We start from the raw sequence: 144,179 nt of genomic DNA on the forward strand, positions 1-144,179 counted from the left end.
CTGAGGATAAAAGTAGCAGCAGCAGCAGTAGTAGTACTAGTAGTACTGTATATTTATAGTAGTAGTAGTAGTAATAATAATAACAATAATAATTTTAATAATAATAATAATAATAATAATAATAATCGTAGTAATAGTAGTAGTAGTAGTAATAATAATAATAATAATAATAATGATCGTAGTAGCAGCAGTAGTAGTAGTAGTAGTAGTAGTAGTAGCAGTGATGATGATGATGATAATAATAATAATAATAATAATAATAATAATAATAATAATAACAGTAGTAGCAGTAGTAGTAGTAGTGGTAGCAACAGCAGTAAATAATAATAATAATAATAATAATAATAATAATAATAATAATAATAATAATAATAACAAAGACACTGGATTCTACGGGTTACATGTCAGTTTTTTGCCTTAACCTAGTTCCAGTGATTTTCAGCGCGATGCCATCCCTACATCTTCATATATTTCATAAAACATATTTTTATACTTGCTTCACTGATTTTATAAAAGTTCTCTGTATATATATATATATATATATATATATATATATATATATATATATATATATATATATATATATTTATATATCGGCGTAGAGTGCATAAATAACATACTGAAAAACATTAATGTAAGAAACACAGAAAAATAGTGATTATCTTAATTGGCAAGAAAAAGACCCAGTTCACATTGTGGAGTAAATACGCTCGGCATCTTCAGCTGCCATTTCCGACGCTTTCCGCTTTCTGTATACCTCCACCACCTCCCTCAGTTCCCGATGAACGAAGAAGAGGAGAAAATCACTCAAATCGAAAATGTCGGTGTAGCTCTTGGTCATCTTCCTAGACTCTGCGAACTCGGTCAAAAGTGCGTGAAGAGGTTGCGTGTACTCCTCCATGTATTCTATCTCATTCAGCATCGCCGTCATTTCCTGCAGCCTGTATTGCCGAAAAATGTAGTACAAATTTAGCAAAGTTAAACATTTGATCAGCAGTATGAGTACAATCCACTTCCATGGCATATTTTTGACACTAACTCGTGACGCCTTCTTTCCTTCAGCCATTGAGTTTCCGGACACTGAACTGATGAGAGAATTGGTCAAGAAATCAACGGCACCAGCTGCAGTACCGATGGGAAAGGAAAGAACTGAGGTGACGTACGAACTGACTGAGTTTAAGTCTTCCATTAGACCAGGGGTGACGATGCCTTTCTTCCTCATCTCGGAGACCCAAGCCTTTTCTCTCTTCTCATCCTCCTTCTTTTGTTCATCCACTACTACTCTTGTGTCGATCTTGTCCTAGTCGTCCTCTGACTCATCTTCACTACCGTTAACCATTTTCGCTAACCTATCTATCGCATCTTCAAATTCGTGATCCAGCATTTCGGAGCTCTTTTCATCTAGGTTGGGATCATCGCTATAATAGTTCAGCATCTTCATCAAGGAGGGCTGCGTCAGAGAAAGCTCCATAGAGAAATTATGCTGTAAACCCTACGTCTTACCGTCCATGGCCGACACTACATTATCGTCCTAGAAAAAGTCGTCATTCAACCTTATATTTTCAGGTCGTATTTTCTCAGGTTGTCGTTGTAGCTGTCCCTGCCTGGTGCCTCTAGCCTTCTCAAGCAGGGCGTCCAGGTTGGCTTGCTCTAGGCTCTCCATCTGAAGATTACTCAAGTCGAGAAGGTCAAGAACGTCTTCGTCGACCCAAAATTCTTCCAGGTGATCGCCCTGCCTGGAAAGCCGGTAATCGGTTGAACCCTCACCCGCCACCCACAACAAAAACATTACATAAGTCAGCATGGTCACTTGTTTGGCTATTTTACTGTATACGAATAAAGCTCTCAGGCTCCTATACTCACCTCCAGATGAATAAAACCGTCTGGCGCTAGTGAGAATGAAAATAACTGAGGAGACGCGACAGTGTGGGGGTGTAAAACGGTGCCAGCATTAACACTCCTAGGTTTGAAATTTGATTGGTGTCGGAGATCATCTCGGAGGCTGAATATCTATTAGAATTCCAGGTTCACTCCAGAATTCGGGTTGCGGTGATTCAGTTGTAAGCACAATTGGCCCTCAACCAACAGATTCTGACTATACTCAGTTTTTTTTTTTTTTTTTTTTTTTAATCGAGGCAAAGATGCACTTGACAGATTGGTGATTATTGGCTGAATGCAACATTACTTCTTAATCTAGCATTATTAACTGACAACAAATATCTGAGGGGGAAATTTGGGTTAGTAAATATTTTTTGGACATGTTGCATTCAGCCAGTCTTCATCAACCCGTCCAGTGCATCTTCGCCTCAATTTAAAAAAAATGGAGTATAGGGTTTCTCATCTGAAGTTCGTTCACCGTAACTTATGGCGTCTGTTTCACGTACAGTGGAGTTTGTTAATTTTCCTACTTTTGAAACCTATTTGACGTTGCTCAGTGCCAGAACAAAACAATACGAAGGCCCTGCGTCCTTCCAAAGCACTCGTGACTAGCTCTGCATCCTAGCACAGTATTAATCTCTTGGTCTAGTCCAGCAATGAATACGAATTTATTGGAATTTTACGCCTAGTTAAAATGAACAAAATAGCATATAACTAAAACAATACTACGGCTCTATATCCTTTCTATAATACTTTTTCGTGACTAGCATCAGATTCTATAGATCTTATAACTCAACTTGGCCCAGATTTTCGTCCTATTGTGGTTTAACGTGCCTCAGAGGCAGAAGAAGACAATGCTACACCTCTACATTCTCCCTATAGTTCTCTGTGACGAGAATCTTATTTTGGTGTTAATTAATTGTTATAGCTCAGCATTCAGAATGGAGAGATGGTAATTTTAGGCCATGTTAGAGTGAAATGAGTACTGTATAGTGTCAGTCTCTGTCTTACATCTCAGTATTCAAGGTATAGAATTGGTAATTTTAGCTCAAGTCAAAGTGAATAAAGTATAAATGAAGTAGGGATCTTGATTTATAACTTGACGATTGTGCATTGTTGTCGGTGGGAATGACTGTTAGGTGCTATCCTTGTCATTTACGTATCACAAACTTCAAGTATCCGGAATTTAACCCATAGATGACAAGACGCCACTCCGAAGTTGAACTAAATCGCGTGGAGATCGCAAAAATACAGGGTGGTCCATATATAACGCTACTTTTTTTTCAGGTTCGTTTCTTGTGTGTTGTGGGAACTGCTCAGTCAGCTTTTTCAATGTCCGTCAATCATCGTTCATTCACTTCGTGCTTCCACTGCCACACCCGTGCTCTCACCACCATATTAAGCCTTTCCCACGACACACGATACCCCAAGGTGAGTTACTAGTGGAGCGTTATTTATGGACCACCCTGAGCATAAAATAGTTAAGATTTATTTCGCCGTCAGAGGTATAGTAGAGGTAGTGTTGCAACTTCAGTGGACTGCAGGCTGAAGTTCTCCCTCTCCTGCAGCCCACCACCCTACTGTACTTTCGGGGGGATAGGGAAGAAGTTAGGGAACGTTTTCATAGCCAGACAGCTCCATCACCCAGTTACATCAGTGCTATGAGTGTCACCACATGAAGGCGTCCCTCACCAGCAACCGTTTGGGGATAGCGAGCATAATCGTCTGGACTTGGGGTAGAAAGAATGTAGTAATTAAGGTGTGGGTGTTATTTTTGCTGCTACTGAACGATTTTACTCAGTTTGATAGGAAATCGTCTTGCAGTAGTTGTATTTGCAGTAGTAGCAGTAGTAGTGGTGGTGGTGGTGGTGGTGGTGGTAGTGGTAACATCTCTAGGCTCATTTGAATGCAAACCCCGTGGACTACAGCCTGAAGTTGTCCTTCTGCGGTCCACCATCCTCTTTCGGGGGGATAGGGAGGAAACTGAGAGATGTTTGTACGATCAGGCAGCGGAGCCACTCAGTCATATCTGTGCCACCACGAGAAGGCGTCCCTCTCCTGCACCCTTCTTGCAGCGAAAGAGTTAATGAAGGCTATACGTAACCCCTTTAGTTCGAAAAGTCCTTCATGGAAATCAAACAAATTAGAAGTAGGTTAAGACTCGTATTCTGGGCTTCGTAGCACCTCTTCATTAGCAATTTATTATACTCTAACATTCTCTTGTGTGTTGCGTGTAGTTTTAATATCGACTTTGTTTGCTTTCATAACATACGAAATAACACTGAAATGTAATGTACAGAATAAATAACTGGGGGAGAGGTGTTACGAAATCTTCAGGGTCACTCAGGAATGCGACCCATAGTACAGGGTGAGTCAAAAGTCTGGAAACAAAGAAGGGCGCCGATTAAATAAAATTTTTCAATGTTATGTCCCCTCCCTCCCCCCCTCTCTCTCTCTCTCCCCAAGAAGAACAAAATCGCCCGTAAAAAGAATAAAAATCAAGATCCATATACCGTCGTCATAGCATTATAATTCTTTCGCACGAACCTAGCCTAGATTTTCGTCCATTTGAGGCCTGTTTCTCCTAGTTGAGTGGCAGGACTATGATTACGACTTTACTCTTTTTCCATAGAACTTCTTCCTGACTAGCACCACACTGTACAGTAGTGTTAATCGCTTACTATATAGATCAGCATTCAATATGGAGAGATAGAAATTTTAGGTCATGTTAAGGTAAAAAGAGTACAGTGGAGATAGCGAAGACTGTGTGTGTGTGTGTGTGTGTGTGTGTGTGTTTCTATATACAGTAGCTCGTAAATAATTCAGAAAAACCAATGCCGCAACCCATCATCCTCCATTTGGGAGGTATGGTGGAGTTGAAGGATGCTTGTATATCAGGGCAGGTCCAGCAGGTCCTTCGTCCGGATTCATCGGCGCCACCGCGGGAAGGTGTTCCTCTCCAGCACCACGTTCTCTGTCTGAACTGGTTAATTGGGTCTACATGTCATGATCTTTTGGTTCTAGTCTTGACTATCTGTCAGACCTTACTGAATATCTTTTGGCTCTAACTCTAGTCGTTGGACTCTTTCAAATTTTTTGATATCTCTTGATTGTAGCTTTGGCATCCTTCAGACCGTCCTGCGCATTCTTCATCATACAACTTTTGACATTTTGAAATGACCTACTGGGCATACTTTGATCTGGCTAACATCATTTGATTTTAACCCAGGGCTGACAAAAGATTTCCATTTAAAAAGTTTATATTTCTTGTGGACTCAGATCGTCCTGAATGACCCTGAACTGGTCTGACAGGCTGAATGCAGGCACGGATTTAGTGTGTGGTGGGGCGTGTGCGGTGGCGTGGTGAGGAACGCCCCCCTATTTTCGGCAAGCCAACTATTAATATTAAGAGAACATTTACCATAATATCTGCAATAATAACCGTGTTGCAGTTATAATGGCTATAATATTATGTAAGTAACACAGTTAAAATAAAAGTTAATTTCGATCGGTCAAGTGCATTAAGTGGTGTTTCCGCTATGAAACACGGCCTTCTTTTTCTAGTGTGCTGGACTTGGCCCTGTGAATGGATGTGGAGGACCATGACCTGAATAAGTTCATGTTGGACTTGAAAGGATCTAATTGGACCCGAATTAGCCTGAATTATTCTTAACTGTGCTGAAGAACTGACAGCCGAAGTGGATTTGGTGGGCTTCATTGAAGTAGCTTTGAGAAACTCAGTGTAGAGACCCAACAGTCTACACTGTAGATAAGCTCAATGAGATAAACCCAAGTAGACTTAACTTCTGGTAGGCTGCCATGGATGGACTCAATTGAACCTAATTGGTACTGAATATGGACCTAAAGCCCCCCATACACGCACAGTTTTAACTGACAGGCCGACTGACGAAACCAGATTGAACCGGTTTCTTCAGGCCAGTTTGAGGGTGTATGGGGGTATTTTGAACTGAAGGGAGGCCGGAAAGGCGATCGGATGAACTGAAGCGCATGTCGAAAAACTGGCCGTCAGTTTTCGCGAACTGAAGGCCAGTTTGCGCGTGTATAGGGCGGCTGCAGTCCGGGCGTCAGTTCCACACCAACCACGACCTCCCAGTTGCAAGGTATAGCAGTGTAACTGTTAACCTCTCATGTGCAGATACCGACTTCCTCATGCAGGTATCTTGTTTAGTGATGAAAGGCTCAACGACAGACAGCAACTTGTAGTAGGTTTCCTGGTCCATCCGCAGGTAATTAAACCAGTCACCACTCTCAAAACGTAGTTCTGATAACAGTTTTGTGTGGGAAAAATTTCCCCTACGTAGCAGCCATTGTTTACACCATTTGCTTCGGCGCTTTTTTTTTCATGCATGTCAGCACCCCAGCTAGGCTGAGAAGCACGGTCTCCAGATATTGGGGAGGAAGAGATGTTGCCATGGTGCTGGCCGGGTGTCAACTGAGATTAGACGGAAGGCAGAACTGAATAGTGTGTGGGCACACGCGGCGGCCTGCAGGCCTATCAGTTTAGTCGGCCTGTCAGTTAAAACTGTGCGTGTATGGGGGGCTTAGCTGGTATTGGATAACCCTGACTTGTGCAGTTAGTGTCAGCAAAATCCCCCTCCCTCCTTAAAAAAAAAAAAAAAATGTTTTGAGGCCTATACAAATTTACTAAAATAGCGTCTCCGGTACAGAACGATTATTATTCCTTTTTATTTCATGCTACTCAGGTGGGGGTTGGGACAGATGTTGGGTGTGGGACTTTGGGGGGTTGGTTGGGGGGAGGGGAGGCCTCTCGGAGGCCCCGAAGACGATCGCTTTTGCTCTTGTACAGTACAATAAGCGACGTCAACAATAGTCGCACCGTCTCTTGGGTACTTGTGTACCGGGAGTAGTTTTAGAAGTTATGATCTTTGACTTATTCATAGTACATTGGCACAATTTTGTAAAATACAGGATTGTGAAACTCGTTGCATGCCTGCAAAGTAACTTAGAGGACATCAAAGTTCACCTAGAAGACTAGAAGATAACGTATGTGTATTGTATATTAGCTCACACGAAAGAAGTGAAGGCGTAAAATTTAAAAAATGTCCCGCTTAACCAGATTCATAGGCGTTTTGAAGAGAAATCCCAAGAAATCTATATTTTTCACTGCAGTTTTAGCATATGGATCCAATTTCATCAAACAAAAATATGAGTATGTACCCAACGGTAATGTTAGCATGAGTTATATTACTTATTACTTTTTCCTTCCTGTTTATAAGTGTGTACCCAATGGTAACATTAGCATAAGAGTTGATTATTACATTACTCACTACCTTCTCCTTCCAGTTTATTTTGGGTGCATAAGAGATGTAGTGGTATCAGAGGTAGACTGCGAGATAATGCTGATTTTATGTGTACAGTGTGCCGGGGTGAGCAGGTGGAGATTGTCAGACATGAAAGGATTGAACTTGCTGTGATTCTCTTGAGTGTGTGGAAGAGTTTTGTTATTTGGGAGACATGTTGTGTGCTGGAGGTGGGGCTGGAGCTAGCTCTGTGGCTAGGGTGAGAAGTGGTTGGAAGAAGTTCAGGGAGCTCTTGCCTCTCCTGACATTGAGAAGGCTCTCCCTACGTGCTAAGGGGTCTTTCTATGCAGCATGTGTTAGGAGTGTAATGCTGTATGGCAGTGAGACCTGGGCAGTGAAGGAGGTAGACATTCGCCGGCTCAGACATACAGAAATGACAATGATTAGGTGGATGTGCAGTGCGTCCCTGCGTCCAAGGCCTGGAGGGGCTGGGTTTACAATGGAAGAGTTGAGAGGTATGATGGGACTGGAGTGTATTGGTGTTGTGATGAGGAGAGGTAGATTGAGGTGGTTTGGACATGTGGAGAGGATGGGGGATGATAATTGGGTGAGGAAGGTGAGAAGTGTTAATATTGGGGGTGGGGTTATGAGGGGTAGACCGAGAAAGACATGGGACGAGGTCATTAAGTGTGACCTTAGGGTTAAGGGACTGAACAGGGAGGCTGCAATGGATCGTGCAGCGTGGAGAGCCGCCATTAGGTGACCAAGGCCGACACATGCAAGCATGTTGGAGCCTTTAAAAACGAAAATGAAAACGATACCCTTTTGATAGTGTAGTTGTGATTTGATATGGGAAGGAGATCTATCTATCTGTCTATCTATTGCCAGACGCCTTAATCCTGCAGGAGATGGCCACGAACAAATCGCCTCCATATCGCCCTGTCCCCTGCCATTTCACTGCCCTGCTCCCAACTCACACACCCCTCTCCCATATACCTCTCCACTTCACCCCTCCATCTCATCCTCAGCCTCCCCCTCCTTCTCGCCCCTTCCACCTCACTCACATACACTCTCCTTATCAGTCTCTCACCCTCCATCCTCTCCACATGGCCAAACCACCTCAGTGTGTTCCTCCTAACGCTTCCTATCACATCCACATCCACACCACAACGCTCTTTTATATCCTCATGTGTCAGCCTGTCTCTCCATGTGACTCCACAGGCTGCTCTTAAATAATTCATTTCCACTCCTCTCACTCTTGACTGGTGTCCTTCCAACAACATCCAAGCTTCACTTCCATACGTCAGAGTTGGTATCACAATGCTGTCATGCAGTAACTTTTTCATTTCCATGCTTCCTTCCCTGTTTCTTATCACTGCCTTCAAGGAACCAGCAACCTTTCTTCCTTGGTGTACCCTTTCAAGCACTTCACCCTCCAAACTTCCATCCTTACTCATCACACTACCCAAGTACTTAAACATACTCACATTTTCCATCTCCTCACCATCTAACCTCACTGTACATTCACTGGCTTCACCTCTCTCAAAGACCATCACTTTACTCTTCCCTACATTCACCTTTAGATTCCGTTTCTTACACAGTCTCCCAAACTCATCCACCAAGCCTTGCAGCTCCCCTTCATCTTCACTTAACAACACAGTATCATCTGCAAACAACAGTACAGGGAGTTTCCAAATACTGCCCTCTCTCACTAGGGCCACTCCAGCATCCACTGCCCTACCTTGTATCTCTTTTATTACCCCATCTATGTACAGATTGTATAGCCATGGAAACATGACACATCACTGTTTCAACCCAACCTTCAAAGAGAAAAATTCACTCAGTTCACCATCCACATGCACTGCAGCCTTAGCACCATCATACATTCCTTTCACAGCGTTCAACAACTTCCCATCTACTCCATATATTCTTAATACTTTCCACAATCCTTGTCTATCCACCCTGTCATATGCTTTCTCCAAATTCATGAAGGCCGCATACAACTTCTTTCCCTTCTCTAGAAACTTTTCCACTAAAGATCTAAGAATGAATATCTGATCTACACAACCTCTTTCCTTCCTAAAGCCTCCCTGTTCTTCTCCAACTAATTCCTCTGTTATTTCCCGAACTCTGTCAGTAAGTATCCTACCTTACACTTTTCCTATTACACTAAGAAGACAAATGCCCTTGTGATTACCACACACTTCTTTTTCCCTTTTTCCCTTGTACAAGGGAATAATTATACCTGACTTCCAATCCTCTGGAACTCTACCTTCCTCCCAGGCCAATCTGCACATTTTCCACATCCATTCTAGTACTATCTCTCCCCCATGCTTCAGCATTTCACCACACACTCCATCAATTCCTGGGGCTTTCCCCGATTTGACTTTCTTCATTGCATCCACAACTTCTCTCCTACTGATTTCTTCCTGTCTTCTCACCTCCCTCCTTCTCCCAGCCATTCCCCAACCACTTATACTCGCATTACTTCCATCCTCTATGTTCAACAATTCCTTAAAGTGTTCTCTCCATTTGCTCTCTTTTTCTCCCTTCTCCACTAGTAATCTACCATTTTTATCTTTCACTCCCCTGCTAACTTCACTGCCACCCTGTCTTACTCTCTTCACCTCTTTCCAGAACATTTTCTTACAGTCCCTCCACTTTACACTCAAATTCCTTCCAAATTCCTCATCTACTCTCTTCTTACTCTCTCTTACTAATCTTTTCACCTCTCTCTCCCTCTCTGCTTATAACTCTCTTTTTCGCCTCTCAACTTCTTCCACGCCCCTATTTCTCATCCATTCATTGTATGCTTTCTTCTTTTGTGCCACAGCCTGTCTCACCTCTTCATTCCACCATGTTGTTCCTTGCACTCCGTTCCGTCTTCTCTCTACCCCACCACACACCACATCACATGCTGCACATATTTCTTCTGTGAATATCTTGCACACACCTTCCACGTCCCCCATCTGCTCCAATTCATATTTACCCAGTCGTTCCTCCAGTTCTCTTATATTCTGCCTTTTTCTCTGTTTGACCCATAAATTTTTATACCGGGTATTTATTTATTTTTTAAAATGTATATACTAGTGGGTATTAGCAGTTCATAATAGCACAGAATCTGACACTGACATGAAAAAACTTTTTGGGTCATTTGAGACACTTTCATTTTCAAAAACAGAAATTTGTGTATAGAGAAGTTATACAGCACAAATCCCTCATCCACTATACAGAGAATGTGTGATCTAGAGCCAGACTCACTAGCCTCTTCCAGAAGTCATCTGTGAGTTTCTGTGAATGGCATGTAGCTCCATCACCACTATTATGCTGCAAGTATGAAGGCTTTGGAAGAGTGATAATTTTCAAGATGAAAGTTTAAAAATGTGCTTGTATATTTGTGTGTGTGTGTGTGTGTCTGTGTATTTTAAAGGAATGTCACTGATATAGCCAGACAGCTGAGTCACCCAGTTATATCTATGCCACTGTCTTCAAGTGCCTGCTTTAACACTACTACTGTATCTGCCTTACTGTAGGTATGTGGTTCACATGTCTTTTACAATTTTAGGTATGATTTTACCACATATGCGCAGTGATTCCAACTGTCTTTTTACAATCTCATGGTCTTCAGAAAACTAATTTTAGTACAGTGTACATCACAGATAGTTATATTTTCACATTAGACTGCAAAAGGTGTATAAGAAATGCAAAATATAACTATTTTTCAGAGCCATGCTTAAGGAAGCCACCAGTTTGCCTGCAGCAGTATGTTTACCTACTGGACGGTGTGTCGATTACTGACGGTCTTGCTGATGAAGCATGCTAGTGCATCAAACACCAAAGCTATAGGAAACCTAACGATCCAGCCTAACCTAACCAGTCCTAACCCAGGTTGTCCAAACTGGACAGTCTGTCTCCCGACCCCCCATGATTTTACCCACCTAGGATTGCCACTCCCCTTTGGGGCTAAGATGTGAATGAATGTGTTTGAATGGATGAGTAAATGGAAAGTGTGTCGTCCTGTCTCGGCTACCTCCCTTTCCTTGGGGGAAGCAGCCTAGGTATATAGATAGATAGATAGATAGGATTGCCATTAGCCTAAACTAGGAAACCCCCTAATACCTATCAGGACAAACACAGTGCAGCCTCGTTATATGATAAATCACTACAACAACAGTTAAAAGTTAAAGTATACCCTGTCTTGGTGCAATGTTATAAAAATTGCAATTTTGCTACAATGATATATTGAATAGCCGCCTCTGAGAATCTCATGCGGACACGGCAACACACACAGGCCAAAATGGCTGCCCAGTGTTTACCATGGCCGTGATCATTGCCTTTCATTCTATTTTGTGCATGAAAGGCCACTGAAACACCATTGTTATCGCCAAATAACAGTGCAAGTACATAACAAATAGTGCAGTGTGTGTGATAGTAAGTGAAGCGTTACCGTATCTTTTTGTGTGGAGTGGGTGTCCAGGCCTTTCAATTGTCCCCCATCCTGGGGGGGGGGGGACCCTTGGTGACAACCCATACTGGCATATGACAAACTTCAGGTGGGTGGCAGAGGTTTTTTAGGGCATTTTAATCTTTGCAGTTGAGGTTGCCCTCCCTAACCCCATTGAACCCATGTTAAATTAACCTTGTTATGTGATAATTCGTTATGCAATAGGTCTTCACTTGATGCAGCCCTGTTGCTAAACAAGGATGCACTGTATTTGGAAGACCTACATCTGTGTGGTGAAGTATTAATCGTATCAGTAACTCAATAGATATGATATTTACTGTACCTTCTCTTTCATTATTAGCACATCTAATACTGTAGGTCCTGTCACAGTACAGTACCAGTGTGTGTGTGTGTGTGTGTGTGTGTGTGTGCAAATTATCTTATAATAATGTAGTTACAGTACTGTATAGAACCTTTTAATATATACGATATTAAACTTTTAAGAATTTTCTTTCATTGAAGATAATATAAAAAGGGTATACTGAGTAACTGGTTTTTGTCCAGAGAGAAGTAGATGATGCATTTACTGTACTATGTGAGGAAGCCATTGCCTGTGGTAATGAACTGTGCAATGGATTTTTTTTCCAGAGAGAAACAAATGATGCGTTCACTGTGTGAGGAAGCCATGGCCTACGGTGAGGAACCAAAACACTTAGGTGAAGCCGACAGACATATCACAGTGCTCCTTAACCCAGCTGCTAAAGGAGGGTCAGTTATGTGGTACATTTTGGAAGGTTGGTTTGAAACAGGGATGTGTCATGTCTCCATGGTTGTTCAATCTGTATGTGGATGGAGTTATAAAAGTGATACAAGATAGGGCAGTGGATGTTGGAGTGGCCCTAATGAGAGAGAGCAGTGTTTGGAAACTCCCTGTACTGTTGTTTGCAGATGATACTGTGTTGTTAAGTGAAAATGAAGGAGAGCTGCAAGGCTTGGTGGATGAGTTTGGGAGACTGTGTAAGAAACGGGATCTTAAGGTGACTGTAGGGAAGAGTAAAGTGATGGTCTTTGAGAGAGGTGAAGTCAGTGAATGTACAGTGAGTTTGGATGATGAGGAGATGGAAAATGTGAGTATGTTTAAGTACTTGGGTAGTGTGATGAGTAAGGATGGAAGTTTGGAGGGTGAAGTGCTTGAAAGAGTACACCAAGGAAGAAAAGTCGCTGGTTCCTTGAAGGCAGTGATAAGAAACAGGGAAGTGAGCATGGAAGTGAAATAGTTATTACATGACAGTATTGTGATACCAACTCTGACGTATGGAGGTGAAGCCTGGACGTTGTTGGAGGGACACAAGTCAAGAGTGAGAGCAGTGGAAATGAGTTATTTGAGAGGAGCCTGTGGAGTCACATGGAGAGACAGACTGACAAATGAGGATGTGAAGGAGCATTGTGGTGTGGATGTGGATGTGATAGGAAGCATTAGGAGGAACACACTGAGGTGGTTTGGCCATGTGGAGTGGATGGAGGGTGAGAGACTGATGTGGAGAGTGTATGTGAGTGAGATGGAGGGATAGAGAGGGAGGGGAAGGCCAAGGATTTTTTTTTTTTTTTTTTTTTTTTTTTTTATGTATCCGACTCTGGACATAGGCTTCAGGGCCTATATCTCGGGGGCAGTAGCCTATCCCAAGGCCCAGTAGTCCTCCTACACCTCCGCATGTCACCACTTCGGCGCTAACACCCACCGTCCATACTGAATACCTGTACATGCTAGGGCTGTCTCATACAGGACTGGTGTATTGGTATTAGCGGGGGTATTTTTACGACATGTCGGCGGGTCATCTGGTAGATCAGGAAAGTCTGCTTTTTATGAAATTCAAATCCTTAAATTGTCCCCTGCCCCAGCCAGGATTCGAACCTGGGTCCATCAGGACTGCAAGTCACCTCTCTGCCAATTCAGCCACTGCTGAAGAGGTACCAGTATATGAGGGAAGGGTGTGTGAATTGGGAGCAGGGTAGTGAAATGGTGGGGGGCAGGGTGACATGGAGGCGATTTGTTTGTGGCCACCCTGTATAAGGGATTAAGGCGCCTGGCAATAGATAGATAGATAGACACGTTTATATACCTGTATGTACAAATCTGTGATATATTTATAGTAGCTATATCTGTCTTTCTATCTCTGCATATCTACAGTATATACAGTACTTTACCATCATCATCACAGTCATCCCTAATGCCTTGCTTCCTCCTTGGAACCCCCAGACAGGGGATGGTTTTGACAGAAGCACCTTGAGGTTACCTTATCCTTGCCCAGGTTTCAAACTGTCTCAAACACTCCCCTTCCTCTTCCTTCTCTTTCATCAGTATGTTGTTGCACTCTGTTCTTTCATACCACATAATTTCTGCCTCTACTAATATTGCCTTCAATCTCACTTTCACAATGAAACTTTGGCACAATATCAGTGTGCATTTTTTTATCATGTTCATACCATCTTATTGTTCAGTATTCCTCTGTATCCACTTGGCTCCTCCACCTCTCACTTCAGCATCTTTTTCATCCATTCCATAATGCCCATAAATTTCACTGTTACATACACTTTCATCCTACTCCTGCCTGCAGCTGCAATAAGAAAGGTAATTTCTACAGCTTGCAACTTAGACAACTTTCTGTCACTCATTTCCTACATTTGATTCCAATACTGTATGCTAACTCTCCTACCCTTCAAAATACAGATGAGCTTTCCAGTTTCTCTTCTCCCTTGAAGTGATCTCTCCTTAACTTTACCCTTCATTTTACCATACCTGTATCATACAGAATGCTTCCAGATCCTGAAGACTGTCAACCTCCCAGTATTTTACCTCCCATCTGGACCCTGCCATTCATTAGTTGCTTCTCTTAACTTTCTGCTGTTTGCTAGAATCTGTTGTCACACTCTTTCCTTTCACATACCATTATCTTCATATTCAATTTTTATACTTCTTATGCAGACTCTGTAAAGCTCTTTCACTATGATTTTCAAGTCACTCTCACTTTCTGCTATCAAAACATCAGCAGCATGCAACCTGGTTACCAGACTCCATTAATTGCCATTTAGCTTCAGTTTTGCTCCCTTATCTGATTTTCTTACTTTCATCTTTTTGACTACTTCATCCATAAATACCAGTACATAGGACAACTGAGATGACAGAAAACGTACCAGTTTTCCACCTATGTTAATGTTAGAAGGATCGCTGAGCTTCTTTCCCACACTGATGCATGCAGTAATACCATAAAAGGATTTTATTGCCTTCAGCAAACTCCCTTCTACACCATGTATGCTTGACATACTCCATAATCCTTCCCAGTCCAACCTATCATAAGCTTTCTCAAAGCCCATAAATCCAACATACAGCTAATTTTTTGCAGTGCACTTCTCCATTATAGATCTCATTATAAACATCTGGTCTGTGCACTATACATCCCCTACCCATTTAAGCCTGTTTCTCACATGTGTTATCATCTGTTATGTTACACTTCTGTAAAAGCACCCTATCTTATACCTTTTCTTGTTTACTCGATAAACAAATCCCCCTGTTATTCTTACGCTTTTCCTTACTTCCTTTTCCTTTATACAGTGAAACTATTATTGCCTTCCTCCAGTCTTCTGGTATACAGTACTGTCTGTTTATCTATCTATTTATGGCTATAAAAAGTACAGAAAATATGTAGTACAGTATAAGTGTGCAGCTGGTTTTTAGCCTGAATGGCAGGGCCAAAATGTTGAAAGCTTGAATGATGAGAGAATGCTTGCCTAGCCAATTTCACAGATTGCTCTGTTGATAAATCTACTTTTTGTGCTTTGTTTTTGTTTTGAGAATCCTACTCATCCCAGTCATTCACAGATAAATGGAGTATGTGGAATCCACAGTGATAATGAGGTGAAAGAACAAATTGGGGAGGTACAGTATATTAATGAAGGTATTGTGAGTTGGAGAGAGGGCATCCTGATGGCAGAGGGCAGAGCAGCATGGAGGTGAATTGGTTAGCTACCCCCTCTGGAATTAAGGCATCTGGCTACAGATTGATAGATAGGATTTACAGTGGGAAGAGATACCTGCAAGTACAAGAATTTAAAGAAAGGATGAAGTGCCTGAAAGGGTGCAGCAGGGTAGGAAATTTGCTGGTTCATTGAAAGCAGTGATAAGGAAAAAGGAAGTGTGCATGGAAGTAAAAATGTCAATACCTGACAGTATTTTGATCACCCTACTCTAACAGATAGAAATGAAGCATGGTCCTTGTTGGAAGGACACAAGTCAAGAGTGTGAGCACTGGAAATGAGTTATTTGAGGGAGCATGTGGAGTTGCATGGAGAGACAGACAGACAAATTAGGAAGTAAAGGAGAATGGTGTTGTTGATGTGGATGTGATCGAGTTAGAAGGATAACTGTGAGATAGTTTGGCTGTGTAGAGAGGATGCAGAATGAGAGACTGACTAGAAGAGTGTATGTGAGTGTAATGGAAAGGGAGAGAAGGGGGAGACTGGATGAGTTGGAGGAATGAGATGGAGAGATATATGAGAGAGGGAGGTATGAGTTGAAGGGAACGCAGCTAAATGGCAGAGGAGAGGGCAGCTTGGAGTTGATATGTTTGTGCCCACTCCTTTTGAGATTAAAGTATGTGGCAGACGATAGGTTAAAGATATAGATTTCCAAGTGATATGAGTCACACATTTTTACAATAATCCCTTGATTATCCGACATAATTGAGCCAACAGCATGTCCGAATACAGGGGAAATCCAGATACGGAGTAATATCCTCAACTGTACCAATACCGTACCTATACCCAACCCACTACCAATACCCAGCCTACCTGTATATGTACAGTACCTCTCATAATTTTGGCAGTGTTCTCAGGTATTTCAGTTGTATTTAGACATCAGAACACATAAGGGAATATCCAGTGTAATGCTGGACACTAAGAAAATGCATAAACAATAAAAATCCACAAATACGTCACCTACATGTAGCTACAGTGCCCTTCCTAATTGTGGCAGTCTTCTTTGGTCTTTCTACTATGTAGATATCAAAACACACATGGCAATATCCAGTATAATGTTAGACATTAAGAAAACAAAGCATAAACAACAAAAATCCACAAAAAAAAGAAAAAAAGTGAAGACGACGATTGCAAAAAGAACTTTAACCCCATCGGGAACTGTAAGTTTTCATGAAGTCTCTGGGATATCAAGAGAGTGGAGAACCCAGTTGTAGCTGCTTCCTCAGCACAAAGAAAAACATTTCCATGGCCAAATTTGCCCCCAGAAATTGATTACATTGTAATAAATTGTGTACTGTCATCTTTGCTGGTGTTTATACTATATGCTAATAAAAACACAAAAAGTACAGAAATGCAGTGAGAATAAACTTGTTCAAGAGTAAAAATTGCATGAAATAATTTCCCAACATCCTAGTGCAAAATTTTGCCTGCACCTTGTAAGAGCTAAGCATATGTCTAGATGCAGAATTACATGAGCTTTCTCGTGGTTTTTTCGGAATTTTGATACGACCAATAGTTTTCAATTAAATTGCCAGACACTAAAACACTCACTGGTGGCAATCCAGGGATGGTGGGAGAGGCAGTGTGCTAAACAGGGGTAGGGGAGGGCGGGAGGATGGGGAGGGAGACACACCTGGCATCTCTGAACATGGAGGGAGATGGAGGAGGGACAGGGAGGTGAGAAGCGAGGGCAGCTGGGGGACTTTGACTGTTCAGTAAGGAGCCGGGCAGCCTTTTTGCTTATCTCGTGGGTTATGGGCCTGTATTACTAGAGCCCTGGCGGAACTTTCCGAGCAATCTGGGCAGCCATGGGACTTTGACCATTCAGTAGGGAGCCGGACAGGCATTTTGCTCAGCTTGTGGGTTCGGTCTGTTACCCGCGCGTGGGCGGAGAAACTGGTCGGCCACCCAACCAATTTTTTTAATTTGTAGGCCACCCAGCTGCTGATGTAGGAACTTTTATGTTCAGATACAGACAAAGAAATCAAGATGTGGGAATAATAGAGCCATGGCCTAATGTCTGGATACGGAATGTCTGGATAATCAAGGGATTACTGTACACTCATTATCCAAGGATTTAGAACTTTGGGTTCATCTCACCAGTTCTGTTCATTCATAGATTATTTTATCTTGTCATTTTACAGTTGCTCCGTTATTGTAACCATATACATACTGCACTGTTCAGTAAGACTTTTCTTAAACATTGCCTTTTGTATGCATGGAGCCTTATTTGCACTGACTTCACAGTAAATTACAAAAAGACTTCATGCTATAGTTCCATTGCTACCTATAAAGTTCATTGATTACTTTCTCCCAGTTTACAGTTGCAGCTGTATGAAATAAGTTGTGATACTGTATTTTGTTACACATTGCTGACATGTGGCAAGGACTTACTGAACTGTTTTTGTGTAGTTACCTTATGAACTAAGTATGGTAACTCGGCACACATACTTTGACCTGACAAAGATCCCAGACCCCTTTCAGCTCAGTTGATGGCCAAGTGAAGTCACACTGGAGATTCTTAACTAATGCCCATCAAAATTCATGCAACCCTGACTTAGTATTCAAGTAGTGGGTGTGTCCCAGTTCAGTCAGATGAGAACAAATCAACAAACACAGGCCAGCTATAATCAGTCTTAATTCCTCAGAAAGGGGAAAGCAGAGTTTGATCACTACTGCGCACCTCTGCTACATCTGGCTGGGATGAAAGTAGCCATTGTACGAACAGAACATGAGGGCCAGGCACGAGACCTAATGGAAATCATGGACAACACGACTGCTGTTGTTGTGGCTGGTGGTGATGGCACACTGGCAGAGGTGAGCCTGACATGAGATTATTTTTGCCATTGTTATAGCTCTTAGGTATGGAAAGAAACATAAGCATGCTAGGCAAAGTTTATTATACATGTAATGTATTTGAGTTCTGCAGTGTTTTTACAGCCATGAGAAAGAAACACTTTCATCTTGTTAGGCAAAGTTAGTATATTTGAATTTACAGTGTTTTTATAGCCATAAGATATTGAGAGAAAAAATCGTAGAATGTTATGCATAGTGCCGTCAGTAGTTCTTGAATTTATTATGTTTTTTTCTGCCTTTAAAAGGTGAAAGCCTAATTTTGCATTTCATTTATATTGTCATTTATTGGCAACTTTGTTTTATCTCTCTCTCTTTTGTACATACAATGCTATAAATAATTGACTGTAGTACAGTATCTTAATTCTTTGTTTGAAATTGGGGACCTAATATTTCATTCTGACTAGTGGTGAACAGTATACCACTTTTAAGTCAAGAAGGTTGTGCCTAAAGTCCAGTGCATTTTTGCTACTTTATTCTTGACTAGAAGATTACAGATGTACCCTGCGTGAGGCCTGCTATGGGACTGCCTGGCTTACTGGTGGACTTGCCTACCTTCCAGCTTCTTAGACCTTACTCAGAAATCTCCAGGATGGCGCCGCTGACAACATAGATTTGGTCACGTACACCATCAGTGATTGTACCTACACACAGGGCTGCATTTATAGACTATTATATATATATATATATATATATATATATATATATATATATATATATATAAAATGCTTAATTTGGTAGAGGGGTATGTGAACACAGGGATCTACAAACTGGCTGAGAGCTACCACTAAAGGGAACAAAGGGCTCAGTAGGTAGTTCAATGAAGGCATCTTAAGCCTATATTGTGTATGAAAAGAAATATCCTTTCCACAGTCAGGAACGTTGTTTACTTATGGTAACCCCCTCACTCTGGATATTTTTTATTTTTATTTTTAGAGTGTGTGGTGTGGTGCGGTGAGGATCTGTCCCTTCTCCCCTTTGGGGCTAAGATGCGAATGACTGTGTTTGAATGGATAAGTAAATGGGGAGTGTGTCGTCCTGTCTCTGCTACCTCCCTTTCCATGGGGGAAGCAGCCTAGGTATATAGATAGAGATAGATAGAGTATGTCATTAGATTGAAGGACTCAGGCAGTTTTCTGCAAGTGAGGTAGAATTGTAGGGACGCCCATTATCCATTCACTCGATGGGTGCTGCTCTTGGGTGCCTGCCGTTTCTTTTCTTCCGTCCTTCTTTCCTTCCTTCCTCTTCAGTCTTTCTTTCCTTCATTCTTTTCTCTTCCTTCTTTCTACGGGTGACTGTACACTGAGTGACAAACCAAACTTTTCCTGCACACCAGGAAACCTTTGACTACGATGGGTGGTAACTGTATAGCCAAATTATGACACCTGGTGGTTTAGTGGGTAATTAGGGCATTCTAATCAGATTGAGCTGGTGCAGGTTTATATCCAAGGGTTGGTTAGGGTTTCTAGCTCACATAATGCCACTCAGGGATGAGTGAGGCTGGGCACTGTCATCTTAAATGTGAGGACCAACTTGCCTAGCCCTGGGCGTCAATGCTTCTCATGGGACAGTACTGGCTTAGATGATTAATGAATAAAAAAAGCTTGAATGAATAGCAAATGAATTGCAGTCCAGTTCTCGGGGCACTGTCGTGGTAGTTCTCCGTGTTATCCTTTCTCTTATATATTTCTAGTTCATATCCACTTTTCTTTTGGGGGGGAGCGAGGGGAATAGGGTCAAGATGACAATAACCATTTGCTTCAAGTAATGTAGTGTTTTTTTTTTTTTTTTTTTTTTTTTTTTTTAATATTAGTTGTCTTGGGTACTTACTTTAGCATGTAGGTCATAGAAATGTCAGCTGCAGCATGGCCAACCTCAACATTATTATGCCATAAGAGGAAATATGGTGTTATTTGATTGTGTTTGACTGTATTTGTATCTTTTTTGCTTCCAGGTCCTAACGGGTTTACTCCGGCGCAGTGACAGTGCAGAAGCATCCAGACGGTTCCCGTTAGGTGTTCTTCCTCTTGGCCACACCAACACAGCTGCTTCTGCTGTATGGGGTTTTAGAAATCATCCTAAGCCACTTCATCTTGCTGAGGCTACCATGGCCATTGTTCGCAACATAAGGCGACCCTTGGATGTAATGGAAGTAACTCCTCTCCCGGTATGAGTTTTTACTTATTTATTTATTTATGTTCCAGGGGCTTGAACGGTGAGTGAATAAGTGGCTCATTTTCTCGGGCATTCAGTTGATTAGTACTGTACTCCTTGTGTCCTATTCTTCTCTTTCAATTTTTTTTTTATTTTTTTTTTTTTTTTTTTTTTTTTTTTTTTAGCCCTACTTCATCCCTTCCTTTGTGGGGAAAAAAGGGGTCTGTATGAAGATGATGTTTATGATGGTGATTGTTTTTCTCTGGTACATCCAACTACACCCTTGTAAAGCTAACCTTGGGCATGTAAGTCAGAGGGTTGTTTTTGAGGTTATATGTTAAGAGATAAGGAGACGTAACGAATTGAAAAATACTTCCTTGTAGTGTACAGTATTTCATCTTATTTGTGTAAAATTTACTGGAGACAAACTGACTTTCCTTTCCATTCTTTTATTGATTGCTCTTTTGCTCTTACCTTTTCTGTCTTTCGTGCACAGTTGACTTATTATTGAGAATATCATTCTTAGGTGGGTGCCTGATGTCAGTTCGTAATTGTTATATAATTCCATTTAGTGAAATACAACACATAGCTTTACGTGGCTAAAGGTGTACAGTAATGGTCAGGGGAAGACAAGGCCCTTGCAACAGTTGTCTTGTTTAACAGTTATCAGTCAACTCCATATGAGTTAGAATGAATAATTAATAATTTCCCCTGATGTTTCTCAGTTTTTACACATTGCCCAATCCTGTGTCATAGGAATTTGAGGTGCAGTAATGATGATAATTATGGATTCCATTAAAATCCAAGGTGCTAGAGAGGGATGCCTTCATGTGGTGGCACAAAAATAATCAGTTAGATCTACAGCATGGTTATACAAACATCCCTCAACTCCATCTACCTTTACTCTTATCTGTCTATTGCTTAGATATGAGAACATCAGTGGAATAAAAGATTATAGGCCATAGCATGGGAATTTGCATAACAGGGAATGGTGCCATACTCTGTTGAAAGCTTTTGAAATATCAGGGGCCACTGCAAAGGTTTCTCCCTGTTGGTCAGTCGACTGATGGATTTTGTGAGTAACAAGATTGAGCTTGCCAACAGTAGATATTTCATGGCAAAAACTGTTGTTTGTCACTGATTATGTTACTGGATTCATTAAGTTTAACAGTGTGCTTATTATATGTTACTTTTCGTCTCATTAACTATCCTCCTCTTACTGGCTCCCTTCAACCTCTGTCTCTTCGTTGCACTGATGCATCTTTATCTCTTTTCTATTGCAGCTTCAGTGGTCACTAACTGTCTGCTTGCATTCCTCCACCTCTACGATGGGCGCATAGCACCCATCTAGCAGCAAACTCTCATCCTTTTCTGTCCAACTCTCTAATGCAAGAGTTAACAATTACTCCCAGTCCTTCATTTATGCAACAGGTCAACTCTGGAACACTCTCCCTCTGTCTGTATTTCCTGCTTCCTAAGATCTCCAGTCTTTCAAACGCAGTGTGTCCAGGCATCTCGAAATGATCGGATCTTGAATTTGGCTCTCTCTTGTATTTAGTTTTTCTCTTGGAAAGAACAGTTATTGTGGGACCATGGCCTTTGGTTTCTTCTTCCTAGCATTAAAAAAAAAAAAAAAAAAAATTATGTTACTGGACTCATTATGTTTAGCAGTGTGCTTATTAATGACAATCTTGATTACTAAGGGAAGATGTGATTGTTATGGATCTGAAATAAGAGAGATCAGAGGAACTTCCTTTATTTGGAATTAGGTGGATATTAGCTTTTCCAAGCATTTGGGAATGAAAATGTCTATATGTTTAGTCTGAATAATTTAGCCAGACCAGGAACAAGCTCAGGGGAATAGCTTTTCAAAACTATGGAAGGAATTCCATCTGGACCTGACTGAAGTTGTTGAGCTAAGGAGAAAGGCAGCTTCAGCCAGCAGTCCACCAGATTCACATCCAGATCAACCTGGGGCTACAACAGCAGCAGGAGCAGCAACAAAAACAACACTAATCTAAATTATTTTTCAACAGGAATCCACACAAGAGGTTGCCCCCAAACCAGTGTATGCAGCATCAGTGATTGAATGGAGTGCTTACAGAGATGCTGCTGAAAGAAAGGATATATACTGGTATTGGGCTTTTTTAAAAAAGTACATGACTTACGTCTTTTCCATTTATAAGGGTAAGTATACACTGTAGTTTTTTGGCCCATAATGCAATATAGCTTTGAATGACAGCAATGTAACACCTTTTTGTGTTGTTTGTATTTGTCCAGACTGGTATTCACATATTGTTACAGCCCTGTTTCACATATCAGAATTCTTTTCTCCATACTGTTTCCGGCATTTTGTTGAAAGCAGTCAACAGACTTTTGGCACCTGGTTTAGTTCATAATCCATAAAAAACATTAACTGTATCATGCTTAATCCTATTATGGGTATTCCTTAAGAGGAAGCATGAAATCATTTGATTTAATCAATTTGGTGCTGTATACTGTATCTTGTACACCCAGCAAACACCATTGAGTGTTGACCATGGTAGTGTACAAAGACAAGTCTGTCTCATCCATTAATATTACCCCCTTTAGGGCATACAAGTCCAAGGCTAGGCAATCTTAGTCCAGAATGTATAAGAATAGCAGACCAATCTGTGCCCCTGTCATCATTGTCTCAGCTTCTTTTTCCCACCTAAGGGTGGGGTGAGGCAGAGTCCAGTAAACAAAGAAAGAAAATGCATGCCCATTGAAACCCTTAGAATCCTGACTCCATCCCACAGGCATGACCATCTGGACATACTGTTTTTTTGGTATATGGATTTGAGCAATATAGAAACGAAGCAGAGATATGTCATGTCATCATGATTGTTTAGCACTTTCTAAGACACCAGACACATAAGAATGCTGTTAACGAAATAATTTATACACTTATTATTTTACACAAATTCTTTTGTGCTGGCTTTCTGTTTATATATATATATATATATATATATATATATATACAGTATATATATACTGTATATATACAGTCAAGTCGCCTATGGCACATGCTTATATGGCACGGCAAGGTGCCAGACCCCCCAAAACGAACCACGCGCATAAACTATACCTATGGCGTGGGTGCGGGAAGGTTTGAAACGCACCTCTTGCCTTGGAACCCCTAACTCTACCCCTTCCACTTAAGCACTATCATCGTCGGAGTCAGGTGTGTACAGTACAGTCACTACAGTATACACTTGCTGACAGTATGCCAATACAATGCAGAACTACAGTTACTTAACCACATTTATAGTTCATAAAATTTACAGGGGGTGTGGGCAAAAAATCATGATTTTAGGTAGTTAGGTTTGGAGGCCCCGGACCCAAACTAATTTTTCCCATAAGAAGTTCAGTTTAAATTTCGATGTTTTGAATTTAGATGCTGTTTTTGGGTACATATGTCCATTGAAATTTAAGACTTTCCTGTATATATATATATATATATATTTTCTCACTCATTTTAAATGTCAGGACCAACTTGCCTAGCCCTGGGCTCCTATGCTTCTCATGGGGCAATGTAGGATTGGATGATGGATATATATATATATATATATATATATATATATATATATATGCACACACACAGTATTTCAGCTTGTTTAATTTATTATCTTTGTTATTCTTGGTACTGTGTATAAAATTTCATTTTTCCTAGCAGCTGCCAGCAACTCCTGGGAAGTAACTAGCTGGTTTGGCACTTGGTTTAGCTTCCAGTCCATAGAAAACCAGTGTTACAATGGCCAGCCGTAATATGGAAATTCCCTAAGGCAAAGCATAACATTTGTGCATGTATGTATATGCTGTATTAATCAGAAGCAGTGGGCACAGTCATACATTAATTTCCTTTACAGACATATCATGGGACTGCTCAGCAGAGATAGAGTACAGTGACCCATGTTCAGGGTGCTCCCGGTGCCGGTCACAGGACATCACTGCACAGTCTAAGAGTCCTGAGAAACCTCAACGATGGTGGATGGCCTATCTCCCCAAGGCAAAACCAGTACACCAGAAGACAGAAGGTAAGGTAATCACTATATGTGATGCCTGGTGGCGTGGATGAGAGCTGCAATGGTACCCCTGTAGAAAAGTCAAGATTAATCCATCCGTCTATCAATCAGTCCATCATCCAGTCCAGTATTGCCCCACCAGGAGTGTTATGGCCTGAGTCACAGGTACTTAATCCAGACATGTGAGGTAAGAGTGACCAGTTGCTTTGCTTCTTAGTGGCAGTAATGTTAGCAATAAACCCCAACTATCCCCTGGAAGTAAACCCTTGTGGGCCACATCCAGCTGAAGCACTTTAACTTACTAGACCACCTGGCATCCAAAAGGTAATGTAGTTGATGTATCTGTTGCCATTTGGATTGGGAAAAGGAAAGGTGAATCAAAGCAATTTAAAAAGTTACGGAACAAGCTTGTTGAGTGTTGTAGGTTAGGTGTATGGAAAGATTTATTGAGTAGTTAGGAATGTGTGAATCAGATTTTTGTAGAAAAGCAAATCCTAGTGCCACTTCCTTAACTTACACTGCCATCACATTATTTGTCAGAGTTGGGCATCCATTCAGAATCAGTCAGTCCCATGCAAAATGCAGGTTCTTTAATATTTTTCTATAATAGTATTTTAATGATTTATATGTGAGTTTATTTGTCTGTATCTGACAAAGCCTAGAGTATTCAGTTCATTCCGTAAGGATTGTCAGTCCAAACAGAATGAATAAATAGTGCCATATACCTCTACAGTATATGCCACCTCTTGGACACTGGCACTGAACTTTTTGTGTCAAGATATTTCAGGACTGATGATACTTGCTGAGTAATTTTTGTATTTTGTAATAATGAAGTGAAAGTGGTGGATGTACTTGGTTGTAGTGCAGTTAAAATCCATTCCTTATGGACTTTTCCGTACAGTCCTTTGCTGTCTGATTTTGAAATGTATCATTTACCTTCACCATTTTGCACGTTACTGGAGAGGGAAGCCTTCTCATTGTGGTATCTGTATAACTGGGAAGCAGAGCCAGTTATACAAATGTCCTTCATCTCCCATCCTGTCCCCTGAATGGATGGTGATGAGCAGCAGAAGGACAAATGAGCCTGCAGTCCATTGGATTCATTTCCAGATGAGCCTAGGGCCACAACAAAAACCATAAAAACAGTCATTTTGGAATTAAGATTAAAATAGGTCATATAAATAGTTATGATTGGTCATCCCAGTAGCTTAACATCACTGTCATATACTGTATATATTTGATATTACGAAGCAAACTTTGTCACGTATAATAACATCCTCATCCTCATCATCATCATCCAGACCTCTTTTTCCACCCTAGGGCAGGGTGAGGAGTAGCAACGTCCAGACAGCCCAAATTTGCCCAGTCCAATGGGCCACACTTCCGTTCACTCACCATTCAAGCTTCCGGAATCCTGGCTCTATCTGATACACCAAAAACATTCACCACATTCTGTAGCTTCAAATAAATGTATCTGATAGAGTCAATCCAGATGCTGTCATGTTAAAAGGGGTGTCAAATCCCTGATCATGCACTTCTCACAACATTCATCCAGCCGGCTCGATCACTTATCAGTCCCCTAGCTTCACGGACATCCATACCTCTCTTCCTCGCGCACTAATCCACCATATCCATTGCAGCAAGAGAGATGAAGCCCAAGGAGTGCCTCAATCTCACCAGCATTATACTGTACACTCATCAGCTGGAGCAACCCTGTTGACATACAAACTGAAAACAAATCTGAGTATTACATAATTTAACAAATAATCATCCAAATAAAGCATTGTAGAGAGAAAAAGAATAAAAAAATTAATGTTTTTTTTACAGAATACCTCTGCTTACAACAGCATGCTGTCTGGCAACTCTGACTAGTACAGTAACTGAAAATACACGAACTATTGGGAATTTTCCAATACCACCTAATTAACACCTGCTTCTCAACAATATCGAGAATTAAGAAAAAACTGCAGTGACATTGATTTAACGTTTCATTCTTTCTTTTTAAAGTCTTTGTACTATCAGCAATTACATGGTAATAATACACGTATTTTATAATTAATAATTTAATTAAAAAAAAAAAAAAACTGGGATAAGGTCATAGTGCATGATCTGAGGGATAAGGGACTAAATAGGGTGGATACCAGAGATCCAGCAGTGTGGAGAGCCACCAGTAGCTGATCAAGGTTGATGCATGCAAACATGTTGGAGCCATTATAAGTGATACAAAGTGATACAGTACAACATTATACTAAATAAAGATTTATTAGGCTGTACTGTGTATTAATTTATTTGAATATTATCCATGAAACCAAGAAATATTATTTCATTTCATCTTTGCAGCAGTAGTCTTCAGAATGTAGTAATTATTTATTTTGTCCTGTCAGATTGCAGTGAATGACCTTATTTTCTGATCAAAGGAAACAATACATCATCATCATCATCATCATCATTATCCAGACCTCCTTTCCCACCATAGAACAGGGTTAGGAGTAGCAATGTCCAGACAAAACCTTTTATTTTTATTTGTTCACATCTGATATTTATACTGTACAGTTTTGTGTTGTAGGACATAACATGAAGCAGAACTTCATGAACTGGTATATTTTCATGGTGTTTCAAGTGTACAGGGTTGTATTTGCTTTATGGTTTGGACATGTGACTTTACAGATTTATAGCATTAATGACATGATTTCAGTGACTGTCTTCTCGTAAATAATTTGTCATGCCTTTTGCCAACCCTCCCATTTATGCTTTAGGTGTTGATACTGTTTCACTTGCTTTGCAGAAGAGAAGATTGATTACAGTGTCATCGTAAATGAAGAATGTGGAAAAACACATACTGCATCAGTCAAGAATACAAGTGATCTTTCCATTCAGACAAGAAATACCCTTCATTCCTTAGAAGTTCCTAGTTATGCTTTGTCTCTAAAAACAGGTATTGTGTTATTCTGGTGTTGTTAATACTTGGTAAAGGCTATATGGAAACACAGACACTCATGCCATGCCAGAGTCTCACTTCCAGATGTAGGTGATAGAGAAGGATGCCTTCATATGGTGGCACTGATATAACTGAACAGCTCCACTGCTTGCCTGGTTATACAAACATCCATCAACTCCCTTCCTGTCCCTTAAGAGGAGGTTGGTACTCTGCAGTAGAAAGAGATGTTTTGCCTTCAGTCCACTGGGCTCTTGTCTAGAAGAAACTGGGGCCACAGCAACAACACCCATAAATTAAAGTGGACAATGACACACCTTCATACTGTCCTCATTCGGTCTCCACACTGAGACTTCTGTTTTGTAACAAGGTCGTCATTTCACATTAGGTCATACTTAATATTTCATTGTGGCTAACACATGGAAATTTTGACCTCTGAGAATGAAAGGGATAAATCAGCATGTAATTTATGTAGGTTCAAGAGTTGTATTATAAGTGACTTTCAAGATTTCGTAACAGCTCTTTCTTACCTTTATATTCTTCTCATTTCACTTGACTCTCCCACTGTGTGTGATTGTTGCAATAACATAAATAATAAAATGACAAAATTCAGGTACAAGTGAATGTTATAGTGTAATATGCAAATAAACTGCTAAAGAAAATGTACTGCAAAGCCTCTAGTGCCACCTTGAATACAGCCCCAAGTACTGTCACTATATAATTGTAATTATGATTGGTAAATAACATCAGTCTCATGTTTATAAACTTCTGCCAACCAAACCAGGAATCAAGCTTGTTTAAATCTACTGTTTCATATTCTGTCTGATAGAAGATTAAGAATTCTGCATACACATTTCTCTAATGTAACCTGAAAATGACTTTCATAGAATCCCCATATTGAGGTTGACCAGGTTCCCCTGGCATTTTCTATGGACTGGAAGCTAAATCAAAAGCTGAAACCAGCTAATTACTTCCCAACAGTTGCTGTGAGCTGTTGGGAAAAATTAATTTTGAGATGTGTAGTAAGATTTGTAACAATGTGAAAGTCTCAGCATGGACTTTGACTTTATGTACAGTTGTTCAGAAGAGAGATCACTGAGTGACTTTACTTGTGGCTAAATGTTTCATGCCTGTGAGTGATGCTTATTTGATCAAATACCAAGCATATAGCCACAGTTCACTGTCATGGTAGTACCTCCCAGGGTCGACAATAGCCACCCACGTATTACTTTTGCGGTATGTATTTCTTACATGTCATAAAAAGGAACTAGGAGGGTGGAAATGGGGAGCTTGAGTCCCTTTCTACTTATGTTTCATTCAGACTTATGTGTATCTTATTACATTTTGAGCATGGCTAGCTGATTTATTCAGGTTCTATATATGAAAGTTCATGGGTCTGTGTTTAATATTACTGTAGGGATATGTCAACCCCCTTCACCCAGGAGTTGTGTTGCAAGGAACCCCATACTCATACCCCCTAAGGCTGAGATTTTTTTTTTTTTTTTTTTTTTTTTAATGTGAAGAAGAAGGAACCAAAGGCCATGAGCCCACAAAACTGTTCCTTCCAAGAGAAAAACAAATTACAAGAGAGAGCCAAATTCAAGTTCCATTCATTTTGAGATGTCTGGACACACTGTGGTTGAAAGACTGGAGATCATAGGAAGCAGGAAATACAGACCGAGGGAGACAGTTCCAGAGTTGACCTGTTGCATAAATGAAGGACTGGGAGTAACGGTTAACTCTTGCATTAGAGAGTTGGACAGAAAAGGGGTGAGAGTTTGCTGCTAGACAGGTGCCACGCGCCTGTCGTAGGAGTGGAGGAATGCATGCAGACAGTTCAGAGGAACAGTGACCATTGAAGTAGCGATAGAAAAGAGATAAAGATGCAACACTGGGGCGAAGAGACAGAGGTTGAAGGGAGTCAGTAAGAGGGGGATAGTTAATGAGACGAAAAGCCTTTGACTCCACCCTATTGAGAAGAGCTGTATGTGGGGAACCTCCCCACACATGAGAGTTGTACTCCAAACAGGGGCAGATACAACCTCTGTATAGAGTCAACAATTGTGCAGGGGCAAAGAAGGAACGGAGTCGGCTTAGCACACCCAATTGCTTGGAAGCAGATTTTACAAGAGATGTAATATGATCTTTCCAAGACAAGTCCCGAGCAAATGAAACCCCAAGCATGTTCAAGGATGATGCAGGATTAAGTTGAGTATTATTAAACATAAGTGGGTATACCTGTGGAAGATTTTGTCGGGTTGATAGGTGCAAAAACTGAGTCTTTGATGCATTAAAAACAACCAGATTATTTTTACCCCAGTCAGAGATACGAGCCAAGTCAGACATTAGGTGTGCCATAGCCTCATCCCTTGCCTGTTGAAGTAACTGCTGAGATGGACGTTGTGGGAATCGAATGGAAAGGTGAAGGGTGAAGTCATCAGCGTATGAGTGGATAGGGTTAGATGTACAGCTTAGAAGGTCATTGATGAATAAAAGGAAGAGAGTTGGTGATAGGACAGAGCCCTGAGGAACACCACTGTTAATAGATCTAGGAGAAGAACGATAGCCGTCTACAACAGCGGCTATAGAACGACCAGAAAGGAAGCTAGAGATGAAGGCAAAGAAAGAAGGATAGAAACCGTAAGAGGGCAGTTTGGAAATTAAAGATTTATGCCAGACTCGAACGAAAGCCTTTGAGATGTCAAGTGCAATGGCAAAGCTTTCGCCAAAGTCCCGAAAGGAGGATGACCAGGAGTCTGAAAGGTAGGTGAGAAGGTCGCCTGTGGAGCGTCCCTGACGGAACCCATACTGACGATCAGAAAGAAGGTTGTGATAGGAAAGATGCTTTAATATTTTTCTATTAAGAATAGACTCAAAAACTTTTGAGATACAGGATGTTAAAGCAATTGGGCGATAGTTAGAGGGTTGGGAATGGTCACCCTTCTTTGGGACTGGCTGAATGAGAGCAAACTTCCAGCAAGAAGGAAAGGTACAAGTTGACACACAAAGGCGAAAGAGTTTGCCTAGGCAGGATGTAAGCACAGTTCTTGAGGACAACAGGAGGGACTCCATCAGGCCCATATGCCTTATTAGTACTAAGGCCAGCAATGGCAGAAAATACATCAGCTGAAGAAATTTTAATGTTAGCCTTGAGGAAGTCTGAGGGGGGAAGTGATGGAGGAACAGCACCGGAATCGTCTAAGGTGGAATTGGAGGAGAAAGTCTGAGCGAAGAGATCTGCTTTATCAGTAGAAGAAATAGCTACAGAGCCATCAGAGTAGAAAAGAGGAGGGAAGGATGATGAGGTAAAGTTGTTAGAAAGGTTTTTGGCAAGGTGCCAGAAGGAGCGGGAAGAGTTCGAGTTGGAGAGTTGAGAGCGTTTTGTACGGATGAAATTATTTTTAGCAGAGCGAAGAACAGACTTAGCACGATTCTGGGCAGAAATGTATAAAAGATGTGATTCAGGGGTGGGTTGGCTCCGGTACCTTTTATAGACCCTCTCCTTGTTGTGGACAGCATTAGAACAAGCGTGATTAAACCAAGGCTTTCTTGCGTTAGTCAAAGGATATGAGAAAGGAGCGTATGCTTCCGTGCCCGAGAGAATAACCTCCGTAATGCGCAAGGCACACCCAGATGACTCCCGGCCATGAAAGCGATAATCATTCCAGGGAAAATCAAAGAAGCACTGCCTGAGGGCCTCCCAATCCGCAGCTCCAGAGTGCCAGAGATGATGTTTTTTTGGAGGGTCCGCAGGCCGTACCGGAGCAGTGGGACAGGTTAAGGTGATAAGGTTATGATCGGAGGAGCCCAACGGAGAGAAAAGATTAACAGTGTAAGCAGAAGGATTAGTTGTAAGGAAGAGATCAAGTATGTTGGAGCTCTCCCCAAGGCGGTCAGGGATACAGGTAGGGTGCTGTACAAGCTGCTCTAGGTCATTAAGGATAGAAAAGGTGTAGGCTTGTTCACCAGGTGGATCAGTGACAGGAGAGGAGAGCCAAAGGTGGTGGTGAACATTGAAATCTCCAAGAATGGAGATTTCAGAGAAAGGAGAGATGGATAGAATGTGTTCCATCGTAGAAGTAAGATAGTCAAAGAATTTTTGATAGTCAGTAGAATTAGGAGATAAGTAAACAGCACAGATATACAGTATGTAGTTAGAGAATGACAGGAAAGCTGAAGCCAGAGTGTAGAGAATTCAGAAGAATCGAGTTCAGGAACACGAGAGCAAGATAAGTTGTTGCGTATATATACACAACAGCCACCTTTGGCTTTGAAATGAGTATAGAGAAAGTAGGAGGATACAGAAAAGGGTTTGCTGTCTGCCTCAGACAACTGAGTCTCAGTTAGGAAAAGAAGGTGAGGTTTAGAGAAGGAGAGGTGGTGCTCAACATAGCGAAAGTTAGAGGAAAGACCACGAATGTTGCAGAAATGAAGAAGAAGAGAGTCAGACAGTGGTTCCAGGCACCTTGAGTCGTCACTGGGAGATTAGAGTTCTAATGTTGCAGTGGTGTTGTCAGCTTATTTGGGGGGGGGAAAAAAATGCATAAATGATAGAGAAGGTACATAGAATTTTCACAAAGATGATCCTTAGCTTGAGAGATTTGTCCTGAGTGGAGTGACTAGAAATATTAAAGTAACCATCATTATGAGAAAAAAGGGAGACAGAGCTGATTATGATGTAAAAAGTGTAAGAATAATGGTAGAAACAGACAAAGAGGACCCTTTTTTGAAGGGTGACGGAAAGACAAGATGGCAGGAGTATAAATTGAAGATGGGTAGATGTCTTAATGAGGTGGAAAAATTTACCTTCCTATATATGAGTATAGATAACGGCTTGGAGGAGGTGGTGGTACAAGCAAAGGAGAGTCATGTGTTTAAAAGTAACTTGGATGAAAGTAGATAAGTAGACAGGACAACATGAGCTTAGCTCAAAGCCTGGAGGAAGAGATATTTTTCCTAGGTATTCTTTTTCCTCTGATTCTTCTCCTTAACCCGCCCCATCCCGATGTTTTCTGGGCTGTGGTACGCCCCAGTCCCGACATTTTTGGATCTTTTTTTTTTTTTGGCTCAAACATCCGCTTTTCTTGAGAAACATCGAAAATTCATAGAGAAATCGCTCACCTGAGGTTTAAAATACTCAATCTAGGTACGAGTACCTCCTTACCTGACTGGGTTTTCTAACAGGCTGGCACCAAAGAAAACGAGTTCTATGGGAGGGTAACTATTTTATCCACTCATAAACAGTATTTATTTATTTACTTGGTACGAATTTATATGTAGTACAATAGTATATTGGTTTTTAAACAGTAATATAGGCATTATAAGCATTGTTTCACTCACTAACTCATCACCATTCATAACCTTTTTTTTTTCCCACATTACCTGATCATCATTTCTGACTGTTTCTTCCTCTAATGCTATGTAAACTTTGTCCTCCACATTGTCATTGATTGGGGAATCACTCTGGCCCTGAATGTCTTTATTGGCCAGGTCACTGGTAACAGATGAATTACCGAGACAATGGCGTGCAGGGGTGGGGGGGAGAGGTTATGCGGTGTAAGGCATTGTCCCTGCTTGGCATCTTGTAGAGGAATAGAGGAAGGTGTCCTGTGTATACGTGCCAAAAATCACTCGCGAAAATTGAAAATTGTGCAAATTAGGGACCTTGCAATATTGCCGCGTTAATTCACGTCTCTAGGATATGAGTGCACATCATGTGAGGACGTGAATTCACGTCTCCGGGATGCAGCGGGTTAATGTGATGAGAGAGCTGCACTTTGGATCTCCTAATCCCATGAAAATGTAGGAAGTTCGGTTAACCCCTTCAATCCAGCAGCATTTTCATATTTTGTTCTTCCTATCACTAGATGCTTTTAATTGACTTAAGATGAGGGAAAAACTAGCCCCTTCAGTTCAAAAAATGTATCATTAGGTGAATAACATAATCTCAAAAGGTTGCTAAAGTCATCTGAAAATAGCAAGAATAGAATAGGAAATTTGTCATTCCATTAAGTTATTACGACAATGATAACATTTTTGTATACCGTACAAAAGATTACATATTCACTTATTTCAGGTCCAGTTGACATCAGTGCATTTCACTTCATAAAGGAAGGTTGGAGCAGAGAATGGAGCCATGTCATTACCACATCAGAGGAAAAAATTGTTGGAGAACTTACCCTTAAGCCAACTGGAAGCTTGAAGACAAAGGAGGTACAGTCAAGATATTTTTTTTATCTTTCAGTTGGGGTTAGAGAGAGATGCCTTACATGGTAGCACCATTATAGCTAGGCATCTCCACTGACAATTGATACAGGGATCCCTAATCTCCCTCCTTGTCCCCCAAAAAGAGGATAGTGGAGTGTATGAGAAGGGAGGCTTCAGTCAGCAGTCCACTGGGTTCATGTTCAGGTGAGCCTTTGACCACAGTAACAACAGCAGTAAGAATTCTTTTATTCCAGTGACATATTTTTCATTTCATTTGTGCTGTTTCTGGACAAATTTACTCACATTTGGAGAAACTTTTTAATCTGGAGAGGTTAGGTACTGTATAGTCTTCATTTATCCACTCACTGCAGGAGTCTACCCAAAGTTAAAAATAAAATTATCTAGAGGTGGCAGGCATCTGTTAGTAAAGCACATTACCAGACTGAAGAGGGTAAGAGCTGGAAAACTCACCCAGTGGTTAAGTTAGTACTGTATAGGTGTGTGTGAATGAGTGAATGCATGTGTGGTCCATTTCACCAGTATGTTAATACCAGTAATTAGTTATCCTTTTGTATTTTCTCTTTTTTCACTTTCTGGACCCTGCCTCATTCCTTCCTAAGGTGGGAAAGAGATCAAGATGATGATAAATGTCAAATATTGTATATCAGGTAGAAGGTGATTGGCCACAGGGAATGGAAACTCTTCAGTCAGAGTATGTTATTTACATTTTAGTATGATTGTTTGTGGTAGGTGGGGGCGCTCACCATCCACTCACTCGATGTAGTGCTGCTCTTGGGTGTCTGCCCTTTCCTCTCCATCCTTCTTTCCTTCCATTCTCTTCTGTCTTTCTTTCCTTCATTCTTTCCTTGTCCTTCTGCCTACGGGTGACTTTACACTCCCTCTTCTGTCTTTCGTTCCTTCATTCTTTCCAGTTCCTTCAGCCTGTGGGTGACTCTACACTGAGTGACAAGCCAAATGGTTTCCTGTGCACCAGGAAACCATTTACTACACTTAGTGGTAACCATATGACCAAATTTTGGCGCCTGGTGGTTTAGTGGGTAATTATTGCGCTCCAATCGGATTGAGCCAGTGAAGGTTTATATCCAAGGGATGGTTGGGGTTGATTGCTCATGTAATGCCACTCAGGGATGAGTAAGGTTGGTCACTCTCATCTTAAATGTCGGGACCAACTGCCTAGCCCCGGGCTCCTACGCTCCTCTTGGGGCAATGTAGGATTGGATGATGGATGGATGGATGGATGATTGTTACATGGTGATGTTGTTCTTAGTCTTCCCTTTCCTCATATATTTTCTCTAGTATTCTTAGTGGTAGGTGGGGGTGCGCACCATCTACTCACTCAATGTAGTGCTGCTTGGGGTGTCTGCCCTTTCCTCTCTTCCTTCCTCTTTTGTCTTTCTTTCCTTCATTCTTTCCTCTTCCATCTGCCTATGAGTGACTTTACATTCCTTCTTCTGTTTTTCTTTCCTTCATTCTTTCCTCTTCCTTCTGCCTATGCATGACCTTACACTAGGTGACAAGCCAAATGGTGTTCTTTACACCAGGAAACCATTTACTAAGGTGGGTGGTAACCAGATAACCAAATTATGACACCAGGTGGTTTAGTGGATAAATAAGGCACTCCAATCAGATTGAGCCTTTGTAGGTTTATATCCAGGGGGTGGTTGGGGTTAGTTGTTCATGTAGTGCCACTCAGGGGTGAATGAGGCTTGTCACTCTCATCTTAAATGTCAGGACCAATTTGCCCAGCCCCAGGCTCCTATGCTCCTCATGGGATGACATAGGATTGGATGATGGATGGATGGATTTCTTTTTTCTCGGCTTCTTTGAAGGATGGAAGTTGATAGATGAAGTATGTATGTAGGTCAAAAAAGTATCACAGAGGAAGGATCTGATGATATCTGAAATGATCACCATAGTTAGGGATGTCTAGGGATATTAATTTATTTTCATGACAGTGTGTATATAATAACAGTACGTACATTGGATAGGATAGGAAACGTCACTTGCAAGCAATATATTGCATCTTCATGAAAGCAGGGCTACTAATATAGGCTACAGTATGAGTTATAAGCATTTTGTGGTACCCGTTGTCTCTTGTGTCTTGTATATAACTTGCATGTTACTGTGTTTGTGTACACCTTGCGTAATTGAATGACAAGGTTTTCACCCACTGTTGAACTTGGCTGTTGACAGTTGCTTCATCAAATGAAGTAGTGTCGATGGTATTTGTCTGTGGGATGGAGTCAAGAATGTGGAGGCATAAATTATATGTAAATGGGTAAATGACAGTTTCTCTGGGCATGATGATGCTAGTTCTCTCACTGTTGCATTTTTCACATTGTTTTGTTTTGCATTTTATTTTTGTAATGGGTTGTGGGCCCTACCCACCCTATTTACTGTAGGGTAGTCAATTTGTTTTCATCTCATGGTATTTGGCTTCTCGCAAAACATGAGTACAGTACTTAGTTGTGGTTGTTTGAAATTTTATCAGTCTTATAATGTAGGAATGGGTCTCCTTAGTTACTAGTCAAATATACCTATTAGTCTAACTACACATGCCTATCTTATAAGCTGAAAAGGGGGTATGGATTTTTGTAAGGCTAAAACCAAAAAATGTTGTAGTGGACAACTGAAGTAAGAAATTGGGATAATGATGACAGTGATACACTTCCTCTCTTTCCATTATTTTGAATTTTTTGCCTGTCTTTTTCTACTACATATACTGGTATATGGGATGGAGGCTGGGTATGATGAGTGGCAAATAAAGAACTTAGGATAATAATGATGATGAAAATGTTGCAACGTTGGGTCTGGTTAGTACTTGGATGGGTGACCGCCTGGGAACACCAGATGCTGTTGGCATCCCTACGTGTCAAGTGGGGTTGGTGGAGGATTAGTGCCCCTCCCTGTAAAACAATTAACTCTAAGCCGTTGGCCACCCCGTTTGGGATACATGGCGTCTGGCAATGAATGAATGAATGAAAAATGTTGCACTTCTTTCCTTTTCTTTTTCAGTCTAAAGGTTGTCTTCTAAGTGACTTAAGAGATTCTGTAGCATCTCTTCCCAAGTTATACCTTAGTTCCTCTTGGATGCTGTTGATGGAAACTGTGTTGGCACATACAAAAGAGTAAAAATAAATTGATAAGGAAGAGGTGCAGTGAATATCCTTTGCTACTTAGAAAACATCTCTTATTTCACTGGGATACTTCTGAGTATAATGATATTGTATGGCATATCCTGTAAGGTAAAACTGAGAAGATTATATGCTTGGGTGACTGAATATGTGTCTTCAGGCAATGATCGCTGTTTGTATATTCCATCACTTACCTGTTTTGTGTTATTTGATTTTTCCTGTCAAGCATGTCAGGGGTAGCAAGACTAGGGTGATGATGAAGATTAAGGACCTTTTTGTGATTTCTCCAAACACTATAAATCAGCAACATAGACAGTTTTGGCAAATACTGTATCATATGTATTTGATCCTGATTGTTTTAATATTAGATGTATGTAATCTATAGTGTTTTTATTTTATATGAAGAGTAGTGAGTGATATATCAAAGTGTTGTTAATAAATCACTGTTTTCAGGGCAAGGAGAGAGAACTGAACATTGACAGTGAAGCGTTTGAGGTGCGACCTATGAGCATCAAAGTCAAACCAAGCGCTGTCATGATATTTGCCCCTCGTACACCCCCATTTGCTGCAGGATAGGAAGCAAGTAGAATGCTGGATAGAGGACTGGAAAAGAGCTAAATTACAGTGTACAGCACATTATTTCTTGCCAGTCACTGACATACATCAATTAAAGTTACATTTATTTAACAGGGATTTTCTGCTTTTCATAAGAACATGCATTATTTCAAATTATGTATTAACTACTGATCTAATATAAGGAGAGAGAGAGAGAGAAAGAGACTGAGAGAGAGATTGTATGCATAGTGTGTGTGTGTGTGTGTGTGTGTGTGTGTGTGTGTGTGTGTGTGTGTGTGTGTGTGTGTGCACACCCATGCACTCACACATGTGGGCATACGTATATGCACATATATGTGAGTTTAAAAGAGTCTGTACATTTTTTCATGGTTATAATATTTTAATGAGAAATCTTGGTATTCAGTAACAAAATGTTTATATGATTTTGTGTGATTATGAACATCCATGCGTAGGGGGTTTATTGTGTTTAATTCCTAAGCTGACTGCACTTGTATGGCAGTAGGCAGGAGTTAAGAAAAAAAAAAAAAAAAAAAAAAAAAAAAACGGAATCTCATAAATTGCGGCTTTGTGAGACTGAGCACGCACCACAATTTGAGAAATCCACGAGGTAGAAATAACTAATCTTATAGAGAAGATTACTTATGGGTCAGTCATCGCGGAAAAGTTGTCCCCCTCACCCCTAACCCTACATCAAACTGATCGCCAGTGAACACAAACAGCCTGGAAAAGAGATTAGTAAGGCATATTGAATGGGAATGAACAATATTGTAAGATTCTTACCTGGCTGTGACTGATGACATTGCTTGACTAGATGGGGGAGGGGAGAGCGGTTCCAAGGTTTGAGGCAGACTACAGCCTCTCGACACAAGGGAAGTGTGTTGCTGCCTGTGTGCCGTTTCCTCCTTATCAACTTCCCCCTGGAACCCCTCAAAGTCTAGCTTGGAGACAATAGAAGCAGTGTTGTTGTCACCCTTAGCTGCCTCCATGTCATCATAGAGTTGTCGATTTGTTGTTTAGATGAACTTTTTACCAAACAGGCATAGCCTTTCCATACTTTCTATTGAAATTAGTCTTTCACAGGTTACTTGTTATTATTCCTGGATTACCATAGCTTCTGGGCATTTTTATAAACTTACTTGTGATTGATGTAATGGGCAATACTGGAGTACCAGGAGAGAATGATAATGGGAATTGGCTGAAGGACATGTGTCAGGGAGGAGGTTGTGCATTTGTAATTCTTATTTCATATAAAGATGTACATAAATAGACGAGTACATGGTATAGAGGGAACGGAGATTGTGTTGAAAGGAGCCTGACTGATTATGTGACCATAGAGAGGGAGGGTGTGCTTTTGTAATGCTTATTTCAAACAAAGATGCACATAAATATACAAGTACATGGTGTAGAGGGAATGGAGATTGTGTTGAAAAGAGCCTGACTGATTATGTGCCCCTAGAGAAATCAATGCTGGGAAGTGTTGCTGATATGAGGGCAGTGAGAGGACGATGTGGAGGTTTGTCAGATCATTTGATTATGCTACGTAAGATCAAGCTGAGAGGAGTAAAGTGAACCAAGAGAGAGAAGGAGCAGTCAGGGAGAGAGACTGAAAGTTGAGAAGCTGAGGATCAAGGAAATGGGAATACAGGGACAAAGTAGGGGGGAGATAGAATCAGTGAATTGGAATGAAATGGATCTGGACAGCTTGTGGAATGCATATAGGGATTGCTTAGTTAGGAATGCTAAAGCAGTGTGTGGTGTGGCAAGAGTAGCAACAAAGAAGAAAGGTACAGCATGGTGGGATGAAGAGGTTAAGAAAGCAGTGGAGGAAAAGAGGTACAAGTGATTAGAGTGGATACAGGACAGGGGTTCAGTTGAAATAGGAGCTGAATCAATGAGAGCATTAAGCACATAAAGAGACTAGTGAAGAGGAAAAAGAAGGAGATAAATGATGATCTAGGAAGACAAATGAATGCAGATTACTCTGAAAATAGGAAGTTATTCTAGAACAAGATGTGGAAGTGTAGAAGTGACAGTGGAAAGAAATGTGAAAGTGTGAAGGATGTAAGTGGCAGATTGTTAACCGATGGGGATGAAGTAAGGGCCAGATTGAAAGAATATTTTGAAAGTAATGAATGGGAATAATTGGTTTTTGGGGTGTACAGAGGAGGAATGCAGTGCCAGGAAAAGTGACACTCGCAGAGGAGAAGAATGCTGTGAAGTGGCTGAAGAATGGGAAAGCAGCTGGGGTTGATGAGATTATGCAGAGATGATTAATGGCGAGAGCAGAATGAAATGCTTGTTGGAGATATGTAACAAGGCATGGATGAGTGAAACTATGCCAGTAGAGTGAAAAAAGGCAATGATTGTATTCCTGTACAAAAACAAAGGTGAGTGAAGTGAGTACAAGAATTATAGTGGCATAAGTCTACTGAGTATTATAGGGAAGGTATATGGAAGAATTATTATAGAGAAAGTAAGAGATATATCAGAAGTCTTAGTGAATGATGAATAGGGTGGCTTTAGGAGTGGCAGAGGATGTGTGGATCAAATATTTGCAGTGCAACATAGTGGAGAGGGCTTGTGAGAAGGACTATAAGGTGTTTATGGCATTTATGGATCAGGAAAAAGCATATGACAAAGTAGACAGGGAAGGATTGTGGAAGGTTTTGCACATGTATGGTGTAGATGGTAAGCTCATAGGTGCTGTCAAAAGAGTTTTTATTGATGGCAGTGAGGCATGCATAAGGGTAAATGGGCATCTAAGTGAATGGTTCATGATCAGTGTGGGCATGCAACAAAGTTGTGTGATGTCCCCACAGGTGTTCAGTGCATATGTTTAGATGGGGTGATGAGAGAAGTAAAAACACGAGTAATGGAGAGAGGAATGGCATTGGTAATGAATGGTGATGGATGGAATATCTCAAATTTGTTGTATGCTGTTGATGCAGTACTACTTACAAATACCAGCCAAGACCTTGGTAGACTAGTGCAGAGTTTTGTACATGCCTGTGAGCATCGTGCCTTGAGAGTAAATGTAGAAAAGAGTAAAGTGTTGGTTATTGAGAGAGAGGGTGACTCCAAGTGTGATGTTACAGTGAATGGAGAGAAACTGGAATTGGTGAGAGAGTTCAAATACCTAGGTACAGTGATAGAAAAGGTTCAAAGGTACAAAGGAAACCAAACAGCAACAGACCTTATGGTCCTTTCGAGGCTGTTTGTTAGAGAGTAGACTATGACTAAGAGATCTAACTCTACATCCTGAAGGATAAGGATAGTAAAGCAAGAAGGCTCCGCCCACCTCCAAACCCTCCAGTTAAAACTGGAAAGAAAAAGTGAGAAAAACCACCATGCAGCATGGAAAAATGACATGGAAATTTCATAGGAAAGACTGAAAAGGAAAAGCTACACTCTATAATACATTATCTATAAGCTGCCAGTATGAATAACCTGAAAGAGAAAGTAGTAAAGTAATATGAATAATCAGATAAATTAATAACTAATGCATGTCCCTATGTACGGGTACGTTGAGTTGTTGGGGCGTCTGCGGACACAGCATGGAAATTGCACAGTTCACAGAGTGGATATTCAGGGGTGGTGCGGCAGCTTGCCTGGCACTATTAAGGTAGGCAGCAGTCAATCAGGCCCCAGCTCCATTCATTCCACTGAAACTAGGAACTTTCCCATGCAGGACAAGCACACAAGTCACCTCCTAAAGCACTGCCCCTGGTACATTAGAAAAATCCTGATGGTGGCCACATAACTAAAGGCCCGTCCAGACGATCGAGCAATGCCCGCGGGCACAAGCGAGCAGTTTGCCTGTTGACGGGCTCACCGCTTGTGCCCGCGGGCACAAGCGGTGAGCCCGTCAACAGGCAAACTGCTCGCTTGTGCCCGCGGGCATTGCTCGATCGTCTGGACGGGACTTAACAGGGACCCTCAGAAATCCACAGCCCATCACAGGTTGAAAGTATGAGTAGTGACTGTTAACTCATGGCTATCTGTGCATATCCTAGTCTGTGCATATACTATATTTGCATTTAATAAATTGATCCAGGGTCTAAAAGAAATAAAATAAAAATTATACATACACAAGTGTTTTATTCAGGATTAAACATATTAAGCTGGATGACAAATACTTATCTAGGCAACCTTTAAAGGTTTGTACTGTATTACAATTTACTACATTGGAGGGCAATTTATTCCATATATTTACAACTCTATTGAAGAAGAAATGCTTAGCTTCATGCGACTGGAATCATTTACCAATTATTTTATGCCCATTGCCTCTAGTCTAATTCGAGTGATCAACTGTGAAGTATTTATCGACAGTCGTGTCATCATGTCCTTTGAATATCTTGAAATACTTGAATTAAATTTTCTCGTATCCTCCGTTTTGTTAGGGTAAAGAGATTCAGGGCTTCTAAACATTCCTCGTACGGTTTATTTCTCAATCTAGGTATCATTTTTATCATTCTTCGCTGCACTCTTTCAAGCTTTTCCATATCCTTTTTATAATACAGTGACCAAAACTGAACGCAATATTCCAAGTGTGAGCGTACTAAGGAATTATACAAAGTGAGGACGATATTATCGGATGTATATTCAAATGCTCTGCCTATGAATCTAATCAATTTATTGGCTTTTTTCACAGCTTCTGTACATTGTTTGCTTGGTTTTAAATCGTTTGTTATTATAACTTTTCATGGTTAACCCTATCAACTTGGACATTGTTCATGCTATAACTTGGTCTTACATTTTTACTGCCAATGCTTAGCACTTTGCATTTATTAATATTGAAATCCATTTGCCAGACGTGGGTCCAGTTAAACAGTTGATCAAGATCTCTCTGAATTGCCTGCCTTTGCAGTGCTGTATTTGTTCTGTTACCCAATTTAGTATCATCAGCAAATTTTGAAATCTTACAACACAATACTTCGTCAATATCATTTACAGTACATATATTAAGAAAAGAATAGGACCTAACACTGAACCCTGGGGCACTCCACTTGTAACTTTTATCCAGTCTGACTCTTTTCCATTTATTACAACTCTTTGCTTTCATCGGGTGAGCCAATCTTCTACCCACCTGAGAACACTGCCACTGAAACCATGTGCCTTTAGCTTCTGAAGGAGTCTTTTGTGTGGAACTTTGTTAAGAGCCTTTTGAAAATCGAGGTAGACCACATCATCAGATTTAGTCTCATCGTACATGTTCAGTATATCATTGAAAAAGTCCAGCAGATTCGTGAGGCAAGAGCGATTATTGAGAAAACCATGTTGCGAATCATTTATGAGATTGTTTGTTTCTAAGTGTTTCACAAACTTGTCTCTGATAATAGTTCAAGCAATTTGCAAACCACTGATGTTAAACTAATTGGGAGGTGGTTTTCTAGTTGGGCCCTGTTGCCCTTTCTGAATATTGGGGTTACGTTAGCAAGCTTCCATTCGTGTGGCACCTGACTGCTCTTAAGTGATAAGTAAAAAAGTTCACATGAAGGCTTTGATATTTCATTTGGTAGTTCCTTCAATACACGTGGCATTATTTTGTCTGGTCCTGGTGCTTTATTCTCTTTTAATTTGTTTATTGCAAGCAGTACGTCTTGACCGCTAACTGTAATGTCAGTGATTATGTTGCCTTCTTCTATAGGAATCGAGGAAACAGTAGGAACTGTATGTATATTTTCTGTTGTAAATACTGATGCGAAGAAAGCATTAAGAATTTTCGCCATCATAGTTTCATCATCAGTGTGCTCTCCGTTATCTGTGATTAAGGGACCAATTGATAGCTTCTTATGTAACTGAAAAATTCTTTGGGATTTGATTTACTGATACTTGCAATATGTGTCTCAAGGTTTTTCTTACTGCATTTAATTAATTTTTTGGCATTTCATCAAAGGGCATCATATTCATTTTTATCACTTTGGCTGTTTGTGGTATTATAATTCTAATATGCATGATTTTTTGCTTCTAGACGGTGTTTAATATCAGAGTTTCACCATTTGGGTTTAGAAAGAGAGGAAAATGTGCAAAAGAAATGGGAAGTAGAGTGACACATGGAAGGAAAATAGCTGGTGCTATGAATGCCTTGATAAGAAACAGAGGCTTGAGTGTTGCAGCTGCGTGAGGCTTACGTGAAGGAGTGTTAGTGCCATCTTTAACATAGGGATGTGAGACTATATGGTGTGGCATGAAACTGAAAAGTCAAGAATAAGAACAATGGAGATGGGACTGCTGAGAAATGTATGTGGACTGCAGAGAGTGAATAGGATACTGAATAATGTGATTCATGAAAGACACGGAGTGAGAAAGTCTGTGGACACCAAAATCGAAGAGAGTGTACTGAGATGGTATGGTCATGTGGAGAGAATGGATGACATTAGAGTGGTGAAAAAGTTATATCTGAGCAAATTTGAAGGAGGGAAGAGGCGAGGTAGGCCAAGAAGAAGGTGGAAGGATATGGTGAATGAGAGGTATGAAAGTTGGTGAGGCTAAGGGACTGACAAGAGATTGAGCTGGCTGGGTTAATTTTGTGTAGAGAACTGCATGACCAGGGATTTGATACCCCTTGTTAACGTGACAGCATTTAGATTGGCTCTATCAGTTAGACATATGTGAAGCTATAGAACATGGTGAAATTTTTTTTTGGCCTATCTGATAAAGCCAAGATTTCGAGGGACTGAATGATGAGTGAATGGAATCTTGGCCCCTTGAACTGGGCAAACTTGGGCTATCTGGATGTTGCTACTTCTCACCCTGCCTTAGGGTTGGAAAGGAGGTCCAGGTGATGATGAGGATGACACAATGCGTGATACGCTGACGTGCCCAGTCAGAGTGGTGGTTGGTAAACAACGCGGTCAGTTGGAAAGATTGTTGGTAAACATTGCCACGGGCAATCTGCCTGTGTCCTTAAATACCCCATAATAGGTATATTTCATTTTTTCCCACTCATTTTTTGCCAGACAGACCTAAGAAATATAACCAACTGGTAATTGACTGCAAGTATGGCCAACATATGTCTCTGTCATGCTGAGCTATTTGTGCACGGTGTTTGAAGTAAACATTTTTAAAAATCATGTGGTACATCTGTCCCATCTTGTCTTTTACTGGTAGGTGGTGGCGACCATCATGCACTCACTTATAGTGCTGCCTACTTCTTCCTTAGCCTTTATCATTCTTTTTCTGTGCCTGCCCTCCTCTCTGTCTATTTCTCCCATCTTTCCTGTCACTTCGTATTGCTTTTCTTTCCTTTACAGGTGGCTTTACATTAAATGACAAGCCAAATGGTTTCCTGTAAGCCAAGAAACCATTTACAATGCTGGGTGGTAACCATGTAACCAAACCATACATGCTCCCTACGTGTCAGCAAGTGGGTTGGTGGAGGGTTAGTGTCCCTCCCCATAAAACCAATAACTCAAAGTCAAATGGCCGCCCCTTACAGGATTATGGCATCTGGCAATAGATAGATAGATATAGATAGTACATAGTCTTTTGTAATATTGCAAGTACAATATTGTTTGTACATTTTTATATGTTGTTGCCAAATTTTAATCTTTATCTCTTGGTCATTGTGGTAGGTGAGGGCACTCACCATCCACTCATTCGATGTAGTGCTGCTCTTGGGTGTCTGCCCTTTCCTCTCCTCTCTCCATTCCTTCCTTCCTCTTCTGTCTTTCTTTACTTCATTCTTTCCTCGTCCTTCTGCCTACGGGTGACCTTACACTCCCTCTTTTGTCTTTCTTTCTTTCATTCTTTCTTCTTCCTGCTACCTATGGGTGACTCTACACTGAGTGACAAGCCTAATGGTTTTCTGTGCACCAGGAAACCATTTACTATGCTGGGTGGTAACCATATAACCAAATTATGGCACCTGGTGGGTTAGTGGGTAATTACAGCACTCCAATCGGATTGAGTCGGTGAAGGTTTATATCCAAGGGATGGTTGGGGTTATTGCTCATGTAATGCCACTCAGGGATGAGTGAGGCTGGTCACTCTCATCTTAAATGTCAGGACCAAATTGCCTAACCCCGGGCTTCTACGCTTCCCATGGGGCAGCATAGAATTGGATGATGGATGGATGAATCTCTTGGTCATTTGGAACTTCTCTCAAAATCTTCATCCTATTAGTTTTTGTAATGCAATGGAAGTATAAACACCGAGATAAAAATATAACTTGTTCCATCAGCTTAAAAGTTTTCTCCCTGAGATTTGTTTGTGGCCATCCCTTGTGGGTTTAATGTGTTTCGCTATAAATAGTGAAGGAGCATTGTGGTGTGGATGTGGATGTGATAGAAAGCATTAGAAGAAATACATTTAGGTGGTTTGGCCATGTGGAGAGGATGGAGAGAGAGAGAGAGAGAGACTAATGTGAAGAGTGTATGTGAATGAGGTGGAGGGAGGGGGAGACCGAGGATGAGATGGAGGGATGGAGTGGAAAGGTATATGAGAGGGGATTGTGAGCTGGGGGGGAGGACAATGAAATGGCAGGGGACAGCACAACTTGGAGGTGATTTGTTTGTGGCCCTCCCTTATGGGATTAAGGCATCTGGCTATAGATAGAATTTTTCTTTTAATTTAATTTTGTTACATCTGATACCCTTGTATTTCACACCACATTACACCACTGATGTGCTGCCATTAGATCTCCGTCTATCTCTTTTCTATTAATTCTTGTATTACTTTTGCATACCTGTCTGTTGTGGAGTACTGGGTATTTATAATATTGTACAATATTGAGTTTTTGATAGTTAGTTATTGATGTCTTGTTATTCTTTCCATTACTCAGCAGGGAAACAGGACTAGTTAATTTGGTTGAATAAGAGGAATAAATACTGGTGTGAAAGGGATTGATACAGACTACAATGTAAGATGTCTGGTTTTATATTGTGAACACTGATGATCTCAGTGAAATGAAGGTGAGTGGAATGTGTAGGGAGATAAAAATTTGAAGAAACAAGAGTTGCCACTACTCTTTGGTGGTGACGCAATATGGCTTGAGGATAAGAAGAAAGACATTTGTATCTGTCAATTTATATCAGTGCCATGTACAATTGTATAGTTGTTGATCAACCCCAGTCTGTCTGGCAGAGCAGACCCATCAACTGCAGGAAAGCAACTGTCCTGGCAGGGCTGTCCTGTACAGTGAACTGATGTCCTTTTGCAGTTGACAGTACCTCATTATAATGAGGTGCAGGAAGAGTGTTGAGGTTTGGTTCCCAGATAGATGCTGCATCTCTCCACCTAGTGAACAGGGACACCATAGCAGGCTCCACATCGCCCCAGTATCTGATTATACGGTTACCACCTGGTGTTGTAGATGGTTTCCTTGGTTACAGGAACCATCAGGTTTGTCTCTCAGAGCACAGCCACTTAAAGTGGAAAGAGGAGTAGAAGAAATAACATGTAGGATGGGAGAAGCAAAATGCCAAGTGAGAGAATGATAGTTGCCACCACCTACCACTGCTATGTACAGGGTGTAAGGTATATTATGACATGCACAATTATCTTGATGAACTGCAGTTAAGTACAATATGTTGGTAGCATACTAAGGAAGGATAATGGGATGGATGATGTGAATGATAATGAAGGACTTATCACTAGTGAAGGTATGAGAACTGGTGAAAATGAAGACAATATTATGTGATTAATCATTAATGTCTAGTTACCAACACTGGCTTGTGCAGTAGAGTTTAAGCAGTTTTAGAACAACTGAATATATCATTGTCTTAAAACATATAACAGGACCTATTAACACAGTCACTGATTTGCTATGGGTGAAGCCTGGACTTTACTGGAAAGACACAAGGCAAGAGGGAGAGGAGTGGAAATGAGTTATCTGAGAGGAGTGTGTGGAGTGTGGAGTTATGAGGCACCTACACATGGTGTCTGTACACCCTGGCTGGAGCAGCTGTGGTGTCCAACCAGGAGCCAAACCTCTTCATATTTCCTTGCACCTGACCATGGCAAGGATCCAGGTCCAACCCATGTGATGCGTTGTATACCACATGGGGACCCTGGTTCCCTACACGGTGTAGGTACCTAAAGAATAACCCCACAGAAGCAGTTGCTTACCTGTGGATGATACATGCTTGGTCAGACAAACTACAGTCAAACAACAAAACACAGACAAATGAGGAAGTTTGAAAGAGTTATGGTGTTGATGTGGATGACCTTGAAAGCATTGGAAGTACTCGAAGATGGTTTGGCCATGTGGAGAGAATTATTTAAAAAACTGACTAGGAGAGTGTATGTGAAGGGGAGGGAAAGAGGGGAGTCAAAGGAGGAATGGGGTGGATAAGTACATGATTGAGGGTCTTGTGTGGTATGTGGGGGCACTCGCCATCCACTCACTCGATGTAGTGCTACTCTCGGGTGTCTGCCCTTTCCTCTCCTCCATCCATCTTTCCTTCCATCCTCTTCTGTCTTTGTTTCCTTCATTTTTTCCTCGTCCTTCAGCCTACGGGTGACTTTACACTCCCTCTTTTGTCTTTCCTTCCTTCATTCTTTCCTCTTCCTTCTGCCTGTGGGCGACACTGCACTGAGTGACAAGCCAAATGGTTTCCTGTACACCAGGAAACCATATACTATGCTGGGTGGTAACCATGTAACCAAATTTTGGCACCTGGTGGTTTAGTGGGAAATTACAACACTCCAATCAGATTGAGCCAGTAAAGGTATGTATCCAAGGGGGCATTGGGGTTGATTGCTCATGTAATGCCACTCAGGGATGAGTGAGGCTGGTCACTCTCATCGTAAATATCAGGACCAACTTGCCTAGCCCTGGGCTTCAACGCTCCTCATGGGGCAACGTAGGATTGGATGATGAATGAATGAATGAATGAGGGTCTTGCGAGTTGGAGGAAGGGCAACCTGATGTTAGAGAGGACAGACTGACATGGCGGTATGATGTTTCTGGACACATCCTTCAGGAAGGTATCTGGCTGTAGACAGACAGAAAGGAACAAAGGCATCCTGTGAGGTGGAGCCAAGTTTCTGGGGGTTTGAACGATATATATATATTTTTTTATGCAACGAAGGAGGAACCAAATGCCAGAAGCCTGCAAACTGTTCCAAGGGAAAAAAAAAAAAAAAAAAAAAATCAAGATCCATTCATTTTGAGACCTGCTGTTGATAGTACACCTACTTTCATACATTCCTTGTTTCCTGAATCCTACCTCACCCCATCCTTAGGTGGGGAAAAAAGTTCATGATGATGAAACAAAGAAGGGAAAGTAGATTATGCATAATGTGGAGGGACAGGGTTGACTATATTTACAAACGAGGTGCTTGGCATAATTGTACTGTATTTACAAAAGAGGTGCTTGGCATGACTGTATTGTATTTATAAACAAGGTGCTTGGCATGGAATGAAAGATTATAGCTGAATCTTTAGTTTCATGGAAACTATCTGAAAATTAAAAAATCACAGATGAAGATCATTAATCTGTGTTACCTTCCATCGGCCATATTACGATCTAAATTTGTCCTTTTCTTTTTTTTTTTTTTTTAGTACAATACATCTGTTATTACTGTTGTAATTTAACTTAGTTGTGAGGTGAGTGAGTTCACCTCACAAAATGCTGTTTGACATGGTGTATCCACTTATTTTCATTTATATATCTCTGATGATGACTGTGCTAAACCACTTTCAGATAATTATGTTATGTAAAATTAGTATGGGAACTGGGAAAAGTCAAGATCTCAATTTCAAGTGGTGATAGTTCGAGATAAAGGTATAGGGATGGCAATTTTTGCGTAATACTGTAATCCTAGTCTATATATCATCCATACTGTGTACGCTGGTGATGCTAAGAGTACGGAATACTGCTGTGAGTTATGTAACTTGTGTCTGAGATACGTAAACATTTTGCTTCAGACATGGTCGGGATGCAGACAACAAGGGAAAGAAAGCAACACTCGGACATAAAAGAGCCTAGCAGCCAACGAAGCTGACAGTCAATAAAAATCAATACTTTTACTTTTAATCAGGCAATCAGGCACAACAGCTTAATTCAGCCGTCCATACAATGTTGAATCCATCTGTTATGTGCAATATCATCCATGAAACAGAAATTTTACTCTGCTTCTGCTGATCATATAATCTGCACGATAAAAGGTTACTACTTATCAGCTTGGAAGTTATTCTACGCAAGCGTTTCCCTCCCATTTCTATCTGCGGGGCTCCCCCAACCCCCTTCCTCCCCCCCACCAACCCAACGCGTGCGTATGTGCGTGAGTGGGACCCGTATTCCCGTCAGCTTGAGAGTTTGTTAGCACCTCTTTCTTTGTCATTTTAGTTGAATGTTACATCTCAGCATTCCCCTTGATGTTTCTTATATCTTTTTAATACCGACATAGGTTGCATAAAAAACAGAATAATGTTAACGTGTCACAATCAGAAAGTTGTAAGGAGGAAGTGCTATAAATCCCTCTTAGCCGACGAGAATACGAGCCTGGGTGCGTGTATCTGTCTGAATCTTTGTTCTGAGGAGTGTACAGGAAAACTCTTACAACATGGTTGTTATATAAATGTAATTGGGCCGTTATGTCACGCTGCATGAATAGTCCGGTACCCTACTTTCCATTTTTATTCGTAAGAAGGTATTATTCATTCAAATAATTCACGCTCTGGGGAATTATTGGTTTCATATTTTTCAGAGCTGTACGCTAGGTAGACCTGAACAAATGACCTTGAAGCAGACAGCAGTAAGTAGCGCCAAATCATACACGGTAACAATTACAATTTTGAATGATAACGGCGCCGACTTCTACGGGAAGAAAGTCAACTTAGAGAATAATCGATGACGTCTAGACAAAATAGCGAAAAACAATGCGTGGCCCGCAGAGAGAGGCTAGGTGGCGGCGCCACCGATCGACCCCCGGGGAGATAAACAATGGCTCCACTGACGATTGCCTTTATTGTCTGCACGCTCAGTTGAGGCATGTCCATCACTCTGTTATAATCATTATAATAATTTCATGACGACATGTCCTAAGATGCCGAAATTTTAACTGGCTCCAAGCCAGGTTCAGACATTTTAATCATTCTTTTGCAATACAAAAATATTGGAAAATGAATATTAATGAGGTAGGCCGAGTGCGGGAGCGCGGAGGGGGGAGAGTCGGGGCGGGTTGAGAGAGGCCGCGTCTTTTTATGGAATCAATAACATACGGGAATGGCGCCGCTATGGCCGCCGCCGCCGCACCCCGGGAATCACGCCGCCAACAAACTCTTTTAAAAACATTCTTGAGCACTGCACAAATTGCTTCGTATTAAATATTATTCGAACATAAATTTTTTTGTTGCAGTCTTTCATGAATTATCATTTCTGTACTTAAATTTGTACAAAAATCAATTGTGATTATTTAATTCTCAACTCTTTTATCATTGGAACAAAACTGGAACTGCGGGTCGGAAGATCGGGGGTAAGAACTATTTATTACTTTGTTTATTATTAACTAACATTAAATAATATTTGGTGTACTTACAGATAATCAGCAATAGGAAGCTACTGAGAGTGTCGTAAGTGCTAAAGTATGGATAGTTGTGCTGTGAATGCTGAAGAATTAGGATGTTTTTGTGTGGTGGGATGAGTTACGGGGTCTGGGTGGCTTCCGCTCGCAGTAATGGGGCCGGCCCGGGCTACAGATTATTCCTCCACCCTCTGCTATCCTCAGGTGATACTCCTTTTACCTTCCATAGCCTATTTAAGGATGTAGCTTTCATGCACTGCGTTACTTTCTCTTGCAGGAACGATGCTGGGCAAACAAACTTTCTCTCGTGGCACGTAACTGAATATTTTTGACTGATACCTAATGAGGAACTTGCAGTAGCTTGAATTTGTACCACACCGTGATCGAATTATTACCTTTAGTTAGCAGTTAATAGTGTATTATTGGGTGACACTTCACCTTGGGAGTAAACTTGGTTGTAAGGTGCATGTTGAAGGTGCATGATAAGTCCAGTGACAACCCCCCCAAAAATATTGAGATTTATAAAGGCTTCATCTTGATTGTGATGTATCAGTAAACATCAGGGGTAAGCCTTGATAAAACCGGATGATGAGTTGCAGCCATGAGTAGGAATAGTTCAAATTGACATTGTTAATTCAACTTTTTAATGTATGTTGGTTCAAGCATCAGCAGTAAGTGGCAGCAGGTGATGAGAAAAATATATCAGAAGTCAGCATGACCAGTTCTGTTGATCAGCAATGCTAACACTGTCAGATCATAGATTTGTACTTGAGTGTATGAAAATAATGTAGTGTTGAGTATTTTAAATGTATATTGTAAATTGGCATGCCTGTAGTTATGCAGTTTGTGCATAACTGGTAGAGAGCTCTTAACATTATGATGGTTAACAGGTGTATGTATTTCTGAGAAACAGCACATTATGTTATACTGCTCAGCAGTTTGTAATATAAAGGGGAAATAGTACTACTTCATGGTTCCAGTTGTTATAGGTCAAGCTTGGTACTATGTTTGGTTGAAATAGTTGTTAACATATACATGGCACAGTACATTCAAACCATATCTCAACTGCTGGCTCTGTCTGCGTGGTTTGGCTAGTCTTTGGACACTGGTTTTGGAAGGCTTTATGATGTACCTATGCCTTTTCATCAGTGTGGGAAACCTGTCATTGTATAGAATGCTTAAAATTTCAAGACAGGGTATAGAATAAAATCATGTGTACACATTTGGTTGGTATTTTGTAGATTACCAAGTTTGTTTTAGGGAACATGAAACGACCTGTGAAATCAGTAATTTCATTTACGTTAGGTTAATGTAGACTGTGGTTAGGGTTGGCTGGGATAATTTGGGTTAGATTAGGCTTGGTTAGTTTTGTGTGTGGGTGGGTCCAACTCTGGGCATAGGGTTCACAGCCTGCTATCAAGGCCCAGCAGTCCTCCTACATGTCACCACTTCGGCGCTAACACCCACCGTCCATATTGAAAACATGCTAGGGCTGTCTCATACAGGACTGGTGTATTGGTATTAGTGGGGGTATTTTTACGACATGTCGGTGGGGCTTCTGGTAGATCAGTAAAGCCTGATTTAATGAAATTCAAATCTTTAAACTGTTCCCTGCCCCAGCGGAGATTTGAACCTGGGTCCAATAGGACTGTAGGCCACCTCTCTACCGATTGAGCCAGGTTAGGTTAATTTAGGTAAATGCTTAACTTAGTGTTCTAAATTAACCTAACTTAAACTTAACGTAGATTTTGCCAGTCTAGCCTAAACGCGGCCCATCTGTTGCCTATTATATTACACTTTCCCCCCCCAAATGCTAGACATTCTATAGAATACCTAGGCATTCTATTAAAATCCCCAGGTAAAGTATATAGAGTCAGAATGAAATAAGCTTATTTTATACTTTGCCAAAAAATGCTAGACATTCTATAGAATACCTAGGCATTTATAGACAATACCTTAGTTTCACACAATGCCCGTAACATATGTGCTAAACCCTTATAGCCTTGGAATGATTCAAACTGAATTTATGAAATCATGTCCTTGTGCTAGATGTGTTGAAGTCAGTTGTGAATTGGGATTGAAAGTCATGAAGTTTTAGTCTGCTACCCCAGGGAGGATGTCATCAGACAGAGGCATCCCCTAGGAACACATGATGTATAGGATTTCTCCCTGTGAGGGAGTGATTTTTGCTCCAGTAATAATGAGGGCAGTACATGCTTAATAGGAGATTCTGCATTAAGCCCCAAACAAGGCACAGGTGCTGCATACTGCCAGAATTTTTAATTTCTGATTTAATTTTTGCTGGCAATGCAGAATGCTCACATATGGGTGTTTTTTCATAATAATATGTATAAATTTTGCTCAGTCATTTAAGGTGAGCTCCATGCCTAATAACGTCACAAAATACTTTGTGATGTTTGAATGTTTTGTGGTGGTCACTACGTACAGTACGTCAGGGGATGAAGATTTATTGGTTTTACACACGAGTATTTCTTGATTTATACTTTTACTCAAATTCTCCCAGGGGTCACCAGCAAAGGTATAAAAAAAAAAAATTCGTCGAGACTGCGGCTCCAACGGACAGAGATCGCAGGGGCAAAGGAACATATTCGGTAGAGAAGCTATGATTCATCTCTAGTTCATATATGCAGAAACTTTTCATTATCTGTGAAGCATATAGTTGATATATGTCTAAAGTATTATTATTTATGGATATTATGCGTAAAACTACTTACCGGTTTATTTCACAGGTACCAACCATTATAACCATTGCTAGAATCAGTTATTTACTCTATAAGGTAAATACCAGTAATGATCAGTACGACCTAGGAGTTATATTAGTATTCGTCTTTATGTGAACTGACACCATTGCATAGTTGTAGTTATTGCTGTCAAGGCAGATTAGCAGATTTGTCTGTTGTACAAAGATGGAGAATGCGGTCTTGGTTCCAGAGCTCCAAGGTGCCTGTTGTACAAGCGTTTGTTAACAGACTTTGTCAGCATTCAATGTGACACACTTAATATGTGCCTTGGCTCACTGCAGATTGGATTCAAGAAAGTAGATAACAAGGAAGAAGGGTGCAAGTGTTGTCAGAGGCTGGGTCAAGTTCTCATCTGCCAGGAAAGAACCAATAAGAGGAAAAGTGTGGGAAACATCTGGGTGTGTTTTGATTTGTAGAGCATGTCATACTGCAAGCAGTGACTATCTGGTGAAACAACTTTTTTTTCTCTTAATATCTATCTCTGCTGATGACCACTGGGAGTATTTGAATAAAAGTACTTTATAAATCAAGAAATATTCGTACATGTGTATGTAAAACCGATAAATCTTCATCCCTTGATGTACATAACAAACACCACAAAACGTTTAAAGAATATCACAGAGTATATTGTGACCTTGTTATACATGAGGCTCACCTTTAATGAATGAGAAATGAAAAAACACCCGTACCGGTATGTAAGCATTCTGCATTGCCCGCAAAATAAAATTGGAAATTAAATACTCTGGCGGTATGTAGTATCTGTGCCTCCCTGCAAATGCTCCTATTCTTTGGCAATGTGTTCGTGTTTCTGCCATTGCTTCTTACTGAGCACAACTTATTGTCTTAGTTATCAGTATACTGATATCTTGAATTTGGCGCTCTGTTGCCTTGTTTTTATTTTTTCTTTGAGGGAACAATTTGGAGACTACTATCCTTTGGTTCATTATTGCTTAAAAAAAAAAAGAAAGCAAGTTAGCAGTTCTTTCTTGGGTAGAAGGTTATAAGGCCACTCAGTCACTTGCATGGTAATGAGACTTAAGCTTTTCCCATGGTTTTTGAGGTTTCACTCAGTCTGGACATTCAGTTTTGTTGGAAAAAAAGGTTTGAGATACCACCTTCCCTGGTGATAATTGTAGATTTATGGGAAAAGAGGATTTTAGGGTGAGGGGAACTGATAAATAGGTCTCTAATTATCATCTTAAATGAAGCCCAAAATCATTTGAATTGCTTAAAAAAGTAGGGGAGCAATAAATCACTTCAGGCATCAGTCTCCTCAGACCCAGTGTTACCCAACCTGACCCCACAACACCCAATCATTATCAACAAAAAAAGAGTGAATCACAAACCATTTTAGGCACAACCTATTGAGACCCCATTCACTGTCAGCAAAATAAGAGTGAATCACAAACCTACTGAGACCCCATATTACCTAACCTTGATTATGTGCGGTTACACCTACCTGCCAGTTTTAATTTTACAAGTCCGTGGTTAATATTTACAGAACAATAGGACACCTGCCACAGTCAACAGATATAACTACTGATCACACAACAAAAAGTCAAGGCTGGTTTGCCCAGTTATTGCCACTAGAGGCATCATGGTCACTGGTTAGATCATGTGACAGAATCTATGACTGATTTATCCAGTTATTGCCACTAGAGGTGCTTTGGTTGCTAGGGTTCCCTGTTGGAGTGCAGAAAAATATTACAGGAAATAGTGGCTGCAGGCTGGCCAAGGGAAAATATTACAGGAAATGTTGGCTGCAGGCTGGCGGAATTCATGCACAAATGATTGTCTTCTTTATTTTTAATTTATGGAAGAAGGTGTGTAGAGGAAATGTGAATCAGATTACTAAATACCACCAATAGCACCAGTAATGTTCTTGATGGCCTTTGGGAGTGGACTTGTAAAATTAAGTCCTTTCTTGCAGCGTGCTGAAGAATGAACATATTTCATCACAGGCATCGTAGTTTTGTAAATAGCTCTTTACTTCATTGAGTAATTATGAACAGAAAACAAAGTTTTCTGTAAAAATGCCTGGACGGGAGGGAGAGGTGTATATCTGGCATGCAAGTGTCGAAGTTAATGTGGTTTGATATCCTGATTCAGCTGTAAACTTATCACTCATCCATCCACAGAGGATTATGTGAGCATGCATTTTTCTAAGCACTATCTATCTATTGCCAGACGTCTCAATCCCGTTTGGGGTGGCCACAAACAAATCGCCTCCAAGTCGCCCTGTCCCCCGCCATTTCACTGCCCTGCTCCCAACTCTCCACCCCATCCCTCTATCTCATCCTTGGCCTCCCCCTCCCTCTTCCCCCCTCCACCTCACTCACATACACTCTCTTCGTCAGTCTTTCACCCTCCATTCTCTCTACATGGCCAAACCACCTCAGTGTGTTCCTCATAACGCTTCCTATCACATCCACATCCACACCACAACACTCCTTTATATCCTCGTTCATCAGCCTGTCTTTCCATGTGACTCTACAGGCTCCTCTTAAATAACTTTTTCCACTGCTCTCACTCTTGACTTGTGTGCTTCCAACAACGTCCAAGCTTCACTTCCATATGTTAGAGTTGGTATCACAATACTGTCATGTAGTAATTTTTTCACTTCCATGCTCACTTCCCAGTTTCTTATCACTGTTTTCAAAGAACCAGCAACCTTTCTTCCCTGCTGTACCCTTTCAAGCACTTCACCCTCCAAACCTCCATCCTTACTCATCACACTACCCAAGTACTTAAATGTACTCACATTTTCCAATTCCTCACCATCCAACCTCGCTGTACATTCACTGACTTCACCCCTCTCAAAGACCATCACTTTACTCTTCCCTACATTCACCTTTAGATTCCATTTCTTACACACTCTCCCAAACTCATCCACCAAGCCTTGCAGCTCCCCTTCGTCTTCGCTCAACAACAGTATCATCTGCAGACAACAGCACAGGGAGTTTCCAAACACTATCCTCTCTCACGAGGGCCACTCCAACATCCACTACCCTGCCTTGTACCTCTTTTATTACCCCATCCATGTACAGATTGAACAACCATGGAGACATGACACATCCCTGTTTCAACCCAACTTTCAGAGAGAAAAATTCACTTAGTTCACCATCCACACGCACTGCAGCCTTCGCACCATCGTACATACTCTTCACAGCATTCAACAACTTCCCATCTACTCCATATATTCTTAATACTTTCCACAATCCTTGTCTATCCACCCTGTCATATGCTTTCTCCAAATCCATGAAAGCCGCATATAACTTCTTTCCCTTCTCTAGAAACTTTTCCACTAAAGATCTAAGAATGAATATCTGATCTACACAACCTCTTCTAAGCACACTCTTGTTAAAATTGATAGGTAAATGTATAAAGCTACATGTGGAAGGTGTGCCTATGTTATGGAGCCAGGATTCCAGGGGCTAAGATGGTGAGTGAATGAGTGTATGGTCCACTTCATTTCGCATACACTTGATAAGTTCCCCCACTATCATTATTTCTTTTTCCCTGGTTTCTAGACCCTGCCTCAACCCTCTTGTAGGTAGGATAATGACAGGACAGTGATGGTTTGATTTACAGTTACCAGAATATATCTGTGTCATGAGTAATAGTGCCGTATGACCAATAATTGTAATAAGTCAGTAGTGGCAAAGGTGTTCACTAGTCTCAGATTTTTCATGATCATCTGTGGAGACAGTGATGAGAGTGGAGGATGTTTGACCTCTTGAACTTGGCCCTGAATGTGGTCTTTAACCCCATAAAGTTCAGTCCCCATTCTGGAACATGTGTCTTGGGATGTCTGTCCCCGTTCCAGAATGTTTAGACACTCATACGTTCTCAGCCACTGCTGTACAATAAATATTTGCAGGACATTGGGACACCACTCATTTTAAAGCTAAAGAATTGTACTGTACTACTTTTGGGTATAAGGGTTTTTATGATAGGTATAATAGTTTTCATAGCAATTTTTGATAAATCATTTTTTTTTTCCCCTTCAAAAATTGCCCGCTCCTGATGTTCAACTTTATAAACAATGCCTGACCCCAAGGGGATAGTGTGGCATGCTGGCTAAGTACATCAAATCCTAATCCTTTTTCATTGGACACTTTGAGTTTGGGTGATGCCATTCGTAGTTTATTGTTTTGTTACCAGACCATTTTATTGAACATGTAGATGCCTCTTTTCTTCGAGGGGTTATTGAAAGAGTTCATCACTCTTTCACATAGAGAATTCTCACCAAAGGTGAATAAAGTTGCTGGATTTTAAGAATTAATAATAATAATAAAATAAAAGTATGTGGCTTCAAGAGGCAAGTGTGGGATGCTGGCTAATCACATCTAATCCTAACACTTCCAGTGAATAATCACCAGAACTTTGAAGCTTGCTTTCACACTTTTCATCAGCGGTTTGAGTACTGCTATAAAGCTGTGCTGTATTCATAAACTGATTTTTTTTTTTTTTTTTTTTTTTTTTTTTTTTAATAAATACAAATCATCATCATCCAATCCTACATTGCCCCATGAGGAGCGTAGGAGCCCGGGGCTAGGCAGTTGGCCCTGACATTTAAGATGAGAGTGACTAGCCTCACTTACCCCTGAGTGTCATTACATGAGCAATCAACCCCAACCACCACTTAGATATAAACCTTCACTGGCTCAATCCGATTGGAGTGTAATAATTACCCACTAAACCACCAGGCACCAAAATTTGGTTATATGGTTACCACCCAGCGTAGTAAATGGTTTCCTGGTGCACAGGAAACCATTTGGCTTGTCACTCAGTGTAGAGTCACCCATGGGCTGAAGGAAATGGAAAGAATGAAGAAATGAAAGACGGAAGAGGGAGTGTAAAGTCACTCGTAGGCAGAAGGACAAGGAAAGAATGAAGGAAAGACAGAAGAGAATGGAAGGAAAGAAGGATGGAGAGGAAACGGCACACACCCGAGAGTAGCACTACATCGAGTGAGTGGATAGTGAGTGCCCCCACCTACCACATTGTTTACAACTATATTGCATTATTGCAGAGAACAGTGTTACAAAAGTGGGAGAAATAAGGCAAATATTAAGTAACACTTGGAAGACCTGAACCAAATTATTTTTCTCCATGATATTTACATACCGGATGGTTTCAGTTTGGACTTTAAATGTGGTTTGTTTTTGTTTTTTAACCCTTTAACTGCGGGCTTGATTTGCTTTTTCTTGCGGCACCCGCGGGCATATTCGCGCTCCGACAGACTCTCTAAAAATATTTACCAAAAATCAGTTATTAGTCCTAGAATATTAAAATCACATATGCTTATGGCACATACCTTCAGCTTTTTCCTGGGGTGTTTGTTAAGCCTTCGTCGAGTACCGTAGGACTTGTGGAGACCTCTGAAATTGGGTAACGAAGTCTCCATTTTACACTTCCCGACAACCCGTAATATGATTACCACAGCCTGATATTATCACTAGAAACACTACTCTATGATTCTCATATAGTTTGGAATCCATATTCCAAAAAAAAAAAAAACACTGTGAATGCAATGAAAATACGAGGATGTATGACCTTCCCACTTGCGCTAGTTCGCCGCTGGTGTTGTCATTTATTATTCATAAAAACACTCACAGTTTATATTTCTATTACTATATAACACTTATATATATCTACAGTCTTTATCCATAAGTTTCCTTTAGTAGTAGTAGTTTATTGTCACTGTAGGCATTCAATTTCTTTCAGTAAAATACGTAGCATTCACTTTCTCGTCCTGTATACTAGCATTGAGAGTGAATGTCACTTTCACCTTCACACTCATAACTCATAGTATTCATACATGCTAGAGTGAAACTTTCACTTTCATTACTCCTAGTATATATACTCGTATTCTTATAATACTACTCATTTACATTTCTATTTACGTTCTCTATTTTATTTACATTATTTACATTTCTATTTTATTTACACTGTGTTATGCACTGTTACTTGAAGTAACTCATAAAATTATTTTCCACTTCACTTATATTTACATTCATTGCTTTCACTTGCTGTTTACACATTATTTACAATTCCACTTGCACTGTTTTACTCAACAGAAAGATCGTAGTCACTCTGTTTCAATTGTCAGCACTTTACCTCTTTCCACATGTGGTTTAATAGGGGGTAAAGGTCACAAGGCCCTTTGCATGGGGCTAAAAAGCGGCGGAAGTTAGCAGGAGCAAACGTTCGTACCTTCACCTTGGAAGATGACAGTGAACTGATAGGGGTGGGCCAGGGTGGCCTACCTAGGGAAATGCATTACTGCCAACGTCAGCCTCTTGACAGCTGCTAATATATAGCAGTGAAATGATTGGCAGGATATCTAGACAATACATTATAAATTAGGTAGTTCCAGGTGAATGTAAATATCACTTAGGCTTCTCCCTTCCCTCCTTATATATATTTTTAGTACAAGAATTGATTATACGGCATATTTCAAGGGGAAATAAACAGCAAAAATTAGCGAACTAGTGTACGTGAGGTGTTGTCAGGTGATAATTAGCCAATTCTAAGTGTATGGCACTCTCACTTACCTTATTTCTTTCTTGTATATATTATTTGGTATAAGAATAGGGCATAGGGCTTATTTCAATGGATGAAATCAGTGAAAAATTCCAGGGAAGATTTTCTTAGCATAGCACGGCCAGGCAGGCGAGAGGATAGGGTAATGGAGGGGAGGTAGGGAGGGGAGTCAAGATTGGGGAGAAATGGCTAAATTGTCAACAATAGATGGGAGTACAGATGAGATTAGGAGTGCTGACTAGTGTTGGACATTGGTAGTACTGATAGATGATACAAGCTACCACTTGAAAGCCTGGGTGAATTCAAAATAACACAGAATTGCAAAAGTGACGCCCCGCGGTATGATCCCTTGCTCCCAAGCATCACGAAAGGGATGCCCCGCTGTTAAGGGGTTAATGGTTGACTGACCTTGTGGTGCTCCATTCCTTGCTCATTTTCCTCTTTTTCCTCAGCTTTCTGATCTTCTTCTATCATACCCTCCACATTCTCGTCAACAACTGTATAAACAACCATTTTTAGGGTTGTAGCTAGCAAAATACAGCTATTGTGTCAGTTATTATTATTGTTATTGAATGTGTTATCATTTTATGTACTGTGTATGTTAGTTATGTTGGTATAGGTAGCCTACATTCCAGAATGCTCTAGATTATTGAAATAATTGCCGGACAGTATTGGAGAATTCGGACAAAGTATGGTAATAATCCAGGGAATGGCATTTGGGGCCGGTCTTCTGCCATTCCCGGACTGGTCTACTCCCCTTTTGGTCTGGCAAATCGAGGGTCGAGTGTATATATATATACACATACATACATAAGTAATCCCTCCACTATCCGATGTAATAGAGCCAAAGGCATGTCCGAATAGTGATCCTGTCCGGATATTGGGCCCCAGCCTCCTGGACTTATGACCCTAACTCAGAAAAACACCTATACAACTCCCTCTGGACATGCATAGCACCTATTTAAGACCCAAATCACACCAATAAGGGACATAAGAGACTGAAATAAATGCAAAAGAACCATAAAATGAGGTTTTAGAGATGAGTTTATACAATATTAAACATTCTGGGTACTTACAACAAGTCCCTGGCTCCTGGACTGGTAGTTATGGACCCTAACCTAGCCTAACTCAGAAAAACACCTCCTTACTGCACATGCATAGCACCAAAGACCCTATTCACACCAATAAGGGACATAAAAGAGTGAAATGAGGTGTTGGAGGTAAGTACAGTATGGAAAATGCAGTACAATATGAAACATTCTGGGTACTTACAGCAAGTCCCTGGCCATCTCGATGAATAACCCGCCTCCTCTCAGACTCTGACAGTAAGAAGGAGTTCCTGAAGCACTTGCAGTATACTGTACATGAAGTTTTGCACAGAACTTAGTCATTTGCACTCAGAATTCCATTCTCTTAACACTGCGCACTCTTGTCTTACTTGTGCTCCATTGTACCTTAATGAAATAAGTGTTGCACTCTGCACTTAAAGTCTTTCCACTCATAAATCCATTTTCTAAACATAACACACACTAGTTAATTTATGTTACATTGAAAGTCTATTAAATCTTTGTCTTTTCACTCAGAACTCTAATTTCTTAACACAATGCACTGTTTTTTTTTTTTTTCACTGCACAACACTGTAAATTCCCCTGTGGTCAAGTGGAGAAGTTCTAGGTGTTTAATCACTGTCAGAGTCTGAGAGTAGCTGTTGCCGGTGACCTAGGGGTGCATCACTGGGTCATGGTGATGGCGTACCCACTGCAGACGACTCTGAAGAGAGGCGCAAACTCACGTCGAGTGGTGACTCCATCATGCCTGATATGCTGGGCTGGGGCTCGGAGCATGAGGGCAAGTCTTGGGGAGGCAATGGAGTGGAGCCAGGGCTGGGCACAGCAGGGGTCATGGGCCTGAAAAAGCTGTCAATGGTTGATTGACGCAAGGAACGACGATTTTGACGATTAATGATGCTCTGCCTGAAAGCGCGCACTTCCTCTACAAGTCCCAAGGGCCCCATCTCCCTGTCGCAGTCCGGGTGCTCCAGGTAGTCCAGAACGAACTCTAGGTGTTCCCGGAGTGCACTCAGCTTGGGGATGGCTGGAGTAGTGTCATGCTGAGAGGAGTCCGCATCATTGTCGCCGTCCTCGTTGGAATCTTCAAGCTGGGTACTGACACCTGCAACTGAAGATGTGATCTCGATATCAGACATGGTCTGATACCCAAGATCACCCTCGTCGTCCACTCATGCACTACGTCCACATCAACATCGTCCCCATGCACACGTAGATGTGCATGGAAGCCATCCATGTCAAAACCTAGAAAATCGAGCTCCACATCCGTTCCGAGAAGCAGACAAGACCAACCATTTTCTAGAGTCTTGACAGGGACATCCTTCCATGCACTGGCCCAGTTGTAGATGGCAGACTTGATGTTGTAGCGGCGAATGTTTTCCAAAGTCCACTGGCCTCGCGTGTCCCGTCCCTCCCTGTGCTCGTCCTTGAGAACAACCATCACTTCATCCAGGAACTTCCTTTGGTACAGCCTCTTCGTTGCCACAATCACTCCTTGGTCCATTGGTTGGATGAGAGCAATAGTATTAGGTGGCAGAAACATGCACCTAATGCGGCCATTCTCAGCCACCAAGTCCTTGTCGCACAGGTGAGCAGGTGCATTGTCGAGGAGAAGGAGGGCTTTTACCTGGTCGCGTGGGATTCCCAGTTTCTCCATCTGGTAATGGATGACATCCTTGACGAAATGGCGGTGGAACCAGTCTTTGAAGATGTGGGCAGTGAGCCATGCCTTCAAGGAATGGAACCAGATGACAGGAAGGACATCCATCACCCCACGACGACACCGAGGCTGCTTTGCATGGCCAACAATAGCAGGCTTAAGCCGGTGCATGCCGTTAGCATTGGCACAACACAAAGCAGATATCCGTTGCTTGGAGAGCTTGCGACCAGGTACACACTTCTCCGTCTCCTCGGCTAGAGTATTCGTAGGCAAAGAGCGATAGAATAAGCCAGTTTCGTCAGCGTTGTAGACTTGACCGAGAGTGAGGCCCTCCCTGTCGATCAAGTGCTTCACCTTGTGCCGAAACTCCTCTACCCCATCCTCGTTAGCGTCCAAAGCTTCGCCATGAGACTTACAGTTGGTAAGGCCATGTCGTAACTTGAACGCGAAGAGCCAACCCTCGGATGCCTTGAAGTTTAGGGCATCGTGAAGCCTTGCGAACTTCTCAGCAGCAGCCTTCAGCTCTGTGCCACGCACCATCACACCAGCAGCACGTTGCTGTCGATACCAAATCAACTTGGAGCGGTCGACTTCAGCATACTTGGGAGTAAACATCACCTTCCTCTCCACGTTGCGTTTGCTTTTTGACGAGAAGTCAGCCGTGTACTGCATGAGTTTGTCTCGGGATCTCTTGATATCAAAGTAGATCGGGCCAGGTTGAATTCATGAAGGATGCGTGAGAAAGACTGTCCTGCATCCACCTTGTCCAGTATCTCCCTCTTCTTCTGCAGAGTCAAAACCTCTCTCTTCCTCTTCTCAGGCAGCAGGGCCATCATCACACACACAAAGAAGCATGAGAGCATCAGGAGAGCCTGCAGCAGGTAAGGCACCACCACAAAAACGAGCACGTGGGCGGCCATGACGACGAGCATGCACACACAACGAGAGACGGGCCGTAAGTGGGGAGGATGCAGGGGTGCTCTAGCGGACGGCGGCGGAACAACACACCAAAACACAGCTGGCCCACGCCTCACGTGCCAAGTTCAAATTACGGGCGGGAAAAAGTCGGATTTTTTTCTAATTTTTTGCGGTTTTTGGCACATTTTGGGAATACTGGATCCCAGGACGAAAATGTCTGGTAAGTGGGGATGTCCGGAAATTGAGCGTGCGGATATTACGGAGATTGCTGTATATATATATATATATATATATATATATTATATATATACAGTATATATATATATATATATATATATCTATATATATATATAAATTTATATATAACTATATCTATGTATATGTATATATATATATATATATATATCTCAGTATATACAAATATCTAAATATATATATATATATATATATATATATATCTATATATATATATATATATATATATATATATATATTATATATACAGTATATATATATATATATATACTGTATATGCAGTATATATGTGGTATATATATATATATATATATATATATATATATATATATGTATATGTATATATATATATGTATATATATATATATATATATATATATATATATATATATGTATGTATTTTTTATATATATATATATATATATATATATATATATATATATATATATATATATATATATAAGGAGTCTCGTGGATAAGGGGCGAATGCGTCACCCCCATCAAAAATGAGTTATGCATATTTTCCGATAGATGGAAGCATTGAAAATCTCGTGGTGAAGAGCGTTTTCCGATTCCGACCCATGTGGGTTCAGAATTCTAGGTTCAATCTCCCTTGTTTTGCACACGTGGAGGGGAGGAGGAGGGTAGGGAGGGTCCATGATTTCAGAGCGGTAGGGGCGAATGTCGGCACGCGCCCAGCCAATGGGCGAGCGGCTCCCTCTGTCAGAGTTAAAGGGGCGCCTCTCAGCCTATCAGACACACGCTAGCACCCCCGCTAGTCATCCCTCCAAGCACGTGAGTGAAGCCTGGCATTGTTTACACTCCGCATTACTTTGAGATTACGAGTGAATTACTCGTCATGGCGAGTACTACCAACCAGGATAACGCCACTACACCGCCGCTCATGCCTTCACGCAAAAGAAGGCCGGAGACCTGGCTAAAGTCCCAGAAAAAGGCCAAAAGAGACAATGGTGAGGGGTATGTCAACAGGTATGGAGCTGTTGTGGATGAGAAGAGGGTAGGCCCGGCTTGTACCTGTAAGAACAAGTGTTATGAAAAAGTGGGGTTGGAGAATGTGAACAATTTATTTAAGGCATATTGGGCATTGAAAAGCCATGACCTTCAGTCACAGTATATTAATGCCAGGGTGCACACAAAAGAAATTGCAAGGCCAAGAGTGAAGGGGAAGGAAAGTAGAAAGAAGCATGGGAAAAGTTACACTGTGGTGGTTGATAATGTTACTATTAATGTCTGTTTCATTTCCTTTCTAAATAATCATCCCATTACTGACAAGCGAGTGCGAAATGTGTTGGCCAAGGCCTCTCTCTCCCCCACTGCCACCCCAGCCCCAGACCAACGTGGCCGCCAAGAACCTGCAAACAAGACGGCCCCCAAGCTACTTGAGATGGTTGAAGAGTTCTGCAAAAAACTCCCTACATGCCAGTCCCATTACTCAAGGACAAAGAACCCAGACAAGGTGTAGCTGCCCCCGGGGTCTAGCTGGACCGGCCTGTATGAATCGTTCCAGGATTACATGGAGGAGAAGGGACTGGAACGTAATGCCATTATTCTGTTCCGCATCGTAGCCAAAGTACGGGATTACAAGATAAGCATCAGTGCTCCCAAAAGCGACACCTGCTCCACCTGTGACACGTTTGAGATACAGTTCGAGTTCCTGGATCCTGTGGCCGACAAGGAAAAAATTGCGTCCTTGACCCTCAAGAGGTATGAGCATCAGTGCCACGCTGAGATAGGCAGAAGTTTCGTTGATGTCTACACACAAGACAAGACACCCACAGTTTTTGCCATCACAGTGGACTTGCAGCAGACACTGCCCATGCCACGACTGACTACAAGTGCCCAGTATTACAGATGCAAAATGTGGACGTATAATCTGGGGATCCACGACCTGAAAGCCAACCATCCATACTTCTATGTGTGGAACGCGAGCGAGGCCAGGCGAGGCTCGTGTGAGGTGGCCAGCTGTCTCCTCCATTTTATCAAGAATTATGTGCCCAATGATAACCTAAAGTTCTTGGTCCTTAGCAACAACTGTGCGGAGCAAAACAAAAAATCAACATCGTGCTCCTATACCTCCGCCTGCTTCACTCAAACCAGTTCTCATCAATACACCACTACTACTTGGAGCCAGGGCACAGCTACCTGCCCTGCGACCGGGATTTCGGTGTTAGAAAAGCACCTCAAGGGCAAGGAAGTTTACACAACTGAGCACTACATGACGCTCATGAAGTCCTGCCGAAAATCAGACCCAGCCACTGTAGTCAGGATGACAGCCGACGACTTTTTTAACTTTGACGTCCTTCACCGGCACACGACCAAGGCCCGGCAAACGAACGTAGGCTTCAAGGCAGTTCGGCGCATTATGGCAGATAATGACTACCTCCAGGGTGTCAAGGTGTGTGGGGGGTATAGCGACAACTACCACAAGGTACGAGAGTGGAAACTACAAAAGGGCAGGTCGGAGGAGCACGACCCTGCTTTTGACCTCGCACAGGTAGACCTCCCAAAGAAATACCCCTCAGGTGTACCTATGAATAGGAAGAAGCTACAACACCTCAAGGAGCTCCTTCAGTACATCCCTGTGGCATACACACGTGCATACACCACCCTGTTTGCAACCCAAGACAACATGGATGAGGAAAAGAATGAAGTTGTGGACGACCTCTCCGATGACGTCCTCGACTACTAACCATCAGCCCCCCCCCCCCTTCACTTTGGTGTGCGGTTGGAGTTGTAAATAGTTGGTGAGTATTATAACTTCATTGTGTCAGTCATTAACAATATGATGGTTATCATACACACAATAAAATAACCTGTTGCCGATAAGATGAAAATTTTTAATTAATAATTATAGGAAAAATATTAATTATAGGAATTTTTGGCTGAAAATTTCACAGTGTCTTAGTTTCATTTACATCTAATACAGGAATGAATTCCAAGTTGATTGAACAATAACTACTATATGCTGAAAAAACACCATCGCGTGTTTTACTGTGTGCGTGTGTGTGTGTGCTTTTTTTTTTTTTTTTTTTTTTCCCTGCAGTATAAATTTGCCTCTTCCAGAGGATTCTAATGATATATAATAACATGCTATTCTGTAATATTCTATGTCTGCCACCTATACCTGAACTTTAAACGCTCATAACTAAAAAAAAAAAAAAATGGCGCATTCGCCCCTTGTCCACGAGATGCCTCATATATATACAGGTATATATAATATATACATACATATATTCTGTATGGTGTGGTACAGTGGTAGAGTGCGTATCGTACACAGGTGAACCAGGGTTCGCGCCCCGCCGGGGTAATAAACTTTGGGAGTGTTCACCCGGCCACGTACTGCATTGGCGGACACAAGGGGTGTTGTGGTTGAACCAGTGTCACTTACTGTAAAGTATGCTTGCACCAGTCGGCTTGCGCGGGCCGATTATACTTGGTTCACAGACTACACACACATCCAAAGCCATTGCAGCACTACAATTACACTTACAAGCACTTCTCACCTTACATACAATGTTTACTAGACAGCCTAAGCCACTTGGTAGAGATACATTGGCTGTATCGTCCCGACTTCGGTCGGGATAGGCTGATCCTGCAGTGGATACTCACACGGCTGATGATGATGATATTCTGTATATATATGATATATCTACCTGCTGTATATACAGTATATACTCTATATATACAGTATGTATATGCATATATATACAGTATATATATATATATAGAGAGAGAGAGAGAGTATTTTTATATATATAATATCTATATCTATCTATCTATCTGTCTATCTATATAGTCAAGTTTCCCAAGGCCTGTGCCATAGAAAACCATCCCATACAAATAACTAAACTTATGGGAAAAATGAAATTTGGTTCTGGACGTTCGCCCAGATTCCTCCTTGTCACCCCACTTTTCCCCATTTTTCCCCACTTTACTCATGCCCACAATCAAGCAGTCAGTCAATGCATGTATTACAGTAGGCACAAAAAAGGGGAGGGATCAGATAATAAGCGGGCTGGCAACATACCGATAGGGGTTTGAATGGCGAATTAGGGCTGAAGTTGGCTCTCTGGCCGCCAGGGGAATTTGCCCGCGCATTTCAAACCTTGCCGCGCCTGCACCATAGGCGTAGTTTATGCGCATGGCTTGTTTGTTTGGGTCTGGCACCTTGCCATGTCATAGAAAACCATGGGATAGACGCACGCACCATAGGCAACTTGACTGTGTGTGTGTGTGTGTGTGTGTGTATATATATATATATATATATATATATATATATACATATACAGGAAACTCGCACAGAACACGTGGGTTTCGTTCCTACTGTGCCGTGTTAGGTGCGAAATCGCTTATAGTTAAACTACTGTACTCCGTATTTTGCTCCCTAGACCCCCCAAATGTGTTGTTTTGCTGTTTTCTGTCACTGGTAATCACTAGAAAGCACTTTAAGTGGTTAGAAGGTTTATTTAATGTTATAACTCACAAATACAGTACTCCACAGCAAAACTTCAACACACAAATACTGTACGTAAACACAAGGAAACATTCCGACGCCAATCATAGGTAATCATATAAATCAGGTTAACTGGTACCGGGGCTTTATTTAATGCTTTATCTTTTTTGAGTGCTCTAACTTACAAGTACATACCAGAACAGTACATATTTAACTTAGAAATGCAGTACTGTGGAAAAGCTGTACAGCAAGTCTTTAACGAACAAACAAAAAAGGCAATATTCCGACGCCGATCATGGGTAATCATATAAATCAGGTTAACTGGTTACAGGGCTTTATTTAATGCTTTAATTGCTTACAAGTACATACCAGAACAGTAAATATTTAACTTACAAATACAGTACTGTGGAAAAGCAGTACAGTAAGAGTTTAACGAACAAACAAAAAAGGCAATATTCCGACGCCGATCATGGGTAATCATATAATTCGGGTTAACATGTTCCCTACATGTTAGCAAGTGGGTTGGCGGAGGGTTAGTGTCCCTCCCTGTAAAACTCCTAACTCAAAGACAAACATCCACCCCTTATGGGATTATGACATCTGGCTATAGATAGATAGGTACAGTGGATGTATACAATTGGAGAAAACTATTGATGAAGTGGATTGAGAGGTTTGTGGAAGATTTCGACTGTATTTTGGTGTAGAAGGGTGTGTGTGAGGTACACTATGTGTTTTTACAAGGGAGGCAGTGGGTTAGTGAAGAGGGGAAGTTTAGTACCATCTTTAGTATTCATGAGTGTGATTTAGTAGTCTGGGTTGAATTAATGGCAGAATATGAGCTGAAATAAAGGCAACACAAACAATTAACATCTTTAAATTAGTCATATAATCTCCAGGGTCAACAGTAACAGCAGTAATTGAAAGGTACCATAGTTTTGTCATGGTCATGCCCTTCTGTGGCATTCAAGGAGGATGAATGGTGGTGTTATTGATGATGATGATAATGACAGGGTGGGTACTTATACCCTGTAGGCTACCTAATCAAAGTAATCGTGATCAACTGTTATGATTTTCTCTGGCAGAAGTGTTGTAGATTGACAGTTATAGCCTGTAACTAATCACCCAATATGATTTTCTTTGGTAGAAGTATTATGGAGGACTAATTAGCCCATGTAAGTATTTGGCTTTGTCTTTACTATTTTCATGCACAGGAGCATCATGGAGTACTAATTATGCACTGTAACTAATCAGCTATGACAACTTTTCTTTGCAGGAGCATCATGGAGGACTCTAGTGCGATGACCGCCAACGCACAAGAGTTCTGCCTCCGCTGGAACAATTTCCACTCCAGCCTGGTGTCAGCGCTGGATGGCTTTAAGAATGACCAAGATTTTGTAGATGTAACTCTTGCATGCGAAGGACAGTTTCTGAAGGCCCATAAAATGCTGCTGTCAGCTTGTTCAGTTTTCTTCAGAGATCTTTTGAAGGTTAGTTTTTCATTTGTATTTTTTTAGCTGTCTTGGTTTATTATCCATGTCTTTAACTGACAGAATTAAATACCAGTTATAATCTCCTGTAAGTTTAATGAACAGCTTTGAAAGTGGCATTAGATCTGTTGCTGTGTGCTTTGCTTTATACTCCATTTTTTCCCCCTTGGTAGAATAATCTCATTTATTTTGTATCACGAGCTTGTGTGTGAGAGAGCATTGTTTGTATAAGATTGAGATTATAATGATGAAAATTCAAATTAGTGTCTTGGACACTTGTGAGGAGGTATTTTTGAGATGTTTGATTGAATTCCCAGTTTTGAGGACAGTTAAACCCTTTCAGTCTGACAATGCATTTTTCAGGTTTATTCTTGTTACCTTAGGAAATTTTTTCATTAAGCTAAGAAGACATCTCTTGTATTGAAAGAGTTAATTAAGGCTATATCAAACCCTTCTATTTCAAAAAGGCTGTCAGAAGCTTAGTCAGATTGCTTGAAGTTAGCCATTCCATTCCATTCCACTCCATCTACCAGTCCTATGTCGTCCCATTAGGAGCGTAGGAATACGGGGCTAGGGAAGTTGGTCTTGACATTTAAGATGAGAATGACCAGCCTCACTCATTTCTGAGTGGCATTACATGAGCAGTAATCCCAAACCATCCCTTAGATGTAAACCTACACAGGCTCAGTCTGATTGAAGCACTTAATTACCCACTAACCACCAGGCGCCATAATCTGGTTATATATATATGTTTACCACCTAGCATAGTAAACAGGAAACTGTTTGGCTTGTCACCCACTGTAGAGTTACCCATAGGCAGAAGGAAGAGGAAAGAATGAAGGAAAGACAGAGAGGGAGTGTAAAGTCACCCGTAGCCAGAAGAAAGAGTAAAACGTGGTGGTAGGTGGGAGCGCTCACCTTCCACTCACTGTATGTAGTGCTGCTGTCGGGTATCTGCCCTTTCCTCTCCTCCATCCTTCTTTCCTTCCATCCTCTTACTGTCTTTCTTTCCTTCATTCTTTCCTTGTCCTTCTGCCTACGGGTGAGTTTACACTCCCTCTTGTGTCATTTTTTCCTTCATTCTTTCCTCTTCCTTCTGCCTGTGGGTGACTCTACACTGAGTGACAAGCCAAATGCTTTCCTGTATACCAGGAAACCATTTACTATGCCGAGTGGTAACCATACAAACAAATTTTGGCGCATGGTGGTTTAGTGGGTAATTATTGCGCTCCAGCCGGATTGAGCCAGTGAAGGTTTATATCTAAGGGGTGGTTGGGGTTGATTGCTCATGTAATGCCACTCAGGGATGAGTGAGGCTGGTCACCCTCATCTTAAATGTCGTGACCAACTGCCTAGCCCCGGGCTCCTACGCTCCTCATGGGGCAATGTATGATTGAATGATGGATGGATGGATGAACGAAAGACAGGATGAAAGAGAGGAAAGGGCAGACACCCAATACAGCTCTACATTGAGTGAGTGGATGGTGAGCAAGAAAAAATTATCATATTGAAGTTGGATTATTTTCATGCTTAGTTCTCTTGAGTTACAGTATTGGTGTTAATGGGATTTTTTTTTTTTTTTTAATCCTGTTTCAGGCAAATCCATGTCAGCACCCAATTGTTATATTACCACCAGAAGTTCGGTTTGCAGACTTGGAGAAACTTCTACGATTTATATACCAAGGGGAGGTTAATGTTCATCAAGAGAATTTGGCAAGATTTCTCAAAACTGCTGAAATGCTAAAGATCAGAGGACTGGCCGAGGATAGTGAAAAGGTATATTTCTAATAAATTTTTTGTAAGATACTGATCCTTCCCTGGACGTGTGTACTGTACCATATAGCACATCCTCATTTTACGATGAGCGTGCTTTAGACAATAAAAATTCATTGCATAACAATTTATTGTGTCTTGTTGCATATAATATAGGTTCATTGAGGATACGTTTTTGGCTGTGGGTCACCTGCACAACAGTCTGAAAAATTTCCATGTCACCTAAACATCACTGCACTTCATTTACTAATTACCACCATAAGTAAGCAAAAACCAGTTTTCAACTTGCATAAACTGTTGTTGTTTCACTTCACTGCACTTCGTGCTGCTTAAACTCTAGCCTCACACAGTTGGTCCGTCAATGACACTAGCACACCTGATAATGATGCATTCATATGCTGTGTAGGAGCAAACAGAAGACTGTAGACTTGCATTAAGGTGATGGTATAAGTGTAGAAATAGTGATTGTGCATCGACCAGTGAGGCTTTGTTTAGGATTATAATATTGTAAAAGTGACACTTATGTTGGGGGGGGGGGAGCACTAACTTCTACGTCATCGTTTAAGCGATTCATTGCATACCGGTTCATTGTGTAACGAGGGTCTGCTGTATTTGGAGTATTTTACACATTTATTCCACTTTATGACATAAAATCGTGTTCCTGACAAGTTGGATAGAAATGAGTAGAGGTATGGAGATGCACCCCCCCCCCCCAACTACTACCAACAGTGGCATACTTTCGTTTCGTTTAATTTTTGAAGGCTCCGACATGTTTGCATGCGTTGGCCTTGGTCACCTAATGGCGGCTTTCCATGCTGCTCGATCTGTAACAGCTCCCCTGTTGAGTCCCTTATCCCTGAGGTCACACTTAATGACCTCGTCCTAGGCCTTTTTCGATCTACCTCTCGTTACCCTACCCCTAACATTAATACTTCTCACTTTCTGCACCCAATTATCATCCTCCATCCTCTTCACATGCCCAAAACCATCTCTGTCTACCTCTCCTCATCACAGCACCAATACACTCCTGTCCCATCCTACCTCTCAACTCTTCCATCGTAGACCTAGCCCCCCTCCCCCCTCCCCAGACCTCACACTCAGGAATGCACTGCACATCTAGTAATAATAATAATAATCTGGTATTTTGTTTCTCAAAAGTGCCAGTTCTTCCTTTGGGAATTCACTAGCTCTCAACACACATACATTATTTTTACAACTACAAGTATTGTGACATCTCTCGTATATAATACTAGCTACATCATGTATATATGAAAGTGGCAATAATTAAGCCCTATAATCATCCATCATAGTACCTCTCTCCAGGTCATAGCATTTTGAAAAAGAAAGGCTTTCAGCTGTCTCTCAAAGGAGTCAACAGAAGACAGTTGTCTTAGGGACAATGACAATCTGTTATATAATCTAGGGGCTCTATACACAAAAGAACGATCAGAGAAGGATGACTGGTGAATGGCTCCAGGCTCTTTAAGACGCAAGGAATCATCTTCACTGCGTAACATCACACCCAGGCGTGCCATTGGGAGTTTTAATAATTCAGCAAGTTACTTCGGTTCACCAAACTTAAGAATCTTGAATGTAATAAGACAGTTTAAATTCAATTCTAGCCTTTACTGGTAGCCAATGCAACCCAATCAGGAGTGAGGTGGTCGAGGTTCTCAGGGGGAGACCAAAGATAAGTTGTGCTGCCTTGTTCAAAACAGACTGAACTTTTGTTAGTATATTATTTGGAAGACCAACCCACAGTGAATTACAATAATCAACACGAGACAAGATCATTGCATGGACCAAGGTTAAGAGGTACCGTCTATTCAGGAATTTTCTCACAGAGTACAGATTTCTAATATGCAAGTTACACCCTCTGACAACCTGATTAATATCTTCTTTGTAATTTAACTTTGAATTAAAATAAACACCCAGATTTCGAACAGAACTGACTGGTTGAAGCTGTGACACGCCAATGTTGACAGCAAAGGCATTATCTTAGTCATCACCCCTTCTGTTTCCTCTGATGATGATGATCTCAGTTTTACCATCATTCAGCTTAAGTTTCCTCTTAGCAATCCAGATTTTAAAATCAGACATTAGAGATTCAAGCTTCGTCTTAGTATCGTTGATAGCTGACATCTTAACATAGAGCTGGGTGTCGTCAGCATAAAAATGAATAGATCTACCTAATCATTGTTTTTTTCTGTACGTTTGAGCCTTTACTGCCAAGGTCTTACTACCGTACAGCATTACACTCCTGACTCTTGCCGCTTACAAAAGATATCTTAGCACGGAGGGAGAGCCCTCTCAGTTTCAGGAGAGGCAACAGCTCCCCAAACTTCTTCCATACAGCATTACACTTCTAACTCTTGCTGCTTACAAAGATCCCTTAGCATAGAGGGAGAGCCCTCTCAGTTTCAGGAGAGGCAACAGCTCCCCAAACTTCTTCCAACCTCTCCTCATTCTAGGCACCTCCAGCATATAACGTCACCCAAATAACAAAACTCTTCCACACACTCAAGAGACTCACCAGCAAGATCAGTCCTGTTATGCCTGACAATCTCCACGTGCTCTCCCTGACACAATACCCATATGAAATCGGCATTATCTTGCAGTCTGCCTCTAATGTTACTACCTCTCTTATGCATTCACTCATCACAAACACTGAACAAGATGGAATTACTCCCCACTCTCTTGTGGCAAATCGCACATGGCCACTCTCCCTCTTTGAGAGTACCTCCCCTAAAACTTTTGTTTTATCTTCATTTATTGTTGCTATTTCCGCTAATGCTGGTCAGCGAAGAAGTGAAAGTGCGGCCTTATTCTTCACCAACATCCGTGGCCTTACCATAAATTTAACCCATACAATCCCGCCATCGGCATGGTGCCGACAGTACAAAACGTCTGAAGTAATCCCAGCAACGTGATGGTGCCGACAGCAAAATTCGAGCATTGTAGCTTGTCTCTAACTGCTTCAATCTAGCTAATTTTTTGCTAAAGAGTAGCTTAATGTATTGGCAACATTGTGCACAAGCACTTGTAGCACTGAGTTTGGTTCTGCATGGCCGGGTAACATCAGTGTGCCACTGTCCGTCACAGTGTTAGAATGTCGTGGAAGTCACATCATTTTTCCGCCTCCTTGGGCTGGAGGAGGCGGTTGATACTGCCACATGGACCCTCTGTTCCTTCATTTAGTGATTCTATAGAAGAGAAAGACCTGGATGACTCTTCTGGGGAGGAATATAAGCCAGTGGAGAAGGATATTGAGAATGGGGATTCCCCCATTCTCCTCCCCTGTTCTCTCTCATCCCGCCCAGCTGGGTGGGAAAACGTAGCTCATGGCTTGGGAAACTGGGCTAGAAACACGATGGACGGCCATCCTGCACTTATTTCTCCTATATGGAGTTTTTTTGTTTTGTTTTGCTCTTCCTTGACTTTTATGTCCTTTTGGATTGTTTTATGCAATAAAATTTTTTTCCGTTTTTGGTCTGGGATTTGGTGGGTATAAAATTGCAAAAATGCCCGGTATGGTATGGGTTAAACTCAGTTTATTTTTTCCTTCAGTCCATATCCCCTTTGGCCCTTTTCCTCATAGAGCCACAAATCTCACTCTCTACTGATATATCCCCATTTTGTTTTCCCAGTTACCATCTCCTTACAAACTTCCATAGCAAGGGTGGCACCTGTTGTTATATCAAATCCCAATATGCAGTTGACACTATTTTAAACTTCACTTCATCCAGTTTTGGTTACTCATTAAACTAAATTGTCAAAATATTACCAAATATATCTGTGTAGTTTATCGCTCCCCCAATGCTTCTTCGGAACCCAGTGTATTTGATTCCATATCCACACAGTTGAGTAACCTTAACTTTGCCCTTAGCACCGAAATAACCATTTTGGGTGATTTTAACATACATAATGTTGAGTGGTAATTGCATTCTGCCAGGACTGACGACGCTGGTCTAGAGTGCGAGCTGTTTGCAGAATCGTTTAATCTCACCCAGTTGGTAAAGCAACCAACCAGAATACACCACCTGATAATCCTGACCATAATGCCCATCTCTTGGATTTGTTCTTGACAAATAATCCAGATCAATACAGGATAGAGGTACTATCACCACCTGGATCCTCTGACCACAATTTCATCAAAGCCTCATCAGTTAACCCCCCCACACCTTCCCATTCTGAACCTGTCAGGGTGACCCAGTGGCACTTTGATACGGCAAACTGGGATGGATTTAGAAATGATCTTTCTGACATTCCATGGCAGTTTTTCTTCTCTAGTGATCCCAGTTCCATCCAGTCCCACATTTGCAACTTAATACTAGCAGATATGGATTTATTCATAACAAGTCGTCAGTTTACTAAAAGAACGAACTCTCCAGAATGGTTTGATGGCAGCTGTGCCAGAGCAACAGCCCAAAAGTCATTAGCATATAACTCTTACTTAAAATCAAAAACATCTGAATCACTCTCTCAATTTAAAATTGCTAGAAATCATGCAGAAGCTGTATTAAATCTAGCTAAATCAAACTTTCTTCAAAAGCAAGCATCAAAACTGCTTAACAACCTTAATGACAATAGAATATTCTGGTCAACTCTTAATCCTTTCAATAATAACTTTAACAAGTCATCTTCCATTCCCCCACTAAAATCTTCAGATGGCAACATTACAAATGACCCGCATGGGACAGCACATATTTTTGCCAGTACATTTGCCAGAAACTCTACCATAGATGATACCAGCCAGAATGTCCCAGTACTAGAACTTGACTCCTGAAATTGCTCCACTTAAATACAGACAAGATACGTAAAATCCATCCTAGACAATTTACCTACCAACAAAGCTCCAGACCCAGATGGAGTTCCGCCAATTGTTTTGAAAAAGTGTTCCTCTGAACTTGCCTCTGTTCTAGCTAAATTATTCAGACTAACATACGTACTTCTTTAATCCCAAATTCATGGAAAGAAACCAATATCCACCCAATTCCCAAGAATGGAAGTTCCTCTGACCTCTCTGATTACAGACCAATAGCAGTCACATCTTCTCTTGGTAAGGTATTTGAAACTTTAATTAACAAGCACATTGTTAAACATCTTGAATCCAACAACTTAATTAGTGATAGACAATATGGTTTTCGCCGCAATAGATCCACCATTGACATACTCAGTCTCCTAACTCATACCATCCATCAGTCAATTGATCTACATGGAGAAACTCATGCAGTAGCTCTTGATATTTCTAAAGCTTTCGACAGAGTATGGCACCGTTCCCTGCTGTCCAAACTCCCTTGCTATGGACTAACGTCTTTTCTTTCTTTGATTTCTTCATATCTTAGTGACAGGAAAATAAGAGCAAAAGTAGATGGTGTATATTCCAATTTCCACTCAGTTAATGCCGGCGTGCTGCAGGGGTCAGTTCTGGTGCCAACCCTGCTCCTGGTTCATATTAATGATCTCTTATCTGTCACCCACAATCCCATCCATTTATACGCAGATGACTCAACACTACATAGTTCATTCACACTCAGACACCCATTTATAAAGTCTAATATCTCTACCTCTCAACTCAGTACAGCCATCTCCATAAATCAAGACCTATCTACGATCAGTGAATGGGGACAAAACAACCTGGCCTCTTTTAATGCGAGTAAAACTAAATGTATACAATTTATCAACAGACAGATATTGCCAGATTCGTACATTACCTTCAGTGCCACGAATATCCTTATCCCCAAATGTATTGAAATTCTTGGCATCTCACTTAACAATGCCCTCAGCTGGACCTCTCATGTTAGATCACTTGCCAAAACCGCCTCAAAGAAACTTGGATTATTGTACGAGTCCATAACTTCTTCTCTGATGAGCAGTTAGCTATAATTTATAAGAGTCATGTGCGCTCTCAGCTTGATTATTGCTCACCCTTGTGGAATGGATGTGGAGAGGTTGCATTAAAACAACTAGATAAAATTCAGAACAAAGCTGTTAGAATTAACAACCCTGCCGTTACATATAAACGACCCCCCTCCAGATAAGAAGGAATGTTGCCTCTCTTGCATTATTTTACAGATATTTTTTTGGCAAATGCTCAGACGAAGTTGCGTCCATGGTGCCACCTCTCCATGCCTTCCCTCGTGCTACTCGGCAGGGCTCTTGTTTGTCGAGCCACAGCTTGCAAATGCGAGTATTTTTTCCCTTTGGCGAAAAAAATTTATATACAAGTTGCCTTTTGGCAAGGAGAAATTACATCCACTTCAAAACCCAGTGAACTACAAAATAAGTAAATCTCACGTAAATGAACAAAAAAGCACGTCATGATCGATTATTAAGTCCTTCCTTGTCGCAACTGTGAATGTTTAAAACCACATTATATGGTTCTAATCATCACAATGTGTAAGTAAACCTATTTATCGCTTGTAAAGTATTTCGGCTTGTATTCAGTTTGGCTACTAAAAATTTATTTGGCTCGTAAATCTGAAACCTTAGGAGTCAAGTGGCTCGCAACCAACGGCAGCTAGCAAGAGCCCTTCTCGGGTATCTGGTAGCGCTCATGACTGGAATGTCACTCAGCCATATTGCAGAACTTCTGCATATCAGAATTCTTTCATTCTCTGAACTGCATTTCTCTGGAAGTTGCTTCCCCAGAGTTGTTTCCCTCCAAATTTCAACCCACAGCTGTTGAAGTCTAACTGTTGCAGATATTTTATGAACAGAGGACACCAGTAATCTGGTGTATGGATTATTTATTTATTTTTTGTTTTTGTTTTTTCTTCCTGTGTTCTGATATATATAAAAAAAAAAAACCTTGTGCCTCATACCATCTATCCACTTCCACAGTCTTTCCTCCACCTTGCAGTTAACACCAAATCATTGGCATACATCTCCCACGGGAGTCCATTTCTGAAGTCCCATGAGACGGTTTCAGTTACCGTGATAAACAATAAGGGGCTGAAGACACAATATTGAAACATTAATAAAAATATAAGAGAAGGTGACAGGCAGTACACTCTTTTTTTTTACAGGTCAGTTCATGAAATTACCTGGTCCGTCCAATTGATATATGTGAAACACTTCTTTGCTGGAAAAAAAATATTATTAAGTAACATGTAGATGGTTTACCATTAAATGGAGCCTTGTATTTGTAGACTTGAGTGGTGTGTGATTGATTATGTGACCTATATGACTATGAACGCTTTGTGATAGTTATCCTACTTTTGCAGTTACTCTTGCTTTGTTTCTGGATTCAGCTTCACCTTATCTCTTGGATGGAATTAAGATCCCCCCTTCCCCCCATAATAATGATATGGTGAGTTTTGTGGTATAGAATGTTGAAAGATTATGACAAAAGAATCTCTGCCACTTGCAGCAGAGAGTACTGAGGTCGTCATCACCAAGACCACCTGAAGGCGATTCAGAGTCAGTCAGTCCCAAACGACCAAGATTATCCATTGACGTCCATCAACCTACACAAGAGCCACAGACACCAAATGATGACAGTCGATTATCAGGAGGTGACTCGGACTCAGAAATGATTCCAGTGAAACAAGAAATGGTAGAACTGAAAGAATGTGCCGATTCCGCTTATGAAGGTGAGTTCTGAAAATAATTGGTTGGAAGGTTGATTAATAATGGCCCATTGAATCCAGGTGGCATCTTTGCTATTGCCAGTTGATTTTGATCATCTTAAGCAATTCTTATACTGTAGACATTTTTTAGTGATATACCTAGTCCCTCCAGTTCTGAAAGTCTACACTGATGAAGCTGTGATAGTCAGGTGATGGCAAAAATAAAATTTATAAGACATTCCTGGGATCAAAGGATTAAAAAAAAAAAAATCAGTCTGCAAATGGAGAGTCAAGCATTTTTTTTTTGTCTGGAGTATCTTTCAATAAGATACAAATTTGAGAGGAGTGAGAGAGTGCTTTTGATTGGAGACATGAATGGCAAAGTTGGGAATGTACGAGTGTATGGAGTGGTTGGTCAGTGGGGTGTGCTTGCTGAAGTAGACGGAAATGGTAGTGCTTTGGTGGACATCTATGCTGGTGAGGGGTTGACAATGGCCAACACCTACTTTCGGCATAAGATGATCCACCGGTATACATGGAGAGTAATGAGAAGGATGGATGGTGAACTTGTTGAATGAAAGGCAGTGATAGACTATGTGTGTGTGGATGAGCGAATGAGAAGACAAGTGTTGGATGCAAGAGTTTGGAGAGGGTGGGGGAATGGAGTCTCGGACCGTCGCTTAGTGATGGCCAAGGTAAAGCTGCAAAGAAAATGGTTGAGGAGACAAAGGGGAAGACAGGAGGAAACAGCTCCTGTGAGAAGAGTGGAGAATTTGCAGGATAGTGAGAAAATGGCAGAGTATAAGAGCATAGTGGAAGAAAGATTGGGAAGGTATGAGCTAGAGCAGATGGAAGGGGTGGAAGACGTATGTAAGATATTCACGGAAGAGATAGGCGCAGCGTGTGAGGTGGTTTATGGAGTGAAGAGGAGATGCAAGGGTGTGCAAGGGACAGCATGGTGGAATGATGAGGTGAAATGAGCTGTAGAACAAAAAAAGAAGGCATATAGTGAATGGCTAGCAAGTAGAGGTAGGGGAGAAGATGAGAGAGAGAAGAGGGAGGTATATGTGAGCAGGAGAAGGGAGGTGAAGAGACTGGTGAAGGAGAGTAAGAAGAAAGTGGATGAAGAGTTTGGGAGGAATCTGAGTGTGAAATAGAGGGAGAGTAAGAAATTGTTTTGGAAGGAGGTAAAGAAAGTAAGGCAGTGTGAAAGGGGACATGGTAAGGGAGTGAAAGATAAGAATAATAGATTGTTGGTGGAGAAGAGAGAGAAATTGAGGAGATGGAAGGAGCACTTTGTGGATTTGTTGAATGTAGAGAATGAGAACAGTGCGAGTATAAGTGGTTGAGGAATGGCTGGGAGAAGAAGAGATGAGAGGAGGGAGGAAATCAGTAGGGCAGAGGTAGTGGAAGCAATTAAGAAGATCAAGTTGGGAAAGGCCCCAGGAATTGATGGAGTGTGTGGTGAAATGCTGAGGTATGGGAGTGAGATTGTTGTGTAGTGGATATGGAAGTTGTGTAGATTGGCTTGGGAAGAGGGAAGGGTTCCCGAGGACTGGAAATCAGGTATAATTGTTCTTTTATACAAAGGAAAAGGGGAGAGAGAAGTATGTGGCAACCATAGGGGTATTAGCCTTCTTAGTGTGACTGGTAAAACATATGGTAGAATATTCATTGATAGGGTTAGGCGTATGACAGAGGAGCTAGTTGGAGAAGAACAAGGGGGATTTAGGAAGGGAAAAAGGTGTGTAGATCAGATATTTGTTCTAAGATGTTTAGTGGAGAAGTATCAAGAGACGGGAAAGAAAGTGTATGCTGCCTTCATGGACTTGGAGAAAGCTTTTGACAGAATAGATAGGCAAGGTATGTGGAAGGTATTAAGAATATATGGAGTGGAGGGGAAATTGTTGAGTGCTGTGAAGAGTATGTATGAAGGAGCTAGGGCTACGGTGCGAGTGGATGGTGAGCTGAGTGAGTTCTTTGATCTCACTGTGGGACTGAAACAGGGTTGTGTGATGTCTCCATGGTTGTTTAATATATACATGGATGGGGTTGTAAAGGAGGTGCAAGGTAGGGGAGTGGATGTGGGGGTGGCTCTAATGAACGAGGGTGAGATTTGGAAGCTTCTGGTGTTGCTGTTTGCTGATGATACAGTATTGTTGAGTGAAGATGAATGGGAGTTGCAAGGTTTGATGAATGAATTTGAGCCAGTGTGTATGAGGAGGAAGCTGAAAGTTAATGTAAACAAAAATAAAGTTATGGTGTTTGAGAGGAGTGAAGTCACAGAATGTACAGTGAGGTTGGATGGTGAGGATATGGAGAATGTGAGTGCATTCAAGTACTTGGGTAGCGTGATGAGTAAGGATGGAACTTTGGGGGATGAAGTGCGTGAAAGGGTACAGCAGGGCAGGAAGGTTGTTGGTTCACTGGAAGCAGTGATGAGGAATAGGGAGGTTGGTATGGAAGTTAAGAAGTCACTGCATGATAGTATTGTGATCCCTACCCTGACATATGGAAGCGAGGCATGGACCTTGCAAGAGGGGAACAAGTCAAGAGTGAGAGCAGTGGAAATGAGTTACTTGAGAGGAGCATGTGGAGTGACAGGTTGACGAATGAAGAAGTGAAGGAACGCTGTGGGGTGGATATGGATGTGGTTGAGAAGATTAGGAGAAATACACTAAGGTGGTTTGGACATGTGGAGAGAATGGAGAATGAAATACTGACTAAGAGGGTGTATGTAGGTGAGGTGGAGGGAGGGGTAGACTGAGGATGAGGTGGAGGGATGGAGTTGAGAGGTATATGAGGAAGGGGGGGGGTGAGTTGGGGGGAGGGTAGTCAAATGGTGGATGACAGAGCAACTTGGAGGCATTTTGTCTGTGGCCACCCTTTGCGGGATTAGGGCGTCGGGCTATAGATTGATAGATAGATCTTTCTATAAGGCTGATCCATGCAAGTTTGTAGAAGCCTTTATAAAGGACACACACACACACACACACACACACACACACACACACACACACACACACACACACACACACACACACACACACACACACACACACACACACACACACACACACACACACACACACACACACACACACACACACACACACACACACACACACACACACACACACACACACACACACACACACACACACACACACACACACACACACACACACACACACACACACACACACACACACACACACACACACACACACACACACACACACACACACACACACACACACACACACACACACACACACACACACACACACACACACACACACACACACACACACACACACACACACACACACACACACACACACACACACACACACACACACACACACACACACACACACACACACACACACACACACACACACACACACACACACACACACACACACACACACACACACACACACACACACACACACACACACACACACACACACACACACACACACACACACACACACAGAGAGAGAGAGAGAGAAGAAGAAGAAGTGTTTAGGTTAGGAAAGTACGAGAAGGAGGGGCGAAAGTTCCAGGCAACAGTAAATGAAATTATCAATAGAATATGGAAATTATCAGTCAAGGAAGGGTTCAAAGCTGTTTGGATAAGGAGGGATGCAAATGAGGAAGAGAGCTAAAATAGTTAGTAAAGGAAGCAAAGGCAAAAAAGAACAGAGAACAGAGGAAAAGAAGACAGTGTTTTATTGGAAAGTTATGGATCAGAAATTAAGGAAGTGGTACCGACAGAGAGAAGGAGAGAAGAGGGTATAAAAAACATCAAAAATAATTTGAAGATGGCATATACTAATGTTGATGCTTTAATATCAGCAAGGCTAGAAATTAATGATTTCTTGAGGGTATATGAACTGCTTTGTAGAGACCAAGTTAAGAGAAGATACTGATGTTCATATGGGAGATGGTAAATACAAACTGTGGAGAAGAGACAGAAAAGAAAAAGCGGGAGGAGGAGTGATGATAGTAGTGAAGAACAACATAAAAGTAGGTACCATGGAAATGGAAAAGGGCAGAGCTGAAGTGATAAATATGAAATTAGAAACTGGAGACAATAGCAAGAGAGATATGCCAGTAGTGTATGTTCCCCCTAAGACAAGAGCATGGAATGATTATGAATACCAGATGTTGTCAGACATGGCAAGTTATGTACAGAAAATAATTGAGAAAAGCAGCAATGTAATTTTGATGTTTGACTTTAACTGTAAAGAGGTGAACTGGAAGGAATGGGACTCTGGAAGCAGCGAAGATTCGTGGGGCATTACATTATTAAATATTACAATGAGCAATGTGATGACGCGATAGGTCAAAGAAGAGACAAGGTTCCAAGGTGAGGACACACCAACGAGATTAGACTTACTGTTTACCAAAGAACCCAATGTAATAGAATCTTTGAAATATTTGTGTCCCATAGGGGAAAGTGATCATGTGGTCATTGAGTTCCAGATGATAATAGGGAACGTGGTGCCAAGAGACGAGCTTTACAGGTAGGGAAGATATAACTTTGGCAAAGCAAATTTTACAGGATTGAGAAAATTTTTCCGAAAATGCGGACTGGTGATAATTAAGAGAAATGAGAGATACAGAGGAAGTGGGATATCTTTCTAGACCTCTATAATTCAGGAGTGGAAAAATTTGTGCCAAGAGTAAGGGGGAAAGAAAAGAGGGAAAAGGAGTGGTTTAATAAAAGGTGTATCATAGCAAAAAAAGAGAGAGACACGGCGTGGAACAACTGGGGAGAGGTAACAACAGAACAAAGGAAGAACATAAAAGAACTAGAAATGAATATACAAGAATACATAGAGAGGAAGAAAGGAATTTTGAAAAAGGTATAATAGACAGTTGTAAGGATGAACCCAAACTGTTTTATGAATTTGTCAATGGCAAACTGAAACAAAAGGAAGTAATCACCAAATTGAAAGTAGAAGGGGAGGTCTATAAAGATGTGGCAATGCATGCTGAAATAATGAACAAATATTTCCAATCGATTTTTCACTAATGAAAGGGAGTTTGTGGAAGGGAAGGGAGTGACTAGAAATGTAGTGACAAAAGATATAAAAGTGGAAGTACAGAAAGTGTATAAATTACTGGAAACTCAAGATGTAAGGAAAGCCCCAGGACCAGATGGAATCTCTAATTGAGTACTGAAGGAATACAGAGAACAACTGGCGGATAAGATTCACAGTTTAATTGTGTGTTCTCTGGAAGAGGGGAAAGTGCCTCAAGAATGGAAGAGGGCAATTGTGGTACCAATTTATAAGGGAGGAAACAGGGAAGAACCTCTAAATTATAGACCAGTGTCCCTAACCAGCATGGTCGCAAAATTATGCGAGAGAATCCTGAAAGATAGATAGATGAAATATCTGAAAGAGATGAATATTTTGGCTGGAAGCCAGTTTGGATTCAGAAGTGGAAGGTCATGTGTTTCCAACTTGCTGAGCTTTTACTCGAGCGATTGACGTGCTACAGGAGAGAGGCGGTTGGGTGGATTGTGTGTATTAAGATTTGGAGAAGGCTTTCGACAAGGTATGCCATAAGAGACTAATGTGGAAACTAGAGGATATAGAAGGACTGAAGGGGAACCTCCTGGAATGGATGAGAGACTTTTTGAGAGACAGACAAATGAGGACAGTAATAAAGGATAGGATGTCTAGATGGCGGGAGGTAACAAGTGGAGTCCCACAAGGCTCCGTGTTGGCGCTAGTAATGTTCCTGATTTACATAAATGCTATGGTAGATGGAGTGAACAGTTATGCAAGTCTGTTTGCTGATGATGCAAAGATCTTCAGGAAGCAAGAGGTTGAGGAGGATTGTAAAATGCTGCAGGAGAATCTGGATAGGATACATGATTAGAGCCAGATGTGGGAAATGAAATTCATTGCAAAGAAATATAAAATATTGGAAATGGGTAAAAGTACCAAGAGGCCATCACTGAATTGTTTGATGGGTGATGAACCAATCACAAAAGCGAGAGAAGAGAATGATTTGGGAGTGCTGGTCCAGGATAGTTTGTCAGATGAAAAACATACTAACAAGATAGTTAGAGAGACGTATATGCTCTTGATTAACATAGGAGTAGCATTTCATTATATGGATGAGGAGATGATGATAAAATTGATAGTGGCCATGATCCGCCCCAGGTTACAATATGCAGCAGTAGTGTGGTCCCCACACAAAAAGAAAGATACAAACAAGATTGAGAGAATACAAAGAACAGCAACCAAGATGTTCCCCAATCTAGCAGATCTGTCGTGCAGTGAGAGGCTGGAAAAGCTGAAGTTTGCCTTCCCTAGAGGAAAGGAGAAAGAGGAGCGACATGATTGTTGTGTTTAGGACCATGATGGGAGTAGATAAAACATACAAAGAAGATCTGTCTGTATGGGATATGAGAGTAACAAGAGGACATGGAATGAAATTGAAGAAGCCAAGCTGCTTGAAGGATGTCAAGAAATATAGTTTTCCTTATAGATGTATAGACCTGTGGAATAGCCTGGACAAACAGATCGTCCAGTCTAAAAACTTAAACGAGTTTAAAGCTAAATTTGACTTACTGAGAAACAGAGAGGGGACCCCACAAGCATAGCTCCTTTCCTGTATATCACAATTAGGTAAACACACACACACACACACACACACACACACACACACACACACACAATGCAGTATGACACTATCTATATCTATCTATGTGGCTACCTACCTAGCTATCTATCTCTCAAAGTGTGTGTTTTATCTATCTATCTTTCTATATACATATATATATCTATATATCTATCAATCTATCTATCTATCTATGATACTGTGTTGTTGAGTGAAGACGAAGGGAAGCTGCAAGGCTTGGTGGATGAGTTTGAGAGAGTGTGTAAGAAACAGAACCTAAAGGTGAATGTAGGGAAGAGTAAAGTGATGGTCTTTGAGAGAGGTGAAGTCAGTGAATGTACAGCGAGGTTGCATGGTGAGGAATTGGAAAACGTGAGTACGTTTAAGTACTTGGGTAGTGTGATGAGTAACGATGGAGGTGTGGAGGGTGAAGTGCTTGAAAGGGGGTAGCAGGGAAGAAAGGTTGTTGGTTCTTTGAAAGCAGTGATAAGAAACAGAGAAGTGAGCATGGAAGTGAAAAAGTTACTACATGACAGTATTGTGATACCAACTCTTAACGTATGGAAGTGAAGCTTGGATGTTGTTGGAAGGGCACAAGTCAAGAGTGAGAGAAGTGGAAATGAGTTATTTAAGAGGAGCCTGTGGAGTCACATGGAGAGACAGGCTGACAAATGAGGATATAAAGGAGCATTGTGGTGTGGATGTGGATGTGGATGTGATAGGAAGTGTTAGGAGGAACACACTGAGGTGGTTTGGCCATGTGGAGAGGATGGAGGGTGAAAGACTGACGAAGAGAGTGTATATGAGTGAGGTGGAGGGGGGGAGAGGGAGGGGGAGGCTGAGGATGAGATGGAGGGATGGGGTGGAGAGGTATATGAGAGAGGGGGGTGCGAGTTGGGAGCAGGGCAGTGAAATGGTGGGGGACAGGGCGACGTGGAGGCGATTTGTTTGTGGCCACCCCGAATGGGATTGGGGCGTCTGGCAATAGATAGATACATATATATCTATATATACATTATATATATATATAGTTATATATATGTTTATATAATTATGTATATATACATTGAAATACAGGCAAACCCCAGTTTCACGATGCAATTGCTTAACCTCTTCTTTACTGAGCACCATGTCCTGCATCAGCAGCTCCCCCCCCCCCCCACACACACACACACACACACACCGAGTTGTCATGCAACATCTTTGGTACGTCGGGGACTTTGGGTGTAATTCATCATCGCGTCCAAGCTAATAACTTTTTTTTTTTTTTTTTTTTTTTAAATGAGGTAAACCTCTAAAAGATTGTGGGGAAAAAAAATCTCATGTTTTGTTAAAATATACGTACATAAATGACCAATAGATATTTAGGCTTGAGAACAGTAACATGCACAGTTGTAATTTATGTTGATTTCTTGCAGTAAATAATAGTTTTTTTGGTGGGTGAGAAGGTGACCTATATACAGGCGTGCTCTGAGGCGGATGCAACCAGGCAAGGCAAGGCCATATGTGATAAAGAAGAATGAAAGAAGTGAAAAAAAAAAAAAAGGAAGAGGGGGGGAAAAACTGATGTAAAAGGAGAAGAATATGGGTGTGGGAAGTATAAAAGTAAAGAAAAATAAAAGGAAGAGATAAAGAAGGGATTCTAAGAGAATGACAAGAGGGAGGAATGCGTGTGGGTTTCTGATTGTGCCAGGCCTGGTAATATTCAGCTGAACATAAACACAAAGAACTCACTTTCAGTTACATCAACCCATCTCCTACCCATGAAATTCCTCTTACCTTTTGCTGGGTTCTCAGTGAAAAATTTGTCTGCACATGCATTTGTCCAAGAACAAACGTTTTGCACTGTATCTTTTGTCATAAACAGAATGAAACAGTCAGATGCACTGTAGGGATGATTTTCATTTTGATGCACATTCGGAAAATTATTTAGTCTTTTGTCAGGAAAGAGGTCACTCAGTAACCTGTATGTATGAGGAGTTAAAGAGGAGTCAGAACTTATGGCAAACACAATACACACAACTTTCACTGTCGTCTGTGTTCCCACCCTTACTCTCTTCTGGCTCGTATAATGGATCATCGTCACTTTCCTCAGACAACCACTCATTATCAGATTCATCCAGATCACTGTCTGAATGGAGGGTAAAATCCTCATCATCATCATTTGACAACATGTTTCCGTATAATGGGGGTTTGTGACAGGGTTTAGTGCGGAGTACATATTCCCTCCAAGGCTGCAGGCACACTAAGTCATCATTCGCTAATTTACTTGAAAAATAGTCACAGACATCGCAGGGGAGGTTTGGGTGGTGAGGAGGCTGATAATCTGATTGGTGCTTGAGAAATTACGTCATATATGCAGTCTACAATTGGTTGAAACTAATGAGGTTTCATGACGTAGGTATGACATAATAATGTTACCATTGGTCGAGAAAAAAGGAGTGTTACCATATAGTTCAGCTTTTTCTGCAGCTGAAAGCCATGTGGAAAGATTATAAGAGCCCTACCGAGGCAGCAAATCCGTGCAGACAACCATGATGTTTGTTAGTACATGTGTACTGTACTTTCAAAATTTTCTCGATACCTCAATGCCTTTAAGAATGGAAGTACACATGTACTGTCAGTTGCATTTTGGTAAAGAAGAGGTTCAATAAAAACCCACTGCTTGGCGGAGTATCATAAAGTGGGGAAGATATAACATGTACAGGGATGCCTTTTTGAGCCTTGGGTACCCTGTCTCCCCCCAAGTAAGTCCTAAACCCACCCAAATGAGTCCTTAAAAAAAAAAAAAAAAAAAAAAAAAAAAAAAGAGGCCTAACACCTGTGAAAAAGGCTAACCTAAGCCAACACCTGTAAATAACTCATTAAATCCAAGGAATAAATTCCGAAAATCTTTAAATATAGGTAAGAAAATATCGAACACTTCTTATCACTTACCTCTTTTAAGTCCATGTCCAGTCCTGGTCATCATCCTTGTTATCTCCCCTGAGGCTAGGGGACATGTGGTACTCCCTAGCACTTACTCATCCTCCTCAAAGACCTCAAACCCCATCTCAGAGGGAGGGTCGGAGGAGGGGGGAAACCTAGCGAGGTGGGGTGATAGTAGTGGGAGACTGATGCGCTGACTAGGGGTGGCGGTGGGGTGTAATGCCCATTGTAAAACTGGGGGTAGGGTGTTATTTCTACCCCCACCACTAATCCGGAGTATCACATATAGGGGTATCGTAAATTGGGGTTTGCATATAACATATATATATCACCATCATCATCATCATCAGCCGTTTGAATGTCCACTGCAGGACCGGCCTATCCTGACCGAAGTGCGGATGAGTCAGCCTATGTATCTCTACATAGTGGCTTAGGCTGTCTGGTAGAGATTGTATGTAGGGTGAAAAGTGCTTGTAAGTGTAATTGTTGTGTTGGAGTGGCTTTGGATGTGTGTGTAGTGTGTGAACCAAGTGTAATCGGCCCGTGCAAGCCGACTGGGTGCAAGCACACTTTATTGTATGTGACACTGGTTTAACCACAGCACCCCTTATGTCCGCCAATGCAGTACGTGGCCAGAAGAATGCTCCCAGTTTATTACCCTGGTGGGGCAAGCCCTCGTTCTTCAGTTTACGAAAACGCACACTTTACCACTGTACCACAGAGGCTCCAACATATATATATATATATATATATATATATATATATATATTAGTGTGTGGGTGGGTGTGTATATATATATATATATATATATATATATATATATATATATATATATATATATTGTATATAGTGTGTGTGTGTATATATATATATATATATATGTATATATATATTGTATATAGTGTGTATATATATATATACAGTAATCACTCCAATATCCGGATCAATAGAGCCATCGGTAGGTTCGGATATTGGTTTTGTCCGGATATTGGGCCCCAGCTTATGGACTTGTACTTACGGACCCTAACACAGAGAAACACCTATACAACTCCCTCCGGACATGCATAGCACCTATTTAACACCCAAATCACACCAATAAGGCACATAAATGACTGAAATAAATGCAATAGACACATAAAATGTGGGTTTAGAAGTATGTTCATACATTAATAAACATTCTGGTACTTATGGACTCTAACCGAACCTAACCTAACCGAACCTAACCGAACTCTGAAAAACCCATTCCTACTGCACATGCATGAGGTAAGTTTAGTATGGAAAGAAGTACAGTATGACACTTTCTGGTAAGTATAGTATGGGAAAAAATACAATATGAAACATTCTGGTAAATATAGTATGGAAAATAGTACAACATGAAACATTTTGGCTACTTACAGCAAGTCCCTGGCCACCTCGATGAATAACCGCCTCCTCTCGGACTCTGACAGTAAGAACGATTTCCTGAAGCACTTGCACTACACTCTTCCTGAAGTCTTGCACTGAACTTAGTCACTAACACACAGAAGTCCGTTCTTTTCACAGTGTTCACTTTAGTCCAAATAATGTTCCATTAAATTTAAGTGTTGCACATTAACTTTTCCCAAGTTTTTTAAGTTTCCAAAGCCAAAACAAAGAAGGTTAGTTACGTTAAATTTCTTTTCTACTTAGTCTTTTCTCCCAACTTGAAAACCTTAACACAACACACCGTTTTTTTCACTGCACAACACTCAAAATTCCCGTGTGGTCTAGTGGAGAAGTTCTTGCTGTTTATTCACTGTCAGAGCCCGAGAGTATCACTGGCAGGCGTCCAAGGGGTGCATCGGTGGGTAGTGGTGATGGCGTACCGACTACAGAAGACTCTGAAGACAGCCGCAAACTCACGTCGAGCGGTGACTCCACTGTAGCTGATGTGCTGGGCTGTGGCTCGGAGCATGAGGGCCTGTCTTGGGGAGGCAACGGAGTGGAACCAGGGCTTGGCACAGCGGGGGTCACGGGCCTGAAAAACTGTCAATCGTTGACTGACGCAAGGACCGACGATTCTGGCGATTGATGATGCGCTGCCGGAAAGCACGCACTTCCTCCACGAGTCCCAAGGGCCCCATCTCCCTGTCGCAGTCCGGGTGTTCCAGGTAGTCTAGGACGAACTCTAGATGTTCCCGGAGTGCGCTCAGCTTGGGGATGGCTGGAGTAGTGTCCTGCTGGGCGGAGTCTGCATCATCATCGCCTTCGTCGTCGGAATCTTCAAGTTCGGGACTGACACCAGCAACCGAAGACGCGATCTCGATATCAGACAACGTCTGATACCCAGGATCGCCCTCGTCGTCGTCCAACCACTCACGAACATCGTCCACATCAACATCGTCGCCGTGCGTACGTAGCCGTGCATGGAAGTCATCCACGTCAAACCCTAGGAAATCGTACTCCACATCTGTTCCGAGAAGCAGACGAGACCAACCATTTTCAAGAGTTTTCACAGGGACTTCCTTCCATGCACTAGCCCAGTTGTACAGCGCAGACTTGATGTTGTAGCGGCGAAGGTTTTCCAAAGTCCGCTTGCCTCGAGTGTCACGTCCTTCCCTGCGCTCGTCCTCGTCCTCGAGAACCACCATCACCTCGTCCAGGAACTTCCGACGGTACAGGCGCTTTGTTGCCACGATCACTCCTTGGTCCATTGGTTGAATGAGAGCAGTCGTATTAGGTGGCAGAAACATGCACCTAATACGGCCATTCTCAGCAACCAAGTCCTTGTCGCACGGGTGGGCAGGTGCATTGTCGAGGAGAAGGAGAGCCTTTACCTGGTCGCGAGGAATTCCCAGTGTCTTCGTCTGGTAATGTATGACCTCCTTGACGAAGTGATGGTGAAACCAGTCTTTGAAAATCACAGCTGTGAACCATGCTTTCAAAGAATGGTACCATACGACAGGAAGGACATCCATCACCCCACGAAGGCACCGAGGCTGCTTTGCACGGCCAACAATAACGGGCTTAAGCCGGTGCATGCCGTTAGCATTGGCACAACACAAAGCAGATATCCGTTCCTTAGAAAGCTTGCGGCCAGGTACACGCTTCTCCGTCTCATCGGCGAGAGTGTTCGTTGGCACCGAGCGATAGAATAGGCCAGTTTCGTCAGCGTTATAGACTTGACCGAGAGTGAGGCCCTCCCTGTCGATCAAGCCTTTCACCTTGTGCCGAAACTCGTCCACTCCATCCTCGTTAGCGTCCAATGCTTCGCCATGTGCTTTACGGTTAGTAAGGCCATGTCGCAACTTGAACGCGAAGAGCCAACCCTCGGATGCCTTGAAGTCTAGGGCGTCGTGAAGCCTTGCCAACTTCTCAGCAGCAGCCTTCAGCTCCGTTCCACGTACCATCACACCAGCTGCACGTTGCTGTCGATACCAAATCAACGTGGAGCGGTCGATCTCTGCATACTTGGGAGTAAACATAACCTTCCTCTCCACGTTGCGTTTGCTTCTCGACGAGAAGTCAGCCGTGTACTGCATGAGCTTGTCTCGGGAACGCTTGATATCAAACAAAGTCGACCGGGCCAGGTTGAACTCGCGGAGAATGCGAGAGGAAGACCAACCCGCATCAACCTTCTCCAATATCTCCCGTTTCTTCTCCAGAGTCAACACCACTCTCTTCCTTTTCTCAGGAGGCGGGGCCATCATCACACACACTAAGAGTAGGGCAGAGAGCAGCAGGAGGCCTTGCAGCAAGTACGGCACCACCACAAAAGCGAGCACGTGGGCAGCCATGACGAAGAGCGCAGGTCCAGTCGCGGTGAGAGACAGGCGGGAAGTGGGGAGGATGCAGCGGCGCTCTATCGGACGTCGGAGGAATGACGAACCAAAACAATGCTCTCACGCGGCGCGCGCGGCAAGTTCAAATTACGGACGGCAAAAAATCGGTTTTTTTTCCAATTTTTTTGGATTTTCGGACCATTTTGGGAATGTTTGATCCCAGGACGATAAGGTTCGGTTAGTGGGGATGTTCGGTTATTGGGCGTCCGGATATTAGAGTGATTACTGTATATATATTATATATATATACTGTATATATACATACACAGTAAGTCCTCATATTTGGACGCATATTACTTCAATGCCTCTTTCGTGCAAGAAAAAAGTTTCTGAGTTGCCTCACAATTTGCGAATTTCCCCACAATTTGATGCTCCCAGCCGGCAGCCAATGACGCATATCAGTGCTCATTTGTTGGCGGCCATCTTGCGACCATCCTGCCCACCATAACCGACATGGCAACCACCTTCAGTGCATACACCAGGACTATGCCTGAGACTACCAACATCCTATCGACCTTGAGTGATCTGAAGTCTTAAGTAATGACTGTCAACAACAGAAACAAAGGAGCAGAGACAAGCCCGAATCACACGATATTTTCATGAGAGACAGAATGTGGCTGCTATTCCGCAAGACTTGGACGTGCCAGCAGGGGTGGATGAAGGAGGAAAAGTGGACAGAGAGGAAGTGGAGGTGCTGGAGCCTGAGTTCAACTTCGAGGGCTTCGGCATAGGTGATGGGGCTTCCCCAGAGAGGCCCATGTCACCTAGTAACTAGCCTATCTACCCTCAACTCACCTTCACCTGCCACTCAAGCAAGTCTTCACTTTATTTCTGGTAAGGATTTTTGGTGTTGCAGCTCTTTATAACAGCTTTAATGTCTTTTCAGGTACATGTTTTTTGTTATGCTGTTTTAGCACTAGTAAACATTCTTCATTTAATTTTGGGTATGGCCTGTTTTGTGTTATAGTACTGGTACTTTCTGATAGGGTAGGTGCATGTCCCACCAGAATGCTCCTCTATTTTTCCCATTGATTCTTACCATCACAATTCGGCGTTTCGCGTTTCGCTCGGTTTTGGCGGAACAATGACCTGCCTCAATCATCGCAGCTGGTGGGTTGCTCGCGCCGCCAGTTGTTCATCTTCTGTCCATTTTATCTCACCACCACGTGACTTTAGGTGATCATATATATACAGTACTGTCGGATGCGCACGAACGTGTCCAAGACAATGATGTGTGTTTCATCAAATTCTGTAAGACTCGAAATTTCAGCCAAATCGTGGCTTGGCGCCCGGTACCTACGGAAGCATGGTCATTCTCCATGGGTTAAGTAAAAACCCATCACTAGGCAGGGTATTGTATCTCAGCGTAGAATTAACATGTATAAACACACCCAAATGAGTCCCCCCGAAAAAGTGTAAAGTCAATCTAATTGACCCAACAGCTGTAAAAGAAGCTAACCTAAGCCTAAATCCAGTGCCTGTCTCACTCGTACCCAGTCAAGGTTACTGGAGAATGTGATCTCCTACTCTTATTCAAACTCAGTCGAGAGGAAGCAGCAACATTGTATCCCATCCCACCATCAGATGTTCATAAGACAATTATCTAAATATCTGTTTTTCATAATGATGATACAGTCATCTCGTGTAAAGTGCGTGAATATGGGTGACACAGCAGGTCGCCCTTTATAAATTTGCACTTTGTGAAGCATAGGATCCCATACTAAAATGGCTTTAAGGGCAATGCATCCTGAATATGCGTATGTTGATTCACCAGTACCTACCCCTAACTAAAATGCAAAAGGAAAACCTACAGTAGAAACATGCAAGAGTAATACTGTATATTTATTATGAAAATTCAAGACTTTACTAGCATGGGCCTGATGGAGTCTCTCCTGTTGTTCTCAAGAACTGTGCTTCTGTGCTTACACCCTGCCTAGGCAAACTCTTTCGCCTTTGTCTGTCAACTTGTATCTTTCCTTCTTGCTGGAGGTTTGCTCTCATTCAGCCAGTCCCAAAGAAGGGTGACCATTCCCAACCCTCTAACTATCGTCCAATTGCTTTAACATCCTGTATCTCAAAAGTTTTTGAGTCTGTTCTTAATAGAAAAATTTTAAAGCATCTTTCCGATCACAACCTTCTTTCTGATCGTCAGTATGGGTTCCGTCAGGGACGCTCCACCGGCGATATTCTCACCTACCTTTCAGACTCCTGGTCATCCTCCTTTCGGGACTTTGGCGAAAGCTTTGCCATTGCACTTGACATCTCTAAAGCTTTCGATCGAGTCTGGCATAAATCTTTAATTTCCAAACTGCCCTCTTACAGTTTCTGTCCTTCTATCTGTGCCTTCATCTCTAGCTTCCTTTCTGGTCGTTCTATAGCCGCTGTTGTAGACGGCCATTGTTCTTCTCCTAGATCTATTGACAGTGATGTTCCTCAGGGCTGTGTCCTATCACCAACTCTCTTCCTTTTATTCATCAATGACCTTCTAAGCTGTACATCTAACCCTATCCACTCATACGTTGATGACTCCACCCTTCACCTTTCCATTCGGTTCCCACAATGTCCATCTCAGCAGTTACTTCAAGAAACAAGGGATGAGGCTATTGCACACCTAATGTCTGACTTGGCTTATATCTTTTGCTGGGGTAAAAATAATCTTGTTGTTTTTAATGCATCAAAGACTCAGTTTTTGCAACTATCAACCGGAGAAAATCTTCCACAGGTATACCCACTAATGTTTGATAATATTCAGCTTAATCCTGCATCATCCTTGAACATGCTTGGGGTTTCATTTACTCAGGACTTGTCTTGGAAAGATCATATTACATCTCTTGTAAAATCTGCTTCCAAGAGATTGGGTGTGCTAAGCCGACTCCGTTCCTTCTTTACCCCTGCACAATTGTTGACTCTATACAGGGGTTTTATCTGCCCCTGTGTAGAGTACAACTCTCATATGTGGGGAGGCTCCCCACATACAGCTCTTCTCAGTAGGGTGGAGTCAAAGGCTTTTTGCCTCATTAACTCTCCTCCTCTTACTGACTCCCTTTAACCTATGTCTCTTCGCCGCACTGTTGCATCTTTATCTCTTTTCTGTCGCTACTTCAATGGTCACTGCTCCTCTGAACTGTCTGCATGCATTCCTCCACCCCTACGACGGACGCGTAGCACCCGTCTAGCAGCAAACTCTCATCCCTTTTCTGTCCAACTCTCTAATGCAGGAGTTAACCGTTATTCCCAGTCCTTCATTTATGCAACAGGTCAGCTCTGGAACTGTCTCCCTCTGTCTGTATTTCCTACTTCCTATGATCTCCAGTTTTTCAAACGCAGTGTGTCCAGGCATCTGGAAATGGTCGGATATTGAATTTGGCTCTCTCTTATATTTTGTTTTTCTCTTGGAAGGAATAGTTTTGCAGGCTCGTTGCCTTTGGTTCCTTCTTCCTCAAAAAAAAAAAAAAAAAAAAAAAAAAAAAAAAAAGTACAGAAGGTAGATAAAGCGAATTGTCGTTGTGGTAGCCGAGGCCGAACCCCGGAAACTGAATCAAAACACTCAACAGCTGTTCAGCACTTTCACTCATCACCACTGGAGGGGTATTATCTCTCTCTCTCTCTCTCTCTCTCTCTCTCTCTCTCTCACTTGAAAGAACAGTTTGTTGGCTCTTAGCTTTTGGTTCCCTGTTTCTTGCATTAAAAGAAAAAAAAAAAAAGAATCCACTGTCTCCACCCTTGGTACACTAATGCTTTTGAAAAATCCTTTTGGTAATGAATCATTTTGAATAATTACTGATCATATTTTTGGTAATTAATCATTCTGAATCATTACTGATCGAATTTTTGGTAATTAATCATTCTGAATGATTACCGATCGATTTTTTCATTACCAAATTGCCTCACATTTTGTAATGAAAAACACCACATGGCAACCCTGGTGATTAATGAATGCTTTTAAAGTACAACATTGTGTGTCCAGTTTTATGGAATGCACATCTTAGTTTGCATTTGGTTAGGTACTGCTCCAGGAAACCTTCAAAGTCCAGGTCAGACACTACAGACATTACGTCATCCTGCTACTGTGGTCGCCACTCACACACCAGCTGCATCCCACCACACATACTCACCAGCCCCACCCTTACCCATCGCATGCTACAAATTATGCTCGTGAGTTGCAGGAGAATACCGTATTTGCCTCAATTTTTCATGCCCATCGCACACTGCAAGTAGCAAACGCACTTTCTAAATAATTAATTATTGTTAGACCCCCTTCGCACATTAGGAGAGACACACTTTGTGAAGGTGCACTTTAGGCGAGATGACTGTATATGAATGACGCAGAATCGTCCGAAGTGCAAATTATGGTGACGGAGAACCGTTGATGTTTTGACGGGGATTGTGATCGATAATGTGATTGGGATAGCCTTTAAAACAGCCCCTCTTTATGTCATTTTTGTTACTGTTCTGGTTGCTAAGCCCCCTTATTTACTTCTCTCTTATTTTCCCACATTCATTTAGAAATTCCTTTGTATTTTCAAAGCGTTTTCCCTTGAACAGCCCAAATGTTAACACATGATTTATTTATTGATGCGATTGGGATAGCTTTTTCAATGGCCGCTCCTCATATCGTTTTATTTACTGTTCTAGTTCCTTAGCTCCTTTATTTTCTACTCTCTTATTTTCCAGCATTTATGTAGAAATTCCTTTATATTTTCAAAGCTTTTTCCCTTGAACAGACCGAATGTAAACATATGATTTATTGATTGATGTTGCGATCGGGATAGCCTTTTCAATGACCCCCCCCTGTATGTCATTTTAGTACTGTTCTGGTTGCTTAGCTCATTTATTTTCGTCTCTCATTTTCCAATATTTATTTAGAAATTCATCTGTATTTTCAAAGCGTTTTTCCATGAACAGCCTGAATATAAATACATGATTATTGATGTCAGTTTTCATTGATGTATATGAATTGTTTACTCTTTAACCCTCTCGTGCATCATAAGGTTTCAGTAAGTTTTGGTTCCATGCACAGAACCAAAACCCCGCTCAGGCTGGCTCTGCTCGCATGGCAAGGAGAAAAATTGGCCCAATTTACCCCTGGAAAGTGCTTATATTGTTATAAATCGCTTCCCATTATCTTCGTTGATGTTTACACTATCAAGTAAGAAAAAAAACTCACAAAACAGATGAATAAATGTACAGAAATGAATCCAGAATAAACCTTATTTATGTGAAAACTAGCTTCTCATAACTTCCCAGCATCACCATGACAATTTTTCCCATGACATGTAGTTGCAAAGGATGTGTCTATGTGCAGAACTTCACGATCTTTCATATGTGAAAGTTTGAAGTTGATACGTCCAATAGTTTTCGAGTAAATTGAAAAAAACTACGAAAATTGCCTAAACATCTGCTTTGTTTTTTATTTCGTGTGTTTTTAGTGACGCTGTAACAAACATATATGTAAATTCTGTCCAGTTTTCTAGCCTAAAGGTTAAGGAAGCCCACGATATAATTCACAGTGTTATAACCATTTTTGTTATGAAGAAAATGAATTTTGAAAAGTTACGATGGGTTGCGTGCAGTGACAGCACCTACGCTCTGGCCCGTAGGCTGAGTATGTACGTCTTTTGTAACTTTTCCCAATTATTTTCACGCTTAGGTTACTTTGCTTTACAAAAGGATGCATAAGAAATCATCAGCTTGATCAAGCTTTCTTCAGTTTTTTTATGCGACTTAGTATAATACTTGAGAGAATAGCAATGAAATCCACCACATTTTCCCTGTGAGAAATGTATAATAAACACACATTTTTACCTTACAATACAATAGTATAAAAACTAGACAAATAAAGTGGTTACTCATGTCCTGTAGCAGTGTTCTAGTGTTTCTTGAGATGGAGTTGCAGAAAGGAGGACAAGTATGATCACAGCCTGTGTGTGTGTGTGTTTGGAGTGATGGCAGTGGTGTCAGTTGTCATAGGAGTGATGGCAGTGGTGTCATTTGTCATAGGAGTGATGGTGTCAGTTGTCATAGGAGTGATGTTAGTTGTCATAAGCGTTATGGTAGTGGTGTCAGTTGTCATAGGATTGATGGCAGTGGTGTCAGTTGTCTTAGGAGTGATGGCAGTGGTGTCAGTTGTCATAGGAGTGATGGCAGTGGTGTCAGTTGTCATAGGAGTGATGGCAGTGGTGTCAGTTGTCATAGGAATGATGGTAGTGGTGTCAGTTGTCATAGGAGTGATGGTAGTTGTCATAGGAATGATGGCAGTGGTGTCAGTTGTCATAGGATTGATGGCAGTGGTGTCAGTTGTCATAGGAGTGATGGCAGTTGTGTCAGTTGTCATAGGAGTGACGGCAGTGGTGTCAGTTGTCATGTACTCTTTCTCCGATAAGCCCTTGCGAGACATTGTAGGTTTAGTGTAAAATAGGAGGGGAACGGTAAAAATCGGTTAGGAATTTTCAAATCTGGCTTTCTCTGAAAATATATAAGAAACACTTATACAAATTCTTCACAAGCACACTGCATTATATATAACACAATATCACTATAATACACGTAAGGTATGGGTGGTGCGGTAGTGGGAAATGCGGGTTTAAATGGCCAGCCGCGCACTCACACACCCTTCGAGCCTGACTGTCGGGAGAATATTGAGCTAAGTATAGGCCGCTTGCCTCTCTGATAAGCTCCCGGGTGTTGCCATATATTTCCCCTAGATGTGGCTACCCTCAGCTTTGACTCAACCAAATTTGATGCAAATCCATCCACAGGAAAAGTTTCTGTGACCATTTATAGGGAAGTTGCATCTTACTGCGTCATCGGTTACTCTTCAGATTGCAAGGATTATGACTCACATTGCGTCCTCATGCACGAAGGGGTTAAGGCTTTCATGAATATTAATATTTAAAAATAATAATATGTATTCCTTGATAGGTGAGATGTTCAGTGGTCAAACACAAAATATTCTTTGTTGAGTCGCCAAGTTGTCTGCACTGTTTTGTACCTCGTCTGATGGGCGAGAATACGTACCCCAAATGACAGTTTTCACTCCACCTAGAAATAAAACACATTAATCTGAGTCTAAAAACAGTATATAAATCAACCAAAACACAAAATGGAAGTCTACTATATCATCAAAATCATAAAAAAATAAAAAAAGCAAAACGGGGGGTAAGCCTACGATAGATGGGGTAGGATGGTATTTCTACCCCCATCACTATTCCGGGTGTCACATCTAGAGGTTTCGTAAATCGGGGTTTGCCTGTGATATATATATCTATCTATCTGTCTATCTATAGCCCGACACCCTAATCCCGCAAAGGGTGGCCGCAGACAAAACGCCTCCAAGTCGCTCTGTCACCCACCATTTGACTACCCTCCCCCCAACTCACCCCCCCCTTCCTCATATACCTTTCAACTCTATCCCTGCACCTCATCCTCGGTCTACCTCTTCCTCTCCCTCCCTCCAAATCACCTACATATACCCTCTTAGTCAGTCTTTCATTCTCTATTCTCTTCACATGTCCAAACCACCTCAGTGTATTTCTCCTAATCTTCTCAACCACATCCACATCCACCCCACAGCGTTCCTTCACTTCTTCATTCGTCAACCTGTTCCTCCAAGTCACTCCACATGCTCCTCTCAAGTAACTCATTTCCACTGCTCTCAGTCTTGACTTGTTCCCCTCTTGCAAGGTCCACGCCCCGCTTCCATACGTCAGGGTAGGGATCACAATACTATCATGCAGTGACTTCTTAACTTCCATACTCACCTCCCTATTTCTCATCACTGCTTTCAGTGAACCAACAACCTTCCTTCCCTGCTGTACCCTTTCACGCACTTCTGTAAATATCCTACACACACCTTCCACGTCTCCCATCTGCTCCAATTCATATTTGCCCAGTCGTTCCTCCACTTCTCTTTTATACTCTGCCTTTTTCTCATCCTCTTGTAACCTTTCCACTCTCCTTGCAACTACTCCTTCCTCTCGTCTTTCCCTTCTTCTATTCCTCCATCTTACTTGAATCCTAATTCTGGCCACCACCAAGTAGTGGTCAGAAAGTCCACTCCCCCAACCTGTATAAGCTCTTGCATCCATTACACATCTTCGCATCCTTTCATCCGCACACACATAATCAATCATTGCCTTCCTTTCATTCAGTTCACCACCCACCCTTCTCATCACTTGCCATGAATACCTGTGGATCATTTTATGCCTGAAGAGGGTATTGGCTATCATCAACCCCCTCCCAGCACAAATGTCCACTAACGCACTCCCATTCTCATCTATCTCAGCAGGCACACCCCACTCACCAACTATTCCATCCACCTTCACATTCCCAACTTTACCATTCATATCACCGATCAAAAACACTCTCTCATTCCTTCCAAACTTTTCCATGCACACTTCTACATTTGTCCAGAACTCTTCTCTCACTTTTCTAGCACAATCTTGTGTTGTCGCATACACACACACAATCGCCTACATTTGTATTCCAACTTTCAACTTTACCCACACAATCCTTGACCCAACTGATCCATACTCTCTTATGCTCTTCTTCCATCTTTTACTCACAACTATACATACTCCTTCCTTTGCCCTCTCATTCTCACCTACTCGTGCACATATACCCCATCCATACTCCCATTCTCTCACACTTTCTCCTCTCCATTTTGTTTCAGTTATTCCACATACATCCACTTTCGCACCCTCAAGCACCTGGACAATCTCTCTCTCTTTCACCTCATCATTCGCTCCTCTTACATTCCATGTACCCATTACCAAGTCCTTTGTCCGGTCCTTGGTCGTCATCGTTTGGTCAGTCCTTGTCCTAGGCTTCTTGTTTGTTTTTTTAGTTAGTTGTTTTCCGGGGAGGGGCACTAACCCTCCGCCAACCCTTTTAGTCGCCTTTTACGACAAGCAGGGATACTGGGGGAGTATTCTTGAAAAAAAACCCTACCCCCAGGGGGATAGATTATATATATACATATATATATATATATATATATATATATATATGTGTGTGTGTACAGTATATATATATATATATATATATATATATATATATATATATATATATATACAGTATATGTATATATATATATATATAAATATATATATATATATACAGTATATATATATATATATATATATTTATATGTATGTACAGTATATGTATATATATATATATATATATATATATATATGTACAGTATATGTATATATATATATATATATATATATATATATATATATATATGTACAGTATATATATATATATATATATACACAGTAGATGGAGAGAACACTTTAAGGAATTGTTGAACGTGGAGGATAGAAGTAATGCGAGTATAAGTGGCTGGGGAATGGCTGGGAGAAGGAGGGAGGTGAGAAGACAGGAAGAAATCAGTAGGATAGAAGTTGTGGAAGCAATGAAGAAAGTTAAATCAGGGAAAGCCCCAGGAATTGATGGAGTGTGTGGTGAAATGCTGAAGCTTGGGGGAGAGATAGTAGTAGAATGGATGTGGAAGATGTGCAGATTGGCCTGGGAGGAAGGTAGAGTCCCGGAGGATTGGAAGTCAGGTATAATTATTCCCTTGTACAAAGGAAAAGGGGTTCTGAGGCGCGGCAACGCACTTACGGTGCCCCTGCCGCCACCCCGGCCGCACCACGCTTGTTTAACGGTTGCCAATGTTGTATTATTCCAGGCTTTGACTAAGAAATTTACGGCCTGTCAAATGTTACATTTCTTCCAGAATGTAGGAACAGGCATTATGGTGGAGGCTGCAGGTATGCCAGGTGAAGCAGGTGAGTCAGGTGAGGCTGTGGAGGTAGAGGGGGAGGTGGCTGGTGAGTCAGGCAGGGGCAGTGGAGGAGGAGGGGATGGCAGAGGGCGAGTCAGGGGAGGTGGTGAGGGGAGGATCCTCCCTCTCGTCCTCGCTGCTGCCCACATTTTCAGCAGTTTCGTTCATCTGTTCTTGCTTGTTTGTTTCATTCCTCATCTTGTTATGGACGTATTGTCTGTATAGCAACTTGGTGTTCACGAAATAAACGTCATTATCATAGAAACTGAGTATCTATTCTAACTTACTGTTATTGCCGAAAACGTTATTGTCGAAGTTGTTATTGGCGGATCTTACTGTAGACTTCTCTTGAGTACCTTCCCCACGAGCCTGTAGGTCACTATTGGCGCATTGTGTGGGGGTGGGGGTCACGTACTGATGGAAAATGGCGTTTTTGAGCCACTCTTTGCCTCTACCTTGGGTTTTGTGAGGTAAACTTGCACATTCAAGGTTTTTGGTTATTATTTTTGGTCACTCGCACACAATGCGATTCGCCCACTCTGAGCTCGCGCAGTAGGTGAGTGTACTGTATATATATACTGTGTATATATATATATATATATATATATATATATATACAGTAATCCTTGTACTATCCGGACGCCCACTTTCCATACACCCCACTTACCGGACATTGTGGACCTGGACCTTCAGAACCCAAAAATGGCGGGGGGGGGGGACAAATCCCCCCCCAAAACGGTTCTTTTTTCCCCTCCTGTAATTTGAAATTGCCACGCGGCGCCGAACAGCTTTTGACACCATGGCCCATTCTCCCCTTCCTTCCTCCCCCCTCCCCTGTCAGGGTTGCCATTTGGCATTTTTCATCACCAAATGTGGGCCAATTTGGTAATGAAAAATTCATTTGGTAATGAATCAAAATAATGCATTACCAAATGGATTTTTCACATGTACGAGGATACACAGGATGGAGATGGTGGATTGTCTGCTCTTTCTGATTAATCTGCTAGCCTACATAGCGTGAAAATGATCAACATGCTGTTAATTATTATAAGAAGAGTGATTACATGTATTTCCACTTGTATATATAATTAGTGAAGAATAAATGCTAGCTTTACAAATTTGGTAATGAAAAGTTAAATTTGGTAATGAAAATTGAGGAGTTTGGTAATGTGGCTGTTGCGATCTGGCAACTGTTTCCCCGTCACCAACACTCCAACAGTTACTGCTTAACTTTGATCGCAAGTGGATGCTTATCTCAGTGGATGCGACATGTGCTCATTTTTTTTTGTGAATAAACAGTGAATAAACCACAATATGTTGCCAGTAGACCACACAGGAATTTACAGTGTTGTACAGTTTTAAGAAATTAGAATTTAGAATGCAAAGGATTAACTGTGGAGGGCAGATTGGCGATTGAAATGTGCAGTGTTAACAGTTACAACTAACGGTGCAAAGAATTACTGTAAGTGCTGCACAACACTGGATTACTGTACGTGCTTCAAGAGCATTTTCACCACTGCCAAAGCCTTAAGAAGGCGGCCACAAACGTGCTGTAAGTACCCTGGCTGAGGTACAGTCACTTCTGATTCCTCATTCTTTGGTTCCTTTTCATTTATTTCATGCTTTATGTCCATTATTGGTGTGAATAGGGGTCTTAAATAGGTTTAACCCCTTAACTGCGGTGCGTCACTTTCGTGACACTTGGGAGCAAGGGATCATACTGCAGGGCGTCACTTTTGTGATTCTGTGTTATTTTGAATTTACCCGGGCTTTCAAGTGGTGGCTTGTATCATCTATCAGTACTGCCAATGTCCAACACTAGTCAGCACTCCTAATCTCATCTGTACTCCCATCCATTGTTGACAATTTAGCCATTTCTCCCCATTCTTGACTCCCCTCCATTACCCTCTCCTCTCGCCTGCCCGGCCGTTCTGCGCTAAGTAAATCTTCCCTGGAATTTTCCACTGATTTCATTCATTGAAATAAGCCTTATGCCCTATTCTTATACCAAATAATATATAGAAAAAAGAAATAAGGTAAGTGATAGTGCCATACAGCTGGAATTGGCTAATTATCACCTGACAACACCTCATGTTCACTCGTTCGCTAATTTTTGCTGTATATTTCCCGTTTGAAATATGCCGTATAATCTATTCTCATAATAAAGATATCTGTAAGGAGGGAAGGGAGAAGCCTAAGTGATATTTACATTCACCTGGAACTACCTAATTTATAATGTATTGTCTAGATTTCCTGCTAATCACTTCATAGCGTATATATTAGCAGCTGTCACCAGGCTGAGATTGGCAGCACTGCACTTCCCCTAGGCAGGCCACCACACACTGTATTCAGTTTACTGTCATCTTTCAAGGTGAAAGCACATTGGATTCGCGCCTGTCAAATTCCGCCCCTTTTTGGCCCCATGCAAAGGGCCCTGTGACCTTTACCCCCTACTAAACCTCGAGTGGAAAGAGGTAAAGGGATAAGTGATTTGTGTGGAACGTGAACTGGCTAATTTGTCAATGAAAATGATATAGGGTGACTACGATCTTTCTGGTGAGTAAAACAGTGCAAGTGGAAATGTAAATAATGTGTAAACAGCAAGTGAAAGCAATGAATGTAAATATAAGTGAACAGTGGAAAATAGTTTTATAAGTTACTGCAAGTGACAGTGCCTAACACAGTGTAAATAAAATAGAAATGTAAATAAAATAGAGAATGTAAATAGAAATGTAAATGAGTAGTAATATAAGAATACAAGTATATATACTAGGAGTAATGAAAGTGAAAGTTTCACTCTAGCATGTATGAATACTATGAGTTATGAAAGTGAAGGTGAAAGTGACAGATTCACTCTGAACGCTAGTATACAGGACGAGAAAGTGAATGCTACGTATTTTACTGAGAGAGAAATTGAATGCCTACAGTGACAATAAACTACTATTACTGAAGGAAACTTATGGATAAAGACTGCAGATATATATAAGTGTTATATAGTAATAGAAATATAAACTGTGAGTGTTTTTATGAATAATAAATGACAGAACACCAGCGGCGAACGATCGGAAGTGGGAAGGTCATACGTGCTCGTAATTTTCATTGCTTTCACAGTGTGTTTTTTTTTTTTGGAGTATGGATTCCAAACTATTTGAGAATCATAGAATAGTGTTTCTAGTGATAATATCAGGCTGTGGTAATCATATTATGGGTTGTCGGGAAGTGTAAAGTGGAGACTTCGTTACCCAACTTCAGAGGTCTCCACAAGTCCTATGGTACTCGACGAAGGCTCAACAAACATCCCAGGAGAAAGCTGAAGGTATGTGCCGTATGCATATATAATTTTAATATATTCTAGGACTAATAACTGATTTTTGGCAAATATTATTAGAGAGTCTGTCGGAGCGCGAATATGCCTGCGGGACACGTAAGTCAGAGCAAAACAAGCCTGCGGTTTAGGTGTTAAATAGGTGCTATGGATGTCTGGTAGGGAGTTATTTAGGTTACTTTCAAAGTTAGGCTGGGTTAGGGTCCGGTACCAGTCCAGCAGGCAGGTGCCCACTTTCCGGATGGGACCACTTTCCGGACATGCCTTTGGCTCTATTACATTGAATAGTGGAGGGATTACTATATATATATATATATATATATATATATATATATATACACACAGTAATACCTCAACATATGGTACCCCTAGATGTAATACCCCGGCTTAATGATGTGGGAAGAAATATCACCATATCCCACCTAACGATGGCTGAACCCTAGTTTAACCACGGGTTTTGATATTTTTACCGATTTTGGTGTATTAGACCAAAATTGTGTTTAGGTTTATTTATAAACTGTTTTTAGACTTAGATTAATGTGTTTTAGTAAAACAACTCGAAGTCAAATGGCCACACCTTATGGGATTATGGCATCTGGCAATAGATAGATAGATTGATAGATAGATAGCCATAGGTGGGGTGAACATTGTCATTTTGGGGTACTTTTTTTTTTTTTTTTTTTTTTAAATAATGTGTCCGACTCTGTGCATAGGCTTCACAGCCTGCTCTCGAGGCCCCGTAGTCCTCCTACTTACCATACAACTCTACATGTCACCACTTCGGCACGAACACCCACCGTCCATATTGAATACATGCTAGGGCTGTCTCATACAGGACTGGTGTAGTGGTATTAGCAGGGGTATTTTTACAACATGTCGGCAGGTCTTCTATTGAATACATGCTAGGGCTGTTTCATACAGGACTGGTGTAGTGGTATTAGCAGGGGTATTTTTACAACATGTCGGCAGGTCTTCTATTGAATACATGCTAGGGCTGTCTCATACAGGACTGGTGTAGTGGTATTAGCAGAGGTATTTTTACAACATGTCGGCTTGTCTTCTGGTAGATCAGGAAAGCCTGATTTTCTTGAAATTCAAATCCTTAAACGGTTCACCGCCCCAGCGGGGATTTGAACCTGGGTCCGGTACGACTGCAGGCCACCTCTCTACCGACTGAGCCACTAAGCTTGATTTTTTTCCAAACTTATATTTGACGATTTTCAGATTTTATTTGTTGGTTTTAGTGAGTTAATACAAGTGTTATACTTAGGTTAGCTTCTTTTACAGCTGTTAGGCGATTGAGATTAGCTTTCAACTTGTTTCTAGATTTATTTGAGTGGATTTTGGACATGGTTTGGAGGGGAAACCTAAGGCTGGTAAATTCTCCCCATTACCTTATATGTTAAATGTACCCCGATATACGATACACCACCTAACAATGGGGTTTACTTAACCAATTATGTTGTTAAACCTGGGTATGCCTGTGTATTTAGATATATGTGCAGTATATATGTATATGTATGTATATAATATATATACAGTATGCAGTATATATATATATATATATATATATATATATATATATATATATATATATATAATGTATATATATATATATATATATATATATATATATATATATATAATGTATATATATATATATATATATATATATATATTATAATGTATGTATATATATATATATATATATATATATATATATATATAATGTATATATATATATATATATATATATATATATATATACACAGTATATATCTATCTATCTATCTATCTTGTTTGAGGCTTGGACTTGGAATGATAATACTCGCTCATGTGGTGCTCCCTCAAGCATTTGGAATATGCCAGGGAAAATAGCAACTTAAGCTTTTATCTCTAATGATGTATTTCATAGATTATTTTTGTGTCTGTGAGACAGTGTTCCCTATGTGTCAGCAAGTGGGTTGGTGGAGGGTTAGTGCCCCTCCCTTTAAAACAAATAACTCAAAGTCAAATGACCACCCCTTACGGGATTATGGCGTCTGGCTATAGATAGATGGATATAGTGTTTATTAAACTTTAAATTGCTAAGTAGTGTAGGGGTTAATGAAGGTAATATCCATTGTCCAACCCCCCACAGTTTAAAAAGTTGCAAGGATAAGATGAGGGATTTGAGGGATGTTGTATAACTGGGCAGTAGAGGTACCCGTTTGTATCGGTACCATCATGTGATGGCATCCCTTTCTAGCACCTTATAATATGTAAGAGTAGGTACCTACAGTACAGTCATGTCCTGGTATGTGATGGGGTAACATTAAGTGCAAATGGATCACATACCGAGAAATCACTTGCTGAAATCAATTTAACATGGGTTCAGTGGTGATAGGATGAGGGCTGAGGATCACTTAACCTAAAGTTTTATAAAACATGTCTGCCACCAACCTGAAGTATGTCCTAGGCCAGTCTGAGTTATCACTAAGGGTCTCCACCAAGGCTGGGAGACAGCTGGAAGACATGGACGATCTGTCTGAGTCCTAAAGAGGAGGTGAGGAATGTTGGGGAGGGCAAAGGGGTGAGGCCAAGGAAGAACAAAGTGGTGAGGCCAAGGGAGAGCAAAGCAGTGAGGCTGAGGAAGAGAGGAATGATGTTGTGGGTGGGTAGTGCCATGGTGGAGCAGCAGTTATTTAACACAGAATGCAAGGGAGGCGATTGCAGCTTCAGGACACATGAGCGAGTGGACAAGTGAGGTGGGATTTTAAAAGGAGTGATGTGAAGCAGGCCACATGTGCAGAGACCCCAGATTGGAGTTCTGCACATGTAAACACAGGGCAACCATCTTGACTCAGTGTGTGATTATCGGCTTGTGCAGGTGGCAGCATGTATGGATGGAATTGTTATATGTTGCCATCACAGGTATTGTATAGATGAATTCCACAGTTGTTAACCCAAAACTGGATGTTCCCCCCCTCCCCCCCATTGTTCTTCTGATTGATCACATACTCAACCATTGCATACTAGGGTGTGACTATGCAGGCATTGAATGAGTTTGGCTATACTGTATATTATAATTATGATAAGACTGACATTGAGACTTACCACTTGGCTTGGTTAAGGTCACTTCTGTGTAGGGTGAGGATTATATAGCCACAGTATTTGATGTATAGACTAGAACCATATAGCCACAGTATTTGATGTATAGACTAGAACCATAGGTTATGTTCGGGAAATCCCTAACACCAATTTTAGAAAAAAATATTGCTATATATAAAATGGATATTGTCAGATATCTGGTATACATACGTAGGAATCTCTGTCTCTGTGTATTTTTCTGTCTATAGCCCTGTTGCATGCTCTCATAATATTTTATTTGTTTTCTCAGGTGGTGACACAGAGGCCTTTGTGCCAGAGGCGTACCTGAGAGAAGGAGGCTCAGCCTCCTCCTCACAACAGCAGCAGCAACAAGCTCCCCCTAATGCTCCCCCACCCCCAGGACCGCTATTACCATCGTATGTTCCACCCCCACAAGTCAAGACACAAGATGGTGAGTAGGCATTACTTTTTTTTTGTTTGAAAGTTGTGCTGTTCTCTCCACATAGACCTAATTAGGTGGTGAGAATTGTAGTTCTTTTAGGTGGGAAATGTATTATTGTGCTGTATTTATTCTGTAAGGCATCGGTAGTACTCTTCCATTACATGAACCAGTCTGGGGGGTGTCTATAGTGTGCACTGACAATTAAGTAAATATTAATGAAATATAATCCCTGGGTGAAAATGAGGACATAGTTGTCTTGTGCCAAAGGAGCAGGTGTTGTATCAATAGATTTTTTTTTTCTTTGTTGTCCTTAGAAAAACATTACTGTTTTGAAAGATGTGGAGACAGTTCAGTTTAACTGATTTGGAAAAACAACAATGTTTTGTGAGACATATAAGTTTGAGGTAGGTCAGTGGATATCTGTACATGGAAAAGAATTTTCTAAAGCTTGTCAGTCTGATAACTATGGTTTAATCTTTTGATTTTTCTCATTATACTTTTATTTATTTATTTTATGTAATTTATTTAATTTTTGTGAAAAGCAATAACAAGAAGATAATAGCTTAAAGTTATCTTATCATCGAACGAACCCAATCGTTAAGTGTTTGTAGCAAATGTGCTCAGCAAATATTTAATTATTATCATGTAAATAAGTAACTGGAAAAAATATGCTAATTTTGGGTGGCAGGATTGTATGACTCAAGATTTTGTGGTGAAATTTTTAATGGGAAGAACAATACCAGAGGAAAGATAAGTCCTATATTAGCTGAATACTTGTTGCTGGGGCTATGTAGGGGATTAACTTTCTTGAGTTTTGAAAACCCATGTGTGTGCGTGTGTGTGTGTGTATGTGTGTGTGTGTGTGTGTGTAATATTGAGCAAGCTTGCAAACCTCAGTATTGTACTTGATAGTGAATGATTTTTAAAAGTGAGCACTTGTGCATTCACTGTCTGCTTGCAGTCCCACTGCCTTCATATTTTTTTTTTTTTGTCATTTGCAGTATATGTATGTATGTGTGTGTGTGTGTATATATATATATATATATATATATATATATATATATATATATATATATATATATATGCATATAAATGCTCATGTAGTCATTGAGACTTCTGAGAGGTTTATTGCCTGCAGTGAAATTTTAAGAACTGCATATAGTTTCATGCAGAATGTAATCCTTTTTGTTTTGTTTTTTTATTTTTGGTGGGTGGGGGGCTTGCAAAAGAATTTTTTGAAAGAAAAATGATGTTATATTCATGCAGTCTGGAAGACTTTTTCCGTTTATGTATATATTGACAGCAGGACTAAGGACTTTTCCTTTGTTAATGGCTTTATTAATGGTTATTAATTCATTGCTTCTTTACCTTTGTTGGTTGCTTTTTGTGGTGTAGATGATGCACTTGCTGTAGAGCTTGATTGAATATATTTAACCACCAGTGTAGAATGTAGTTGCTCTCTGTTGTATTGCTTCATATAAATGTTTTAGTGACTGTCTTGTTAATACCACATGAATAGATAGTAGATGTTTTAAGAATTAGTATATTCTAAGAAAACCTTGAGTGCATGGTCCCACTCAATCCCATTGACCATGTTTGTAGAATGTTTGTGACATAACAGCTTGAAACAGTGAAACTGGACAGTAAAGTCCTTGTCATTATCAGTAGTTTGAGTGTCTTCTGCATCATGCCTTTTCATGGCTTCAGCAGGGATACTCTGCAAGTGCTATTCACTTTGTAATATTTGGGGGCTAATTGCTCTCCTGTTTTCTTAAAATGAGTGTCTAAAGTTAGCCTCTGGACTGTTCCAACAGGAGAAAAGGGATAGTCAAGGCCTAGCCATGGACTCACTGAAACCTGTTGTTTATGGCGCAAGCATTCTTCCAACAAGTGTTCATGCATTCCCTGTGGTTACATTAGTGGATGTGGTAGGGGCAGTAATCCCCTGCGAGTCCCCCTCTGTGGTGGTGGTGCGCTGATGCCGGTGTGTGTCTCTTCCCCAGGGCTCTGTCGGACCCCTCCGCACCCGGTAGGGGGACTCATCAGACGCTTTTTGGAAGAATGCTTGCAGCTCTCTGAGCCGGGACCCCTGCTGTCTTGCTATACTGGACTGGAGTCGACCCCGCACTTCCAGCTTCTGCGGTCTGTAGCTAAGGAATGGAGCTATTGCCGCAATGCTACCCAAAATTATACAAGCATGGGTGGCAGTAGCAAACGTCAAAGAGCTACATCTAGGCTCATTGAAACGTTTGAGAGTATTGATGCCCTACGTACTCAGTTGGCACATTACATGCACCAGATTATTCTGATGGAAATGGCCCATCCTGGGACAATAGTTAAAGTTTCCAAGGCTGAAATGCAGATACAGCAGCATCAACAACAGGCAAATCAGCCAGGACAAAATCAAGGTGATGGATTAGGTGGCGAAGCAGGCAGTAATAGTAATGGCGATCCACAAACCATGGATATAGCTGAGTTGGCGGGACTTACTCCCGAACAGGGCAGCTACTTCAATAAAGCCACCGATGTTATGAAGCAACTTCGGAAATTATATTTTGATCAGTCACGGCGACTAGCTGTGCGCATCAGCCAGCTAAAGAAAGGCCGGCAGCAATCTCAGGAACGCATGCAAAGGCAGCAAGCCATGCAGCAAAACTACCTCCAACAAACTTTGCAGCAGCTCCAGCAGCAGCAGCATCACCAACAACAGCAGCAACAACAGCAGCAGCATCAACAGCAACCTCAACATCACCAACAGCAACAAATGAGTACTCACCAGATGGGTACAGGTCACCAAGGTGATGCAGCTCAGCTGCTTCATGGACAGCTGTCGCTGCATCACCTTCACCAACCTTGGTCAGACTAGTGCTGGTGATAAGGAGCATCATATACAACTACTATTCTTTTATCCAGTTGAGCAGCTAATTGCACCCTCATTTTTGCTGCAAGATGTTAATGAGAGTAGTATAATGACAAAAAATGAACAGCTGGCTGAATCAAAAGCCATACATATGCTGGTATTGATTTCCCATATAGAGTAATGGACAAACATACTTTGAAAATCTTGGCAATGACAGTATGAGCCAGTGTTTCTTGTAAGGTTAGATTAGTAGATACTTCTTGTCATGGTCATTGCGTATTAGTGCACAAGGATTTTCCAGAATCTCAGCTAACACAGTCCTGGAAACCATCTATGCAGTGTACAGGAAAGCATATGACCATTGCAGCAAAAAGTAATTTTGTTACTTATCATAATTGCGTAGGTGTGTACATAATACTAAGTATTGATAGGTTTGGCAAGTGACCAACCTCTGCTGAGATAAAGATGCAGTGTTCCAGTTAGCCTCTTGAAAATGTGGTTATATTAAGTGTACATGTTTTTTACAGCACATAACTCAGGAAGTGACAGGGCATATGTTATGTATTCCAGTTCTCCTCACAGGACTTAGTTTAAGCTGTAAGGTTGAATGCTTCACAATCAAGAACGGGTCTCTTGCTACGTGAGCCACATTGAGGATCTTGTTTTTTATGTCTAAGTGGAACACTGTTTTCTTTATGATATGGGTGCCTCAGTTGTGAGGTATAATGCATTTCAGGTATTACTGGTAATCAAATTATTATACTTGATTGAAAGGGAAAGGATAATAATTGCATAAAGTTTGGACAAAGATTCTTATGGGATACGTCCTCTTTAACATGCAGTAGTTAAAAGTATGTTTGATTTTTTTAGTGACCGATATGCAAAGCTGCATCTTTCTTTTCCAAACCCCCCCCTCACCCCCCCCATATTCCCAGGGAGTCTCTTCCATTACAAACCGTGCAGTATGGAACAGTACCAGATATTGTAATAGCTGTATGTACATCTGTGTGATGCTCCTCGTCTTACATATGAATGATCACAAACTTTATACCTCAAGATTCTACCTGTAAACAAGCCAAGACTTAAAATCTATTTTATTTACTAGCATTATACCAGGTGCTCTAAGCCCAGTGTCTTTAGTGGTCTTATATTTAGAATTTGCTAGGCTTATGTGGGTGGAGGTTTTTGTTGACATTGCCAAATTTTACATATACCTTGCATGAAATATAAGTTTAGCATTTGCCTCAACAAGATGTGCCATGGGCAGCATTTATAACTGCTCCTGGGCTAGGCACAGTGGACTCAAGTTATACTGACCATAGGAAGGAGAAATACAGTAAATTTTAATAGTTGTGTGTAGTAGAAATGTGGTACTTGGTGTATGTTGTTATTTTATTTTGGCATGTATATAGTACACTTCCCAGAATAACAATGGGGCTCAGTTTTGAGCAATTATCAGGTAATTATGTTCAGGTCTATAGATGCTAAAGTTTCGGAGTGACACTCACACCAGGAGTAATGGAATGGAATTTGATACTACAAGGCCCTCTGTTAACATGCTTATTTTCTGTAATATTTCAGGAAGTATAGCAATTTTTATATAATATATATATATATATATATATATATATATATATATATATACCCGGTATATATGCATTGTTCCTATCCTGGTGTGGGTTATCCTCAAAGCTCATCAGTGTTGAGATGACAGATATAGCTATATTTATTAAGTTATATTAAGCTACACAATATTTTATGGTATTTAGATGGTTTATTTATCTTTTTTTTTTTCTTTTAATGTTTTATAATGTATTTTAATAATTCAGATTTGTATACTGTACTGTGTAGTACATACTTTGCATGTTGGAAAATTGATTACTAATACTTCTGCTTCAACTACGAAGCATTAAAGGGTAATCCTTGGTAGTGTTGGCCAAGTTAAGTTCATAACAGGAATTGCCTTAGAGGGCTGAGGGACAAATTGAGGTCCTTGCCCACCTTTCTAACACATGGGGATAGTGTTGTGCTATGCAATCAGGAGTCTCAATCAATCGAGAATCAGTATTGAAGAACTTAGAATATGGACAGGTTGTAGAAACACAGAACTCGTATGTGTTATCATGCAACTTCAGGTCAAATGCTACTGTTCAGCAGTATGTGATTTGAAGAAATTACATCTAAATTGTATATAAATATGCATATGCTTCTGGATAATATAATGCCTCCTTTTTAAAAGTATGGATGGGTTAAGAACAGTTATGTCATTATTGCAAAAAATTATACTGGTAACAAATGAACCCGTTGAATTTGGTGATGTATTTTTCATTTTATTCCATATTGTGGTGATTTTATGCAGTGTTGGACAGTCATTTCAAACTGAAGGGGTTGGATATAGCATTAATAAACCCCAACAATACAAGAGGCCCTTCCTAAGTTGAGTAAAATCATCTGGTATGAGCAAAAAACAAAAAAGGACTTTGGCAGAGTTCAAGGGATTAAGCATTTATGGTGTAAGGTCATTTAGGGCAGGGAGTATTGCAAATTAAGCAAATCACACACACACACGTGCACACACACACACACACACACACACACACACACACACACACACACACACACACACACACACACACAGGTGCTCTGAACCTGAAAGTCATATTCATCATCCAGGTCACCAACTTTATATCAGTATTTTAAATGCTTATATAGATACTGTACAAGTAATTTTTACAATTATGATTATACCTACCTAGTCCTTGGTGTATCTTAACTTTGGTTGGATTTTATACTTGGTCCCATCAAGATATGAAGACTAGGAAAGAAGGTTGGGATATGTTGGCTCTGAATGCATGATAACTGATGGCAACAAGATAAGCAATGCTTTTTATTGTCAGTACATATTGAATCCATTTTTATTCAAGTTAATTAGCAATCTTGTCATTGCAAGTAAGTGCTAATGAAGTCTCAAAGAGTAGCAATGCCATGACCAGTGAGGTTGAGGAAAGTTGTATGAAGCAAGGTTTGGATCAGGAGCCAGACACGTACTTGCTGAGTGTCCATCATATCCAATACCCATGATACATATCCAGGGCTTCACAGTAAACGGGTATTACATACAAGGTCACTATAACAGGGTCCAGCTGGCGTGCCTAGCGCTACCTGTGTTGTCTCTCATGCATTCCTACACTATAATTAGGCAGTCACTATGAGTTGTCTATCTTTTTGTTTTATTTTTTATTTCATTTTATTGGTTAGAGAACTTTCATGTAGTATGAATTACAATCACTCTGGTCTCTTGAACCAATTTCTTGGGTGCATCTACCTCATGTGGTTTCTTCTGGTGGCTTGTGTGACCCCTTCCATGATGTGTTAAGGTCCTCCACATAATCAAAGTCAGGGATTGAATTTAGAATGTCTGCTGATCAAATTCTGTGATATGTTCAATGTCTTCTCAGGATCACAGTAGATAATGGCAAACTTCCCGTGTTAATCCGGCTGAGGTTCTTCAGACACTAGTATCTAGAGTCAGCCAGCAGATCAGTGGCAGGTGTCATTGTCTGTCATGTAGCCATGAGAATCATTAGAATGAATATTATTGCAGAAGTAATCTATGGAGTTGTTGTCTTGGGTCTTATGAGGTCATGATGGGAGGTGTCTGTCAAACCAAATGTGAATATATCCTGCAGGTTTTTAACATTCAGGGTCAAGTATTGTTATATACAGCAACTTTTCTGTCAGGGGTTCTTGCAATATTCAGGTGAAAATACCATAGTTTTTGTAATTTTTGCCATGACATGTACAACTGGGCTACAACTTCATTGAAGGTGTTGTGGCTTGGGATGTTTTAACAAGTTCATTCTACCAGCAGTTTCAAACTGCCTTGGTGATATTGTACTTGATAATACATAGCCATGCAAAATGTTTTACTGTTTAGGAAATGTTGTGATGTTTCTTGATAAGAATATGCACTGACTGACTTTGATAAAGTAGCTTGCATGACCTCATAAGTCATAATTTTCTCACTGGAAGAAAAAGTGTCTTTTGAGATAGCGCATACTCTTTACTGTAAGTCACTCAGACTTTAAATTATGTTTAGAGTTTTGTATTTGGATTACGACAATTAGTGTCTAACTTATACTTCTGTTATCAGATACTAAGTCTTTATTATCCATGACACAAGTACGCTATGGGTTATTGGCAGAGAATTGTGGTAGTTGAAGATGAGAGTTAAAAGTTGAGAGTACCATGCATGATAAAGATTTACTTGAATTGTTCTCTGATGATCAGAAGTATATGTGTACTGTAATGCGATTTTGTATTTGATTTTACGTTGATTCTATATGAATAGTTTTTATTTTATTATCGGTGATATTGTATATTTTCCAAAGTGCAAAATTTTTAATAATTTCTCGTTGTAACAAAGGGTATATAATGGAGGAAGAAATGTGACTTTACAAAATTTTCAAGATATTTATAATGCCTAACTAGACTTAAAATCTTAACGCTTCAATAGTGAAAATGCATTAAAGAATTTCAGTACTGTACACTGTAGCTTAGTGTAATGTCACCGCACTTTGTTAGTCTCTTCTTGCTCCACTAATTACCCTCTAAAGTTTCCAGGTAAATCTATCTTAGTGTTTAATGATAAACAGTATATGGGTTTGCTGCGTACAAAACAAATAGCTCTGTCTATTTGATGTAATACGATTTTTAACAAGTCCCGTTATTATAGAGGATTAGGGTTCAGATAGCTTGAATATGTGGTTGTGCATCTGCTGGTAAGTACAGGTCAAGGTGAGTGAGTTCGGGGGCAGTAATATTGTTGGTTGAGAAGGCTCCCTAACACCTCTTCCAAACGAGCATATTTCCTCATATTACACAACCCCTTCAGTACAGTGATGTCTTTTAATAATGTTATTTTTGAAAGTACATAGGCAGTTCATTAAGTTTAGGAGAGGGCCCAAGTGGTGAAGGGATTAATGAACAGTGCATATGTACACTTGTTTGAAAAGTCTCCCTTAAACAGAAGAAAATATTCAGGAGGCAGCAGTAATACACTACCAAAGATGTCACTGGATTCAAGGGGCTCATATTTTCTTGGGTGTTATCCATGCCATGTATGTCAGTATTAGTCACAGATGTAGCATACAAAGCATAACAAGGTGTAGTGTGCAAAAATACATAATAAAGGAAGAGATAGTAGAAAGCCTCCTGAGTCAACTGGAATACGAACCCAGGATCGAGTGTGTTTGAGGTTTCAAGGCTGTAGAAAGACTTAGACTTACCAGCAGTTTCACATTAATTGTCCGTTGTCAGCCTCTAGTCCTCATCTTTCCATTTTAAACGTTTGTAATCCCCTGTATCTTCATATATGTACTGACATTTAATGCAAGGTTAGTAAGGTGTCAGGGCACTGATAAACTGACAAGTATTATTCAGATCTTGTTTACTCCTCAGTGTTATTTTATTCCAGAAAAGATACCGGTATATTCTTAGATTTAAGTGTGAAACACTGTTACAGCTTTAAATTTTATTTTCTCTTGAACTGTTTTGCTCAAAATACCTCAGTTTAATACAGGTTTGATACAGCTTTAAAAAAAACTTGAGGGTCGTAAAGGATCGTGGTATTGTTAAATTAAGTATTGTTTTATATAGCTTAGTTATGCATCTTTGTATGATGAGTGGCTTACTAACCTATGAAAATAATATCCCTCATTTTTAGTTTCAGGGTGTAGAGTAGAAAGCAGTTTTTGTGATTTAGTTAGTGCATCAGTGCCCTGGTAGCTTCATATGTTGGTGTTGTAGCTTTAGATTATAATGTCTAGCATACAGAACTATCAAGTGATTGCAGTGGACTCCATGGTGAGTTACACTGTGCCATGGCATTCTATTCAATGCATTTTATAGTCTCGCTAATGGAAACTAATATCTATTAATAAATGAACCTAACTTAGCTGTAATAATTTCATTGGAACCTTGAAGTAACTAAAATTTCAGCAGGATCTTTGTAGCCAAGGTTCAGACTTTTTGCCTGGTAATGAATTTTATTAATTTGACTTTGCAGATTTGGAAAGTGAAAATAAACAGAACATAATGTTGGTTACTGTAGTGGAATACAAGGTGACTATAAATTGTGTTCCAGATCATTACTTTGTTTTATATATCCATTCCTATGATTTCCTGTGCAGTAGGGTTGCAGATTTGTATTTCAATAGTGTCTCTTGCAGGCTTCTCTATACAGTAGAAATAACAGACCCTGTATAGAGGATATCGGATTTAACGGATGCCGTGAAGCCCACCGAACTTTCACCAGCTATAATGAACTCTGTCCATTAAATGAGGCACAGTGGGTTGCAGTACATGTGTTTCTTACTCTTTTTACTCCAACCTGGCCTGAAATTGCCCTCTCCCCATTGTGATTGTGGAGTTCTAATAACAGACTATAGTAACACTACTAGGCATGAAGAAATTCTATGACAAGGATGTGAAATTGGCTGCCAAAGGGTGAAATTATAGACCAAGTTAGTGTAAAATAGGTATTGTTTTTATTTTAAGTGCTAGAACATGATAATGTACCGGTACTTAGTTATTTCCAAATGTGTGCTTGAAATCCCACCTCTGGGGGGACCCACAGATATAACGGACTGTTGGCTTTAATGGGCCTGGCTTTCTTCCAATTAGTCTTTTATAATGAGGGTCTGCTGTAATTAAAAATTTGAGGAAAATCAACATGAACATCCTCTTGTTTATACATCAGTTGTCTTGTGCATATTATCTGAGTTGTACATCCAGGGTGAACAAATATGTTTTCAGGCCTCATCACTAAACCTCCCCAGAGCTCATTTTCAGCCCATCAGTTTGCTTTATTCTTGGTCTTGGTTCAAACCTCTGTCACATTGCACTACTTGAAGCCCTCCCCCAATACATTTTTCACTCCATCTTTCTATCTTGTTCTTGGTCTTATTTTTCCTCATTTTATTCACCAGCTGTGTCTGTGATTCCTGTTAAATCAGGCCACTTTAGTGCATTTGCTTCTGCTGTTTTCAAGGCCACTTTCTCTTGTTATGTATGCAATTGATTGTTTGCCCTATCTCTTCACTTTGGGGGGGGGGGGAGTTACTCACCTGGCCCTCTTAATCCATTACTCCAATGACGTGCTTTCTTTGTAATTCTTGTCACCACCAGATGAGTTTATTCAGATTAGGATAGGCACTGAACTGGAGCAAGCAAATATATATTGCCTCCATTAATTTCATCACCAGAGGTCTAACTTGAATAACATCATGTGGTAACAGGGATAAACAATAGATATGTCATCAGATTGAGGTTAATATTGTCTCATTCCTGGCATATATCTGTGATTGGGGTAAAAGCAGCCTTGGTTTTAATGCACCAAAAACTCAGTTCTTACATCTTTCAACCCAACAAAATCTTCCTTAAGAGCATCTTCTAGTTTTTAACAATATCCATCTCAATCCTGCATCATCTATATCCTCTTACTGGCTCCTTTAGACCTCTGTCTCTTTGCCACACTGTTGCATCTTTGTCTCTTTTCTATAGCCACTTCAGTGGCTGCTGCTTCTCTGAAATGTCTGTTTATGCTCTTCCACCACTACAGCAGTTGCTTAACGTCCATCTGGCAACAAACTCTCATCCATTTTCTGTGCAGCTTTCTAATGCAAATAACCGTTACTTTCAGTCCTTCATGTGTGCAACAGGTCAACTCTGGAGCTGTGTTCCCCTCTCAGTATTTCCTACCATCTGTAATCTCCTGTATTTCAATTGCAGTGTGTCCAGGCATCTTGAAATTAATGGATCTTGAATTTGACTCTGTGTTATCATGTTTTTGTTTTTTCTTGGAGGGAACAGTATTGCAGGCCCCTGGCCTTTGGTTCCTTGTTTCTTGCATTAAAAAATGAAGGGAGAGATGGGGGGGCAGCTAAAACAATAACATCATGAAATCCATTTATCTCCATAGTCATATTTCAAACCCACATCACTGTTTTCAGGGAACTTGTTATTTTTCCATCCTGCTGAACCCACCCTCAAACCCCAGTCATCATGCCAGCTTCGCCAGGCATATTTTTCATGTGCAGGCGTACCCTGGTTTAACAGTGTAATTGCTTAGGTAAAACCTCATCATTAGGCGGGGTATCATATATCGGGGTATGTTTAACGTGTAATGTGGAGCGCTTACCAGCCATGGGTTTTCCCCCAAACCATGCCCAAAACCCACCCAGATGAGCCCAAAAACAAGTTTAAAGCTAATCTAAATGGCCTGAACCTAAGCCTAACATGTGTAAATATCTCACTAAAACCAACGAGTAAAATCTGAAAATTGTCAAATATAAGTCTGGAAAAAATCAGGCTTAGTAAACTGTACCCCAGAATGACAATGTTCACCACGCCTGTGGTTGAAACAAATTAATCTAAACCTAAAAACCGTTTATAAATGAACCTAAACACAATTTTAGTGTAAAATATCATCAAAATGGGTAAAAAAGATAAAAACCCATCGTTAAACCGGGGTTTGGTCATCGTTAGGCAGGATATGGTGGTATTTCTACCCCCATCATTAAGCCAGAGAATCGTATCTAGGGGTATCCTATATCGAGGTATTACTGTATTTCACGTCCCTCCCATTGCAAACTAATCCCCTCCCAAGTACCCTTGTTGGAAGTGTGTAATTACACTGATGTATGGCAAGAGGCTCCTGACAGTCTGGTGTTTCACAAAGAATTGGTCTTGCTTGTACACACTGGGTTGTCTCCCCAAAGTGTGTGTGTGTGCGCGCGCATGCGTGCGTGTTTGTGTGTGTGTATGTGTGTGTTTACCTAGTTGTGATATACTGGAAATGAGCTACGCTCTTGGGGTCTCATCTCTGTTACTCGGTAAGTCAGATTTTGCTTGGAACTCTTCTAAGTTTTTAGACTGATCTCTTTGTCCAGGCTATTCCACAGGTCTGTGCATCTGTATGGAAAACTATATTTCTTGATATCTTTCAAGTAACATGGCTTTTTTTCAATTTCATTGTGTCTTCTTCTTACTTTCCCTTCATATACAAACAGATCTTCTCTGTCAAAGTTTTCTACTCCCATCCTGGCCCTAAACACTGCAATCATGACGCCCCTCTCTGTCCTAGTTTTTCCAGCCTTTCCCAGTACAACAGATCTTCTAGGCTAGGGACCATGATGGTTGCTGTTCTTTGTATTCTCTTGATCTTATTTATATCTTCCTTTTTATGTGGGAGCCACGCTACTGCCGCATATTCCAACGTGGGGCGGATCATGGCCACTATTAATTTTTTTCATCATCTCCTCTACCATATAATGAAATGCTACTCTTATGTAAGTCAAGAGATAATACGTCTCTGTCTTGTTAATGTGTTTTTCAAATGACAAATTATCCTGAACCAGCGTTCCCAAGGCCTTCTATTTTGCTTTTGTGATTGGTTCATTACCCATTAAATAATTCAGTGATGGTCTTTTGGTACTTTTACCCATTTCCAGTATTTTACAATTATTTTGCATTGAATTTCATTTCCCACGTCTGGCTCCAATCGTGAATCCTGTCTCCAGGTCCTCCTGCAGCATTTTACAGACTTCAGCTTCTACTCTCTCTATGATCTTTGCATCATCAGCAGACAGACTTGCATAGCTGTTCATTCCATCTACCATATCGTTTACGTAAATCAGGAACGTAGAACATCGAACCCTGTGGGACTCCACTAGTGACTTCCCTCCATCCAGACATCCTGTCTTTTATTACTGTCCTCATTTGCCTGTCTCTTAAGAAGTCTCACATCCACTTTAAGAAGTTCCCCTTCATTCCCCTTGTGTGTTCCAGTTTCCACATTAGTCACTTGTGGGGTACCTCGTCAGAGGCTTTCCCCAAATCTAAATACACACAATCTACCCAACCATCTCTCTCCTGTAGCATGTCTGTCGCCCTTGAGTAGAAGCTCAAAAAGTTGGAAACACATGACCTTCCACTTCTGAATCCATGCTGACTTTCTGCCAAAGTGTCCATCTCCTCCAGATATTTTATCCATCTGTCTTTCAGGACTCTCTCTCACAGTTTTGCTGCCATGCTGGTCAGGGACACTGGTCTGTAATTCAGGAGTACTGTGTTTCCTTGTTCCCTCTCTTATTAATTGGTGCCACATTAGCCCTCTTCCATTCCCAGAGCACTTTCCGTTATTCCAGAGAACACACAATTAAACTGTGACTCTTGTCCACCATATTTTGTTCTCTGCATTCCTTTAGTATCCAGTTGGAGATCCCATCTGGTCCTGGGCCCTTCCTCACATCTTGAGTTTCCAGCAATTTGTATACTTCTTGCACTTCAGCCTTTACATCTTGTAACACTACATTTTTAGTCACTCCTTCCTCCTCCTCCACAGAATCACTTTCTGTAGTGAAGACTGATTGGAGGCATTTGTTCATTACTTCAGCTTGCATAAAAGCATCTTTATAGACAATTCCTTCGACTTTGAGCTTATTGATTCTTTCCGTGTATATTAATTTGCCATTAACAAACCTGTAAAACAGTTTAGACTTTTCCTTACATTTGTCAGCTATACCTTTTTCAAAAATTTTCTTTCTCCCCATGTATTTTTGTGTATTCAATTCTAGTTCTTTTATATTCTTCCATTGTTCTATCATTACTTCTCTTTCTCCATATGTTCCATGCCATATCCCCTTTTTTTTTGCTACCATACACCTTTTGTTGAGCCTGTCATTCCTCCTGTTCTCTTTCCCACAAACTTTTGGCACATACTTTTCCACACCCGTATTATAGAAGTCTAGAAAGATATCTCACAACTTCTTATCTTTCTTGTTTCCCAGAAACCTCCCCAGTCTGCTTTTTTGAAAAATTTTCTCAATCCTGTAAAGTTATCTTTCCCAAAGTTGTATTTTCCATGCCTGTGTAGTTCATCTCTTGTCTTCCCAATTCCTTCTGTCGTTTGGAACTCTGTTACGACATGATCACTTTTTCTTATAGGACACAGATGTTTCAGAGTTTCAGTTGCATCAGGTTCTTGTCTTTTCATTGACCCACTGAGTCATTACATTGCCCATTGCTACATTTAATAGTATACTGCCCCACGAATCTTCACTACTTCCTGAATCCCACTTTTCCCAGTTTACCTCTTTACAATTGAAGTCCCCCATCAGGATTATTTTGTTGCATTTCTGAAACACCTTCTACAGTTATCTAACCATGTCCAACAACATCTTCTGATATTCTTCCTCATTACATGCCCTAGTCTTGTGGGGAACATAAGCAGCTGCATTGTCTCTCTTACTTTTCCCTGTGGCTTCTGTTACCATGTTTATCACTTCAGCCATAACTTCTCCCAGTTCCACACTACCCACATTTAGGCTGTTTTTCACTGCTGTCATCAGTCTTCCTGCTTTTTTCTTTTCTATCTCTTCTCTATATTTTGTATTTCCCATCTCCCATTTGGATTTCAATATTCTCTCTAAACTTGGTCTCTATGAAACATATAATGTCTGGCTCATTTACCCTCAAGAAATCATCTGTTTCTAGAGATTAGACCATCAGATTAGCATATGCCACTTTCAGTCTTTTAGCATTGTTTATTATTTTCTCTCTCTCTCTCTCTCTCTCTCTCTCTCTCTCTCTCTCCTTTGGTACCATTTCCTCAATTTCTGATCCATAACTCTCCAATAGAATTCTGTCTTCTCTTCCTCTGTTTTCATTTTTTTTTTCTCATTGCTTCCTTAACAAGTTCCTTTATTTTAGCTCTCTCTTCCTTAGTTGCATCTCTCCTTATCCAGATATTTTTTAATCCTTCCATTTTGTCTAATTTCCAAGTCTTGTTGATTATTTCATTTACTGTGACATTGAAATTTTACTTTGGGTGCCTGTGCCGCACTCTCCATATATTTTCCCAGCCTAGACACTTTTTCGATCTCCTCTTGGGCTTCGTCCTTTCCTTCCATAACTATTGACACTATTCCTTCGCCCTTCTCAGTTCTTCCCTTTCTCTTTCTGACCTCCATGACATCGGTTTTTCTTTCAAACCTGAGATGATAATGCATTTTTTCTTATCTGCTGCATCTCTGACAAGTAATTATTTTTTAGTACTGTAACTTCACCACTTTCTTTTCCACCTTTTCCTGGTTTTCCTTTTTCTGTTGTTCTGAAATCTTCTTAAGACTTATTATATCCTCCTGTTGAGCTTTTTCCCACTCCAAATGGTGTTCTTGGAGTTTCTTGATATTTTCCTTGTGCATCTTGGTTTTAGATTCATACTCGTCAAGTTTACATTTCATCTTGTCCCTTTCCTCCTCCAGCCGTCTATTTTCCCATGTAAGCTGCTTTATTTCACTTGCGGCTGTTTCATTACCCACTTTTAATTCAGACACCTTTCTTTCCTGGTCAGCACTGCATGAGCAGATGCTCTCTAACCTGTTTTTCAGTTCTTTTATCTCCCTCTCCTGTTCCAAGGTTCGTTCTTGTAATTTGTTAATTATTGCCCGTACCTGTTTTAATTCCTGGACATTCTTCTCAGCCATTTTCTCCATGTCTGTTACTCTTGTTTGGTTCAGTTTGATACTTCCTTTGCTTTGGTCATTAGTGGAGAATCCTGCGAACTCGTGTGCACGTGCACATATACAGTAAGACCTCACTGTAACGGACTAATTGGGGCCCAAACCACTCCGAAAAATGCGAAATTCCAATAAAAGCAGCATCCGGACTTCCCCCTAACTTGGACTTTTTCTGATATATCAGACATTAGTCCGGATAGCATGAATGGTTTTTAAACTGTTTTGCCTATCATTGCGGTACTGTTCTGTGTTATAACTTCACTACATTAATCAAATAGTATAATATATATATATATAATTGTACTGTACACTGACAAACGTGTCTTTTATTTGCCTTATTGTGGTGAACATAGCTAAAGTTTTCAGGCAGTCCGGACTGCTTCTGGCTTTATCAGACTTTTTCCGATATATAGGAATTTAGTCCTGTAGCTCCTTGATTCCGATAAAGCGAATTCCGGTCTATTGAAGTCCGTTATATTGAGGTTTTACTGTACTATGCAGGTAAAAGTCAGTTTTGTACCTGTAAATGTTTTAAATTATAGTAACCAAGCCTCAGGACTCAGGATAATATTGGATTGACTGAATTTTTATTTTACTGAAGAAAGAAGGAAACATTCCAAACTTACTGTAACTAAAAGTACCCATGAAATTGTCTGTCCCTTGCTACTGCTGGTGTATCACATCATATGTATATAATAGTCCCTTCCGAAGCCTCCCACTCACATTTTGCAATCAAAGTCATTGTCTGTCCCTTGCTACTGCTGCTGTATCACATCATATGTATATAATAGTCCCTTCTGAAGCCTCCCACTCACATTTTGCAGTCGAAGTCCTGCAGTTCATGTCCATCAACCCTGTTAGAAGCCACTGTCAGATACATAAGTACTGCATAATTCTTAGTTAGATAACTAACAGGAGAGGGTATATGATAACAGCCATTCTTTTGTAACTACTTTAGGGGTTCTTAAACTCGGTTCCCTTCTTAAACCAACATGTTGTTACCTACCAACCAGTCTGTAATTTCAACCCTGTTCCATCCTCTAGATTCCTGTTTTTAGTGTGGAATTTACTACTGTTGCTTTAGCTCTTAAGCTGATTTCAACACATGAGGAGACTTCTTTTATGGTTTTTTAGTGATTCTTAAGGTGCCCTTTTGGCCATTGTGTTTTAACCCCTGCCCCCCCAGGTACCTGGTGGGAAGCCTGTAACCCCCATGTGGGTATATTTTGGCCATAAATGAATTTCTGAAAATTGCTAATCCAGTCTTATGAAATAGTTGAGCATGCTACAAGTAGCAAACAAGTACATGTACTTATCATTTTACTGATGCGTGGTCGAGGAAGGAGGTCTGAGTGTGTGAGGAGCATGATGGTGGGGCCGGTAGAGGGGACGAGTGGCGGGAGGCCGCGAGGGTTGCCACTGAAGGAATTGTGAGCCACAGTTTCCCATGTGAAGGAAATACATAGGCCTAGTTGGCAACCTCAACTAGTCTGGGCTGTGCAGCTGTGCAAAAAGTAGCACAGTATGACAAAACTTTTATTTACATAAACCAATGTGCCCTACATACAATATATTTGAACTGCTGGGGGTGGGTTATTCAACTTATTCCCTGGCTCTTGCTATTCTTGAGTGGCTTTTCCTGATCCAGAGACGTGGTAAATTAGTCCAGTTTTGTTGGGTTCCTGCGTATGTTGATGTGGAGAGCAATGAGAGGGCAGATACGTAAGCTAAAGCTGCGTATTCTCAATAACCCCCTACCAGCTACAGTAGCTGCTTCCGATGCGACACATTCCTTGAAGTCTGCAATTTGTGCTTGTTGAATGAGACAGTGGGATGCTGTTGTTCATAATAAAGGATATTTTCCAGTGGGTAGTTGTGCCGAGGATTTTCTCCACCATTCCTGGGCGATTAGAGGTGGCCGTTGCCTGACATGGCATTGGGTTCCAGACGTGTGGTGGGACTCAGCCATATTGTGATGACTGCCTTTTTCTCACTGTTTGTCACTTGCTGGTTGAGTGTCTGAGTCTGGGAAACCTGCATCAGAAGTTTTTTCATAGGCATGGCAGGACGAACGTCTGTTCTCTGTGCTTGGATGGGCCTTCAGCTATGTGGCTGATATTTTTGGTTTTCTTAACCCTTAGATGCCAGGAATGTTTTGGGCATGGCTGCCCTCTCCTTGTGGGCATATTTCCCAAAATAACCTTTTTTCAGACCTTCATATTTGGGAAAGTATAACAGTCAGTGAAACAAGTTAAAGACCATATTACTGTACTCACCAACTCTTCTTCATGCAAATGAAGGCATCCCCAGATCAGCAGGTGGTCGCGTCAATGAGTAAAGACGTGAAGATGAGTAGCTTTGGCGCCTAAAGCAGGATGTATTCTTGCTTGTGCACGCACCCCTGACTTTAGCTTCGCTCTCAACGTGATAACTTCTCTACTGCTAGATAAACTAGACAGTGGTGTCCAACGTTTGCCTTATGGCACTATCATTGAGTCCTTTCCTAGTATCCTTGGAAAGAGGCTTGGCAGGGGTGGATGGTCTGCGTGAGGTGGGAACGGAATCGGAGGAGGAGATTTGAGAAAACATCGTTCTACACCTGGCAGAGTCACAGAGAAAACTAAGCATGAGTCTCTCGCTAACCTTTGGTGCCAAGATCAAATGGCAGCCAGTTCAAACTGTGGCGGGAATACATGTGCATCTTCTCCCATCACCTGCAGTCTCTGTCCACCCTTTTTGCGGCAGCTGTACCCGTCCCACAATGGGTTGAAGTTAAGGAAACGGGCTTCCCACGCTTATACAGTAGTTAATTGATATTTGGTTATTCATTTTGTTGTCTTTTTACATTTTATTTATTCACATAGGAGATGGCGATTTTGTTTTAGCACAGTATAATATTTTTATTTAATTTTTTTAGTACCATATAACCAAGTTGTTGTAGTGCCGGGATTTTTATCTAGTTCAACTCAATTAATTTTACCAGTCACATGAAGTAAACAACAAGCCAGTTGGTTTCCTGTACACAAGGAAATCATTTACCATGTTGGGTGGTAACCATATAACCAAACTATGGCGCCTGGTGGTTTAGTGGGTAATTAAGGCACAGCAGCCAGATTGAGCCTGTGTAGGTTTATAACCAACGGGTGGTTGGGGTTGATTGCTCATCTAATGCCACTCTGGGATGAGTGAGGCAGGTCACTCTCATCTTAAATGTCAGGATCAACTTTCCTAGCCTTGGGTTACTACACTCCTCTTGGGACAACACAGGATTAGATGATGATGACGCTGATAGCTTCTGCACTGCCTTCTGAGAGAATTTCAGCCGAACGGTGATACAGTTGCATCTTGCGTATCTGCATTTCAGTAGCATATCCTGTTCCCATGCAGCCGTAAGAAGTTCAAGTAGGCGATTTATTACGTTATGTCCTTTACTTCATGAGATATGTATTATTTCCCCCAGAAAGTACTCATTTTCCAGCACTTGCAAGGGTCACATGACACCTCTTCCTCACATTCTTCACCTTTCTGCAGTACTGGCACTTGATTCATTCAAAAGAAGTTGTCATGGCATCTTCATTACTGCTGTGTCCAACTCTCTTGTGTACATCCACTTTTCACATGCTGTACATTTCTCATCTGCTTAAGCTCTCTAAGATTTCTGCATGTGAATGATGATCATCATTATCACCACCTTTTATTCTTCATACAAAAAGAATTTGTAGGATTCAGAAATATGAGTAATGTATCTTAGAAAACTGTAGTACTGTACCTTAAGATTTTGCAGACAAAATTAGCTCAGCAATATACTAACTTTACATACCACTGTCAGTTAGTCATATTTTTTCTTTGTGAAAGGTAAGTTGCTGTATATTATTTTTTTTATTTTTTATTTTTTTCAAGCTTGTGTCAACATTGATTATATCCAAATGATTTAAATTTCAGTATTGATGTAGTTTTCGCATTTTGTGAATAATAATAATTTCTGTAGCATCTGGCCCCATGGAGCTGTTGGACATCTTTTCTGTTATAGTCATACTTTATCAGTTTTATTCAGCTTAAGGTAGACTTTTGAGTCTGGCAGGGTTAGTTTTAGGATTAATGAACCCCATCAGTACAAGAAACTTTTCTTAAATTGATAAAAATTGCATGGTATCAGGAATAATTAACAGCAAAGGACCACCTATATTTAAGGGATTAATTAGGGTTGACTTTCTAAGCTGTTATGAACTGTATAACTAGTGGAATGAAACAAAATACTTTTGAGGCATGAATGGTTAGCAAATGCATATGTAATGCCCACTGTACTGAATATGCTGTTCATGGTTACTCTTTCCAGTTCATGTTGTAATTTCTTCATATCCTGAGCTAAAGTGAGGATGGGATTGATGGTTTAGTTTTGGTTGATTAATATACTGTACCAACTCACCTCACCCTTACATCAGAACGTAGGTCAGGAAAATTATTTTCTTTATAAAGGTTTGGGTACCCAAAGGCCAGGGGTTAGTGGTAGGTGGTGGCAGCCATCATCCACTCACTCGATGTAGTGCTGCCTATTTCTGCTTCACCTTTATCGTTCTTTTTCTTTGTCTCTGCTCCTCTCTTCCTATTTCGCACGTCTTTCATGCTATTTTATTGCTCTTCTTCCCTTTTTAGATAGCTTTACATTGAATGAGAAGCCAAATGGTTTCCTGTAAGCCGGGAAACCATTTGCATGTTCCCTACATGTCAACAAGTGGGTTGGCGAAGGGTTAATGCTGCTCCCTATAAAACAGCTAACTGAAAGTCAAATGGCCACCCCATAGTGGATTATGGTGTCTGGCTGTAGATAGATAGAAGAATTTCCCATACCTTGTACATGAACAATATCTAGCAAATATCTGACCCAGGGTATTAAATAGAAAGGCTGTAATGCGCTTAGCATGAAACACGTGTAGCAAATCTACTGGTGTTGAATGGAAGATTATGTGATAATATCAATACTGAGTTGGTGGTGTAGATTGTATAATACTGTAGAATATTATTGTAATAATTTTCCATCAATGATTATGATGGAAGAGATCTAGAATAGGAGTAGTAAAGCATAGAAGTAGGAGAACCACCAGTAGAATGGCCTATGAAATGGACACACATTTTTACCCATCATTCAAGCCTTTGAAATTATTACCAGTGCTTTAAAGGCAAGTCAGCCACACAGTTTTATGTTATTATTATGATGATGATGATGATTATTATTATTATATTTATATTTATTTTTTTTATTAGTTAATGAATGCCATTTTGTTTTACCCGACAAGTTAAATATGGGGTGCCACCATATGTATGCATTTATCATCCATCCTTTTATATCCTCTTCCAGTTTTTCGTTCTTCAGTTTCCATTAATCAGTTTTCTTACCTATCTCTAGTCATCATAACTTGAAGATCCACATCTCCCACCCTGAGACTCTCATACAAATACTGTTACCTTTTTCACCTTACAGTACTTATCCAGTATACTGTATATTATGACAGTACCATCAAAAGTGAAGTCAGTGAATGTACAGCGAGGTTGGATGGTGAGGAATTGGAAAATGTGAGTACGTTTAAGTACTTGGGTAGTGTGATGAGTAAGGATGGAGGTTTGGAGGGTGAAGTGCTTGAAAGGGTATAGCAGGGAAGAAAGGTTGCTGGTTTTTTGAAAGCAGTGATAAGAAACAGGGAAGTGAGCATGGAAGTGAAAAAGTTACTACATGACAGTATTGTGATACCAACTCTAACGTATGGAAGTGAAGCTTGGACGTTGTTGGAAGGACACAAGTCAAGAGTGAGAGCAATGGAAATGATTTATTTAAGTGGAGCCTGTGGAGTCACATGGAGAGACAGGCTGACGAATGAGGATATAAAGAAGCGTTGTGGTGTGGATGTGGATGTGATAGGAAGCGTTATGAGGAACACACAGGTGGTTTGGCCATGTGGAGAGAATGGAGGGTGAAAGACTGACGAAGAGAGTGTATGTGAGTGAGGTGGAGGGGGGAGGAGGGAGGGGGAGGCCGGGGATGAGATGGAGGGATGGGGTGGAGAGGTTTATGAGAGAGGGGTGTGAGTTGGGAGCAGGGCAGTGAAATGGCGGGGGACATGGCGACTTGGAGGAGATTTGTTTGTGACCATCCCAAACGGGATTGAGGCGTCTGGCAATAGATAGATAGATAGATTCTTCCATTATTGTAGTAACAAATCATTTATGTGCTGTATTTCATATCCTATCCAACTTAATCCACATGCGCCTGTCCTCTGCTGTCTCTCTTGTGACTCAGACTGAAGCCATACCTGTCACCCATCCATTTGTTAATGTGGACGCACCATTATGCAGTCCTCTCATAACCTCTGTAGTTAGTCCTTATATTTTTAGTCAAGATCTCAGTAACACCAGTTACTAATATGTCTTGAGACATTCTGCTCCTTGTTTTCTTATTTAGCTGAGTTGTCACTGAGGTACTTAAATATTTCACTATTTCCACTCACCAGCAAATAACACTCCTAGTCACCCTGTTTCTCAGTTATCACTGTATTTTGTCTACTATACATTTACTTTAACACCTCACCCTGTATGTCCGCCCTCTAAACTGAGTAAGTGTTCAGAGATCTGTTCATTGTAACCAAGTAGCATAGCATCATCATCATAAAAAATCATATCTGAGATATTCCATTCCTCACCATTTATCTGCAGCTTCACCCTTGTTTTGTCAGCATTTAACACCCATATCTCCAACTAACGGTAACCATTTGTTCATACCTTCATCTACCTTTACACATTTTATGTTATTTGAAATGTTGTATGCTGATGATGCAGTACTGCTTGCAAGTACCAGACAAGAGCTTGGTAGGCCAGTGCAGAGTTTTGCTGATGTCTGTGAGAGTCGTGCCTTGAGAGCAAATGTAGAAAAGAGTAAAGTGATGGTTATTGAGAGAGAATGTGACTCCCACTGCCAGTGAAGGGAGAGAGACTGGATTGGTGAGAGAGTTCAAATACCTGGGTACAGTGATAGAAAAGAGAGGAATATGTGCAAAAGAAGTTGAAAGTAGAGTGACACAAGGAAGAGAAGTAGCTGGTGCAATGAAGGCCTTGATAAGAAACAGAGGCTTGAGTGTTGCAACTGAACGAGGCTTACGTGAAGGAGTGTTAGTGTCAGATTTAACATATGGATGTGAGACTCTGGTGTGGCATGAAACTGAAAAGTAAGAGTAGTGGAGATGGGACTTCTGAGGAATGTATGTGGAGTACAGAGAGTGGATAGGATACAAAATAATGTGATTCGTGAATGATATGGAGTGAGGAAGTTGGTGGACAACAGAATTGAAGAGAGTGTACTGAGATGGTATGGTCATGTGGAGAGAACGGATAACAATAGAGTGGTGAAAAAGGTATATCTTAGCGACTTTGAAGGAGGGAGGAGGCAAGGTAAGCCAAGGAGAAGGTGGAGAGATAAGGTGGATGAGTTTGTGAGGAAGAGAGGTTTGGAAGTCGGTGAGGCTAGGGAACTGACAGGAGATAGAGCTGGCTGGATGATTGTTGTGAGGAGAAGTGCATGATCAGGGACTTGGCACCCCTTTTTAATGTGGCAGCATTCGGATTGACTCAATTGGATATGTTTATGTGAAGCTACAGAACGTGGTGAATATTTTTGGCATATCCGATAGAGCCAGGATTCCGGGAGCTTGAATGATGAGTGAATGGAAGTTGGCCCAATGGTTTAGGCAAATTTGGGCAGTCTGGACATTGCTACTCCTCACCCTGCCTTAGGGTGGGAAAGATCTGGATGATGATGATGATGAAATGTATAGCATTCATAAGTATATCACCCACACACATATATAAATGATACCTTTAGTAGTCTCTGCTGTTCAGCTTGTAATATGCTTTCACAGATTCCTTAAATAGTCAAGTCCTTCTGTCATATATTTCCCACAAGAAGCCTTACTTCAAATTTTTTATCCACATCCTCAATCCTCAAGCAATTTTCTGCTCCCCCCCCCCCATATATATATATATATATATATATATATGTATATATAATTAAATCCAGACCCAGTATATCAGTTCTTATACTATTCCTATGTCACCAAACATTCTTATTTTTGTCCTGTAGCATTGAGCATACTTATTCCATGATAATTTTTACGCTTGATTTGGTTGTCAGTATCATTGTATGAAGGTTGTCATAGCTTTTTCCCTTTCATCCGTGCAACTCCACACTTGCTGGTAATTTGTCAAATTTCTCATGGACTTTTCCATCCTCTCTAAACATTTTATTGTTATTACTATTATTATTGTTATTATTATTATTATTATTATTATTATTATTATTATTATCTCTGCCAAGGAGGCTATGTTTTCACCCTTGTCCTTTTGTTTGTTGGTTGGTTAGTTGGTTTGTGAGCAAGATTACACAAAAACTACTGGACGGATTTCCATGAAACTTGGTAGGAGAATGGGCCTTGGGCGAGAATACATTCCACTAAATTTTGGTGCGGATTCGGATAAAGATGTGGATCCGTGATTTTTTTTTTTTTTTTTTACATTGCGAGATAGGGCGTTGGCGGAGGTATGTGCTCTATTGGGTGCCATTCTAGTTATTCATTTCCCCCCCCCCATCTGATGGAGCCAGGATTCCATGGGCTTGAATGACGAGTGAATGGAAGTGTGGCCTAATGAATGGGCAAACTTAGGCTGTCTGGACATTGCTACTCCTCACGCTACCCAGGGTGGAAAAGGAGGTCCAGATGACGATGATGAATGATTATATTTATTTTTTTTTTTTGGCATGTATAGTAGCCATTAACAGTTGCTACCCTCCAGTTTATAGCCATTGCACAGCTTTCTTAACTTCTGTCATTGGAACATTCTTGGGCACCACACTCCTATTTTGTGCACCACCAAATCCAGTCATGTTTACTGCAGCTGCACTAATTCATATTCATCAGTGTTACAAAATGGTCATTCCATGTGCTGTTGTAGCCCCTGTGTTTTCCCGCTTCTTACAATTTTTCAGTATTTCTCTAATTTTTTATCAAAGTTTCTTACATTCAGAGGAAATTACAGACTCGCTGAAAGTTATTAGAAATAGGGATGCGTGGAGTATTGTGATCCATACCTTAATGTATAGTAATGAATCCTGGGCTCTGTTGGAATGACACAAGTCAGGAGAGAGAGAGAAGGGGAAATAAGTTATCTGAGAGGAGCATGTGGAATTACTTGGAATGACAAAAGGCTAATGAGGAAGTAATGGGTTTTGTGTTAATGTGGATGTACTAGAAAGCATTAGAAGTACCATGAGATGATTTGGCTGTCTGAAGGGAATGATGAATGAGAGATTGACCAGGAAAATGTAAATGAGTGAAATGGACAGGGGGAGAAGGATGCAGGGATGCCAAGGATGAGGTGGAGGACTGAGGCAGAGATGTATATGAGTAAGAGGGTTGTGAATTGGATGGAGGGCAGCTTGATGGCAGGGGAGAGTTTGATATGAAAGCAATTCATTTGTGACCCCTTCCGGGATTCAGGCATCTGATGATAAACTAGTAGATATCAGTAATTTTTTTTCCAAACTAATCATTGACCTTTCTCGTACTTATCTCACACACTTCCTCATTTGAACCCCTTCCATGCATTCCATTAACCATTTCCTTTTTACTCTCATGTTTAACCTCTTCATCCTACCCAGCTGCTCTTGTGTTACTTGTCAGGACCCATGCAGCCAGTAGTATAGCTACTCCCCCCCCCCCCCACCCTGGTTTCCCCTATTGAGTCAGCTGGACAAGCAGAGAGCCTAGTCACTTTTGCCTCCACAAAAAAATTTGGAATTCAGTGCACAGCCGGTGCTGCCCACAGCCAGTGTCTGCAGAGTACTAGATACAGTAAAACCTTACTATAACGGACTAATTGGGGCCCAGGCCATTCCGAAAAAAGCTATCTATCTGTCTATCTATAGCCTGACGCCCTAATCCCGCAAAGAGTGGCCACAGACAAAACGCCTCCATGTCGCTGTCACCCACCATTTGACTACCCTCCCCCCACCTCACCCCCCCTCCCTCATATACCTCTCAACTCCATCCCTCCACCTCATCCTCGGTCTACCCCTCCCTCCACCTCACCTACATACACCCTCTTAGTCAGTCTTTCATTCTCCATTCTTTCCACATATCCAAACCACCTCAGTGTATTTCTCCTAATCTTTTTCAGCCACATTCACATTCACCCCACAACGTTCCTTCACTTCTTCATTCGTCAACCTGTCCCTCCATGTCACTCCACGTGCTCCTCTCAAGTAACTCATTTCCACTGCTCTCACTCTTGACTTGTTCCCCTCTTGCAGGGTCCACGCCTCACTTCCATACGTCAGGGTAGAGATCACAATGCTATCATGCAGGGACTTCTTAACTTCCATACTCACCTTCCTATTTCTTATCACTGCTTTCAGTGAACCAACAACCTTCCTTCCCTGCTGTACCCTTTCACGTGCTTCATCCCCCAAAGTTCCATCCTTACTCATCACACTACCCAAGTACTTGAATGCACTCACACTCTCCATATCCTCACCATCCAACCTCACTGTACATTCTGTGACTTCATTCCTCTCAAACACCATAACTTTACTTTTGTTTATATTAACTTTCAGATTCCTCATCCTACATACTGTCTCAAATTCATTCACCAAACCTTGCAACTCCCATTCATCTTCACTCAACAATACTGTATCATCAGCAAACAGCAACACCGGAATCTTCCAAATCTCACCCTCATTCATTAGAGCCACCCCCACATCCACTGCCCTACCCTGCACCTCCTTTACAACCCCACCCCTGTATATATTAAACTGCCATGGAGACATCACACAACCCTGTTTCAGTCCCACATTGAGATCAAAGAACTCACTCAGCTCACCATCCACTCGCACCGTAGCCCTAGCTCCTTCGTACATACTCTTCACAGCATTCAACAATTTCTCATCCACTCCATATATTCTTAATACCTTCCACATACCTTACCTATCTGTTCTGTCATAAGCTTTCTCCAAGTCCATGAAGGCAGCATACACTTTCTTTCCCTTCTCTAGATACTTCTCCACTAAACATCTTAGAACAAATATCAGATCTACACACCTTTTCCCTTCCTAAATCCCCCTTGTTCTTCTCCAACTAGCTCCTCTGTCATATACCTAACCCTGCCAATGAGTATTCTACCATATGCTTTACCAGTCACGCTAAGAAGGCAAATACCCCTATGGTTACCTCATACTTCTCTCTCCCCTTTTCCATTATATAAAGGAACAATTATACCTGATTTCCTGTCCTCTGGAACCCTTCCCTCTTCCCAAGCCAATCTACACAACTTCCATATCCACTACACAACAATCTCACCCCCATACCTCAGCATTTCACCACACACTCCATCAATTCCTGGGGACTTTCCCACCTTGATCTTCTTCATTGCTTCCACTACATCCGTCCTACTGATCTCTTCCTCCCTCCTCTCATCTCTTCTTCTCCCAGCCATTCCCCAACCACTTATACTCGCACTGCTGTCACTCTCTTCATTCAACAAATCCTCAAAGTGCTCCTTCCATCTCCTCAATTTCTCTTTTTTTCTCCACCAACAATCTATTATTCCTATCTTTCACTCCCCTACTATTTCCCCTTTCACACTGCCTTACTTTCTTTACCTCCTTCCAAAACAATTTCTTACTCTCCCGCCATTTCACACTCAGATTCCTCCCAAACTCTTCATCCAATAAAAGTGACATCTGGAGTTCCCCGTTAGCCCGAACTTTTTTTTCAATATATCAGTCATTAGTCCGGAACTCACCAATGGTTTTTCACTACCATTGTAGTTCTGTACTGTATTGTACATTCACTACAAGAATCAGTTGGTGTAATATATAATAATACTGTACTGTATTCTGATAAACGTATCTTTTATTTACCTTATTGTGGTGAACATAGCTGAAGTGGTCAGGCAGTGCGGACCACTTCTAGCTGTCGGACTCTTTCCGATATACTGTATAAGAATCTAGTCCAGTTGGCTCCTCAAGTCTGATAAAAGCAAAATCCAGTATATTGTAGTTTGTTATATTGAGGTTTTACTTAGTACTTACGAGTATTGGAAACTTGGACATTTAGTACTCTATCTAGTGCATAATGATCATTTTGAGTGCGCAATATATACAGTGATCCATTCGTTGTAGCACACTTGATTATTGTGCGTTTCATCATCATTGCAAGTTGAAAATCTGCACTCCTTCCATTATTGTGCATTTTCGACTGAAAAACATTGTTATTGCCCACCTGAGCAGGTTTCTTCAGAAAATAGTGGTGTAGTGTCTGTGTCTGATGATTTTGAGGGATTCAGAGATGAGACACTGCTCAAGGAGTTAATCCTAAGTGGTTGAGACCGCTAACTCTCTACCCTTTATTCTAAGAAACCCTTACCTCAGGCCCATCTCAGGTCTGTCTGTGGTACGTTTTTATACGTTACTGTGATCTTTTTATCACTTTGTTAACTTAATCATGTCATATGTGTTTCTAATATAGTACATACCATAATAGTTTGTATGTATTTAGTAGGTCTAAAGTGTTATAAAAGGGAAAATTTGGGCTTGTAGCCTACTTGGGTTGCTGGATACCGGTCTGGATAAATTCCATAGGTTCTGTGCTTTCATCATCATACAGTTTCGTTATCGTGTACCGTTCTCAGCACCAGTTATGTTCAATAACCAAGGGATCACTGTTCAGTATGTGATATATTCTTTACATTAACACACACACACACTCTCTCTCTCTCTCTCTCTCTCTCTTTCTCTCTCTCTAATGTACAGTGATCCTATGGTTGCAGCAGTTTTTGTTATCACTGCAAGGTGAAAGTCAGCACTCCTGCCTTTATAACATTTTTTGACTAAAAAACATTGTTATCGCGCACCTGAGCTTGGCCGAGCCCAACACTCGCAAACATTGGTCCGGTGCATCAGCCCTTGACATCATCATGTGAGTGAGCTGTTTTCAGTAGTCAAGTCCTTTTAGCTATGAATACTCACTTTTCATTGTCCCACACCATCACAGCTGGGATAAAAAGTGAGATTCATGAAGCATTTCCCACACCCCAGAGTCATAAATGGCAATATATGTACAGTATATATATACACTCAACCCCCTGCTATCGCGCGTTCATCTATCGCGTTTACCTGCTATCGCGCACACATCAAATGCACAACCATACATGCCATCATGCATCCCAAGACCGCTATCACGCATGGAGTTTGAAAACAGGCTAACCGAAACTTATTCACTCGGCACTTCATACAAGGTTTGCCGAGGATATGATGGTTAATCGGAACGGTATCGTGGTAAAATTGCCGACAATACCACGGGCATTTGGAATGCACCTGAACGGATTCCTGCTGAGGATACGACGGGCAAAACAGTGTGAACAAAACCCATTCGACTCGAAAGAATATATCGTACTACAGCATTGAAATTTAGCCTAACACTGAATACTTATTAATACTGTATTTTAGAATAAATATCAATCATTTTGAAACCCATATAAAGAGATATTATTTCCTATGCCGAGAAAACTGAGATGTCGATAAAGTAATCGCGTGTTTACAACTGAGACGGGGCTCTGGCAACGGTACGAGGAACGTGTGTGGTAGCGTGCAAGGTAAATTTTTAGAAGTAACCAACGTTTTCTTTTATTATTATTTTTATGGTTTCCAATGCAAAATACTGTGCTTTAATTAGTTTTGACCCTCATTTTGGGGGGCAAATCCCCCTTTTTGAATTTTGAGTAAGATTTCCAAAAGTGGGTTTATCCCCCAAAATCAAGATCAAGATTAATTAAAAACACACTATTTTGCATTAAACGAACCCAGACTAACAACCTAACCTAACCTAGGCCTAATCTAGGGCCTGACATAGACCGAGTGCACACGCCCGCACCAGCCAATATGGTGCAACATTCATCTGCTACTGAGCGACAGCCTAACCTAAGCCACTATATGACTACCCCAACAAAATTTGCTCCCCCCAACTCAAACTAGGCTTAAAAGGTAAGTCTTAATTAGAATAGTTCAGGGACGTAATATAATGAAAATTGGTAATGTTGGTTACTTCTAAAGTTATACTGCGTGCAAGTTTTGCTCCACTTAAATCTTCCTCGGCCATTCCTGATGTGATGTACCGTGTGATACCCTCTTTAGCTGTGGACACTAAGAAATCATGGAGACAGCCAAAGAGACCTGGCGACAAGTAAGCCACTGCTAAGCCTCGGAACCCATCAAACCACCAAGCCTTAATCCATATAAAAGTTTGATGGCCTTTTGTGTTGTTTATTTATTCATTATACTGTTATTATAAGTATAATAATGCTTTATTTCATGTTGGAGGAGAGATTGGCAGGAAATTGCAGACATAAAGTGGTTAAAAGTTAGAAAAATGGGCCACTGAAAAACCAATTAGAAATTTTCCCATTGATTCTTCAGTTCAGCTATCGCGTATTCAGCTATCATTGGCGTTTGCTGTGACCAGTTAGGCGCGATAACAGGAGGTTGAGTGTACAGTAATCCCTCCAATATCTGATGTAATAGAGCCAAAGGCATGTCTGAATAGTGATCCTGTCCGGATATGGGGCCCCAGCCTCCTGAACTTGTACTTATGGACCCTAACTCAGAAAAACACCTATACAACTCCCTCTGGACATGCATAGCACCTATTTAAGACCCAAATCACACCAATAAGGGACATAAAAGTCCAAAAGTAAATGCAAAAGAACCATAAAATGAGGTTTTAGAGGTAGGTTTATACCATATTAAACATTCTGGGTACTTACAACAAGTCCCTGGCTCCTGGACTGGTAGTTATGGACCCTAACCTAGCCTAACTCAGTAAAACACCTCCCTACTGCACATGCATAGCACCAAAGACACTATTCACACCAATAAGGGACATAAAAGAGTGAAATGAGGTGTTAGAGGTAAGTATGGAAAATACAGTACAGTACAGTATAAAACATTCTGGGTACTTACAGCAAGTCCCTGGCCATCTCGATGAATAACCCGCCTCCTCTCAGACTCTGACAGTAAGAAGGAGTTCCTGAAGCACTTGCAGTACACTGTTCATGAAGTCTTGCACAGAACTTAGTCATTTGCACTCAGAATTCCATTCTCTTTACACTGTGCACTCTTGTCTTACTCGCGCTCCATTGTACCTTAATGAAATAAGTGTTGCACTCTGCACTTTAAGTCTTTCCACTCATAAAACCATTTTCTAAACAAAACACACTCTAGTTAATTAATGTTACATTGACAGTCCATTAAATCTTTGTCTTTTCACTCAGAACTCAAATTCCTTAACACTACGCGCTGTTTTTTTTTCACTGCACAACACTGTAAATTCCCATGTGGTCTAGTGGAGAAGTTCTTGGCGTCTAATCACTGTCAGAGTCTGAGAGTAGCACATGCAGGTGACCTAGGGGTGCGTTGCTGGGTCGTGGTGATGGCGTACCCACTGCAGACGACTCTGAAGAGAGGCGCAAACTCATATCAAGTGGTGACTCCATCGTGCCTGATGTGCTGGGCTGTAGCTCGGAGCATGAGGGCCTGTCTTGGGGAGGCAATGGAGTGGAGCCAGGGCTGGGCACAGCGGGGGTCACGGGCCTGAAAAAGCTGTCGGTGGTTGATTGACGCAAGGAACAACGATTTTGACGATTAATGATGCACTGCCTGAAAGCGCGCACTTCCTCCAGAAGTCCCAGGGGCCCGATCTCCCTGTCGCAGTCTGGGTGCTTCAGGTAGTTCAGAACAAACTTTAGGTGTTCCCGGAGTGCACTCAGCTTGGGGATGGCTGTAGTAGTGTCACGCTGAGAGGAGTCCGCATCATCGTCGCCGTCCTCGTCGGAATCTTCAAGCTGGGTACTGACACCAGCAACTGAAGATGCAATCTCATTATCAGACATGGTCTGATACCCAGGATTGCCCTCGTCGTCATCCAAACACTCACGCACTTCGTCCACATCAACATCATCCCCATGCGCATGTAGACGTGCAGGGAAGTCATCCACGTCAAAACCTAGGAAATCATGCTCAACATCCGTTCCGAGAAGCAGACGAGACCAACCATTTTCTGGAGTCTTGACAGGGACTTGCTTCCATGCACTGGCCCAGTTGTAGATGGCAGACGATGTTTTAGCGGCGAATGTTTTCCACAGTCTGCTGGCCTTGCGTGTCCCATCCCTCCCTGCGCTCATCCTCGTCCTCGTCCTCAAGAACAACCATCACCTCGTCCAGGAACTTCCGTCGGTACAGCCTCTTCGTTGCCACGATCACTCGGTCCATTGGTTGGATGAGAGCAGTAGTATTAGGTGGCAGTAACATACACCTAATGCGCCCATTCTCAGCCACCAACTCCTTGTTGCACAGGTGGGCAGGTGCATTGTTGAGAAGGAGGAGGGCCTTTACCTGGTCGCATGGGATTCCCAGTTTCTTGGTCTGGTAATGGATGACCTCCTTGACGAAATGACGGTGGAACCAGTCTTTGAAGATCTGGGCTGTGAACCATGCCTTCAAGGAATGGTACCAGACGACAGGAAGGACATCCATCACCCCACGAAGACACTGAGGCTGCTTTACACGGCCAACAATAACGGGCATGAGCCGGTGCATGCCGTTAGCATTGGCACAACACAAAGCAGATATCCGTTGCATGCAGAGCTTGCAGCCAGGTACGTGCTTCTCCGTCTCCTCGGCTAGAGTGTTCGTAGGCAAAGAGCGATTGAATAAGCCAGTTTCGTCAGCGTTGTAGACTTGACCGAGAGTTAGGCCCTCCCTGTCGATCAAGCCCTTCACCTTGTGCCGAAACTTGTTTACTCCATCCTCGTTGGCGTCCAAAGCTTCGCCATGAGACTTATGGTTGGTAAGGCCATGTCGTAACTTGAACGCGAAGAGGCAGCCTTCGGATGCCTTGAAGTCTAGGGCGTCGTGAAGCCTTGTGAAACTTCTCAGCAGCAGCCTTCAGCTCCGTGCCACGCACTTTCACACCAGCAGCACGTCGCAGTCGATACCAAATCAACTTTGAGCGGTCGACTTCTGCATACTTGGGGGTATAGTAAACTTGCCCCGAACACGTTCTCACCGGATGCGCACGCAGTTATACGCAGTTATTGCTGGGATACGTATAAGACAACGTAAGACTAAAGAACCATTACGAAAACTATAAATTTACGCAAGAGAGGCAGCCTTTGAAAGGCCGAATCCTCGAACATCAGCGCAGTACCACACACGTTTTGTTTTGATCTTGTGATTGTGTCCTGCTTTTCCACAGTACTATTTATGTAAGTTAAATATTTACATTACTGTTCTGGTAAGTTTGTATACAAGTTAAAGTACTATTAAATAACATTAAAGCAAGAAATAAAGTCTTATAACCAGTTTACCTGATTGAAGATTTGCTGCACTGATTTTCCATGATACTTTATTTGTAAGTTAAATATTTACTGTTCTGGTATGTAAGTTAAAGCACTTGAATAAAGTCAAAGCATTAAATAAAGCATTGTAACCAGTTAATCTGATTTATATGATTACCCATGATCAACGGGTTCCAAGACAATTCTCCGTCAAGTCAGTTCGCCGTCAGACAATTCCCCATCAGAACATGGATGATTCCCCATCAGGACAATTCTCACCCTGAACGATTCCCCATTATTCTATAAATATACTTATTTTGCCTTTGAATTATACTATAGCATCACCCACAACTGTCTTCATTAATGACGGCGAACTGTCTTGTTATTATTGTGATGGCGAATTGACTTAACGAATTGTCTCGAAACCAATCGGCATCAGAATGTTATCTTGTGTTTACTTATTTGTGTGTTGAAGTTTTGCTGTGCGGTACTGTATTTGTATATTATAATTTAAATAAACCTTCTAACCACTTAAAGTGCTTCATATTGATTACCAATGGCAGATAACAGCAAAACAGCACATTCAGGGGGCCTAGGGAGCAAAATAAGGAGCAGTTGAAACTTACACGGTTTCGCGCCGAACGCGCCATGGTTGGAACAAAGCCCTCGCGTTAGGGGCGACTTTGCTGTGTATATATATATATATACTGTATATATATACACACATACATACACACGCACATATACTGTGACCTGTCATCCATTTCTGTAATTAAATCGGACAACACTGCCACTCTGGACAAACAGTAAACCTCATGGGGAAAATTATTTAGACATGACTCTAAGTTACGTGCAAGTAATTTGTAGAATGTTGTAAAAATGGTAGACAGACACACAAAATCACAATTTGGCATGAGAATAAGGCCAGGTAGCACAGGAAAAGGAAAAAATGGTACTGTCCGACACACTATTATTGTGTTAGCATGCTGGTAAGCACAAGGAGACTGATGCTTGGTCACTCCACCTTGCCCAACCATTGTAGTATTCTTAATGGATGTGGCATCCCTCAACCTCCCAGAATTATGGACCCCTAAATAAAAATTCCTCAGGTTAATGCACACCTGTGGAAGTAAACATTACTAATATAAGTTTTCCATATTAAACTAACTTTTATTTTTTTTTTACTGAATATTTTAAGTGTCTGCTGTACTAAAAGTTATTAGTATTGTACTAAAGAAATTTGTTGGATTCAAGGACACTGTCTGTGTGTGTGTGTGTGTGTGTACCTGAGTTTATGCATTCATATCACTGTCTTTCTCTGTGTGCGCGTGTATATATCTCTCTCTATATGTCTGTCCATAGCCAGACACTAATTTTGGAAGAGGGGAGCATAAAAAAATCTCCTCCATATTACCCAATCCTCCACCATCATGATGCCGTGTTTGCACGACACAACCATCTTTCATATACCTCTCCGCCCACCCCTCCACATTAGCCTTGTACTGTATCTTTGGCTTGATTCCCTCTAATTCATCTTACATAACACAGTTACATCAGGCTTCTCTTCTTTGTCCATTTTCACTTCTTTTCTTTCACTTTTGGCCAGCCCATGTCGCCCTTAATGTTAGTTGCCTTTTCGTACTTGGTTTCTTGTTTAATTGTGGCAGGCTTTTCTGCCCTTCAGAATTAAACAATTCCAACCAAACTTGTTACACAATGATCAGCCTATGACCT

General features: G+C 41.1%; 2 protein-coding genes across 3 annotated transcripts; both read left to right on the forward strand.

The window, feature by feature from the left end:
- Nucleotides 1-6,911: 6,911 nt before the first annotated feature.
- On the forward strand, nt 6,912-37,760 carry Mulk (acylglycerol kinase-like protein Mulk). 2 transcript variants are annotated; one of them, XM_080279236.1, is made up of 9 exons: nt 6,912-7,069; nt 12,253-12,372; nt 18,285-18,453; nt 20,444-20,656; nt 22,680-22,830; nt 24,534-24,701; nt 27,475-27,624; nt 33,701-33,837; nt 37,440-37,760. In XM_080279236.1, the coding sequence occupies exons 1-9, from the start codon at nt 6,960-6,962 to the stop codon at nt 37,560-37,562; spliced, it is 1,341 nt and encodes a 446-aa protein (XP_080135362.1). In that variant the 5' UTR covers nt 6,912-6,959; the 3' UTR covers nt 37,563-37,760. The 2 variants fall into 2 exon arrangements, with proteins under 2 accessions (XP_080135362.1, XP_080135365.1); XM_080279239.1 differs by lacking the exon at nt 27,475-27,624.
- A 13,199-nt stretch (nt 37,761-50,959) lies between these two features.
- On the forward strand, nt 50,960-112,440 carry LOC145405778 (uncharacterized). The gene is made up of 6 exons (XM_080277015.1): nt 50,960-50,984; nt 69,991-70,204; nt 71,801-71,980; nt 79,350-79,572; nt 109,422-109,583; nt 111,578-112,440. Exons 2-6 carry the CDS (start codon nt 69,998-70,000, stop codon nt 112,438-112,440), a joined length of 1,635 nt encoding a protein of 544 aa, XP_080133141.1. The 5' UTR covers nt 50,960-50,984; nt 69,991-69,997.
- Nucleotides 112,441-144,179: the final 31,739 nt, after the last annotated feature.

This window comes from Coenobita brevimanus, chromosome 8 (assembly GCF_032717465.1).
Source record: "Coenobita brevimanus isolate Jiangsu-jjx chromosome 8, ASM3271746v2, whole genome shotgun sequence".
NCBI lineage: Eukaryota > Metazoa > Arthropoda > Malacostraca > Decapoda > Coenobitidae > Coenobita > Coenobita brevimanus.

What these genes read in the sequence shown, in the direction of transcription:
- LOC145405778 (XM_080277015.1), top strand. Translation starts at nt 69,998, where the DNA reads ATGGAGGACTCTAGTGCGATGACCGCCAACGCACAAGAGTTCTGCCTC. An exon ending in TGCCGATTCCGCTTATGAAG is followed by an intron (nt 79,573 to 109,421) that starts GTGAGTTCTGAA and finishes TTGTTTTCTCAG; the next exon opens with GTGGTGACACAGAGGCCTTT. An exon ending in ACAAGTCAAGACACAAGATG is followed by an intron (nt 109,584 to 111,577) that starts GTGAGTAGGCAT and finishes TCTCTTCCCCAG; the next exon opens with GGCTCTGTCGGACCCCTCCG.
- Mulk (XM_080279236.1), top strand. Translation starts at nt 6,960, where the DNA reads ATGTCCCGCTTAACCAGATTCATAGGCGTTTTGAAGAGAAATCCCAAG. An exon ending in CGTCTTTTCCATTTATAAGG is followed by an intron (nt 22,831 to 24,533) that starts GTAAGTATACAC and finishes TTTCCTTTACAG; the next exon opens with ACATATCATGGGACTGCTCA. An exon ending in AGTACACCAGAAGACAGAAG is followed by an intron (nt 24,702 to 27,474) that starts GTAAGGTAATCA and finishes CTTGCTTTGCAG; the next exon opens with AAGAGAAGATTGATTACAGT.